Source organism: Trachypithecus francoisi, unplaced genomic scaffold, assembly GCF_009764315.1.
Source record: "Trachypithecus francoisi isolate TF-2019V2 unplaced genomic scaffold, Tfra_2.0 Contig01579, whole genome shotgun sequence".
In the NCBI taxonomy this organism is placed as follows: domain Eukaryota; kingdom Metazoa; phylum Chordata; class Mammalia; order Primates; family Cercopithecidae; genus Trachypithecus; species Trachypithecus francoisi.
In genome coordinates, this window is record NW_022681442.1 from 32,138,346 (window position 1) to 32,261,241 (window position 122,896).

General features: G+C 44.4%; 1 protein-coding gene, 1 long non-coding RNA gene and 1 pseudogene across 7 annotated transcripts; 1 reads left to right on the plus strand and 2 right to left on the minus strand.

Moving 5' to 3' along the window:
• Positions 1-27,351: 27,351 nt before the first annotated feature.
• On the minus strand, positions 27,352-30,943 carry NKX2-3 (NK2 homeobox 3). 2 transcript variants are annotated; one of them, XM_033186242.1, is made up of 2 exons: positions 30,392-30,943; positions 27,352-28,893 (listed from the first exon to the last, which is right to left on the minus strand). In XM_033186242.1, the coding sequence occupies exons 1-2, from the start codon at positions 30,747-30,749 to the stop codon at positions 28,154-28,156; spliced, it is 1,098 nt and encodes a 365-aa protein (XP_033042133.1). In that variant the 5' UTR covers positions 30,750-30,943; the 3' UTR covers positions 27,352-28,153. The 2 variants fall into 2 exon arrangements, with proteins under 2 accessions (XP_033042133.1, XP_033042125.1); XM_033186234.1 differs by having other exon boundaries at positions 30,388-30,942.
• Positions 30,944-31,102: 159 nt separating this feature from the next.
• LOC117068710 lies at positions 31,103-121,636 on the plus strand. Of its 5 annotated transcripts, none has more exons than XR_004431212.1 (5): positions 31,103-32,878; positions 93,604-93,647; positions 115,852-115,995; positions 118,428-118,645; positions 120,700-121,636. It is a non-coding gene; the product is annotated as an uncharacterized LOC117068710 (long non-coding RNA). The 5 variants fall into 5 exon arrangements; XR_004431214.1 differs by having other exon boundaries at positions 120,703-121,636; XR_004431215.1 differs by having other exon boundaries at positions 118,428-118,640.
• LOC117069925 lies at positions 61,457-61,499 on the minus strand (annotated as a pseudogene).
• Positions 121,637-122,896: the final 1,260 nt, after the last annotated feature.

Sequence of the window (122,896 nt, forward strand, 5' to 3'; positions counted from 1 at the left end):
GCCCGTCTCGGCCTCCCAAAGTGCTAGGATTACAGGCTTGAGCCACCGCGCCCGGCGCCATCTTGAAATTCTTAATGACTTTTGAACACGGCATCCTTCACTTTCATCTTGCACTGGATCCTGTAAATTATTTAGCCAGTTCTAGAGAGACCCTTGGTTTATAGGTGCTGTCCTGATTTAAAAGGAGACACTTGTGGAGCTCAAACACGTTTTCATTTTCTTGTGCCATTAATGACTACAATTAAAAAATAAGTAAGTAAATATTTGCAATTGCAGTGCAAGCAAGCAAAATCATCTCTATTTGCCTCATCAGTAAAAGCCACATATTTGCTGGCAGGAATATCAAATGATGAGTTATACCCTGCCCACACTGCAACAGCTACTTATAACTCTCCAAAAACTACCTGACATTTCAGCTTTCTGTGAAAGGAAGCTCTGCACAATAAAAATCTTATGTGGTGGCTGGGTGCAGTGGCTCAATCCTGTAATCCCAGCACTTTGGGAGGCCAAGGCAGGCAGATCACCTGAGGTCAGGAGTTCCAGACCAGCCTGGGTGACATGATGAAACCCCATCTCTACTTAAAAAAAAAAAAAAAATTAGCAGCTGTGGTAGTGTGCACCTGTAATCCCAGCTATTTGGGTGGCTGAGGCACAAGAAAGAAAGGCTTAAACCTGGGAGGTAGAGGATGCAGTGAGCCGAGATTGTGCCAGTGCACTCCAGCCTGGGCAACAGAGAGAGACTCTGTCTCAAAAAAAAAAAAATCTTATGTGGTTTCTGCCTGCCTGCTAATTAGACTAAACAAAATCCCGTTCCCATTAAAACATACATACATGAGATATTTTGCTTTTTGAAAGGCTGTTATGATAACTTTGGGAGGCAAACACACACAGCAGCCATAGCTCCCTCCTACCTGGCCAAGGTTGCCTTGGTCTGCCCATCTCAAGTTCAGATAGTTCTTTCACTCTGGGCAGTTGCAGCTAACGATGCTTATCCTCAACTGAACAGATTGCAAATATATTTTATTATATAACTAAAATAAGTGCTCAAAATACCACAGCAAAGTGAACAAAGTCAACACTCAAAGATTAAGGAGGTAAGAAAGATAGTTTACACAACACTGATGCACATTTCTTGTGCATTTCTCAGCTGTAAAAGTGTAAAACACTTCCTGCTTCACAAAACCATGCCATGGATTGTGCGAGATAATGGCTGTGAGCATGCTTTGTACATTGCTAATTTCTAAGGTGGCATCATCTATATTATGTGAGGATATTAATTTGAGTGGGTATTTGTGTTTAAACTGCTGGTGCTGTCCTGAATGGACGGGAACAGTCACATTTAGAAAAAACAAACACTTTTTTTTTCTAAGTTAAAAAAGTAATATAGGGCCTCACATTGTAAAATAAACAAACAGCCCAGAAAGACACAGGGTGAAAAATGAAAGTCCCCTTTCACCTTCTGCTACAAATCAAAACAAAACATATGAATAATTGAAAGTAAAACCATTAGAACACTATGAGACGCCTCACAACCCCCTGCACCTGCTCCCCCCATAAACCTTAAGGAATGTCATTGTTTCTCATGGGATAAGATCCTTACCACTGAAACCTTTGCAGAAGCAGAGATGCCTCTAACTCCTAATCCTGCTTCATTAAATTAGTTAACCAATACCATCTGCTTACCAGCCATTGAGAATATTAACAAGCAGTCATTTAAACTGATTTTTTTAAAGACAGGATCTTGCTCTGTCGCCTAGGCTGGAGTATAGCGGCACGATCATGGCTCACTGCAACCTTAAATTCCTGGGCTCAAGTGATCCTCCTGCCTCAGCGTCCGAAGTAGCTGTGATATGGTTCGGCTGTCCCCCCACCCAAAATCTCATCCTGAATCGTAATCCCCATAATCCCCACGTGTCAAGGGAGAGACCAGGTGGAAGTAATTGTGTCATGGGGCTGTTTTTCTCCATGCTGTTCTCATGACAGTGAGTTCTCATGAGCTCTGATGGTTTCATAAGGGGCTCTTTCCCCCGCTTCACTCAGCACTTCTTCCTTCTGCCTTGCAAAGAAGGTGCCTTGCTTCCTCTTTGCCTTCTGCCATGATTGTAAAGTCCCTGAGTCCTCCTCAGCCATGCTGAAATGTGAGTCAATTAAACCTCTTTCCTTTATAACTTACCCAGTCTTGGGCAGTTCTTTATAGCAGTATGAAAATGGACTAATACACTGGGATTACAGACATGAGCCACTGTGCCCAGCTAATTTTTTAATTTTTTGTAATGATGTGGTCTTGCTATGTTGTCCAGGCTGCAAGCAGTCATTTAAAAAAAAAAGAAGGCTTTGGGTCTGGCATGATGGCTCACGCCTGTAATCCCATCATTTTGGGAGGCTGAGGCAGGAGGATTGCTTGAGCCCAGGAGTTTGAGACAAGCCTGGACAACATTGTGAGACCTTGTCTCTACAAAAAAATAAAAAAATTAGCTGGGCATGGTGGCATGTGCCTGTAGTCCCAGCTACTTGGGAGGCTGAGGTGGGAGATCCCTTGAGCCTGGAAAGTTGAGGCTACAGTGAGCTGTGATTGTGCCGCTGCATGCCAACCTGGGTGAGAGAGAGAAAAAAAGTAGACATTGCCATTAGTATAATTCTGGGTGGATTACTGGTTATACTGTTAAGGCATAAAGTCTTGGGGAGCAGACAGTACATAACCCTAATCACTAAAGGGAGGAGTAATCTCGAGTCACCTGCTATATTTTTTAAAAGCGCTTTACATGTATCACTTCTTCAATTTTCACAAAGACCCTACTAGGGAGGTAGCACTATCAGTCCTACTTCAGAGATGAAGGATCAGAGGCACAGAGAGGTTCAATTGCCTGTCACACACTGGAAGTGGCAATCAGTCCTTTAAAACCCATGTGGTAGATGCTCCCCAAGCAGAGCTTGTGGAAAGCATAAACAGCTCCCATCACAGAAGGCTAATGTTTCTCCAAGACCACCTGCATCAAAATCCCCAGGGACTTAAAACTGCAGACTCCTGGACCTTATCACCAACCTATGGAATCAGTAGCGGGGGACCCAGGAATCCACACTTGATTTTCTTTTTTTTACTTTGTATATTGTGGTAAAATACACACAACGTAAAAATTTACCATTTTAATTATTTCCTGGGTGCAATTCAGTGGCATTAAGTACATTCACATCACTACAAAGACATTATCACTATCTATTGCCAGGATGTTTTCATCTTCCCAAACGAAAACTCTGTACTGTTAAGCAATAACTCCTCATTGCCTTGTCTTCCAGCCCTTAGTAATCATTAGTCTACTTTTCTTCTTTATGAATTTGCTTCAAATTCATAGGTACCTTAAAAACTAGAATCATGGGATTGGCATTGTGGCTTATGCCTGCAATCCCAACACTTTGGGAGCTGAGGTGGAAAGATCATTTGAGGCCAGGAGTTTAAGACCAGCCTGGGCAACATAACAAGACCCCCTTTCCCTACCCCCTCAAAAAAATTATCTGAGCATGGTGGCATGTGTCTATAGTCCTAGCTACTTTAGAGGCTGAGGCAGGAGGATCACTTCAGCTCAGGAGTTAGAGGCTGCAGTAAGCCACAATCCTGCCACTACACTCCAGCCTGAATACAGAGCAAGATCTTATCTCTAAAAAAACACACACACAGAAATTTAAAAATAAAAAAGTAGAATCATACAATATTTGTCCTGTTGAGTCTGGCTGATTTCACCTAGCATAATATTTTCAGAGTTCATTCATACTGTAGCACGCATTGGAATTCCATTCCTTTTTAAGGCTTAATAATATTCCATTGTATGCAAATATCAGATTCTGCTTATCCAGGTGTTGGTAGACATTGGGCTTCTTCTACCTTTTGGCTATTGTAAACAATGCTGCTATGAATATAGATATACAAATATCTGTTCAAGTCCCTCCTTTCAATGCTTTTGGGTATATACCTAGAAATGGAATTGCTAGATCATATGGTAATTATATGTTTAATTGTTTGAGGAAACACCATACTGCTTTCCTCAGTGGCTGCATTATTTTACATTCCCACCAGCAATGCACAAGAGTTCAATTTCTCTATATCCTCACCAATACTTGTTATATTCTGTTTTTAAAAAATACATATAATAGGCTGGGTGCGGTGGCTCAAGCCTGTAATCCCAGCACTTTGGGAGGCCGAGGCAGGCAGATCACGAGGTCAGGAGATCGAGACCATCCTGGCTAACACGGTGAAACCCCGTCTCTACTAAAAATACAAAAAATTAGCCGGGTGTGGTGGCGGGTGCCTGTAGTCCCAGCTACTCGGGAGGCTGAGGCAGGAGAATGGCGTGAACCCGGGGAGGGCAGAGCTTGCAGTGAGCCGAGATCATGCCCTGCACTCCAGCCTGGGGCACAGAGCAACACTCAGTCTCAAAAAAAAAAAAAAAAAAAAATATATATATATATATATAAAATAGCCATTCTGATGGGTATGAAGTGGCAAAATCTGCTCTTTTGACATGAACTCCCATATTATTCTTATTTATACTAAAATTTGAGAATTGTTACTCTTTAGTGGTCTTATCAGCAGGAAGAGAAGGAGTGGGAAGCCTTGTCAGTCTGAGAAGCAAAGCAAAGGATTTGGCTACAAGTATCATCCATAGAAGATTGAGAAAGTTCGACATACATCCCACACCCCCATATGAAAAGCTCTTTGAAAAAAGGAATGGTCTTAAACCACCAAAGTCAGTGGTCTTAAGTCTACTATTTAAGAAGCTGGTAGATAGAGAAAGTGTAACAAGCAGACTGTTTCTGATCTTGAGAGCCACTCTGAGTTGGGTCAAAGCAAGGAAAACCGTCCTTCAAACTAAAGAGTTCTCTCCACAGCAGCCTGGTCAATACTTTGAAACAACAAACATTTAAACGCACAGTCCACAAAAGAGAAAAAAAAAAAAATGTTCCTTTCTGGAAATATCTGGCTAAGTTTAGTGAAGCTCTGCTACTTCAAGAGAGGTGAACTGAAACCAGTTAAGACAGAGAGAAGGGAAGGAGGCAAGTGAGAGGAGGTCCATAAAAGGGTGGAACTGTGAGCCTGTGACCGTGGGTTTCTCTCCACCTGCAAGCTTCCCTAACACAGGTTTGGTGAGAAAATGTACTGGTAAGAAACTGGGGAAATGGTACCTAGGCATTCAAGTGATGAAAGTGTGCCCCCTAGTGGTTGTTCTCTACAATGTTCAAGTCATTACGGATTCCCAGAAAAAGTGAGGGAATAGGCTGTGGAAGGGTCAGTGCTCAGCCCTTGCTAATTCATGACAGTTGGCTGGAATGCAGATACTTTTGAAAATATTGCCATCAACTCTATTTCTCGTGGTAATCTGGATGTTGGCAGTACTTTCATTCGTGAAGAGAGCTGCACTTGTGTAATGCTTACATATCATACTATGTTCCTCCGTACACCACTGACAGTTAGGTTTTATTATCATTGGTGGTATTATTACTATTCTCATTTAATGGGTGAAGGAACAGGGGCTCAGAGAGATTAAGTGACTTTTCCAAGGTCACAGGCTGTTAAACCATAGTTCCTCTCAATGTGTAAGCACATAATGACATAATGGAAAAGAAATAGTAAGATTAGGCCGGGCGCGGTGGCTCAAGCCTGTAATCCCAGCACTTTGGGAGGCCAAGACGGGCGGATCACAAGGTCAGGAGATCGAGATCATCCTGGCTAACCTGGTGAAACCCCGTCTCTATTAAAAAATACAAAAAACTAGCCGGGCGCCTGTAGTCCCAGCTACTCGGGAGGCTGAGGCAGGAGAATGGCGTAAACCCGGGAGGCGGAGCTTGCAGTGAGCTAAGATCCGGCCACTGCACTCCAGCCTGGGCGACAGAGCGAGACTCCGTCTCAAAAAAAAAAAAAAAGAAATAGTAAGATTATTGGAAAGAAAATCCACACCACCTTACTTGAGTTCTCTGCTGTGGCAAGTGGGAAGCAGAAAATGTCTATTAGTCATTAGAAAACGACTGTGGGGCCGGCGTGGTGGCTCACACCAGTAATCCCACTCTTTTGGGAGGCTATGGTGAGAGGATCCCTTGAGGCCAGGAGTACAAGACCAGCCTGGGCAACATAGTGAGAACCTGACTGTACAAAAATAAAAAAAGCAATTAGCTAGGAATAGTGGAGCACATCTGTTGTCCCAGTTACTCGGGAGGCTGAGGTGAGAGGATCACTTGGGCTCAGGATTTCAAGGCTGTGGTGAGCCATGACTGGGCCACTACTGCACTCCAGCTTTGCTGACAAAGTGAGACCCTGTCTCAAAAAAAAAAAAAAGTAGATTTATGTTTGCCAGGAGGCTGAGGAAAGGGTGAATGGGGAGTAACTGCTAAAGAATACGGGGTTTCTTTTTGGAGTGATGGAAATATTCTGGGCCAGGCGCAGCGCTCATACCTGTAATCCCAACACTTTGGGAGGCCAAAGCGGGCAGATTGCTTGAACTCAGGAGTTCAAGACCAGCCTGGTCAAAAGAGGAAAACCTCATCTCTACAAAAAATTAGCTGGGTGTGATAGTGCATGCCTGTGGTCCCAGCTACTTGGGAGGCTGAGTTGGGAGGATCACCTGAGCGTGGGAGGCAGAGGTTGCAGTGAGCTGAGATCACGCCACTGCACTCAGCCTGGGTGACAGAGTGAGACCCTGTCTTAAAAAAAAAAAAAGTTAAAAAAAGAAAATATTCTGGAATTACATAGTAGTAATGATTGTACAAGTCTGTAAATATACTAGCAATCACTGAATTTTACACAATTTAAAAGGGTGAATATTATAGTATGTGAACTGTATATCGAAGATGTTTAAAGACAAAAAAAGAGCTTCATAAATAATTGTATTTAAGTTACACCTCAATAAAGATAATAATAAAAGGGGAAAAGGCTTCACCAGCTTCCTCCTTGACTTTGGAAAGTTGGTCAGGAAACACCTGTTTGCCTGGAGGATGGGACAAATTCCTACAAAGCCAGAGTCTCAGCTTCTAAAGCCTCCAGTGGGGAGACCTGCAGGGACTGGGGAGAGCCCATGTGACATCTCAAGGCGCCAGACACCCTAGGTCCTTCCTAAGGGAGCACAAATAGAGACACACGAATCCATCCTAACACACCTGGAGGGCTGTCATGAAACAGAGGGACTGGACTTCTGAGTGACTCCAGTGGGCAGAGATAGGACCCATGGAGGAAGTGACAAGAAAATACAGTCTGGTCAATAAGAAGAAAGAGTCCTGAGGGACGGAAGCCATCCAGATGTAGTGGGGGTCACCCCCTGTGTGAGTGCCCGACCTGGGCTGCACTCAAGCCAGGCTGCAGAACCACATCTGGGACCTTGCATATTGACGTAGTCTCCTGGCAGGGGAGTGGATGCTCCAACACAGAGACCCTCAGAGACAATGTGAAGGATGAAGGAGGAAACAAGAAGAAACTGGTGAGAAGGGAGAGTCCAGAGAGGGCGCTGGCAGAATCCGGGAGACAGACATCTCCAAGGGCGTCCTCTCAGTGTGAAGATGGCTGTTTCTTAGCCTTCAGATGAAGAAGGTATAGCTGTTAGCAGAGATAGATTATACTCAAACTCTGAGGAAACATTATTCAAATTTATGTTTATTTATTTATGTATTTATTTATTTTAAACGAAGTCTCGCTCTGTCACCCAGGCTGGAGTCCAGTGGCACATCTTGGCTCACAGCAACGTCCACCTCCCAGGTTTAAGCGATTCTTGTGCCTCAGCCCCCTGAGTAGCTGGGATTACATGCGCCCACCACCACGCCCAGCTAATTTTTGTATTATTAGCAGAGACTGGGTTTTGCCATGTTGGCCAGACTGGTTTCGAACTCCTGACCTCTGGTGATCTGCCCACCTCAGCCTCCCAAAGTGCTGGAATTATAGGTGTGAGTCATTGTACCCAGCCTCAAATTTAAGCCCTCAAATACTCTCAGGCAGTAGTAGGTAGTGATTAAGCTAAAGAGTTTTGGGGTTTTGCCAGTCCTGGGTTCAAATGCTGACTCACTACTTAAAGGCTGTGTGATCTTGGGCAATGCTTTAAGATTTCTGAACCTCCTTTTCTCTGGTTTAAAAAAAAAAAAAAAAGGAGGCTGGGTGTGGTGGCTCACTGGCTCATGCCTGTAATCCTAGCACTTTGGGAGGCCAAGGCAGGCAGATCACTTGAGGTCAGGAGTTTAAGACCAGCCTGGCCAACATGGTGAAACCCCATTTCTACTAAAAATACAAAAATTAGCTAGGCGTGGTGGCAGGCACCTGTAGTCCTATCTATTTGGGAGGCTGAGGCAAGAGAATTGCTTGAACTCAGGAGGCAGAGGTTGCAGTGAGCCGAGATCATGCCACTGCACTCTAGCCTGGGCAATCCAGTCCTCTTAAAAAAAATAAATAAAAAAGGAAATAATAAAAGGACGTACCTCACAGATTTATTCTGAGGATTAAACCAAATAATGTAAATAAAGCACTTAGCCTATCACATATTAATGGTAGCTATTTCCAATTGAGCTAAACACATTTAATTATGTCCAAACTATTAGGTTATTTTTGGTAGATACAGGTAGCTCACAAACATCATGGGCTGTTGAAAGTTAGCTACTCCTCCTACAACTTTACATCACACAGGTTTTGAGTCAAATTCTGCCACTTTTTGTAGATAAAAGATACATTTTTATCAGCCAGTTCACACAAAAATGATCTGTTTTGAAAGCTGATTACAGCTGTGTCCTTCCAGGTGCTCTAAATATGCCCTGCATAAAAGGTCTGCTTGAGGGGGACTCGACAATCTGGAGGCAGGATTAGGTTAACCTAAGGCTTTGGGCAACTCGACTCCCTTGGCATCATGGCTGGACACAGGACATTTCAGAATCTAGCCTCAGGTACCACCCAGAAAGGTGAAATGGATACGGCCCACCTGACTCCTTTTTCTTTTTGTAAAAGGGCAGAGAGTGACTGCAAACTATTCCAGCCAACGTGCATATCTTGGATACCACTGAGTTGTGGGGCTTTTTAAATTTTTTTGAGGTGGAGTCTCGCTCTGTCACCCAGGCTGGAGTACAGTAGCGCCATCTCAGCTCACTGTAACCTCTGCCTCCCGGGTTCAAGCAATTCTCCTGCCTTAGCCTCCTAAGTAGCTGGGACTACAGGTGCGTGCCACCATGGCCAGCAAACTTTTTGTATTTTTAGTACAGACAGGGTTTCACTGTATTAGCCAGAATGGTCTCGGTCTCCTGACCTCATGATCTGGCCGCTTCGGCTTCCTGAAGTGCTGGATTACAGGCATGAGCCACCGCGCTCAGCCTGTTTGTTTTTGAGATAGGGCCTCGCTCTATCTCTACCTAGGCTATAATGCAGTGATAAGATCACATCTCACTGCAGCCTTGACTTCCTGGGCTTACGTGATTCTCCCACTCCAGCCTCCTGAGTAGCTGGGTACACAAGTGTACTCCACCACACCCAGCTAATTTTTAAATTTTTTGTAGAGCCAGGGTCTCACTATGTTGCCCAGGCTGGTCTCAAACCCCTGGGCTCAAGCAACCCTCTCACCTTGGCTTTCCAAAGTGCTGGGATTACAGGTGCAAGCTGCTGTGTCCGGTCTGGATGCCACTGATTTTTAACAGTGAGCACTCATTTCTAACTGGGCCTATTAACACACATCTTTTCCCCAGTGAATCCCTATCCAATATATTTATTATGCTCATTACAATGCTGTGGTGCTCATGGGAGACAATAAAAGTCCACGTAGTAGCAGCGAATGTTTGATTAAATGCTAGCTGATTACTTCTGTATTATATACGACCTTAGATTAAAGGGCTGACCTCCTCTAGAGTACAGTTTAAATGAACATATATTTGCTATTATACTGTAGACCACAGACATCCAAGAGCTGACTGCATTTCTCCAGTGCTTCATACTTCTGAAATAGAAACTTGCTTTTAGTCAGAGCAAAACACCTAGATTCAGAGTCCATTAACATTACAGAAAGCCTCCTACGAGCCAGGCAATTTTTTAAATCCTTTAGCTCATTTACATCTCACCACAGCCATTTGAGGTGCAGAGTATGACTTACTTTATCAATGAGGAAACTGTGGTTCAGAGAGGTTAAGTTACTTGTCCAAAGCTGTCGGATATTAGGCAGAGGAACAAGGAAAAAAAAAAAAAGAGTAAGAATCTCTCTGTAAAAGTGGTATCTCACTTTAGGTGAATATCAAAAAGGAGACTAAGTGTGGCCACCAAGCCTGCCTCCCATCTCCTGCAGAGTCTGCCCTTAGTAAGGAATGCATTTTTCCTCTCGTGTCATTTCAGTTCATCTAATTTACCTCCATTTGGGTATTAATTTCATGCTTTCGATTGACTGCAGAGAAGTATTCTGTTTTCGTGCGGTCTGGCTGAGGATCTCTAGGCCTGTTCATGCTGCCTGGGCCATGCCCAGTCCCAGACCACCCCCATCTAGAGTTACAGCGAGCCAAGGGCTAGGGTTACTGCACTTAACACTGAAAGGCCCCCTCATTTCAGCCTTTTAGAGCCAGGAGGCTCATCGCTCATCACTCATCACTTGCCAGTTGGCCGTTGTATTTGGGGCTTGCTTTATTTGTGCAAGTGCTGAAAACAAGCACTGGGTGAGGGGCCATCGAGAATGGAACAGGCTGAGCAGGGCTGGAGGATGATTGACAGGGGAATTAGGAGAGACGACATTCCCAGGGTGTTGGGTTCGTGGACACGCGTGAGGGTTTCCACGGTTGACACTGTGCTTCTGACGAAGGACCTGCATGTACTGTTCCCAAATGGGATGACTGAGGGCCTACTGTGTGCAAAGCATTTTTAAATGGGAACTTCAACACAGACCCTGTCTTTGAGGGGAGGCTTACAGTAAGAGGATAGGGCAGGTGTCCCCCAAATTTACCTTCAACACACATAATCAATCTGTTCCTCCTCCTCTCCCCTTCACATATCTCCAGTCTCCATGAAAGATAATTGCCCAAAGCTGTAGGATATTTGGCAGAAAGAAGGTAAAGAAAAAAGAATGAGAATTTCTCTGTAAATGTGTCTTTTCACTTTAGGTGAGGAAAAAAAATGAGAACAAGTGTGGCCACTAAGCCTGCCTCCCATCTGCAGAAAGCCTGCCCTTAGAAAGAAGATTCATTATCCTCTCATGTCACTTACCTTCTCACCTAGTCCAGGAATCAGGAAGTCATCCTGGAGTCTCCCCTCTCCTGCATCTCTTACATCTGATCAACTAGCACATCCTCCAACTATTATCTCCCTTTCTTTCCCATTTCCATGACCCTGGTTCAGTATTTCCTTGTCTCTTGCTTGGACTATTGCAATAGCTCCCCACGAGTTTCCCTGATCCAGGATCAGCCCCTTAGCCCACCCCCTCTCCACTGCAGCCAGAGTGATCTCTCTAAAGTGCACAGCTAATCACAGTAGGGGGAAATCTGCCGGCAGCTTTCCCATCAGCCACAGCATAAAGTCCAAGCTCCCCTTTCATTCCATCTCTCGAAAGATACTTACTGAAAAGTAAGTATTTGATGAGCACGTTCTCTGTCCTAGGATCAAGTATACTATGCCAGGATCCAGAATCCAGGAGTGAGGGAAATGGACATAGTCTTTGTCCTCAGGAAGTTTTCAGTCCAGTGAGGGAAACAAAACAAGTAAACAAGGGAACATAATATCAAGTTGTGACACAAGCTGCCAAATAAAGGAACTGTGGGCTAGGATAAAGAATAACTGTGGGTATCAGAATCACAGATAGCTATGGGAGAGAGAGGAGAGAGAGAGAGCGAAAGAGAGAGAGGAGAATGAATAATAGTGGGCACCTACTTATGACCAGACACTCAGGGGGCATCTCTGAGAACTGAAGAAGGAGTAGGAGGTGGCTGGAGGAAGAATGGGCACAGCACAAAGGAGCTTGATGCATTTGAGAAGCAGAAGGCAGTCGTGCGGCTGCACAGTGATGAGCCGCAGGGAGGCCCGAAGAGTGCAGGGGAGGGGAGACAGGGTTGGATCGTGCCTTGTAGGCCATGGGGAAGCATCTGGATTGCATTGTAAGGACACGGGAAAGTCACTGAAGGCTTTTTGGGAAGTATCTGGATTGCATTGTAAGGACACGGGAAAGTCACTGAAGGCGTTTAAGCAGGTAAGTCACTCAATCTGACTTACATTCTTAGCACATCACTTTGGTGACTGCCTGAAGATTGGCTCAGAGGGACACAAGAGTAGAAGTCATATTAATGCTGAATTGAGTCCCCCAAAACTCACGTGTTAAAGTCCAAATGCCCAATACCTCAGAATGTGACCGTATTAGGAGACAGAGTCTTTAAAGAGGCAATTAAGTCAAAGTGAGGTCATTAGGGTAGGTCCTGATTCAATAGGACTAGTGTCCTCATGAGAAGAGGGGATCTGGACACAGACACACACACAGGGAAGACCACGTGAAGACACAGGGAGAAGACAGCCGTCTACAGAGTAAGGAGAGAGGTGTCGGAAAAAACCAACCCTGCTGACACTTTTGCCTTCGACATCTAGTCTCCAGATTTGTGAGGAAATCAATCGGTTTCTGTTCTTCAAGCCACCTAGACGGTGGCACTCTGTTACGGCAGCCCTGGCAAACGAACACCAGAGGGCTGTCCAGTTAAGAGCCCATAGCTGGGTGCGGTGGCTCACGCCTGTAATCCCAGCACTTCGGGAGGCTGAGGCAGGTGGATCACGAGGTCAGGAGTTTGAGACCAGCTTGGTAGTGAAACCCCATCTCTACTAAAACTACAAAAATTAGCCGGGCATAGCGGTGCGTGCCTGTAGTCCCAGCTACTTGAAAGGCTAAGGCAGGAGAATCACTTGAACCCAGGAGGCGCAGGTTGTGGTGAGCCAAGATCACACCACTGCACTCCAGCCTGGGCAACAGAGTGAGACTCCACATCCAAAAAAAAAATAATAATAATAGTAAACAAAAAATAAGAAAAAAGAGCCTATTGAAGGGGCTGGGCTGGGGAAAAGATGAGGTGGCTCTTTCTGGAGGAGAGAAAAAGGAGATGGACTCCAGCAAGAGCGTAAAGTTCGATCTACAGAACTCTGCGATGGGCTAAGGTGAGGAGGTTGGAAGGACTGAGAAAGATGCCCAGGTTTCAAACCTGTGCAAAGAGGTGATGGTGGGGACCTTCACTGAGGTGGGAGAGACGAGGGAGAAATAGGAGTGGGATGGGAAGGGAGACACCTGATCACAACCTCCATGGATTTCCATGCTTCCTATGACAACTGAGATAACTTTGGCTGCCCCCCAAAATAAATAAATTAACCCAACATAAGGGTTTTTAAAAAAATTAATAGACTGTATTTTTGGGAATATTTTTAGATTCACCAAAAAATTAAGCAGAAAGTATGAGAATTCTCTTTTTTAAATCTTACATTTTCATTTTTATTTTTGAGACAAGGTCTCAGTTCTACCACCTAAGCTGGAGTGCCATGGCATAGTCACAGCTCACTGCAGCCTCAACCTCCCAGGCTCAAGTGATCCTCCCCTCTCAGTCTTCTGAGTAGCTGGGACTACAGGAGTGTGCCACCATATCTGACTAATTTTTTAATTTTTGTAGAGACAGGAAGCCCAATAGGATGCCCAGGCTGGCCTCAAACTTCTGGGCTCAAGAAATCCACCCACATCAGCTTCCCAAAGTGCTGGAATTACAGAAGTGAGCCACTGCACTCAGCCAAGAATTCTCACATGCCCCTCTCCTCAGCATGATTTTCCTTATTATGCCAACATAAATTTTTAAAAATTATTTTTTAATTGGCAAATAAAAATTCTGTATATTTATGGTATACAACATTGTGCAATAGCTACATCAAGCTAATTAACAATCTATTACCTCCCATACTTATCATTTATTTGCAGGAAAAACACTTAAAATCTACCAATTTTTAAGTATACAATTTTTAAGTATACAATACATTGTTATTAACTGTCATCATCATGTTGTACAACAGGTCTCTTGAATTTATTCCTCTTGTTTAACTGAAATTTTGTAACCTTGTCTGCCCCTTCCCCTCCCACCCCCATCCCCGGTAACCACTGTTGTACTCTCAGCTTCTGAGTTTAACTTTTTAAGATTTCACATATAAGTGAGATCATACAGTAGTTGTGTTTCTGTCCAACATAAGGTTTAAAGCCAAAGGAAATTGTTAGAGTCAAAACAAAACCTACATATTTCTCCCTGGTTCTCCTCAACATAGAGAGATGGCATCCATGTGGCGAAGCTTGGCAGTGATGCAGCAAGCAATGACAACTGGCCCCTACTTCCCTCTTCAACTTCCCCTACAACTTCCCACCTCCCCTTTTACAGAATTAGATTTACTTTCCTTCACTCTGTGGCAAACACCTTCCTATTTATGCCTCAAGGCTTGGCTCAAGTGTCATCTCCCTGAAGTCTGTCCTGACCCCTCCTATTGGGCCAATAATACCCTGAGAAGCCCCCGGTTTATCACCTCCTGTCACAGAGGGAGGGAGATGTTCTTCATGAGTCTGTCCTCGCCCCTACCCACCCATGACACTTAACTCACAGGAGGGTGGGGAGCCTGGCTTATCCCTAATACTCAGCACAGTGCTCGGCTGTAGTAAACCCCCATAAATATTTTTTCAACTGAACAGAAAGTGATGGGTGCCACTAAAAAAGAAAAAAAAAAAAACAAGGAAGGAAGGAAGAAAATGCTCTGGGAATTTAGGACCTCAGAAACTCAAAGGCAGGTGGCAAGACTGCCTGCTAATTGCAGATCGCAGCCTACCCGGGAAAAGGAGTCATGTGGCTTATTGCAGGAGAAGGTACTTAGAGGCTGAAAGCTGCTAGCAACAGGAGCAGCTGTTTGCGGTGAGCTGTTGTCTAACATGTCAGTGAGTGAGGCCCTGGGTATGTGCCAAGTGCTAAAGGGAAAACAGATCATCATCTGTGCGGATGGCCCAAATCCCTGACCCTCCATTAGCGTGACCTATTGTGTGAATGTAATTTGACATGTAATCTATAGACTTTTGGGTTGAATTTGATTTTGTCTACCTGGTAAATGAGTGTTGGTTCAATGATCTATCTTCTCCCTGGAGGTAGTAAATTTCATTTAAGAGGTAACTGGGGGCCGGGCGCGGTGGCTCAAGCCTGTAATCCCAGCACTTTGGGAGGCCGAGACGGGCGGATCACGAGGTCAAGAGATCGAGACCATCCTGGCTAATACGGTGAAACCCCGTCTCTACTAAAAAAAATACAAAAAACTAGCCGGGCGCGGTGGCGGGCGCCTGTAGTCCCAGCTACTCGGGAGGCTGAGGCAGGAGAATGGCGGGAACCCGGGAGGCGGAGCTTGCAGTGAGCTGAGATCCGGCCACAGCACTCCAGCCTGGGCGACAGAGCGAGACTCCGTTTCAAAAAAAAAAAAAAAAAAAAAAAAAAAAGAGGTAACTGGTCTTATTAAGCTGCATGAATTCTTGTAGCTCCTACAGAAGAGGATATTACATATCCCTTGTCATATATTTGCTGTGTTCGACAAATAGGTTCTGCTGGAGGTTTTGCCATGAACTGGCTGTGTGACTTTGGAGAAATCATGTCACTTCTCTAGACCTCCAGCAGGTGGGTAAGGTGCAGGGACAGCCTGGAAACAAAGCAAAGAGCCTTGAAAATTTCCTTCCACGTTCTGTGATCTGAAACCTTCCTTGCTGCTGGTGTCCAGAACAGGATTGATGCTCATCAGATGAGGGCCTCCCTGTGGGCTTCCTTCCTTTCTACAGGCATGTACCACAGTTTATTGTATAAACCGTGGTGGGGGAGCTTTTCCTTACAAAGATCACTGATGCACAGAAAAGAGCACTTATAGTTTATATACAAACAGAAGAGCCAGTTAATATAGCTGCTATTTTTTATTGGAGAAGTATGACTGGTTCAAGTTGTCTTATTTTAAAATATAAATAATAGAATGTATAAAGCTATTGAATATTCTTTAATTCCATTTTTTTTTTGAGAGGGAGTTTCATTCTTGTTGCCCAGGCTGCAGTGCAATGGCGCGATCTCCACCTCCAGGGTTCAAGTGATTCTCCTGCCTCAACCTCCTGAGTAGCTGGGATTAATGGCATGCACCACCATGCCCGGCTAATTTTTTGTGTTTAGTAGAGGTGGGGTTTCACCATGTTGGTCAGGCTGGTCTCGAACTCCTGACCTCAGGTGATCCACCTGCCTTGGCCTCTCAAAGTACTGGGATTACAGACATGCGCCACTGCTTTAATTCCATATTATAAAGTCAGTTAGTGAGTTGGAGGAGAGTGGCACCAACGAGCTGCACATAATAAAAAAATTTAAAAATACGCCGGGCGCGGCGGCTCATGCCTGTAATCCCAGCACTTTGGGAGGCCAAGGTGGGTGGATCACTTGAGGCCAGGATTTTGTGACCAGCCTGGCCAATATGGCAAAACCCCATCTTTACTAAAAATACAAAAATTAGCTGGATGTGTTGGTGTGCGCCTGTAATACCAGCTACTTGGAAGGCTGAGGCAGGAGAATTGCTTGAACCCAGGAGGCGGAGGTTGCAGTGAGCTGAGATCGTGCCACTCACTCCAGTCTGGGCAACAGAGCAAGACTCTGTCTCAAAAAATAAATAAATAAAATAAAGTCAGTTAGTTAGTGGATAAAAGGAGAGGGAACGGAAAAGGAGAGAGAGGAATGACAAGCAGAGGATTTCAGAGGAATACGGATACACAGAAAGAAAAGGGAGTGAAGTGAAGAGAGGGAGGAGAGACGGGGAGAGGAAAATCGGGGAGCAGAGAGAAGTGGAAGGAGAAAGAGATTAATATCAGGGAGATAGAAAACAACAGAGTCTAAAATGCCCTGACAAGGTTGGGCATGGTGGTTCACGCCTGTAGTCCCGGCACTTTGGGAGGCTGAGGCAGGAGGATTGCCTGAGCACAGGACTTCAAGACCAGCCTGGGCAACATAGTGAAACCCTGTCTCCACAAAAGATACAAAAATTAGTTGGACATGGTGGTGCACTGCATTCGGTCACTATTTCATCTACTTTCAGAGAATGTGCAATCACTGTGGGCTGTGCTGGCTGGAAAAGACTTCATCATTAAGAGGCACTTGACTTGAAGTTAGGAGGAGTTTTGGAAGAACTGAGAGGTTTCTCCAGGAATGAGCATGGTTAATAAAGGGGTGGGGGGAGTATGATGGTAAGAAGATTGTGTAGATCATAAAAAAAAAAAAATAGGAAATTTGGTTGACGAGGCACAGTAATAGGAGTTCATTAGTGGCCTGGAGTGTATATTTGATCCTATGCACAGCGAGGAGCCATAGTATGGTTGAAAAAAGTGTAGGTACCTTTGAGTAAGAGTCATTGGGGAAAATAAGTCAGTGCCTATATGAGGACTGGGTTTATCAACAATACACTCACACCAAGGGGGCACGTTAGGAAGCCATTACAGTAAAGTGCTTAGGCTTTAAAATCAGACCTTGATTTGAACCCTGGTTCTGTCACTCTAGAGCTGGGTGTCATTGAACAAGGCTCAAATTCTCAAAGTTTGATTTCTTAATCCATAACATGAGGATAATGGCACTTACTTTTCAGAATGGTTCTAGTATGAAATGGGTCAGGGTGAAAGCCCAGTACCTGAAAAGCATCATGTACTCAGTCAGCATTAGTCCTCCCTTTCCTTCTGCTTTAAGTGAAGGCAGACTCTTGGGGAAATCATTTGTTGACTGATTGGCTCAACAAGCAAACAAAGGGAAGAAAACAAGGACAGGTGATGCCATGGGCCGAAGCTGAGATGTGAGTACTTTTGGGGAGGGGTGATGAACTTGAGATGACAGTGGGGTGCACAAGTAGAATTATCCTGTAGGCATTTGGAAATATGACATTAGAGGGAAACCAGGCTAAAGCTGTAGATTCTGGGGCCCTTAGCATAAAAGTGATAGTTGACACTGTACAATGACTAGCTTTAGGATCGAAAGAGTGTTGAAAAGCCACTGAGCCTTGGAAGGTTCTCTTAAGTAGGGCTGGAGGAGGAAGACTGAGGAGCTATACTTTGTGCAAGGAAATAATCAGGCAAGTACATGGTATCAAAACTATGAGAAGGCTTTCTGGGAAAAAGTCATTATGCCAGATGTTAAAGAGAAGTAATAAAGGACAACCCTGAAGAGAAGCCACTGGACCAATGCTGACCTCAGAGAGTGAGTCTCAGATAATTCCAGGGAGTGGCAGGACAATGACTCCTCAGGAGTGCTGGAGAGTGGGCACAGGTACCTGGGAAGAGTTGAGCCAGAGGACCACAAAGGCAACTTCCAACCAGGCATCAATGTCCACCACCTAGAAGGCAAACAGCAGTTAGGCTGGGAGAAAGGGAAGGAGCTGGTGAAAAAATAGGTAGAAACTGACAGAAAGGGGGAAGAAAGATATTTAAGAAAGAGGCGCCAGTGTTAAGAGAAGGTAATATGGAGAGATGGCTACATGTTTGAGAAAGAATGGAAGAGAATATTAGACTGCAGGGTGGTAGGACCTCAGAACTCAAAATTTAGAAGAATTATTTCTTTTTCTTTTTCTTTTCTTTCCTTCTTCTCCTCTTCCCCTCCTCCCTCCTCCCCCTCCTCCCTCTCCTTCCCTCCTCCCCCTCCTCCTCACCCTCCTCCTCCCCTTCCTCCTCCTAGAGACAGGATCTTACTCTGTCATCCAGTGGCACCATCTCAGGTTACTGTAGCCTCAAGCTCCCCAGGCTCAGGTGATCCTCTCACCTCAGTCTGCCTAGTATCTGGGACTACTGGTGTGCACCATCATTTCTGGCTCATTTTTGTATTTTTTGTAGAGACAGGGTTTGGCCATGTTGCCCAGGCTGGTCTCAAACTCCTGGGCTCAAGCAATCCTCCCACCTCGGCCTCCCAAAGTGTTGGTATTACAGGTGTGAGCCACCATGCCTGGTCTCAGAAGCATTATTTCTAGAAATAGGAAAGAAACTTTTATCTAGACTTTAAAAGGAAGTATTACTTGTGGAGAGAAGAATGGTACTTACTCCTCTGAAGACTAAGGAATAAAAACTTAATTTGAGGAGAGCCTCCCAGTTGGCCTCTTCCTTCTCAGAAGAGTGGGGGAGGATGGATAGATGTGTTTAAAGGCTTAGGAAGGGGGGCCCTTCTTTGGGGAACACAGCAGAACAGCCCAGGCACAGAAGAAACAGGGGAGCTAGAGAACATCTACTGAGGAATGGCCAGGAGGCTGAGGACAGTCAAAGAAACCGAGGTTATTTTACTGGGAGAAGAGAGGGGTCTACACAGTATTCAATGGTTGACTTTAAATATGTGAAGAGTTGACATGCAGAAGTAGATATCTGTGAAAACAGAAGTTGCCAGTGATGGAAGTTGCAGGAAGGCAGAGTCCATGTGAACAGAATTTTTTCACACTTATTGAGTAGAGGGGTGAGTGGTTCTCCCACGGGTAGTGTCCAGGAGATATGGGACAGTGCCTTGCTTAGGATGCTGCAGGCAGAAATGGGCATCAGAAAAGAGTTAGACTTTGGTGATTCTTAGGTGAGTACGGCTGAATCTATAGGCATGTAACAAATTTAGTTTAAAGACTCTCAGGGCTGGAAGGGGCCCGAAAGGTGATGTAATGTAATTATCCTTTGACTCTTGAGCCCCCTCTGTGAGAGGCTCACCAAGTGATCAAGGACTGTAAAATATAGCCAAACTGAGCCTGAATCCACCAGTAGCCATGGGGGCAATGGGTTTCTAGTTACTCCTTATCTGGTTTGAGAACAAATCTGCGTACCTCCCAGATAATTCACTCTCAGGATGGCCCCAGTGAAACTTTCAAGATAACCCTTCTCAATGAACCAGGAAATAGGTATGAAATATTGATGAATCTTGCAAATAATTTTGAGTTGCTCATCACTTTTTTTTTTATTACTTGTAACCCTCAAGTTAAAAAAGAAATTCTGGGTTATTATTCATATTTCAAAGTAATCCTTCCCTTTACAAAATAATTCAGCTCAGGATACTTTTAAAGAACAAATTCCAGTGATGAGTTTAAAATGTACTCAGTTTTTCTCCCTACCCATGGCAAAAAGCTCTTTGCACACAACTTTGCAAGAACTCATTGTGTCACACAAAGTGAATTTCACCGGTATTTTAACATAACAAATGCTTTGCTTAATTTCCAACACACAGGTGGTCAATGGTCAGCCTAGGTCCATCCAAAAGGAGGTGTAGCATAGGGCATCTAATTTCATCCAGAATTTCAAGATCTGCACTAGTCAGTTTACCCAGAGGAGAGAAGTAGAAAACAGAAATGTTCTTAGTGGCACTGGGTGAAAAGTCCTATGGAGGTTACTGCTACTGTTTGCTTGCTGTGGCCTTTGGGGGGAGTGATTTAACCTCTCTGAGCCTCAGTTTCTTCATGTGTAAATAAGGAATCCTCACATGGCTATTCTGAGGATTAAAGAGAATGTCTACAAAGCAACACACAGACACACACAAACACACACACACAGACACACACAGACACCCACACACACAGTCTGACACATAGTAAGAAATCTCCCTGCTGCCTCCACAGGGCTGACTTTGCTTTACTTCCCAGCAAGCACACCCAAGGGTTGTTTTTTGTTTCTGTTTCATTTTTGTTTTTGTTTTGAGACAGAGTTTCTCTGGGTCACCCAGGCAGATTGCAGTGGCGCAGTCTCAGCTCACTGCAACCTCCTCCTCCTGGGTTCAAGCGATTCTTCTGCCCCAGCCTTCCAAGTAGCTGGGACTACAGGCCTGTGCCACCATGCCTGGCTAATTTTTTTCTTTTTTTCTTTTTGGTATTTTTAGAAGAGATGGGGTTTCACCATGTTGGCCAGGCTGGCCTCGAACTCCTGACCTCAAATGATCCTCCCAAGTCGGCCTCCCAAAATGCTGAGATTACAGGTGTGAGCCACTGTGCCTGTTTTGTTTTTGAGACAATCTCACCCTGTCACCCCAGCTGGAGTGCAGTGTCGAGACCAAAGCTCACTGCAGCCTCGACCTCCTGGGCTCAATTAATCCTCCTGCCTCAGCTTGCCTAGTAGCTGGGACTACAGGTATGCACCACTGCACCCAGCTAGTTTGTTTCTTCTTTTTTTAAATTTTTAGTAGAGACAATATCTCACTGTGTTGCCCAGGCTGCTCTCAAATACCTGACCTCCAGTGATCCTCCCACCTCAGCCTCCCAAAGCACTGAGATTATAGATGTGAGGCATCGTGTCTAGCCCCAAGGATTGCTAATGCTGTTTGACACATGGCAGAGCCAAGCCACAAACTAAAACTGCGGCCAGAATAAAACCTGGCTTCTCTACCCTGGTTGCAGCCTGCCAAGCAAGCTCACCATCTCCTCTGGTGAGGCATTCTAATAAGTAGCAGTAAAAGAAAAGGGGACACTGATTTTGAGACGGCATAAAGTTACAAGAGCTATGGGAGATGGATAAACTCCAAACACACAGCCTCTCCCTCAAGTCCTACTGATGCCCTAGGTCTAGTTCCGAAAGGAGAAAGCTGATTAAGTGGGAGGTCTGACTGGAAGGTGGGGTCATGAAAAGAGTGGACTTTAGACTCACATAGCCTCTCTCAGCTTCCAAGAAACCCCCAACCACCACCATCATCATCTTCACTAGGTTAAGTGGCAGTTTCACAATCTTACATAAAAGTGAACAAAAGCCTCTTTTAACTACATGCTCACCAGAATGGCTAAAATGAAAGATAAGTGAAATAAAAATACTAAGTATTGGGGACCATGTGGTGCTAACACTGGTAGAAGTGTAAATTGGTCTAACCAACTGTAGAAAACTGCTTGGCAGAACCTATTAAGGCTAATATTTGTATCTATGACATAGCAATTGCACTCCTAGGCATATACTGAATAGAAATTTGTATTATGGTCACCAAAAGAAAAGCTAGAACTGTGCTGTCCAATAGAGTAGCCCTAGCCATATTAGCTATTTACATTTAAATTAATTACAATTTTAGAAAATTAAAAATTCAGTTCCTCAGTCACACCTGTCACATTTCAAGTGCTCAAAAGTCACATGTCACTAATGGCTACCATGTTGGATGGCACGGATATAGAACATTATCATCGCAGGAAGTTCTATTGGACACTGTTCTAGCATATCGTAGTGGTGCTATTCACAACAGCCTAAAACTAGAAACAATCCAAATACCTATAAACAGCAGAAAGGATACATTGATTGTGGTATATTCACACCGTGGAACACTCTAAAATAACTGAAATGAACGACCTACAACTACACGCAGCCATATGGATAAATCTTACGAACGAATGAAGCAGGTGGACAAGAGTGCAATCTATATGATTCCATTTAGATAATGTTCCCAAACAGGCAAAACTAACCTGTGCTGTTAGAAGCCAGGACAGTGGTTACTCTTAGTGGCTCCAGGTAGCAGTGACAAGAAGGGAGCATGGGGGTACTTTCCAGGGACTGATAATGTTCTGTTTCTTCATGTGGGTGTTGGTAGCATAGAAGGGTTCCCTTTATAAAGATAGAGCAAGCCGAAGCTTGGGGTTTTCTGTATGTATCTCCCATTCCAATAAGAAGTTTACTGATTACGCCTTTGGAAAACCTCAGCTGTTATTAATCTGTTCCTTACAATCTAGGTGGAGTGGGGTGGGGGCATATTTTCAACAAAGCTAACGTGCTTTAGAGATCAGTGCCCCCTCCCCCTGACGCCTCCCCAGGACTCCCTGCAGAGACCTCCCCATGTCCCCTAAGCCCCACCCAGGACGTCCTACCTCCGCGATCTTCAGGACTGCTGGCTCTTGCAGTTTGGGCTCTCACCCGCAGAGTCGGCTAGGCTCTCCCGGGGCTCGCCGGGGCACTCCCGGCCCAGCTGGCTCTGACCGCCCCGGGCCCGCCTGGGAAGCAGTGGCCGGCCCCCGGGTGCCCCGCCCCGTGGCACCTGCGCTGCCTCTGGCAGTTCGAAAGGATCCTTTTCTCTCGCGCGGGGCCAGACTGAGGCTGAGCACTGAACTCTCTCCAGTAGCGGACAAATCACAGTCCTTCCAGGGCTCGGGCCCCTGGAGTTGGGAGGAGGCGCCCGGGAAGTCCCCACTGGCGTCCTGAACCAGAAACCGAGGAACTGGGCGGCTGCGACTGGGGCCTTGGACCTCCCGGTCTCCCGCACGCGCCAGTCTCCAGGAAAGCGCCCGCCCACCCGGCCCCACCCTGGCAGAGGCGCGGCCCCAAGTCACCCGGGCGGTGCCCGCGGGCCCGGGAGACGCCCCGCGGAGAGGCGCCGGGTTTCCCCTCCTTACCCTTTCCTTCCTGCAGCGGTGGGCTAGAGAGGACTCGTGCCTCCCCCAGGAAACGTCCTTCCACCTTCCCCTTCTGTGGAATGTCCCAGATGCAGCCGAAGTCAAAGCCCTGCAGACCCCGCCGGGCGCTACCTGTCCCAGGTTTACCCACAATGGCTCTGCCAGATCTCCGTGGTGACGCGCGCCCGCAGAGCTGGGGTTTTCGGTCCTTGTGCTGTCCAGGTCCTCCCCCCTCCCCGCCCCTGTCCCCACTCCCTCACCCCGGGGAGCTGGGAGTGCCTCGAGGGCGGAATAGCGTCCTAGACATCTTCCTGGAAGGTCAACGCAATATCCTAGGTATTGAGCTTGATCATCTTATTTAACTTCCAAAGCCAAAATGATTGATACATGAAGATTTACTATATAAACATTCACTGAGTTGTATACTTAACTATTTGCATGTTTTACTGTAGGAACAACAACAAAAAAAGGTGCTACAAGCATACCCATTTTATAGAGGAAGAAACTGAGGTTCAGAGCACTTCTAACTTACTCAAGGTTTCCACTGCTGGTTGTGCCGAGAATAGAATGGACTCAGTCTGACTTCAGAGTTCATCCTCTTAACTCCTCAAGATCAGGCTCTGCAGGAAAATAGGTTTTAGCCATCTAAAACCTATCCCACTTCTTCCACCAGTGGTGCCAACCCACCCTGAGCTTAGTGGGTGGGGAGGGGTTACACACTCATCCAAGGGAACCCAAGAGGGTTGAACCTGAAGTGACCTCTGGTATCATATGGTTCACCCTTCTCTCCACCATAGATCTCAAAAACCACAGCCCAGAGGAACAACTTACTTGGCCTGTTCCAAGTCTAATGGGTGGATTTTGATTCCTCCTGGCTCACAGGACAATTTAATGAAGCAGCAGTTCATCCTGTCAGGGGGAACTTTTCCCCTGGAGAGGGAGCCCAAGGAAGAGGTAGCTGCGTTGGTTAAGGGTTTTCAACCTCTGATGGAGGAACCCCAACAATGAGCAGTAGGGAAATCCTCCAATGAAATGATGGGAGCTATTTATACCTGGAAACTGCAGGCTCCAGAGCAGGGTACGCAGCAGGCTGGTCTAGGCTGGCTTCAAGTATCTCAAGACACGCAAACTTGTGGAATCCAATCCACAGAACCAGTTCTGTTTCCTCTATGAGGATCACAAGCCACTTTTCCAGAACAAGAGGGAATGCAGAGTGAAGGAAGACCAACACAGGGCAAGAGGAAGCCCAGCAAGGAAAGTGGGTGTGTGGTGCTGGGAGCACTGAGAGGCCAAGGCCCAGCAGGATAGGCGACTGAATTGGAGGCAAAGTAGCTGCTTACTTAGGAAACCCCCAGTGGAGCAAGCGCAGCTATTCCTAGAGACTTCAGTTCCTAGAGTGAAGGTGCTGAAATTCCACCTGGGGAGTGAGCTTTCACAGGGTGCTGGCCCAGGTCTTGTTGACTTTCCATTCCCTGCACCTAGTGAATGTAGGGGAAGTCGAATTGGGTCCCAGATGCGGGTCCTGGGTTTCTTACACATCCTAGTTTTCCCCAGGCCCCAAAACTTTGTGTCCTGGGGTCAAGGTCTTTACCAAGATCTTAGCCTTCTATCCTAGGTATTGAGCTGTAGGATGAGGTGCAACATTGTGGGGAGGGATGTCCTTAGGCAGTATCACAGGGTACAGAAGAGGTGGGACCTTCTGCTGGGTTGGAAATGGGTTCCAGCCAAGTGTCCTGACTTGGCCCAGGGAAGCCAAGATTCCAGTTCCACTTTTCCCTCCAGGCCAGCAGCCAAGGCCACAGCTCAACAGCACCTGGGCAATTCAGGCAGCAGGAACCAGGGAAGAGGTGCTGAAGGAGCCCAGAGGGCATCTACAGCCCTCCTGGCCCCATGAGCTCCTACTGTGGTACCTGTCCCAGAGGGAAAAGATGCCAACCTGGCCCTCCACATGTCTCCTGTGGAGGGAGAGAGACAAATAAATCTTTGCATGACACCATGTTATGATATTGGAAAGTACCTAAGACTCTGATGGCACAAATGTGAGAGTGATTACCTCCACTTAGGTGGTTCAGGAAGGAAGCTTGGCCTTGAAGGAGAGGCAAAAGTTCACCAGAAAAATGGGGGTGGAAGGGCATTCCAGTTGGACAGGAGGGCATGTGCAGAGACATGGAGGCTGAGATAGCAAAGCACTGTTGGAATGACTCCCTTTTGTCATTCAGGCATTGATTTAAATGTAATCTCAATAGGCTTTCCCGACCGCCTACTTGAAAAGACCTCCACTCCCAGCGTTTGGTTCTATTTCCTTTTTAGAATTCATCTACTGTTTTTGCATTTGTTTATTGTCTCACCCTCCCTCCACCCACACCTGCACACCTGAAAATAAAATCCACCAGTCTAGGGACACTTTTTTTTTCACCATTCCCAGCAACTCAACAGTACAAGTGAATACATAGTAGGTGTTCAGTATACCTAGTTGAATGGATGAATGAATGAATGAATGAATGAGTCTGCACCTGCAGGCTGTGAGAAGCAAGTAAGGAGCCAAGAATTCCCTCTCCAGCCCTTTGCCTAAGCAATCCATGGGAAGGTAATGGCTCCAGAAGAGGGATCGAGGTAGGGAAGGGGATTGGAGCATCACGGTGGTGGGAGGCTGTGTCCCAGTTTGGGGGTGGCGTGAAAGAGGAGGGACGCCGCTGCGAGTTGCTGCGAGACCTGCAGTCTAGTGCACTGGCTCATGCTTGGCTCCGGGGTCTTTCTGCCGCCTAAGAGGCGAGGGGAGGGAAGGTCTTCGCCCCCCAAGTGCCGCTTCTCTAGCCTCCCGCTAGGCCCTTTCGGATGTGTCCAAGTCGCATCCTGGGCGGTCAGAGGGCTTCAGAGGGCTCCCTTGCCTGCCTGCCTGCCTCCCTCCCTCCCCTCCTTCTTTTTCTTCCTCCTCCTCGCGTCTCTCCAGCTCCCCAGCCGGTCGGCCCCGCCACAGCCTAGCAGCCCCACCCCCTCCTGTAAGGGTGAAATTGCTAAACTTGTAGCAATAATGACCCAGCATTCAGGCCGCCGACTCCCGCTGAACGTCTCAGCGCTCCGGCCGGCCTGGCCTAATCAGCGCTCCCCTCCCTGCTGCCCGCCCAGCCCCCGTCCCTCTGGCCGCCCCCTCCCCCAGCTCACAAAAAGTGGGGAACAAAACCCCCGCACATTTCTCCGTCCCTCTGTTGAGCAGACTGCTGCACAAAGCCCCCGCTCTGAGAAGCAATGGGGAGCTCGGGGGGGACGTCAATCCGACGCTCTGGGGTTTTTGTTCGCGCAGGGGACCTCGCCTTCCTACCACACCTTTTGTTCGGGACTCCAATAAAAAGCTATTCTTTCCGCACCTTCCCGGCCCGGAGCCGCCTTTCAGCTAGACCCGGCCCCACAATGGCGCGGCGCTCTGAGGCCTCCCCATTCACCCGCCTTGGCACGCTCACAATCGGCCGTGTGGCAGCACAGGCCTCGCACAGGCATTCTCCGCAAGTGACAAGGAGCCGCATAAAGCCGGGGCCGCCGGGGGAGAAGGGAGGGCGGCCAAGGGGGAGAGCTCGGCCGCGGCGGGGCGCAGCGCAGCACCCCCAGGCGCGTTGGTAGCCCTGGCTGCAGCCGGGGAAGAGGCTGCTTTCGCGCCGCCAACAGCTGGGCCTGGGGGCGAGGCTTCCTTTTCCCTGGCGACCCTCGAGGTGGGGCAGATTACAAGACTTGACCGAACGCAGGTCTATACAGCTAGTCCAAGCATCTGGGTAAAACTTAGAGGGAACTGCAAAGCCAGGGACTTCAAATGGCCCTGAGCCTTCGACCTGTCCAGCCCGCAAGAGTAAACAGAAATTAATGAACAAAGCCACGAAGAGACCAGACTTACAGCCTGGGGCCTGGCTCATGGGAGACCAGGCCTGCAATCGCCCACAGAGGATGGCTTTCCCCCTCGCACCTTTTCCTCCCCTTCCGGCCCTATTTAAAGGATTCCTCTCCACTCTTGGGGGCTAAACAAATTCTGTAGCCGGCCAACGATCTGAAAATATTGCACCTTGTTTATTGACTCCTGTAGTGTGTGGCAGCGGGTGTGTACACGGCGTGTGGTTAAAGTTATATAGATAGATAGATAACATATGCTGAATACAGAATACGAAACAGAAAGGAAACCCGGTAACACCTCCGGTGGGCCACCAGGTCTCGAGTTTGTTCAGCCTCCCCCCACCCCCAATTTTTGATCTCATTCGGCTGGTCTTCCTCGAAGAATCCTGCGTCCCCCGACAATCCGGAGATCTGGACCGAGGTATCTGCTGCGGAGGGGAGACAACTGGGAAACGAAATCGACTGTGCTATGGCGCTCCAGGCCCGCAAAGGGGGCAGAGAATCGGTAGGGCCTGGAATTTCTCAAGCCACGACTCCCATTTTTCTCTCCTTCATGCTTTTAATTTGTTATGTCCTTGGGCTCCCCGCCAATGCTTCGCGGAGGCCGCGGAAAGGCAGAGGGAGAGAAGCCCTTCTCACTTTGGAAGAACCAAGCGCGGCCAGGGTCCTAGCCTCCTGCACTCCCCTCGCTGCCAGGGTCGGGGCCATCGTCGCCTCCAGCGCCCAGCCGGCGTTTCTGCCTCAGAGACAGTCCTGGCGACCGTCGGACCCAGTCATCCTCCTTGCCCCTGAGCCCCCTTCCCCAGGCCTCGAGTGAGCTGCGATCTGAAGCCCTGAGGAGCGAGACGTATATATATATTTTTTAACGAGGGGACCTGACCTTTAGGTCAGGCCCTTCTCGAGCTTCAGTCCCGCGGCGCCAGGCTTCGTTGGGTGCCTGCCGCGTGACCCGCCCCGTCCCTACCAGGCCCGGATGCCCTGCAAGGTGCCCTGAGCGCACGCGGCCCCGGCTGCAGCACCCTGGTGCAACGGCTGTGCGCCGCCGCCGCTGCCAAAGCCTCCTAGGTTGCTCACGTTCACAAAGGGACCGCCTCCGGCCGCGCTGCAGGCGGGCTGCATGGCAGTGGTCGCCGCGGAGGTACCCCCGCCGCCGCCGCCGCCGCCGCCCGCCGGGTACGCGCAGCCATAGCTGCCGCTGTAGGCCGCGGCGGCCGCGGCGGCAGCAGCGGCTGCGGCGGCGGCCGCGGCCGAGTTCCCATAGCCATAGGCCGGGAAGCTGTTGTAGGAGTAGGCGCTGGCACCCACGCTGTAGGGCGCGCCGTAGGCCTGCGCGCTGGGCGTGACGCACGGCTTGCCGTCCCGCACCAGCACTGGGACCGCCACGCGGCGGGGCGGCGGCGGGGGCGCGTGTGCGCCCAGCTCCAGAGACTTGTCCTGCCGCTGTCTCTTGCACTTGTACCTGCGATTCTGGAACCAGATTTTCACCTGGGTGGACGTGAGCTTCAGGCTGCTGGCGAGGTGCTCGCGCTCGGGTGCCGACAGGTACCGCTGCTGCTTGAACCTGCGTTCCAGCTCGAAGACCTGGGCTTGCGAGAAGAGGACCCGGGGCTTCCGGCGGCTGCGTGGTTTCGGCCTCTCGCTCTCCTCCGCTGCCTTGCAGTCTCCCGCCGCCTCTAGAGACTTCTTCAGCTGGCAGCTTTCTGCGGAAGAAGCAAACAACAGCGTCCTTAGCTGTTCCCAGCCGCACCGCGGCTCCTGTCCTGGAGCACCGTGACCCCTTTTGGCGGCTGAGCAGAGCGTGCGGTAGTAAATGGCTGGACTTTGGGGAACGTTTGTGGCTCCTGGCGCTGTGGGACCCTGCGACAGCCCCAGTACCAAAAGAACGCCCTTAGCAGGCGGAGGCGCGTTTCCTGGAGAGGGGTAGTTAGTGCGTGTTTATTTGGATCTTGAGCATCTGCGAGAGAAGAGATTACTCTGTATTAAATGTGCGGCTCGACGTGCTAATGACTATTTTCAGGATGAAGGTTTGCAGCTACATAATAACTACAGTATTTGCAAACTCGTTTGCCTTCTACTCCACCAAGGATAACTGAAGGTGTGAGGCGGGTTGGTATGAGTGGGCCGGTGGGCATGGGTTGAGCGAAAATCTGTTCCGAGTGTAACGCTTGTGCATGGCCCAGGGACGTGTGTGTGTGGCTTATAAAAGACTACATGCAAATGTGATGACAATGTCCCTGTGCCCTCTGAAAATGAATTTTGAGTGACTAGTTATAGACAGTTTCATGCCGATTTTAGGCTCTGGGAACTATGAGAGCATAGGCCTTGGCCTCTGCAACATCAAACCGCCTCTTGGGGAAAGACAGAGAGTCTGTCCTCTTAAATACACTTCCTTGGGGACTTTATTTGATTATCCCATCTCCCTATCAATTTACTTCCCGTCCGATGTGAGCAGCCAAGATCTCGGACTCAAGTTCGGCGCGTTTTCTATTCGGCCCGCAGCCTGGGACACAAAGCAAAACGTTACGAATTTTCAAAAAAGGCCGGCGCCTTAGGGATGTGAGAGCTATGGTCGCGCGGAATAGACAGTGTTCCCATGCACTTTCCGATCATCTCCTCTCTCTCTACCGGTGCCACGGGTTCAAGGACGCTGAGTTCCAAGCAGAGAAGGGAGGAAACCACCCAACTGGCCTCCACCAAAGTTCCTGCCCCCTGCGGATAAGAGAGACACAGGCTGCTTGGGCTGTCTTTTCGGAGAAGAAGGGGTGGCTGCCCTGGGCTAAGAGAACTCATCTCATCCTAGAGGGAAAACGAAAAAGGTCCAGGCTCCTGCCCTTTTTGGGAGAATAACTTTTTGGTGGGGTGGAGGGAGGGAAGAGCAAAAATACTGCCAGTTATGAGGACCCAGGCGCTGAGCCCACGTCGCCTCTCAGCATCAGGGCAGTAGTAACCACCTTCCCTTCCCTCATTTCCCCCTTTGGGGAGGAGTAGTTGTCAGGGTCACCTCGTCCTTGTCTCTCCGCCCCATCTCCCTCGCAGGTACCTGCGCTTTGTGGCGCTGTTCGCGACCAGGGCGGAGGCATGGCCCCAGCCAAAGGGTAAAGCGGTGGGCAGCCGCTCTGGCAAGGTTTGTGGGCTGTTTGTGTGCGCTCTGCCATTGCTCCAGGTGTGCGGGTGCGTTTTCTTTCCCCCTCTACTCACTTTGGCTCCGGTCCCTCACGACCTCGGGCTCCTCTTCGTGTTCCTTGGGCTCGCTGCACGAGTCTCGCAGGACCGTGTGGACATAGCCCTGGGGACACAACCCTGAATCCCCGTGGCCGTCGGCTGCGGCTAGTGAGTTCAAATAGGACAATTTATCGCCCTCTTCTTCCTCGTCCTCCTCCCCTCCGTCAGAAAATTGCGTCCCCTCAGCTGCGGCCAGCATGCAGGGCGCAGAGTGGAAGTGGTGCTCCAAGTCCGCCTGCAAGTGCGCACCATGGAAGTGCTGCTGCTGCTGCTCCAGATTCAAAATGTCTTTGACTGAGAAAGGGGTGGAGGTGACCGGGCTTGGTAACATCATCAGGGCCACTTAATTGTCTAGTCCAAATAATAAATCCCGGCGGGGGCGGGGAGGCAGCGCGGCGGCTCCAGCTCTCCTCCTGGACTCCGCCGCTGCTGCAGAGTCGGGCTTTTGACAGACGCGGTCCTACTCCAGTCTAAATCGCCTCCATTGGCCGGGACCTGGGGGTCTGGGTTTTGTTACAGCCACTGCAGGGACTGGGGCCGGGGCTCCGAAGCCTCTGTCCGGGAGACTTGCGTCACGTCGGGGGGCGGGGCCGGCGCCCCAGCCTCCCTCCCCATAGGTTCCGGCTCATGTGGGCCACGCCCCCTGCTCTCGCCGAGTGGGATGTTGCGGCTCTACCAGAAATAGACAAGGACTAGTATAGAGTCCTGAAGTCCGAGACGCTGCGGGCGAGGCTGTACTGATCCGGTTCCTGAACCATTGATTTCCGCGTGGCTGCACCTTCCCGACCTAGGCCAGTTCTGGGAGGCTTGCTGTCCACGAACAACGCCAGGGAAGGATGCCCCAGGGGTGTGCTTTTTTCAGCTGCTGCGCGGGGCAGGAAAACTTCCTGGCGGGTAAATACCGGGCGCTGGATCCACGAGGAGACGGAGTGTTTTATCTGTCTATGGGTGGGCGACATGTCCGTTTTCAACTTGTTGCCGTTGCTCAAGCTTTCTCTCCGCTTGGAACATGTTTCTGACCCTTAGCCTCCACGAGTGGAAAATGTTCTCCGAGGAAGAGCTCCTAGATCGTCTAGCCGGAAGTCCCCTCTTTCAGCCTCTGAACTTGCAGCTTGTGTTAGCAAGACACGCGTGTCACTTATCACTTCCCACTTAATTCTATAGCTGTAGGTGCCTGCCTGGTCGCCCCAGTTAGACTGTAAGCTCCATGAGGGCAGGGTCCTGGGGTTGCTTTTGCCCTTGTATCCCTGGCAGCAGGTGCACAGAGCAGTATGTGAAAGGAAGATAGAGTTATGACTAAACTTTGGTATTCGACAGCTCTTGCTTGGCCTTGTCAGTGTGTGATCTTGGGCATTTCTAAGTTTGTTTCCTCGTCTATAAACGAAGGCAGTAATACCTTTTTTGGTTGTTGCTAGGGTTGAATGAAGCAAAACACGCCAGAATTTTAGTGCAGGGCCTCACGCACGTTACGCGCTCAGTACCTGTCAACTACTGCTTTTCTGTATGGGAGATCAAGCAGTGTTTGTTGACTGCATTGGTGGTGCGTGGCTGGAGTGTGGCACACACTGGGTGGCTTCTTACGGTTTTGAGAGCAGGATCTGTCCTCACAAGGGAGGTGACCCAGCCTTGGCGGCCTTCTTTTCCGCCTATTGAAATCAGGAGCCTGAATGTAGGCCTTGCCTCTCCGACAGGCTTTTACTTTTTCTCTACCTACACGCCTCCTGGTACCTTCATGAGGCCCTGGTTGTTTTCTGGGGGAGTCTATGCGGTCCCCCACAGATTCTGGAAACTCCGCGCTGGTAGGGACCATCTTCTTCCACAACAGGCATTTGCTCTCTACCAGGCCTAGCCCAGTGAGGAGCAGCGGGCGCTGCTTTGAGGGCCGTAGAAAGAACCGTGTGCAGCGCTGGCCTTAAAAATTAGGGAACAGTTCCAGCTCAACCGTGGCTCTCCTCATCCGGCCTCAGCCACTCCAAGCAATTTTTTGGCAGTCAGGATGGCGGAGCTGGAAGAGACCCATCTCACCTGGAAGGGGCGGGTGAAAGGTGCAGGGACGGTGGACATTGCCTCCGAGCAGCATAAGACACCGGCTGGGAATGGGTACGAGGGTGGAGGGCTGCTACGCGGGTCCCGCAACGGCGACAGGAGTGGGTGCTCAAGGTTGAAGGGAGAAAGAACAGCCTGTCGGGAGGGGGGAGAGGCGGGGCTCTGCAGAAGGGAGCGGAAATGTTGTGGAGAGGCAGCCCCTGGGTCCGCCGGGGGAGCTGGGATGCCACGCGGGCCACGTGCGCCCAGGAGTACTTAGGTGGCGGCTGCCCGCAGGCAGTGGGGAGAGACGCTCTGTGGGCAGGGTCTTGCGCCGGAACCGCCATTCCTCAGCCACAGGGGCGCCCGGTGTCTTTCTGTTTTAAATCCTGAAACTATTGACGCCCCAGGCGCAGACCGGTGTCTACAAACCAGGCGGTGAGTCTGCAGAGGGAGGAATGTGCCTGGTTTTGCTGTGGATCCCGAGCGCTCGGGCGCAAAGATCCCAAGGTGGGGGGCGGAGGGGTGCACGGCACTGCCGGGTGGCGGACCTTGAGTGTGTGTGCATAACGGTGGCCGCCGAGCATACAAGCAGGAAGCTGAGCTCCAGCCTCACTTCCCCAACCCACCTCCGGGGCAAAACTGTCTCAGGGGAAATGTTTCTGCTCTCTTCTAGTCCGCAGTTTTCTTCTCCTCTGGTGATTTCATGATTCTGGAAAAAGAAAAGGAGAAAGGCTATCGAAACAATCTCTCTCCCCAGTTTCCAACCGAAGCCTGCATTTCTCCTTGTTACACTCCCTTGCGTCTCAGCCTCGCTTCGCTCCTAGGCCTTACATAAATCTAGCTCCAACAATCCAGGTCTTAAAACTGCGACCAGGACAAAGCGCCCCTCCAGCGCCTGATCGCGGATACACGCCCACAGACGCGCTGCTGCCGCTGGAGCCCACCAGGGCGCCTCTGTCAGCTCACGCAGGGAGCTGTTTCCTCCCTACCAGCAGGCCTGCGGGTGCTCCTTTACCCCAAATCCCGCCGCCCCAGCCGACCCCGGGCCAGGTACCTTGCGCCAGGCCTAAGGGGTTGTCTTTTGAGAACCCTGGGCAGATTGCTCCTCAGTATGCCACCAGGGCCTGTGAGGACTCCTAGGCGAAGGAGCCTAGCGGGTGGCGCCTAGGCCTTATCGCCGCTTCCTTTCCCCATCCCCAGCCCAGCGCAGTGCTGTTCCAGCCTGCGGAAAACCTCTATCTGCTACCGCATCCCTGAGATTGATCTGAGTTTTATGCCCAGAGCAGGGGTTTGGGTTGTCTCCAGCTACCTCCTCAGTATTGTTCAGACTCCCTTGGTCTGGTTCCCCAGTGGCTGTGCTTCCCCGCAGGGATCCCTGCTGGGCCAGTTTCATCTAGGTGGCCTCCTTTTCCCGCGCGCGCACCCTGTACCCGCGACAGCCTCGGGCCTGAAAGGAGAAGAACTCCAGAGCGGTAGCTGTACAGCAGCAGTCGCTCCGCAGGAGTCTCTTATCAGAGAGTGGGATCTGGTTCCAACGCCTATCCAGTTACGATCGCCTTCTGGGGCATTTGCATTCTCTTGTCTGAAAAGGAGATCTTTGAAATCCTCGAGCTGTGCTCTACTAATAATATGTTTTCGTTCCAGACACTTTAGCTAATTACTGTCAGATAAAGTAAGGATGGCTGCATCCATGGAAGCGTTTGATTTTGTTTTAATCGAGTGTATCTGCCTTCCTACGCTTTCATCACCTCATACATTTATACAAGCTCTCTACCCCACCCTATGATTAAAGATCATCAGTAAACGGTGGTAAAGTCCTTGAAGGGGAAGTGCTGTATAGAGACATAAACGTCTGTACCTTTTTCTTTTTTAAGGAACCACATGCTAGCCATTACAATAAATGCATTATCAAATGAAAAATATGACAATTTTTTGAAAACTGTAAAGTGTTCTCATAACTGTTATTGTCTACACAAACATTGCTTAATGTACATATAAATATAGGCAGATAATAGATAATTTTAGTTGTAAATGCCACTGCTTATCCCGTTATCTCTCAGCTATTCAAATGGTCTTTTAATTATATAACCAAGGCCACAAACAAGTTGAAAGTTATTGTGGCTTTCTAATCAAAATGTAACAATGTAACACTACAATCAGAAGTGATTTTTCTATTAAGGCATGAAAAATCATCCTGTGATGAACTCAGCCAAAACATTTCAGGGTAATCTTTTTTTTTTTTTATTGGTCTTCTAGAAGTTTCATTTTCAATGTCAACTTACGAGATCGAGAGAGGCCCACTAAATGGGTTTTTGTTAATTTGTTGGTGGTAGTGGTGGTGGCGGTGGGGTGTGTGTGTGTATGCGCAAGTGTGCTTTGCTTTAGTTTTTTGTTAAGGAATGTTAGAAAGCTACCCCATTTTTTAAAAAAGCAATTCAGAAGCAATAGCATTTTAATTACGAGATGGGTGAATACATTTTGTGCTTTCAAAGAAATGTCAACTGGGTTGGTGAGTCCTAGAAGGCATTAAACTGGTCTAATTTCTTGGGAGGTTTTTTCTTGTTGAAGGAATTTCATAAAAAGAGATTTTGAAATGCTGTTTTAAGCATTTAGTTTGTTTTGCATGTGTTTGTAGGAATGCCAAATTTTCCTAGATTTTATTTGGAATTGAGTTTTCTAAATTAACCACTGTTTCTCTTTCCCGGGAGAAAATTAGTCCAAATACAGTAATTTGTATAGTTCTTTGTAAATTGCAGGTCCTTGCTGAGAATGTGACTTTCGATTTCTCAGGGAGAGGGCTTCACAGCTATCTTTGTGGATCTGCCCCTCCAAAAATTTTAAAGATAAAAATGTAAATTACACTTTATTTAGCAAAACCAGTTCTGTTAATAAAACATGTCGAAAAGACTGTATCTTTGTTGAATGAAAATCAGTTCAATACTTTTTCAAACAAAAAACACCTAAATAAAGGACTCCTGTATACAGACATTTATTTGTACTGTTTGTGTGCGCTATTTGGGCGTGCAGTGAGCAGTTTTAACTTGAGGATTAAATTGGAATTCTGAATGCATTCCTTTTTTGTTGTTGTTGCTAGCGTGCGTTTAACTTTCCGTAGCGAAATTTCAATGTGTATAAACTTTTAAAATTGTAATCTGACTTCAGAAGAGCAGCTGCAGTCTTCGGCAAATTAATTCATTTGAACCAGAGCGACTGCCTGCTTCGTGCGGATTCTGATTTTTAGTAGAGGGGGGAATAGAGAGAGAAATGTGGTTATCGCGTTCCAAGAAGCAAGAGAGATTCTTCGTGTTTCTTCCAGCGCTATCTACTCGAAACTGTCTGCTCTCAACAGTAAACCGGCTCCGTGGGATCTCAGCTTCCTAGGACATAGAAAGCTTCCTCTAAATCTCCCTGGGGTCACGTTGGCACAAATACCTTCAAACCGTCTGAGAACGAAAAAGACTTTTCTCACTTGGAAAGAAACGTTTACTGCAGTCTTGTTTAAGTAACATGTTTAAGTAACGTCTTATCGGGCCTTCTCCGCGTCCAGCCCGGAGGTCCGGGTCTTCGGTCGGCACTGGGAGAACGATCCTCAAGGGTCGCCTAGACCTTCGCTGCGTCAGCGGACTGCCGGGTCTGCGGGCCTAGTCCTCCGATTGCCCTTGCTCCTGAAGCTGCAGGGACGCCCAGCCATCACCACTGCCCCGGCGCAGTTCCGGCTCGGCTCGCCTGACCCTGAGGAGATTTGGCGGTCGGGTGGGACAGTGGGCTGCTGGCCTTGCTCAGAATCAGACAGGGAACAGTAGAGAGGGCAGAGGCACGGGGCTGGTGCGGCGCGCCAGGACACATGCCACAGGGGTCAGAAGGAGTGGCGCGCCCTAGGAACCAGGTCCAACCTCTGGACCTCGCAGCCTCGCAGGCGTGTCAGGTCGGAGGTCCCCGGTTCGGTAGCTCCAGGTTGCAACGACTGTAAGGGCTCCGGGCCTCACTGTGCCCTGCCCGTCACTGGCGCCGCGTCTCCAAGCCAGTGCACGTAGGGCCTAGCAGTGCTGGGCTTTTTCCTGGGGCTTCTTTCTCCATCCGCCTGCCAACGGCCCAGGGCCCTAGCGAAGAGGGCTAGAGTGACTTGGTCGGCCTGCACAAGGTGCGCCTTTGTCCTTGAACCTGCCTCTAGGTTCTCGAACTCCCCTCCACCTCTCCGCGCTCCTGTCAACCAGAGGCAAGGACCTTCTTACCTCTTGAGGTTCGCCACATCCAGAGGCAGGGCAGAGCCTCTGAGTCGGGGATCCTAAAACGCGCGCGCTCTTCCGCCTGCAGTCCTCCTCTCCCTCACTGCTAGTCTTTTTCCCCTCATAGCCCCTTGCTCTTTGAGGGAACCCATTTTACTCTCCCACCCCTTTTCCTTTATGCCCTTCCCCCACTTCCTTTCTTCCTCACCTCCTCCCCCATCTCCTCAGTTTCCTTTCTCACTGTTTCCACTCCTCCCCACCTGTTTCCCTCCTACCTGTTTCCTCACTCTTCCCCTTATCTTGTTTAATTCCCCCCTTTTCCCTACCTTCTTACCCCTCCACTCTGATGCTCTCAGGCTTTTTGATCGTGGCCCTGCAGATGTTTGATGTGAAGGGAATCAGGGCAGCACAGGAGGACTTCGCCAAGGTAGGGTGAGACTAACTGAGCAAGACCCCACTCCTGAGCCCCACATTCCTTCCCCCATCCCACCCGTCTGCTTCTGACCCTCAGGGCTGCTCAGGAGAATGCCCATGCACCCCTTGGTTTGTGAAAGGGAAGCTACCCTGTGCCCTGCTCCAACTGGTAAGACCTCTCCCACCTCCCAAGCCCCTACTCCCCGGTAGCCTCAGCAGTGGGCCCTAGCTGGTCTGTGGGGCTCCAGGTGGCAGGCTTGGCTGCCCTGCTCATGGAAATCCCCACTCCAGGCAGATCCTGGGGAGCCTCCGTTTCCTTCTATTGTGGCAGTCTGAAGAGAACCAGAGCAGAGCTGGAGGTGACCATGAGACCTGGGCCCCAGGCATCGCTGAGAGCAGATGGGGGCTTCCAGACCAGGAACACCCGCTCCCACTGCACCACACACAAGTGAGAGCAAACTGACCTTCCTTTCTTTCCCAACAGCCCCACTTTAGACTGAGGGTTGTATTGTCTTGAGATCACCCCAACTGGAAGGTGTTTCAGAGATTGCCTTAAAATGCAGGGGCCAAATCTAAGAGAAAAGAGTGGGGTCCCTGTCTTCTCACACCAGCCAAGGACTGAGCACTCTAGCTGCTCTGGGTCCACCAATAATTTCCTATCTTTTCCCTAACTGGAGCCAGTGGGGGTCACTGAGTCACTGGCCTCCTGAGAGGAGACTAAGTCTCATGCATTCTCTCCTGGGAGCTGGGCTCCCCAGATGCGTGGCAGGCAGCCAGCCAGCCACCCTCTACCCTTTACCTTCCAGCTGCAACCATAGTTTTGAGACTGGTGGCAGTTTCATCTCCTGAGAAATATAGGTTTCCAGTAGGTGGATAGAGACATGATATAGATATTTCTACAGACTTGTCTTTCTCCTTGAATGAAGAGGAAAGTGCTTTCCTGTGTGAACACATTAGTGAGTGCACATGTGGATGGGCATGGGGAAGAAGGCACTCAGGACTGCCCATAAATGTAGACTCCACATTAGGGCTCTACTGTTTCAGATCATGTGGTCATTATCACAGGGCTGGCCAACACTCATTCTAAATTCTTTCTCTCCTTTTTTCCCCCTCAACAATAATGGGAATTACTGGTAGTGACATGAGATTTGGAGAGAAATGTTTACATGATCCAAGATGAAAATTAAGTTCCATGACTATCAGATGCACTATTTCTATAAGGCAATTTATGGGATCATTACAATTAGTCTTGTCCAAAGTGGTTCCATAAGCGCCTGTCTAAGCTGTAGTCAGAGAAGAGGGAATAGATTCTATTGCCAGAGTTGTAATGACTGTGTGTATTGTTGAAAGTAATAAAACTACATTGAAATATTCTGAAATTTAGACTTTTAAAAACTCCATGTGTCATGCCCTCCACATTAGTATAGTAGAAGGGTGGCCCGTGTGTATATATATGAATGTATTGTGCCCCCACATGAGGGAACATGTACACAGGCAGATGTGAATATCTTATACCTCCCACAACTGGTAAGTCAGTAAGCATGCATGTGAGTGGCTGTAGACAGATCTGAGCATTCATGTGCAAGGGTTGCCCCGGTGACATGCTCCTCTGCAAGGAGACTCCATATGTGAGGAGGTTGGGTTTGGAATGCGGCCCAGGGAGATGTTGCTTTCTCTAAGCCATAATCATACCTCATGCCTCTGTCTTGGGCTGGAGCACTGGCCCTGTAGTCCACCAGATCTAGGTGTGGAGTCCTGCTGTTTTTATAGTCTTGTGACTTTGAGCCAGTCCTTCAACCTCGTTAAATGGCAGTTTTCTCACTTACAAAAGAAGATAATAACGGTGTGGACTTTATAAGCCTGCCTTTAGGATTAAGAAAAGCACTTACAGAGAATTCCGCACCTATGCGAGGAGAAACAGTTCTTGCGGGGGCGGCTGGGGCTGAGCAGAAATCTGCGGAGAGTGGGGTTCCCAGGTGCTCTCTTTTCCCACTTACAGAAGCATTATTTAATTGTCCATCAAATTTTGTGTTTTTTGGGATCTTCAAACAAGGAGACTAATTCTCTTAATCATTAATTTTAGGAAATATTCTCAGAATGACCAGCAGCCTCCTCTCAGCCTCCCCACTCCCCCAATAGACACTCCCCACCCTCTGAAGCTAAAGCAGCCGCAAACAAAACCCGCACTCCAACCCAGCTTCCCATTCCCACAAATGCATCATTTTTAGCTGCTGTAAACAAATCCCTGCCGTCCCATGTCATTGTTATCGTGTTGAGATAAAGATCTGACCAATTAGCGTCCCTGCTGGAATGCAAATAAATCAGCTGCTGGGGACCTGCCCTGGTGGTAGGTATCCCTCTCTCACCCAGGCCTCGCCCTGCACTAAACTGTGCCCTCTCTCCTTTTCCCTCTGCGGTGGGTGAGAGCATCTGGCCATTGGATTTGTCTGGTTTCTTATCTCTCCGCGTGGCCCCACACCTGCTGTGTGATTTTAGGCAAGTCACTTACCCTCTCTGAGCCTGTTTCCTTTCCATAAAGGTGTTAATGGTGACTACCTTTTAAGGTTGGTAGTGAGCGGCTGTAACAATAGAAATAATACAGCTGACAACAATAACATTAGCAATCCCATCACCAATGACCATATGGACAGTACCAGCTACTGTTCATGGCTTTTCTACAAGCACCAATGGGCTCAGAGGTAAAGAGCCTCCCCTCCCCACCCAGCTCCCACATAAACTGGCAGACCATGGTCAAGAGACTTCTACTGTGCTGGGAGAGTTCGCTGTCTCATTGGGTATGAAGAGCGCAGAACATCGCCAGGCTGCTGTAAACTCTTGCTAAGTGTCCGCCATTGTTACTGCTTCTGCTTCTTGCAGCAGCTCTTGCCTTTGGCCCTATTAATATAACCATTTCAGAGGAGGGGACTGAGGCTCAGAAGGGTGAGGTAAATTGCCCAAGGTTGTTAAAATTCCTTGCCTTGAACACTCAGCTTCCTCTCTTCCCCCTTCTGCTTCCCCTGAGCCGCGGAGGGACTGCCTGCCCAGTCGCAGTTCTCTCTACTCTGCGAATTCCTGCTTCCTACTCAACAGCCCTCCCCCTCCTCAAATCTTCCTGCGGAGCCCTGACGGTGGTTCACAGCCCCCGAAAAGAATGTGTCCCGGTGACAGGATTGACTGGAAGCTGCCTTGAAAATAAACACGGCCGGACGGTGGGGCGGAGCTTCCTCTAGCCCCCTCCCCTTCTCTCCTACGTGTACCCCCACCTCCGCCCCCCAGAGCAGTTTCCTTTCTCCCCACCTCCGTTCTTCGCTTTCTATTCAGTATGGGGCTGCCAGCCCTCGTCCCCGCCTTCCTAGGTGCCTACTGTCAAGTTAACACTAATCATGATAATAAACTTTCCACCGGTAAACAAAGCGTTCCACACAAAGGTCTCTTCCGATCGCTATATCCCTAGGAGACAAGTATTACCGCCCCTCCGCCCCATGTACGAGCCTTGGACATTGAGGCCCCAGAAATAAAATTATTTGTCCAAGGTCACGAAGCAAGTAAGAAGTGGGTGCAGGACGCCTCTGCTCCACGCCTGAGTGGGCTGGAGACAACGTCCTGTCCTAGTCAGACTCCGGGAATCACGACTCCACGGCCATCCGGCCCCAGGGAGGCGTTTTTCCAAGTGCCCCCGCCTCCCCCTGCGACCCCCGCAGGGTTGACCTATTGTCCAGGAGGCCTCGCTCGCCTTCTCCTGGGCGGCATCTGCAACCCCAACGCCAGAGCAGGGCCCGCTGGGAGCCCACTATTGGGTCCCTGGGAATAGGTCACAGGGCTTTCCGAGGAGGCTCCCCTCCTGCCTCTGTCCCGACCTCTCAGACCACTCTGCCGACGCTCTCGGGAGAAGTAGGAACTTCCCACTGGAAAGCAACACCCCTTGCAGCCCGGCGAGGCCGGGAATGCGCTGGAGCTAGGCTTCAGACCTTGGCAGCCAGGCACCCGGGAATCTGCGCAAATGGCTGCATCTCCGGGAGGCACCGTGCGCTTGCTGGAGCAGAGTTGTGGATTCAGATTCTGTCTCCATGGGTCTCCAGACAAATTCTGTAAACTCTCAGAGGTTTTTGCTTTTCTGATTTGTGGAACTGGGAATACTAGAAGTATCTACCTCTTAGGTCGCCTGAGGATTCAAGGAAATTAACTCTGTGAAGCACTTAGCGTGGTGCCTGGCACAAGAAACGCCCAATAAATGTTAGTTTATTATTACGAAGCCCGGGACAAGTGGAGGCTGATTTTTTTCCGTTTGGGGTGTGAGCTCTATGTGCCTGCTCGCACGGAGGCTGCCGATGTGACCAGGTGGCGCTCTTTGAGGCCGCGGCTGGCCACGGGGAGAGAGGGAGAGTTTTTGAAGAGCCGGGCTCACCCCGGTTACTCTGTTGGGGGCGGGTCCCGGCGGTTACGTTAATGTGAGCTGCGGCCGCCCGGCGACCTCGCTATGTGCGTCTGTCCTGAGCCGCGTGCGTGTCACGGCCTGTGAGTGTTAGGAGCTGGGTCCCCGTTGACGCGCTTAAGGGGACCTCACCTGCGCCTGGTTTAGATTTCGGCCGGGACAAGAACCTCAGATTCACCTGACGGATGCCTGGCGTCCACACTGTGTACACAAACCCCAGCGAGGCTGGAGTCCCCGGTGCTCGGCCTCCGGTTCATCGAACAATTTGCACTATTAATGGTTATTTTATTTATATCGTTAGAATTGTTCCCCCGGGTCTGTTTACACCAAATGTCTGGCCGTCCTGGCCGCAGTGTTTGGACAGAGGATTATACTAATGGATAGCGAGCTAGGAGGGGAGAAGAAGGCGCGGCTGGAAACGGGGCTCCAGGACATCGCGCCGGGTGGGCCCGGAGGGAAAGGGGAGCGGGCCTCTCCCAGGCTCGACCTCTGACCTTAGAAGGGAAGGCAACTTGTCTGCCGCAATTGGAAACCTTGGCCTCCAGAGCGGTGGAGGCTGACTGCTCCCGGACCCCTACCCCTCTTCTCTCTAGGCGGATATCAAACTCGAGGTCGTCTTGCTTGGGTGAGCGCGTGTCAACAAGTAAACAAGACCAGGAGCTACCGGGATGGCTGCCGCTTTGATTTCTTCGCAGTCGGTGGCAGCCGGCTTACTGCTTCGGCCTCCAAATCCGGATTAGGGCCAAGCCCGGGGCGCCTGGCGGCCGGCAGGGTTAGAGCTGCCTTCAAAGGGCGGCCGCCCAGCGAGTGCGCACCTCCGGGAGCTGGAGAGGCCCTGCAGCACCCGGCGCAAGGTGCGCACACGCTCACCCCCAGCTTGCCCGGGAACAAAACGCGACCCGCGCACCCATCCAACGCAGTGGAAAGGCCGCCATCTGGCAATGGGCGAGTTGCCCACTGGTCCCCAGGACCAACATAGGGTTTCATGGATCTCGGCAGACTTCAGTTTGAAAAGACTAGGCCTGGAATTCCTGGCTTTGGAGACAAGTGTCTTTGCTACAGGGCTAGGGGCTGATGCGTGAATGTAGCTAATCATTTAGCTAGCGTTTACTACGTGCCAGACACCGTGCCTAGCGCTTTTAGTCTCCACATAATCGTAGGAACGATTATCCCTTTTTACAGAAGAGAAAACAGGAGGCTTCGGTAACTTGAGCAAGATCTCACAGCTAGTAAGTGATCTCACAGCTAGTAAGTGCCAGGATTCTAGCCACATAGTCTGTCTACAGACATAGGGCGGTGTTTCTCACTGTTTTGTGGTTTGAGCACTTGCTTAGGATCCTCTCCCCAGATACGCGTGACCCTTTGCCAACAATTCCAGGGGCTTCAGGGAACCTCCTAGGTCCGGTTATACAACTCGCATTTGATTTCACGTTAATTACGAACACAGAATAAGAAGGTAGTACTTTTTGTTTTACAACTGAAGGTTCCTGAAGCTCAGAGGGGTAGTCACTTGCTCGAAATTACACTGCTGGTAAACGTGGAGTTAGGCTTTCGGGTTTTTGAGAAGGTTTTGCCTTCGTAAGCACCACTTCTCCAGTCTCTCCAGACCCTGAAGTTCGCCTTTTCCTTCCCGCTTGGCTCGCTATCTCCTCTCTGGCAGAAGGACGTGGGACCAGCCCTTGGGAGGATCTGGGTTTCTTGAGAGGCCTCTGGGAGGTGATCGGCTGGCGGGGGCGCAGCTCCAGACCCGGGTTGCCCTGTGCTTTGCGGACCGTGCTGCCACAACGCGCGCTCCGGTGAACGGTTTATCTAAAGACAACTTCTGTTTCTCGTTCGCGGTCTGAAGTTGCCCTGCAGCCAGCAATGAAAAATGCGCCTTTTCCCGAGACTCTGGCGCTGGTGATTTATGTGGGAACTGTACTCGCTCGCGAGGCCTGGGCTGCTCAGCCTGGCCTAGAGGGTGGAGGGCTGGGGCGCCGGCCTGAAGGAGAACCTGGTGCCCCCGCCCTTCCAGCGCCCATTTTTACGGCGCCCCTTCCATCCCTACCTCCAGGACATTTTACAGCCGCTCCCCCAGGAAGCCCAGCGCTTTATCGCGGTAAAGTAAACACCATTATCCTAGGTCCATTAACACGGAGATTTCGGCGTTGTAAATAGACCGCGTGAGGGAGAAGGGCAGCCCCCGCGAACTCCCTTGTAAAACGGTGAAGGTTCTCTAAGATTTATGGCTGCTGATTGGCCCCGCAACCTTCTAAGAAAGCCCAGGCTTGGCCAAAGCCAGAAGATGGGGCATTCCCCCTAACCTAGAAATCTCGCCCTGAGTGTTAGGACTGCAAGGATAAGGGGTCCTCAGGATGTGTCTGGCTCAGTCATTAATTTTCTTTAAGTCACAAGCCTAGGAATGCCGATTGCTTTCCGGCTGTGGATGCAAAGATAAACTCTTAGCAGGAGCTGCCAGCCCAACCATCACGATGCTTGTGTTCAGGCTTCTTTTTCATTTGCAAACTGGATAGTGCTTTCAGCAGCTACTTTAGGAGTCTATAAAGCGGAGGGACTTGTAATTGGTGGGCATTGCCTAAATACCCATTAAGCCAAGACAGGCATTTGGCCGGCTTGTTTGGCATTACTTTTTTTTTTTTTTTGAGACGAAGTCTTGCTCTGTCACCCAGGCTGAAGTGCAGTGGCACGATCTCGGCTCACTGCAAGCTCCGCCTCCTGGGTTCACGCCATTCTCCTGCCTCAGCCTCCCGCATAGCTGGGACTACAGGCGCCCGCCACTACGCCTGGCTAATTTTTTTTTTTTTTGTATTTTTAGTTGAGACGGGGTTTCACCGTGTTAGCCAGGATGGTCTCGATCTCCTGACCTCGTGATCCGCCCGTCTCGGCATCCCAAAGTGCTGGGATTACAGGCGTGAGCCACCGCACCCGGCTGGCATTACTCTTTTAGCCTCTCTTTCCAAAATGATATGGCCACCCTGTTTATTCTTGTGCCAGCCTGTAAATATGAAATCAAGTAGAGATGATGGTGCTGGCACAAGAGTGGGCAGTCCAAGTTCTCCACCTCTCTGGGTTTCTATTTCTGATGAATATTTTGTGAATGGTTCCAGGAAGTTTCTGCTCATCTGTAAAGTGGTTTTCTTAACCCCTTAAGTCAATATTTATATTAAACTGTGGATTCTGAACTAGGAAGGGTGGCTCAGTTTACTTGGGAAAACAAAGGGACAAGTTGTCCAGGCCCAGGGAAGCTGCAGGAGAACCCAGCCTCTCCTAACGCTTGTCAAAATCACTTTCAGGACACAGTCCATGCCCAGAGTGGCTCCTTCTTTATCCCTGATTACTCTGTAATTCTGGTGCAGTCCACCAGCTGGCTGAAAGGTTGGGTTCTGGGGAGGAGCAAGAGAGAGAAAACAGAGAGCAGGGTTGCCAGAAATTGTTTCCTGGCATAACTAGCTCTGCCTAGAGCAAGACTCTTTAAACTTTTTGTGTGCATGCCAAGGACCCCATTGTCACTCTGGTGAAGCCTATTGACACCCCCCCAGAATAATATTTTTAAATGTATAAAATAAAATACAGAGATCACAAAAGAAACCAATGACATTTAAATACAATTATAAAAATATATTTTTAAAAATAATGATTGGTAATATGCATAATTCTTTATTATTTGATTAAATAACAAAATCTAGTGACAGATCTATCTAAACAACAACCATAATTTCAAAGCAGTGATGAGTGTAAATAGAATTTCAAGGTATCTGCCATAGCAGTAATGTGCTCTAACAATATCAATGATTTCTACTTGTGGCAGAGTCACAGGTACTACTAATACTACTGGGTCTGTTGCCTATATCAAAAGACATTCAGAAGAAATGCTAGGCAGGATGCAGTGGCTCTTGTCTATAGTCCCAGCATTTGGGGAGGCCGAGGTGGGAGGATCCTTTGAGCCCTGGAGTTCAAATCCAGCCTGGGGAACCTAGTGAGATCCCATACGTACAAATAATAAAATAAAAAAATTAGCTGGGCATGGTGGCATGTACCTGTGGTCCCAGGTATTCAGGAGGCTGAGGTGAAAGTATCACTAGAGCCCAGGAGGTCAATGCTACAGTGAGCCATGATTACTGCACTCTAGCCTGGGTGACAGAGTGAGGCCCTGTGTCAAAAAAGAAAGAAAGAGAGAGAGAAGGAAGGAAGGAAGGAAGGAAGGAAGGAAGGAAAGAAGGAAGGAAGGAAGGAAGGAAGGAAGGAAGGAGAGACAGAAAGAAAGAAAGAAAGAGAGAAAGAAAAATATTAACTTCTAGTTACAGCCAATAAAAATAAAAAGGATATACAGGTAACCTCATTTTATTACACTTTGTTTCATTGTGCCTCACAGATAATGCGTTTTTAACAGATTGAAGGTTTGTGGCAACCCTTCATTGAGCAAGTCTATTGGTGGCATTTTTCCAAAAGTGTGTGCTCACTTCAGGTCTCTGGATCACATTTTGGTAATATTTGCAATATTTCAAATTTTTGGATTATTATTCTATCTGTTATGGTGATCTGTAATCAGTGATCTTTGATAATACTATTGTAATTGTTTTGGGGTACTATGAACAGTGCCCACATAAAACAGTGAGCTTAATCCATAAATGTTGTATGTGTTCTGTCTGATCCACTGACAGGCCATTCTGCCCTCCCCTCCTCAAACCTCCCTATTCCCTGAGGCACAACACTATTTAAATTGGGCCAATTAATAACTCTACAATTGCCCGTAAGTATTCAAGTGAAAGGAAGAGTCGCATGTCTCTCTTTATTTATTTATTTTTTTTTGAGACGGAGTCTTGCTCTGTCGCCGGGGCTGGAGTGCAGTGGCCAGATCTCAGCTCAGTGCAAGCTCCGCCTCCCGGGTTCACGCCATTCTCCTGCCTCAGCCTCCCGAGTAGCTGGGACTACAGACGCCCGCCACCTCGCCCGGCTAGTTTTTTTTTTTGTATTTTTTAGTAGAGACGGGGTTTCACAGTGTTCGCCAGGATGGTCTCGATCTCCTGACCTCGTGATCCGCCCGTCTCGGCCAGAGGTCTGGCGCGGTGGCTCAAGCCTGTAATCCCAGCACTTTGGGAGGCCGAGACAGGCGGATCACGAGGTCAGGAGATCGAGACCATCCTGGCTAACATGGTGAAACCCTGTCTCTACTAAAAATACAAAAAACTAGCCGGGCAAGGTGGTGGGCGCCTGTAGTCCCAGCTGCTCCGGAGGCTGAGGCAGGAGAATGGCGTAAACCCGGGAGGCGGAACTTGCAGGGAGCTGAGATCAGGCCACTGCACTCCAGCCTGGGTGACAGAACGAGACTCCGTCTCAAAAAAAAAAATAATAATAAAAATAAATAAATAAATAAATACATAAAAAGCTAGAAATTTGACTAAGCTTAGTGAGGAAGGCTTGTCCAAAACTGAGACAGGCTAAAAGCTAGGCCTCTTGCACCATTTAGCCAAACTGTGAATGCAAAGGGAAAGCTGTTGAAGGAAATTAAAGTACTACTTCAGTGAATGTACAAATGACAAGAAGACAAAACAGCCTTATCGCTGATATGGAGAAATTTTGAACGGTCTGGATAGAAGATCAAGCCAGCCACAACATTCCCTTAAGCCAGAGCCAAATTCAGAGCAAGGCCCTAACTCTTTAATTCTATGAAGGTGGAGAGAGGTGAGGAAGCTGCAGAAGAAAAGTTGGATGCTAGTAGAGGTTGGTTCATGAGGTTTAAGGAAAGACGCCATCTCTGTAATGTAAAAGTGCGAGGTGAAGCAGCAAATGCTTATGCAAACCTGCACTAAGTTATTCAGAAGACTAAGCTAAGATAATTGATGAATGTGGCTATACTAAATAGCAGATTTTCTTTCTTTTCTTTTTTTTTTTGACATGGAGTCTCGCCCTGTCGCCCAGGCTGGAGTGCAATGGCACTATCTCGGCCCACTGTAGCCTATGCCTCCCGTGTTCACGCAGCAGATTTTCAATGTAGATAAAACAGCCTTCTCTTGGAAGAACAGACCATTGAGGACTTTGATCATGAGAGAGCAGAAGTCAATGCTTGCCTTCAAAGCTTCAAAAAACAGGCTGATTGTCTTATTAGGGGCTAATTTAGCTGGTGACTTTAAGTTGAAGCCAATGATCATTTGCCATTCCAAAAATCCTAGGACACTTAAGAATTATGCTAAATCTACTCTGCCTGTGCTCTGTAAATGGAACAACAAAGCCTGGATGACAGCACATCTGTTCATAGCATGGTTTACTGAATTTTTTTTTTTTTTTTTTTGAGATGGAGTTTCGCTCTTGTCATCCAGGTTGGAGTGCAATGGCACAATCTCGGCTCACGGCAACCTCCACCTCCCAGGTTCAAGCAATTCTCCTGCCTCAGCCTCCCGAGTAGCTAGGATTACAGGCATGTGCCACCACGCCCGGCTAATTTTGTATTTTCAGTAGAGACGGGATTTCTCCATGTTCGTCAGGCTGGTCTTGAACTCCCGACCTCAGGCAATCTGCCCACCTCAGCCTCAGTTGAGATCTGCTGCTCAGAAAAAAAAAAAAAAGAAAAAAATTCAAAATATTACTGCTCATCGACAGTGACCTGTTCACCTAGAGCTCTTACAGAGAGGCACAAGGAGATTAATGTTATTTTCATGCCTGCTAACACAATATCCATTCTGCGGCCCATGGATCAAGGATTAATTTCCATTTTCAAATCTTATTTAAGAAATTCATTGTCTAAGTCTATAGCTGCCAATATATTGTGATTCCTCTGATGGATCAGAGCAAAGTCAATTGAAAACCTTCTGGAAAGGATTCACCATTCTAGATGCCGTTAAAAACATTTGTGATTCATGAGAGGAGGTCAAAATATCAACATTAACAGAAGTTTGGGAGAGGCTGATTCCAAGCCTCATGGATTACTTTGAGAGGTTCAAGACTTTGGTGAGGGAAATAACTGTAGATGTGGTGGAAATAGCAAGAGAACTGGAATTAGAAGTGGAGCTATGACTAACCTGCTGCAGTCTGAGGATAGAGCTTGAATGGATGACACGTTGGTTCTTATAGATGGGCAAAGAAAGTGGTTTCTTGGCCAGGCGCGGTGGCTCACGCGTGTAATCCCAGCACTTTGGGAGGCCGAGGCGGGTGGATCACGAGGTCAGGAGATCAAGACCATACTGGCTAACATGGTGAAACCCCGTCTCTACTAAAAATACAAAAAAATTAGCTGAGTGTCGGGCGCCTGTAGTCCCAGCTACTCGGGAGGCTGAGACAGGAGAATGGCATGAACCCAGGAAGGTGGAGGTTGCAGTGAGCCGAGATCGCACCACTGCACTCCAGCCTGGGTGACAGAGTGAGACTCCATCTAAAAAAAAAAAAAAAGAAAAAAAGAAAAAAAGAAAAGAAAGTGGTTTCTTGCAATGAAACCTGTTCCTGGTGAAGATGCTGTGAACATTGTTGAAATGACAACAAAGGATTTAGAATGTTCCATAAACTTAGTTGGCAAAGCAGTGGCAGGATTTGGGAGAATGGACTCCAACTTTGAAGGTAGTTACTGTAGGCAAAATGCTATCAACCAGCATTACATGCTACAGAGAAACCTTTTGTGAAAGGAAGAGTCAATTGATATGGCAAACTTGATTGTTGTCTTCTTTTAAGAAATCGCCACAGCCATGCCAGCCTTCAGCAACCACCACCCTGATCAGTCAAAAGACCCATCAATGTTAAGGCTACCAGCAAAAAGACTATGACTTGCTGAAGTCTCAGATGTTCGTTAGCATTTTTTTTTTTTTAGCAATGAAGTATTTTAAAATTAAGGGATGTACAATCCTGTTGCACACTCAGTAGACTATAATATAATGTAAACATAACTTTCATATGCATTGGAAAACAAAAAATTTGTATAACTCACTTTATTGCACCATTAGTTTGATTGCGGTGGTCTGGAACAGAATCTACAATATCTCTGAGGTATGCCTGTATTTTTTCCTTTTTAAGTTCATGGACTTAACTAAGGACCTGGAGTTGGTCCTCAGATCCCTTGGGAATTCATAAACTGCCAGGTGAAGAACCTGTGGTCTAGGATCAAAACCTAGACCACTTCATCTGAAAGAGTGATCTTTGGGTCATCTGCATCAGAATCTTCTAGGGGTATTTGTTAGAAGATTATTGAATCCCTTCTCCTTCTAAGACTTCCTCTGTGGGTAGATTCAGAGAGGTGCATTTTCATCTTAATGCTCAGAGGATCTTTTTTTCACACAGAAGTGTAAGAATCACTGCATCTGATCCTCACGGATTAGCATCAGCACTTTGGTTGGCTGCTTGGATGATGAAAGGAAGATCTCCTTGGAGAGCTAGGAGGTGGGTAGGAAAGCAGGGATTCTGGGCTCTTCTGTGGAGACTGCTTGGAGGTGGTGTACGTGACACTGGTGGGCACAGCAGGTGAGGCATGTGAGAATAGCAGAGAAGGAAGTGGAGATGGGGCCTCTTGGTGAAGGTTCCCAAAGTGCTGGCCAAGGCTCTGAAAATACTTCAGGAATTAACTGAAATTAATCCTGTATTTAATCTGAATCCCCATTCCCTCCTTGATGTTACATTTTACACGCAAGAAGAGAAACTTGTTGAAGGCCACATTGTTTGTGGAAGAGGTAGTCCACTAGACTTAAATGCCAAGTTTAACTCTTACACTTGGTAGTGGCGAGTTTAGAGGGTAACCACATGGTCAGTGGCAAGGCGGATATAACTTTTTCTTCTTGAAGCACTGGCTTCCGTTTGCTTTCAGGTTTTCCTAGGTTCTGTGATCTTTTGCAGAGTCTTCCTGAGTTGGCATATTTGGAGCTTTCACTCAATGAGTAATTACTTGCCATGGATCAGGTGTTGACCTAGATGCAATGGAAGCTACAGAAATGAAAACAAGAAATGGTCACTACTCTTCAGGAATTTTCGGATAGATTCTCTGATCACTATCAGTTGTTTTGTTTTGTTTTGTCTTGTTTTGTTGTTTTTTTTGAGACAGGCTGAAGTGTAGTGGCATGATCATAACTCACTGCAGCTTCAACTCTTGGTTTCAAATGTGAGCCTGGCTAATTGTTATTTTTTTCTGTAGACATGAGAGTCTCATTATGTTGCCTAGGCTGGTCTCAAACTCCTGAGCTCAAGCAATCCTCCTGCCTCAGCCTCCCAAAGTGCTGGGATTATAGGCATGAGCCACCATGCCTGGCCTAAACACTGTCAATCTTAAATAACCTTGATGATCATGAATTCTTTTGATCCAGGCCTAATGTGGTATTTGTGCAATTGCCAAGGCCAAAGTCTTATTGGAAGGGAGGAGAAGAGCTTTTAGTATATTGATTAATTGGCGACCTGTCTTCTCTTTTGTAATAGGTAACTAGTTAGACCACAAGCTTTGATGAACACTATTATGATGTTAAAGTGTTGAACAAAGTGGAGCTTGTTCCAAATGTTAAGAAATGGGTAAGATACCCCAATAGGACACTTGAAGATAGCTATGAAATTGCTAGCCCCAGATCAAGCAAGGGATTTTAATTGATAGCACAGAGTAAACCAGCTCTAACTAATAAATGTTCACCTGGCATGAGCTTCAACTCTAGCAGTCCTGTTTGCCTTATTTATATTCTCCCATGTGCTTTCATCAGGATCTTAGATCACACTCATGATAGCAGGTGGGTCTGTGTGAAGAATTCAGAGTTTAATGAAACCATGGCAGAGTGGAAAGGGAATAGGGGCTAGAGACAAAAGATCTGGGTTCCAATTCTGTTTTTGTCACTGAAGAACTTTGTGACTTGGGTAGAAAAATTGACTTTGAGTTTTCTGTTTGGCAAAATGGGTATAGTAAGACCTATTTCATAACCTTTGTTGGATGGAGTAAGATAATGTGTAATAAAAGTGGTTTGCAAACTGTAGGTTACTATGCAATGTGAATAGCTACTATGTGCTTTTGGAGCCAGATAAACCTAAATTCTAAACCTGGCATGAACCATTTACTTGCTAAGTAACTTGTCTAAGTTATTTGACTTTCTGACCTTCAGTTTCCTCATCCATAAAGTGGGGCTAATACCCATTTATCTGGTTACTGTTCTAATGTTTAAATGAGATTGTTGTATGTAAAAAAGTGTCCACCACATTGTAAGGATGCCTGCAGCCATTCCTAGGTTGTTAATGCTAGGATGGCAGTGGCTGTGTCCTATATATCTATGTGTTCTTAGAATGTGGCAGAGACTGCTACCCATAGTAGACTCTTAATTTTGGTTGAATAAATAACTAAGAAAACTTTGTATATATATCTCCATGCACAGCATAAGCTACGCTTGCACAAAGTATTCACTGGCCAAGCAGAGTTACTCTTGGGTTTATTTCAACCCCAGCTCTACCCTACTGGGTCATCTGCATTCATCTCTCTCTCTGGAGGAAGATGAGGTCGTGATGAGACTCAGAGTCCACAGCAGCAAAGGGCTCCAGTACGTGACATGGGTAAAATATACGAATTTCTATATTACTGTTCATCAATCAAGCAGTCAATCAACAAATGTTCATTGAGTTACCACTATGTACCAGGCACTCTTCTAGGTGTTGGGGATTCAGCAGACAGACAAGCTTTCTGTCGCTAATCCCTTTAGACAGTACAGAGAGTGACTTCTAGAGTTTTTGCTTCTTTTCTTGTTTTCTTTTTGAGATGAGCTGATTTGAAAATCTGGAAGTTGAAGCCTGGGAAACTTGTTGCAGTCACTGAGATGTTCTCCATTAGAGGAATTTAAGGTTCTATAAAGGACTGGAGAATTAAGCATACAGTAGTCACATACACTAGTCAGTAAGGACATAATTCACACACGCACATACAAGCACATACACACACACAAACACACAGAGAGAGAGAGAGAGAGATTAGTTTTCTATTGCTACTCTAACAAATTAATTACTACGGTGACTTAAAAGGAAAATTCCTGCCCCCTCTCCCACTTTTCTTTTGTGTGTATGGGGAGAACGTTTTGGATCTACTCTTTGCAAATTTCAAGTGTACAATACAGTACACACAGTACCTGATATTACGATGGTTCAACTCACACTTTTTCAACTTTATGACTTTTCAACTTAATGTGTACATTAATATTTATCCATTTTTTTTCACTTCCAGCACAGTATTCAATAAATTACATGAGATATTCAATACTTTTTGTGTTCAATGATTTTGCCCAACCTAGGCAAAAGTGTTCTGAGCACGTTTAAGGTAGACTAAGCTAAAGCTATGATGTTTGGTAGGTTAGGTATATTAAATGCATTTATGACATGATATTTTCAATTTACGATGAGTTTATCAGGGTGTAACTGTATTGTAAGTTGAGGAACATCTGTATTATTAACTATACTCATCATGCTATACATTGTAATCCCCGGAACTTATTTATCTTATAACTAAAGTTCATACCCTTTGACCAACATCTCCTCATTTTCCCCAGTCCCCAGCCCCTGGCCACCACCGTTCTTCTCTCTTTTTCTATGAGTTCAGCTCTTTTAGATTCCACATATAAGTGAGATCATACAGTATTTGTCTTTCTCTGTCTGACTTATTTCATTTAGCATAATGCCCTCAGAGTTATCTATGTTGTTGCAAATGGCAGGATTTCCTTCTTTTCTATGGCTGAATAATATTCTATGTATCTATAAATCACAATTAAAACTTTATTTACAAAATTTGTATGGGTACATAGCAGGTGTATACATTTATGGGGTACATGAGATATTTTGAAACACACCTACATTGTGTAATAATCACATCTCACATGTAGATGTGATGGGGTATCCATCACCTCAAGCATTTATTCTTTTTTTGTGTTGTAAACATTCCAATTATACTCTTAGTGATTTTTACAATGTACAATAAATTATTGTTGACTGTAGTCACCCTGTTGTGCTGTCAAATACTAGATCTTATTCATTCTAACTATATATTTGTACCCATTAACCATCCTGCCTCCTCACACCCACCCACCACTCTTCTCAGCCTCTGGTAACCATCATTCTACTGTCTGTCTCCATGAGTTCAGTCGTTTTAGTTTTTAGCTCCCACAAATGAGTGAAAACATGAAAAGTTTGTATTCCTGTGCCTGGTTTATTTCACGTACCATAACGACCTCCAGTTCCACCCGTGTTGTTGTAAATGACAGGATCTCATTATTTTTTATGGCTGAATAGTACTCCACTGTGTATATGTATCACACTTTCTTTATCTAGGGGTTGTTGATGAACATTTAGGTTGACTCCAAATTTTGGCTATTGATAAGGTTTGGTTGTGTCCCCACCCAAATCTCACCTTGAATTGTAATAATCCCTACATGTCCAGGGCAAGACCAGGTGGAGATAATTGAATCATGGCTGCAGTTTCCCCCATACTGTTCTTGTGGTAGTCAATGAGTAAGTCTCAGAAGATCTGATGATTTTATAAATGAGAGGTCCCCTGCACAAGCTCCTCTTGCCTGCCACCATGCAAGATGTGACTTTGCTCCTACTTTGCCTCCCCACCCATGTGAAACTGTGAGTCGATTAACTCTCTTTCTTTTATAAATTATCCAGTCTTGGGTATGTCTTTATTAGCAGAGTGAGAACTGCTAATACAACTATTGTGAATAGTGCTGCGATAAACATAGAAGTGCAGATATCACTTTGATATACTGATTTCCTTTCTTTTGGGTATATATTAATACCTAGCAGCGGGATTGCTGGATCATATAATAGTTCTGTTTTTTTTTGTTTTGTTTTGTTTTTCAAGGAACGTCCATACTGTTCTCTATAGTGGTTGTACTAATTTACATTCCCGCCAACAGTGTACAAGCATTCCCCTTTCTCCACATCCTTGCCAGCATTTGTTATTGCCTGTTTTTAGGATATAAGCCATTTTAACGGGGGTGAAATTTATCTTATTATAGTTTAGATTTGCATTTCTCTGATGATCAATGATGTTGAGCACCTTTTCATATGCCTGTTTGCTATTTATATGTCTTCTTTTAAGAATCCAGCACTTTGGGAGGCCAAGGTGGGTGGATCACCTGAGGTCAAGAGTTCGTGACCAGTCTAGCCAATATGGTGAAACCCCATCTCTACTAAAAATACAAAAATTAGCTGGGTGTGGTGGCAGGAGCCTGTAATCCTAGCTACTGGGGAGGCTGAGGCAGGAGAATCGCTTGAACCTGGGAGGCGGAGTTTGCAGTGAGCCGAGATCATACCATTGCAGTCCAGCCTGGGCGACAAAAGCAAAACTCTGTCTCAAGAAAAAAAAAAAAAGTGTCTATTCAGATCTTTTGCTCATTTAAAAAATTGGTAATTAAATTTTTTCCTGTTGAGTTGTTTGAGCTTCTTATATCTTCTGATTATTAATCCATTGTCAGATAGATAGTTTGCAAATATTTTCTCCCATTGTGTGAGGTCTGTTCACTTTGTTAATTGTTCTTTTGCTGTACAGAACACAATTTCTTCAGCCTTTCATCTGTTGGAAATGCAAATTTTTAATTTTACAATTCGGTAGGTCATAAATCTGACACAGATCTCACGTAGCTAAAATCAAGGTATAAGTTTTTCTGGATGCTCTAGGGAAGAATCCATTTCTTTGAATTTTCCAGCTTCTGGAGGCTACCCACATTCCTTGGCTGGTAGCCCCCTGCCTCCATCTTCAAAGCCAGCCATGATAGGCCAAGTCCTCATGCTGCCATCTCTGTGGTTCTCTTACTGACCTGTAGTCACATCTCTCTGTGACCACAGATCGGAAAAGTTCGTTGCTTTTAAGAATTGATGTGGTTGTGCGTGGTGGCTCATGACTATAATCCCAGCACTTTGGGAAGCTGAGGCGGGTGGATCACCTGAGGTCAGGAGTTCGAGACCAGCCTGGCCAACATGGTGAAACCCCGTCTTCACTAAAACTACAAAAATTAGCCAGGTGTGGTGGCGGGTGCCTGTAATCTCAGCTACTTGGGAAGCTGAGGCAGGAGAATTGCTTGAACCTGGGAGGCGAAGGTTGCAGTGAGCCAAGACTGTCCCACTGCACTCCAGCCTGGGCAACAGAGCGAGACTCTATCTTGAAAGAAAAAAAAGCAAAGAAAAGAAAAAAAAAAAAGAATTGATGTGATTGAATTGAGTTTACCTGGGTAATCCAGGTTAATTTCCTCATATCAAGATCAGTACTCCTAATCACAGTGCAAAATTTTGCTATGTAAGGTAAAATATTCACAGCTTCCAGAGATTAGGGTGTGGCATCTTTGGAAACCATTATTCTGCCTATCAGGGAGTGGGAGAAGGAGGAGGATGGGGCAGAAGGATTTCCCTGATGTCTTTACCAGAAAAATGGGCTTCCAATAACTGAAAAGTTAAGAATTAAGAATGAAGCTGAAGGTCAACATTTTCTACTAAACTATATTACAGTCTGCTGCACAGTCAGCAGCTGATGACATAAGACATGACACTCAAGGCACAAGTCAGCTCTGTTAACTTCTGCCTCCTTCTCATCCAGGAGCCCCTGCCACACACAAGCCATCTCGGTGCAGGCAGTCAGATCTGTGTTAATTGCCCTTTAATCTTTGTTATGTTTTCATGTTTCTATCTGATGTCAGATGAGCCCCAGGTGGTAGAAAAGCTGAAGTTCGTCTTCGGTGCTACCCTTGTCTTAACCCTACCGCTAAGCAGACTCTTCTGCTTAAAAGCACACACACAACTATCTGAGGATATTTTTCTTTTTTCTTTTTCTTTTCTTTTCTTTTTTTTTTTTGAGACAGAGTTTCACTCTTGTTGCCCAGGCTGGAGTACAATGATGCGATCTTGTTCGCTGCAACTTCCGTCCCACAGGTTCAAGCGATTCTCCTGCATCAGCCTCCTGGGTGGCTGGGATTACAGGCGCCTGCCACCGTGTCTGGCTAATTTTTTGTATTTTTAGTAGAGATGGGGTTTCACCATGTTGGCCCGGCTAGTCTCGAACTCCTGACCTCAGGTGATCTGCCCACTTTGGCCTCCCAAAGTACTGGGATTACAGGCATGAGCCACCGTGCCCAGCCTATTTTTTTCTTTTTAAAGGTATACATATGGGGAAAGACTGGAAGAGAACACTCTAAAATGACAGTAATTGTTAGGTGGTGAAACTGTGGATTTCTTTCTTCTCTTCTAAATATTATCTAATATTCTTTGTATTTATCAATAAAATATATATTCATAAGTGTCAGCCATTTGATGGAGAATGATTTTCAATATGGAACTGAGAGTCGGAAGCCAAATCCTAGATTTTATACTTTTATATCTGAGGAGGCAGCCTTGCTCAGAAGTGAGAAATACGAGAATCATGTGTAGCTGAGTTAGAGTTCTAATTTCTCCATGTACAGCCTAGTTGACTCCCTGCAGATGACTTCATTTCCTCAGCTGTAAAATGAGAAAATTCAGTGGTTTACCTTATAGTGTTACTGTAGGAACTAAATTACAGATGCATGAAAACTTCTTGGGCTGGGGTCTGGCACGTAATAGGCCCTCAATAAACATAAATGTTATTTTTAGAACTCAAACATTGCTTAACCCAGCCCTCAAAGCAAATATAAAATCCATTATCAGAGACAGCAGGGGTGGTCATGTTCCTAGTTTCTGAATGTGGCAATTATGCACAAGCAGAATGTTTCCACTTGAGAACCTTCAATTGCGTGAAAGCTCATAAATGACCTAATCATATAAGCTATTTGCAATGCAGAATATTAAGGCAAATAAAAAAACAGCCTTCCAAATTTATTTACTTATTATTTATGGAGCACTAAGTATATTCCAGCCCCTCTAGAGACAGGTTTCTGTTCCCAGGAACTTATAGTGTACCAGGGAGAAAAGAAATGACACATAAACAGCTTTAAAAAGAGGCAGAGTAGCTGGCCTGGCATGGTGGCTGACACTTGTAATCCCAGCACTTTGGGAGACCTAGGCAGGTGGATCGCTTGAGCCCAGGAGTTCGAGACTAGCCTGGTTAACATAATGAAACCCCATCCTTACAAAAAAAAAAAACCACAAACATTTGTCAGGCATGGAAGCACACACCTGTAATCCCAGCTACTCTGGAGGCTGAAGTAGGAGGATCACCTGAGTCCAGAAGGTGGAGGTTGTAGTGAGTCATGATCACACCACTGCACTCCAGCCTGGGCAGCAGAGTGAGACCCTGTCTTGAGAAAAAAAAAAAAAAGGCAGAATAGACAAGAACTCTGGATTCTGGAAGGTTAGAGGAGAGGGCTTCTCTGCAGAGGTCAGGGAATGATTCATGGAGGAGGTGGGGTTTGAAATGGATCTTCAAGGAGGTTTGTGGTTTTGACAGGGTGATGAGGTGGTGAGAAGACATTCTGAATTTCCCTGCAAGCATTTTCACATACAAGCTGTTACCACCACAAAGATTCAGTCATGTCATTCCCAAGAGTTACACTCTCTGAAATAGGGAAAAGTTTCAATTCAATATTACGTGGTTCCTAAAATGATAAGTATGTAAAGAGTTTAACGTAAGATGCTTATGTCAAACAGTTCTCACAAAAGAATATATCAAAAACGTATGCACGGTATCATCTCAGTTATGCAAGTACACAGAAAAAAGATGAAAGGAAATACTAGAAAATGTTAATACCTGTGACTAGGTATTAAGAGTGTAGATTTTTTCTTCTATGTAGTTATTGGGCATATGTGTGTACTAAATACTCAGAAAGGAGTATATAAAACATATGTTCAGTTTTAAATCAGTTTTAATAACGAGAATATAAACACTTCTGAACTCACCACCCAGGTAGAGAAATAAACCATTGCTGGGACTTAGAAGTTCCCTTCTTTCATAGTATACCTTCCTTTACCCCCAGATATTATTGTATTGCCTATTTCCTGAGAATTTTTCAATCTATGTCTCTCTAAACACCCTATTGCCAAAGTTTTGGGGAAAAAACCTGAGTCTCAAACATAAATCTAGCTGCCTATGAAAAGAACAATATTGCCACAATTAGTTGGTGGCATTCAGGGGGAGATAAGGTGAACAGAGCCTCTGAGTCCTAGTCCTGCTGTAGCTTTCCTGAGAGTTTACCTACACCATCTTGGACAAGACAATGGGCAAGACCCCTCTTCATGGGAACAAAACTGTTCTTTTAGACTCTCCATCAGTCTCTTCGGGACTGCTTTCAGCCCTTTCCGATGCTGGCTCACCGCTTTCCTGTGTCCCACGTTCTTTTCATGATTACTACCTTATTTTGTAGGAACACTGCTTCCAAGAGCTTTTTGAAAAAGGGAGGATACCTGGGATATCAACAATCTAAGACCTTGAATAGCTTAGAATTACTTTTTTCTACCCTCATTTTTAGTAGATGGATTGTCTAGATCTAGAATTTTTGTTTGGAAAATGATTTTTCTTCATTATTTGGAAATCTGTCTGCACCCCCTTTTTTTGAGATAGAATCTTGCTCTGTCACCCAGGCTGGAGTGTAGTGGCATGATCTCTGCTCACTGCAGCCTCCTCCTCCTGGGTTCAAGCAATTCTTGTGCCTCAGCCTTCCGAGTAGCTGGGACTACAGGTGCACACCACCATGCCTGGCTGATTTTTTATGTATGTATGTATGTATTTTTAATTTTATTTATTTATTTATTTATTTTTAGACAGAGTCTCACTCTGTCACCAGGCTGGAGTGCAGTGTCACGATCTTGGCTCACTGCAACCTCTGCCTCCTGGGTTCAAACAATTCTTCTGCCTCAGCCTCCCGAGTAGCTGGGACAACAGGCGTGCCACCATGCCCAGCTAATCTTTGTATTTTTAGTAGAGACGGGGTTTCACCATGTTGGCCAGGATGGTGTCAAACTCCTGATCTCATGATCTGCCTGCCTCAGCCTTCCAAAGTGCTGGGACTACAGGTGTGAGCCACCGCACCTGGCCTTTCCCCTTTTTAAATTCTTTTCTTTTCTTTTTAGAGATAAGGTCTCACTATGTTAACCAGGCTGGTCTCAAACTTTTGGCCTCAAGAGATCCTCCCGCTTCAGCCTCCCAAAGTACTGGGATTACAGGCTGAAAACATTGTTCCATGGTCTTCTAGCTTCCCATGTTAAGTGTTGAGAAGTCCAAATCCCCTAAATCACCTTTGCTTTCTCTGGACTCTTGCAGAAGCTTTCTTTTCCCTCAATATTGTGAAATTCCACCATAATGTGCCATCCTGTGGGTCTGTGTTCATCTGTTGTGTTAGGCGCTTGGGGGATCCTTTCTGCCTATCAATTCATGTCCCTTGGTTTGCTAAATGTTTTCGGGTTATTTTATTGGTTTTTGTCCCCTCTATTTTTTTCTTTTCCTCTTCAATTATTTGGATATTGGATCTTTCAGACTGGCCCTTCGTTTTTCTTATTTTGTCATTCTTTAGTTTTTGTTTATTTATTTATTTTTACCTGTTTGACTTTTTGCTTAACTTTCTGGAAGACTTTCTATGTAGTACCCTATTCAATAGCTGAGTTTTTCATTGTTGCTTTCATGCTTTTAATTTTATGAGCTCCTTTTTATTTTGTCCTCTGAATGCTACTTTGTTGAAACACAACATTCTGTTCCTGTTTCCCGGTTGCAATATCTTCTTTCTCTGAAGGTAGTTTTGTTTTCTTCTCTCTGCATAATTGCTGTATCTTTCAAGTTACAATTGACTTTTTTTTTATCTTTGTATTTCATGATAATGGCTTTCCTTGGATGTCTGGTGCTACTTGAATGTATGTAGACTCCTGATTAGGATCTGATCTAAATGTGCTGACGGGAACCTCGAAGAGGAGTGGGACTTTTGACTCTGAGCCTCACTGTATTGTGATTTGGTGAGCTGTTTGTTGCATAACCTTCAATGTCAGCATCTGTGGGTATTTCCTCTTGGTCTGGTCAAATTCTCAGGGAGGAATCGTCCAGTTTCCTGGCTGATGCTACTTGTTCTGAGACTTTGAGGATTCTATGGTACACATTGGATTGGCTCTCAGCTTTCCCCATTGCTAGCTTGGAATTCAGCTTCTTGATTCTATTACTTCTACCTTTTCTTATAATTGGGAGGTGAAAAAAACTAAATAACAAACAAAGGTATGGCTATGGTGTGAGGTTAAATTCTGGATCCTAATATAAAATTTTTATTTCAGAAAAGAGCCACACCTGTATAAGAAGATGCAAGGACATTATGTATGTCTAGCTGTTCAGCTAACTTTTCAGTCACTTGGGGTAAGAGAGGAAATCTTGGATTTCTAGAACAGCAGAATGTTAGAATTGGAAGGCACCTTGGGGCTAATAAAGCTGACACATGTGCAGAAAAACCCCCAAGCCAATCAGCCTATATTTGCTCCAGATGACATTCTCTGAGCTTTGTGTTTGCCTGGCCTAATGGACAGCTAGCTCCAGAGCCTTAAGTACACATCTCCCAAGAGAAGAGGGGGAGCCCAGAAGTCTGGGATCTTGAAGGAAAGGAAACATTAACAGGTGATCTGCCCAGTGGATTATGTATTCACAGAGGCACCAAAGCAAACTGTATATAAGTTGCCTCATCAGGTTTTGCCCCTTTCAATAAAGTTCTGAATATTTGGAAAAGGCTTGGTCCTGGAGGGGAGGGTCAAAGCGTGATTATAAGGAAGAATGATGGAGTAACCCATCACCTCCCATTGCGCTACCAAGGGTAATGCAAGGCTAGAACCCTGATTTCTAAACCCATCATTAAAACCTGTGCCATGGGGCAAGTGATAAAAACTATTGTTATAATACTTATAGCAGCCTTGATTGGTAGAATCATGGTAAAAAAAAAAAAAAAAGGAACCAGAGGCTTTTAAGATGATCTTAGATGTCATTCTGGTTGTTTTTTCTCTTGTAATTGCACTCATGTGGAAATATACTGACTTGATGCCATATCCTCCCTTTTTGGTTTTACCATATTTTGTATTTTTTTTTTTTTTTTACTGGAAAATCTGCTAGACAAATTCTAAAAGAGCTGTAACCCTATTTTTATATTTTGTATTTAATTGTAATTATTTATATGAATGGGCATTAAACTTATGTTTTTCAAATTTCAAAATGTGTAAGTATCCTCTTTTCCCATGTACCCAGGCCCTAGTTTCCTTCTCTAGAGCCAGCCAATGTTATCAGTTTTTAAAATGTATCTTTCAGAAGCATTTTATCCACATACGAGTAAATAAGCACATATTCCTTTTTTCTTCCTTTTTACCTTTTGCACAAATAGTAGCATTCTACACAAGGTTTCTGCACCTACCTCCCCACCGAATACTACTTACTGTTGCCTCACATACTTCTGCATAGTAGTCCATTGTATGGATGAACCATGATGGATTTAGCCAGTCCATTATTGATGACCCACTGGGCACAATATGACGCTTTGGTGATATGGAATTTTGGGCTTTGGAGGAAGATATTTGGGTAAGGAGCTACCTTTTCAAAGACTCCAGTCTCCCTGCCTACCCTACCAGGAGTTTGAGATGAACTGATGAGGATCTGCCTTGGAGAAAGAACTGGTTGGGGAGATTTTGCAAAGAAAGAGTTATGGGATGTAGGGATTTACTGGACATTGGAAAAGAGGAAGAAGCATTAGGGAAGATGCCAAGGTTTGAGCTAGGATGAAAGGAAGAATTCAGGCTTGGAGCTGATTGTGGGGAAGGATAGTACCCATCCATTTTCACATGCTGCTTTTGGAAAAACCTCTAGATAGAGGTGTTGAGTAGTCACTTGGAGATACAGGATTATAGTTCAGAAAAAATAACTATAATAATAGGATAATAGATAATATATTATCTATAATTGAGATAGAGGTGATGGTAGGTAGAGGCCATGGCAGGAGATGAATAGAGTCAGAATTGAGAGTGAGATGTGGAGAGGCCAAGGATGAAGCCTTTTTTTCTTTTCTTTTCTTTTTGAGAAGGAGTCTCACTCAGTCGCCCAGGCTGGAGTGCAATGGCACGATCTTGGCTCACTGTAACCTCCGCTTCCCAGGTTCAAGCAATTCTCATGCCTCAGCCTCCCAAGTAGCTGGGATTAAGGGTACCTGCCACCAGGCCCAGCTAATTTTTTAATATTTTTAGTAGATACAGGGTTTCACCATGTTGGCCAGGCTGGTCTTGAACTCCTGACCTCAGGTGATCCACCTGCCTCGGCCTCCCAAAGTGCTGGGATTACAGGCATGAGCCACTGCGCCTGGCAAGGATGAAGTCTTAAAGTAGAATCATGTTCAGGGTCATCAGGAAAAGGAAGTGACCAATGAAGGAGACAGAGAAGAAGCACTGGAGAGAGAGAGAATGAGAGGATACTGTAGTACCACCAAAGTCAGATGAAGAGTCCCACCAAAGAAGGCAGAGCTTGGTCAAAAGACCAAAGGTGGTCGGGCTGAGGCAGGTGGATCACGAGGTCAGGAGTTCGAGACCAACCTGACCAACATGGTGAAACCCTGTCTCTACTAAAAATACAAAAATTAGCCGGATGTGGTGGTGTGCACCTGTAATCCCAGCTACTCAAGAGGCTGAGGCAGGAGAATCACTTGAACCTGGGAGGCGGAAGTTGCGGTGAGCCGAGATCACACCTTTGCACTCTAGCCTGGGCAACAAGAGCGAAACTCTGCCTCAAAAAAACAAAACGAAACAAAACAACCAAAGGTTACGGGACATCAAGGAGGATGACAACTGAGAGAAAATGTCATTAGATGTGATGAGAACTGAGAGCATGTTTTGCACTGAGGGTTTTTGGGGAAAATCGGGTTGAAGGATTATGAAAGGGGTGCAGTGTGTATAAAATAATATATCACTCCATCACCTTATGCGCCTCCACAGGAGTCATCAGTCCCTGACCATGGCAAGGCAGTGGGACATACACTCCTCTCTCTGCTGCTCCAACCCCAGCTTCCATTCTCTTGCGAGTACATATTGCATCAAATCTGTTGTAGTCCCTTCAAACTTCCTTCTTCGTAAATAAAAACATTGACAAAAGTTATAATACAATACTCTTTGCCCTCTACCACCCAGTTAGCTAAATAGCTGCATGATTCAAAATTTCATAAGGAAGGCCCTGGAAATAATGAGAAGGGAGAATGAGGGAGATTGTGTGTTTATATGTTTAATTAAGATATACTGTGCACACACAGGAAAGTACATAAATCTTAAGTGCACAGCTTGATGAATTTTTTTTTTTTTTGAGACGGAGTCTCGCTCTGTCGCCCGGGCTGGAATGCAGTGGCTGGATCTCAGCTCACTGCAAGCTCCGCCTCCCGGGTTTACCGCCATTCTCCTGCCTCAGCCTCCCGAGTAGCTGGGACTACAGGCGCCCGCCACCTCGCCCGGCTAGTTTTTTGTATTTTTTAGTAGAGACGGGGTTTCACCGTGTTAGCCAGGATGGTCTCGATCTCCTGACCTCGTGATCTGCCCGCCTTGGCCTCCCAAAGTGCTGGGATTACAGGCTTGAGCCACCGCGCCCGGCCAGCTTGATGAATTTTTACACAATATGTATTGTATAACCAATATCCAGACCCTGATATAGAACATTTCTAGCATTCTGGAAGGCTTCCTCCATGCCCCTAGCTGTGATTATGGAGAACTTACCCAACTCCAGAGAGGAGAGTCAGATAAGTTCTCTCCCCATGGGGGAGAGAAGGAAGGGATAAGTGTTGGGAGCAGCAGAGGAAATAACTTTTTGATATTACACTCCTAGATAATATCTGCATCACTTGTCCTGTCTTTAATGTTTTGGCTGCTCCTGAGAAGCAGGATAGCATGATGGTAAACAGTGTGGACACAGGGCTGCTGCATGGGTTTGAATCTCAGTCCTACCACTTACTGGCTTTGTGGCCATTCATAACTTATATAGCATACCTCAATTTTCTCATCTGTAAAATGCAGCAGTAATGGCACCTACTTGATAGGATGAGGGAAAAGATCGAATGAGACACTGAGAAAAGTGCCTGGCACATGGTCAGCACTCAATAAATGTTAGCTCTTTTTAAATAATTAACAGGAATTCCAGGTGCACTACCAGAGCCAATGGAGCATATATGTTGTGAGTGGGTCATGTTGACCCTTCAAATCTCACCCTCAGCTATATCTATAATACCGCTTATAAGGAACCAGGGCTTTTCACTCTGTCTTCCTTCTCTTACATGGGTACACGCTCTTTTCAGGATTCAGTCTCTGCCTGGCATCTCTGATCTAGCCTATCCCTGAGCTCTGCACATGCAGCTGAGGGAGTGGAAATGCCAAGTCTGGCTCTGGTGGTGACCTTATCAAGACCTTTCCAACATACTTGCTGGGTCATCGGAAAGGCTTGCTCACTGTGCAGTCCAGCCAGCTTCCAAGGAATTCATCAGTGGGCTGGAATCGGGGTGTGTGTGACCTCGGCTGCTCCCAGGGCTTGCCCCTTCCTTCTCCACACCCTGACTTCACTTCTGGAGTGGGACCAGTTCTTCACAATCACGGCCAGGGTGACAGCAAGGTGTGATGGATGGACGAGGAGCCACAGAGTGGCAGGGTGCTTGGTCAGAAACTCAAGGCTGTGTTTATGAGAAGGAAGAGGCTGTTTCCTGGAGCAAGCATAATGCAGCTCTAAAAAAGGCAGGGGAAATACATCATGCAAGGGAGCATAACCCTGGGAGGGCCACTGGGAATCAGAGTACCAGAGAAGCCCTGGCAGGTCAAGGTGCCTCTGACAAGGCCTTTTTTATAGGCCATTTGCGTGAGGGTTTGCTGCTGTTCCCTGCAGAACTGACAGCCACTCAAGGTCTCAGTGGGAGCTTGGAAGCTAATCTTAGCTGTTGCTTTCCAGACCTTCTCCACTGGTCCTGCTGATGCATTTGGAAAAGAAAGAACAAACTCTATTGTTTTAAAAAACTGCAAAAATGACCATTTTGGCTGTTGACTCTTGCATTGCTGCAAATAGATTGGGATCATAAGCTCCTTCCTTTCTTTCCAAACCCAGGGCAAAAGAAAGTTTAACTGGATTCTCCCTATGGTTAAGAGAGGTACCAAAATGTGTTTTCTCCAAAGAGTGTTAACAGCTGTTCATCCCTAAAGCATTCTTGCTGCCCTGGTTTCCCTGAAGATCCTATTGTGCTATAAAGGAGACTCTGGATAAAATGAGCACTCTGTGTTAGTTTCCTGTGGCTGCTGTAACAAACGGCCACAAACTTAGTAGCTTTATACAACAGAAATTCATCCTCTTACAGTTCTGGAAATGCAAAGTCCAAATTGAGTCTTATGAGGTTAAAATCTAGGTGCTAGTAGGGCTGGTTCCTTCTGGAGGCTCCAGGGCAGAATCCGTTTCTTGCCTCTTTCAGCATCTGGCGGCTGCTGTTATTTCTTGGCTTGCAGCCCCTTCCTCCGTCTTCAAAGCCAGTGGCATAGCATTTTCTATCTCTGAGCCTGCCTCTCTCGGCTTCTGTCATGTGTCTCTTTTGTAGTCTCATCATCCTCTGCCTCCCTCTTATAGGACAACACTTGGGATTAATTTAGGGCCTACCTGGATGATCCAGAATACTTTCCTCATTTCAAGATCCTGCAAAGACCCCTTTGCCCATACAAGGAAACATTCACAGGTTCCATAGAGTGAGAAATTGGATATCTTTGGGAGCTGTGATGTTTAATGTTATGTGTCAACTTGACTGGGCTATGGGATGCCCAGATAGCTGGGAAAACATTATTTCTGGATGTGTCTGTGAGGGTGTTTCTGGAATCGGTAGACTGAGGAAGGAAGATCCACCCTCAGCCATGTGGGGGTGCATCTCCAACCTGTGGAGTGCCTGAGTAGAACAAAAAGATAGAGGAAAGGGCAAATTTGCTCTCTTTCTGCTTAAACTGAAGCATCCATCTTCTTCTGCCCTCAGGCATCAGATAACAACGCTCTTGGTTCTCAGGCTTTAGGGCTTAGACCAGCACTTACACCATCAGCCACTCAATTCTCAGGCCAGATGGCAGATTATGGGACTTAGCCTCCATAGCCGCATGAGCCAATTCCTGCAATAAATCTCCTCTCTCTCTCTCTCCATATATATATATATATATAGCTATGCCAAAAAAGCATCTTTAAAATTGAATCTGATTTTTTTTAGTTTAAACATGTGGTACTTTCAAGTTTACCACACTTCTCACACTCTATATTGGCATATTTCCAATTTATTCATTACTTATTCGGCCCCTGAAGGCATTTGAGTTTGTAGCCTCTGGGGTAAGGTCTTTTGTGATGGGATAGAGGCTGCCACATTTTCAGAGTGAAAGCTGTTAAGATAAGGACAACTATGTTTACAGCCACATCCCGTTATATAGGAGATCTATCTATATGTATATGTATATCTATAGCTATCTATTTCCTCTATTGGTTCTGTTTCTCCATATAACCTTGACTAATACAGGGGCCATTATTTAGCCTACCATACTCTCAAGTAACTATGGGAATTTATTGAACATTTACTGTGTGCTAAGTACCATGCTAAATGTCTTAATGCAGGTGCCCCTTTAACTCTCCAACCTTGTAAGTAGCCACTGCCCCTAATCAGCAAGCAATAACAGCTAACACTCATTTGATTCTTATTATGTGCCAACCTCTCTTCTTGGACTTTAGATGTATTAACTCTCCTAACCCTCACAGCAACCCATAAGGTTTGTATTATTATCTCCATCTCAGAGGTAGGGAAACTAAGGCATAGACAGGTTAAGTAACCTGCCCAAGATCTTCTAATAAGAGGCAAAATTGGAATGTAAACCAAATCACATAATTACTAAACTATCTGCCAGTCCAGCTTTGTTCTTCTTACTTTATAGCAGAAGAAAATGTACCTGGCTCTTGATTGTCCTTACTCCATTGACACAACGAAAGTGGTACTGTGATTTGAGGGTCACCGAGGAGGTGAGTAGGCCAAATATTCGGGGGTTTTTTTCACTGCCTGGATGTGTTCCTTTGCGTTCAGTATTGTCCTTATATCCCCTTTGAAACTAAGCATTCTTGGAGGAGTAACATTGTCATTAGTGCAGTGGTGTTAATAGGTTTACTGATAATTTTTTTGAGATAGGTTCTGGCTCTGTCATCTAGGCTGGAGTGCAGTGGTGCAATCACAGCTCACTACAGCTTCAACCTCCTGAGCTCAGGTGATCCTTGCACCTCAGCCTGGATGTAGCTGGGACTACAGGCACCTGCTACCACAACCGGCTAATCTTTTTGTCTTTTTGGAGAGACAGGGTCTCACTATGTCTCAAACTCCTGGGCTCAAGCGATCCTCCCACTTTGGCCTCCCAAACTGGCACTATTACATATGTGAGCAACCATGTCCGGCCCTGAGAAATGTTTATAATAGAAAGAGAAGCACAAACTTGGAGAGTTAATAAAGAGAAAGCTGGTATATGGCATGCCAGGGTCAAAAAGTTGGTGGAAGTTTGCAGAATAAAGTCAACCAACTTCTGTTCTGGGAGGAAGAAGACACGGGAAGAAGAAGAGAGAAGAGAGAAGAAGGAGAAGGAAGAGGAGGAGGAGAAGGAGAAGGAGGAAGAGAAGGAGGAGAAGAAGAAAAAAGAGAGAGAGAGACAGAGACAGAGACTTAAAAGCAGGCTTGACTTGACAAATGAAAATTAGAGTGTCAAATTTGCTTCAAGGTAGGCGAAGCTAAAATTGTGGAACAACCAGAAACTGGAGCAGGTACTTTACTGGGAAGCAAGGTGGAGAGAAGAGATGATAAAAAGAACTCACTTCTTTAGACTTTTCATTCCAATAAAACCCCAGTCCATAACCACAATCTGTTAACTCAAGAAGTATTCATTAAATTCCTACTGTGTGCTCAGGGTTTTCCTAAGAGCTGCCACTGGAGAGACTCCCACCATCATGAATATAATCATGATGTAATCGAAAACTGGCAACCCAGGGGCCTAATTCTAAAAGCAATTTTTTTTTTTTTAGCCAGGAAAGCATTTTAAAAATTGAATCAGATTTTTGAGTGTAAGCATGTGCTTTCAAGCTCACTACACTTCTCACATTCTATGTTAGCATATTCCTATTTATTCATTACTTATCCAGTCCCTGAAGGCATTTGAGTTTGCAACCTTTGGGGTAAGGTCTTTTGGTATGTGATAGAGGCTGCCAAACTTTCAGAGTGAAATGTGTTAGGCCAAGGAAAACGATGCTTACAACCATCTTAGTAACACTAGAAGGTCAAGGTCACACATCTGACCTTTCAGTCTCGTTTGTCCACTACGTGTACCCCATTAGAAGACCCATATGTCACAAATTTTACTGCCACAAATTATAGGGTCAGATCATTTGCCACTTTGTTCTCCACCCTTGGCTGTCCTGGGAGGCTGAGGGTTGTTTCTCTTTCTCAGTACATTGGTGTTTGTCTCAATGGCTTTTAATGGGTGGGCAAGATTCACCTTTAGTCTTCACGTGTACATGGGTCGTGTGGCTAAGAGGGTAGTTTGGTTCAAGACTCATTGGTGGCTGGCAAGGCCTGAGGTACCAACAGCATGTCAGATGATTCTGCCAAAAGTGATTGGATGTCAGAGTTAGAAGAGAAAGCTTAGATTCATTCATTCATTCAACAAATATTGAACGCTAGCATTTTGCTGGATGCTGGGATCACAGCAGTAAAAGACAAAGTTCCTGTCCTTGTGAAACTTATGTCTAATAATGCAGCTATGCAGAAATCATGTATGCAGTCCAATGCCTTTAGCATACAGACAAGGAAATCAGGGTCATATGGGGCACATGAATTGCCTAAAGTCATACATCTTGTAAGTGACAAAACAGGGCTGAAAAAAAGGTTTGATGCTGATTGCCTGGCTTTTTCTACTTCTTCTTTCCGTCTTACCTTCACATTTTTCTGAATGGTTTTTATCCGCTTTCATTTTCCACAATGATCCATCCTAAACCATTCTGCTACTGAAGTTGACCTTATTGAGGTCTCCTGAGCTTGATTATCTATTGATTCTTCCATCTTCAAGAGTTGAGCTTTTTGTCCCTTATTTGTAGAGCAACTTCCTTCCTTTATATTATGTTTTTTTTTTCCCTTTAAGTTATATTCAAAGGCTTTACTACCTTCTGTAGTTATTTTATTTCTACAAATGGGTTAAATCCTTAAATCTTTGTTTAAGAGTGGGTTTTTTGTTTTTTGTTTTCTTTGAGACAGAGTCTTACCCAGTCGCCCAGGCTGTAGTGCAATGGCGCCATCTCGGCTCACTGCAACTTCCACCTTCTGGGTTCAAGCGATTCTCCTGCCTCAGCCTCCTGAGTAGCTGGGACTACAGGTGTGCACCACAACATCCAGCTAGTTTTTGTATTTTCAGTAGAGACAGGGTTTCACCATGTTGGCTAGACTGGTCTCAAACTCCTGACCTCAGGTGATCTTTCCACTTCAGCCTCCCATAGTGCTGGGATTACAGGTGTGAGCCACCACACCTGGTCTTAAATTGGTCATTTTTACAGAAGAGTACATGCTACATGATTCCATTTCCATGAAATTTTTGGAAAGGGAGATTCCAATTACATGAAATTCTAAACATTCTAGAAAAGGGAAATGTATCAGTAGTTGCCTAGGGTCAGAGGTGGGAAATTACTGCAAAGAGCCACAGTGGTTTTGGGGGACAGAAATGTCTTATTTGTTCAATTTGGTGGTGGTTACACGTGTATATACATATGTGAAACTTGCCAAACTATATGCTTAAAATGGATGTGTTTTATTGTTTGTAGATTATACTTCAATAAAGTTGACTTTTTGAAAAAGAAACCTTTTGAAATAGGCTTGCCTCTCTGCAAAGAAACAACTAGGATCTGCCAGCTACAGAGTTCAGACTTAAAATGCAAAGACTTAACTTCAGAGAGTGAGACTGGAGACGTGAATCTGCTCAGCTCATTTGGTTTCATTTGCCATGTGCCTGTCATGATGTAGGATTTTGCAGCAAGGAGTGTGATTCTGGTATCTATATATATAAAATATAGATACATATTTTTGTGTGTCAGTGGGGGGTTGTGGAGAGGGGTAAGGAGTGGAGAACAACATGGTCTTTAAATATGAGCCAAATTCTCCACCTAGTACTTAATTTATAGAGCACTGCTCTTGTCCAGGAGAGAAATCTGGCTATGGAGAGTCTTTAGAGAGGCATGTAAATATGGGCACATCTATTCTACTTTATGGTTGAATTATGGACTTTTCAAGCATAGTTTTTATTATATATGTTTTTTTACCATGTAAGCTGACTTTACAACTTAACTATCCCTCATTTAAAAATCAACTCTACTCTATTTTCAGTATGACTGGGGCTAAAGAATAGAACCAAATTCTAGGTCCATCACTGTCTAACTTCCCTCTGGGATATTTGGTGGGATATTTTCCTGGAGTCTTGACTCCATTTATCAATCTGCAACTAAGCCTGGCCAGCTCCTTGTCTCTGAATATGGATGTCTATGTGCATGTGTGAGTAAGTGGCTGTGGTTGGTGGCTTTGTCTCTTCTATTGACTTAGAAGTATTTCCAAATTCCTGGAAGTAAGAGGTTAAGTTCATTTTTACAATAATATGAGTATGTGCAGTGGTCTCTGTGGTGACCTGATAAATGCTTGCAGACCATTTGATTTCCTCTGTTTTTCTAATCTCCAGTTGTAATTACAATTTCATGTTTAAGGGGCTCAGGTAAACACCCTTGGTGTGTAAAACAAAATGCCCCCACAGAAGCACCACAGAGCTGGGGAAGCTATCCCAGGGGGTCCATGCAATTAGTTCACTGAAGTTACCCAATGTTTCTCCAGCCTCAACCTAGCCTCTGGGTGATGGACATTCTGTTTTGGGAAATGATTCATATACTATTTATTCCTGGCAATATTTTAGATTTGCTGTGCACTTTGTGTGTTTCATAGTACTTTCACATTATCCTCATAACCAACCTGGGAAGTATATTGGACAGATATCCCCATTTCACTGACAAAAAAACTGAGGCTCAGAGAAGCCTTGAGATCTGCCCAAAGTCGTATGGTGAATTAGCAGCAGAGTTGGAACAAGGACCAAGAGGTGCGGACAATTAACTATACAAGGGCAGAATAGAAACCTTTAGAATTATCATGAAGGGATTTATCAGTCAAATATATGAGGAAGGCAGCCACAATTTATTGAATACCTATTATGTGTCAGGCATTATGACGGAAGCTTTATGTATATTACCACCTTGAAGATCATAGAAAATGTGTGGAGTTGTGATTATGGAGGGGATGGCGAGATGTGGCTTTTTTATTGTCCTATTTTACAGAAGAGGAAATTAAAGATCTAAAAGAATGAATAACTTGTTCAAGGTACTGGAAGGAAATCCAGCCACTGTTCCTTTTATTTTCTGTTTCATTTTTATTTATTTAATTGACAAAATAGTATTTATATATGGTATACAACATGATGTTTTGAAATATGTATACATTGTACAATGGCTAAATCAAGCTTATTAACATATCAATTTTCTCATATACTTATCATTTTGTGTGTGTGTTGAGAACACTTACATTCTATTCTCTAAGCAATTTTCAAGTGTACAATACATTGTTGTTAACACTAATTGCCGTGATGTACAATAGATCTCTTATTTCTCCTACTTAACCAAAATTATGTATACTTTGATCAACATCTTCCTAGTCCACTTCCTTTATCCCCAGCCCTGGTAACAATCACCATTCTACTCTCTGCTTCTGTGAGTTCAACTCTTTCAGATTTCACAAATAAGTGAGATCATGTGGTATTTGTCTTTCTGTGGCTGGCTTATTGTACTTAATATAATGACCTCCAGGTTCATCCACGTTGTTGCAAAAAACAGAATTTTCTCCTTATAAAGGCTTGATAGTATTCATTGGATATACATGCCACATTTTCTTTTTCTGTTTCCTTTTCTTTTTTTTTTTTGAGAGAGGGTCTAGCTCTGTTGCCCAGGCTAGAGGGCAGTGGCACAATCTCAGCTCTCTTCAATCTCTACCTCCTGGGTTCGAGTGACCCTCCCACCTCAGCCTCCCAAATAGCTGAGACTACAGGTACGAACCACCGTGCCTGGCTAATTTTTAAATGTTTTGTAGAGAGGGGGTTTCACCATATTGCCCAGGCTGGTCTTGGACTCCTGGGCTCAAGCGATCCAGCTGCCTTGGCCTCCCAAAGTGCTAGGATTACAGGTGTGAACCACTGCCCCCAACCTGTACCACATTTTTAAAATCCATTCATCCACTGATGGACGCTTAGATTGATTCCATATTTTGGCTATGCTGCAATGAACATGGGAGTGGAGATAGCTCTTTGACACACTGATTTCATTTCCTTTCAATATATACTCGGTAGTGGGATTGCTGGATCAAATGGTAGTTCTATTTTTAGTTTTTTGAGGAATCTCCACAGTTTTCCATATGGCTACACTAATTTATATTCCCATTAACAGAGTACGAGGGTTTCCTTTTCTCCACATCCTCATCAACACATATCTTTTGTATTTTTGATAACAGACATTCTAACAGGCATGAGATGATATCTCATTGTGGTTTCCACCTGCATTTCCCTGGTGATTGGTGATACTGAGCATTCTTTTTCATATGGCTCTTGGCCATTTGTATGTCTTCTTTTGAGTAATGTCTGTGCAGGTTCTTTGTCCGTTTCTAAACTGGGCTACTTGTTTTCTTGCTATTGAGTTGTTTGAGTTCCTTATATAGTTTGGGTGTTAAGCCACATCGGATGTATGGTTTTAAATATTTTATCCCATTCCATGGGTTGTCTCTCTTCACTCTGCTGATCACCATTCCTTTTATCAGAATATCCAAGAATACACAGATGACCAAGCCCCAGTCACTCCTTAACCTCAGCTTCAGCCTCTGCTTCCTTCTCTCAGCCTCCACCCTCATTATTGATCTTCATCTTCAACTTTGTTCTCAAGCTCAACCTCATTCTCCATTTCATCTTCTCCAAGTGATCAAAATCAGTCTCAATAAACAGTATTTAATGATAAGGAATTGCATGTTTCCTGAGTAACCGCACCTACTCTCCAACTTGCCAGCACAATTTCGGACATGCTATTTTTCTTTTGACAGTCGGTAGGTAGTTGTTTTTATGTATTTCCATTGAATAAGTTTGTGTGTTGTTTTCTCCAGCAATTGGTAAGTCCTCCAGGATAGGAACTGTGGCTGAATTTTAGGCCAAGAAGATAGCAAAGCTGTATTTGCATTGTGGGCAGTTAATATGTTTGTTCCTGGTGATGACATGTGTACTCTCACATTAGGAACACAAGATTTCTTCACTGATCATTTTCATCTGCTGTTTGTGTTGGATCTAGTTTATCACTTTTTCTTATTCTCATGATACATTATTTACTATTATCATTAGATTTTACTCAATGTATATTTATTGTGCTAGGTAACAAGAATACAAGAAGAACAGACACAAACTCAACTCAGACTTTAAGTCTAGTGGCACCAACTAAGTTTCTCTCTCTCTGTCTTTCTCTCTCTCTTTTTAGACAATGTCTCACTCTGTTGCAGGCTGGAGTGCAGTGGCTTGATCATGGCTCACTGCATCCTTGACCTCCTGGGTTCAGGTGATTCTCACACCTCAGCCTCCTGAGTAGCTGAGACTACAGGTGCATGCCACCTTGCCTGGCTATTTTTTTTTCTTTCTTTTTTTTTTTTTTGTAGAGACAGGGTCTCCCTATGTTGCCCAGGCTGGTCTCGAACTGCTGGGCTCAAGCAATCTCCCTGCCTCAACCACTCAAAGTGCTGAGATTACAGGCATGAACCACTGTGCCTGGCCTGTTTTTCTCATTTTTAAATGCATTTTATTTACTTTGGTTTTGTACTTGTTTCCAAGAAGTAATTCAACTTGAAAGAATAGCCACAATTTTGTGAAAAATTGTTGGTTTCTTCTTGCAAGGACCAGGAGAGACGGCAGCTTTTGAGATGTGATTCTTTTCAATGGTTCTTTAACCACAATATAGCTGAATTTGCTCTTATATTTGGCATGCTTTGCATTTTTCTAGCATTCAACCAGACTCCTCTATTTCCTTTTAATGAGGAGGAAACTTAGGTTAAATAAAAGTGCACCCCCCTCCCCTCCCCGAAGTAGTAAGATGCTAAAGAAAGATTAGGAACACTTGTACAGAAAGCAGAAAGGAGAACTTTTCATGATTCATGATCTTTGCCTTGGAAGGAGATTGATTTGTTATGTTGGATAACCCCAGCCACAGCTAATTGCAAGATGTCCATGCTTGGGGAATATGACAGGCTGGAGCTGTGGTGTTCTCGCCTGACTGAATCTTAGTGAAGGAGTGTGTAGAGACGCACGCTGCCCTTTCCTCTCAGTGTGCTGATTTAGAGCTGGAGTAGATCAGTGTGTGAAGCAAAAGTATAGGGTTCCCTGTCCTAGAACCTTCTAGTTAGGAAAATACTTTGTCACATCTTTTAGAAGGCAGCCAACTAGATAAACATCATTTTGTTTCTCAGAGCATAAAGAATAAATTCTAAGCCGGACACAGTGGCACATGCCTGAAGTCTCAGCTACTCGAAAGACTGAGGTGGGAGGATTGCTTGAGTCTGGGAGTTCAAATCTAGCCCGGGCAGCATAGAGAGACCCCGATCTCTAAACAAACAAACAAACAAACAAACAAAAAAGCTAAAACAAAAAACGAAAGAAACAAAAAAGAATAAAATTTAAAGTGTCCCCTCCCTACTTATGCGATCTGTCAATAAAACTGATTACATTATTATTGCTGTTTCATTTCCCATTGTCCAATGTAGTTTACTATGGTGGTTTCACAGTATAGACCAGAGTAGTAAATACTTTAGAAGAATGGGAGTTTGGGATATATTTTGTGATGCAGAGCAGGTAGGAAGGTACACATCCTTTGCCCAGTATCTTTATCCTGTTATGTATCTTTATTTTTTTCTAGATCCTTCATAATCAGGGGCTCCCTTATCTCCCTAAACTTGTTTTCCATATGGTTCCTCAATCAAAACCCCTCTCACAGGTTAGGTCAAGTTTCCTTATTTTCCTCTCTCCCCCACAGGATACAAATCCCTCCCTCAGTTCCCCTTGGGAGGAATGCCTTTTCTGCCTTTCCCAATCCTTTCCTTCCTCCAAGGTCCACTTTAGACCAGCGTCCTCCATCAAGTCCTCCCTGACAGCTCCTGCTCAGCGCCCTCTTCCTTCTCTGACCTCCTCACATACAATGCTGTGTGATAATAATAGCCTCCATTGGCTCAGTGGTTGACAAAGCACTGCCCTCACTTTTGATTTTCATGAGCCCCAGGGGTTGTTAAGGATTTTCTTGTCCCCAAGAGAGAATGAAAAACCAGCCCAAGGCCATATTGCCAGTAAATGGCAAAAAACTGGGATGTCAGTCCAGGTCCTTGAAGTCCAAAGCTTTTCTATGACTGTCCTTTGTCTCTAACTCATACATCTATACCTCAACAGTGCCTAGCTCAGTGTTGTGAAAAATCAGATGCTCCAATAACTATTTGTGGATTGTTGTATTGATCTCAACAATATCACCCTATATGCCACCTGCTCCCAACTCAAAGTGGCTGTCTCTATTTGTCGTGAGCCATCAGCGTGGATGAGGGAGGGTCTGTAATGCACAAGAGGTGGAAGGTCTGCTCTTTCAGGCATCATCTGTGATGGAAGCTGTAGTTGAGGACCGGGGTCTCCAAGGAGGCTATCTGGGAGGGGCATGATCTCCCTGAAGAGAGAGTGGGGTGAAATACCTCTAAAGCAAGGCAGAATGAGGACATGATTTCACTTGTTTATGAGGGGCTTTTTAAAATCAAAGAAAAGGAATTTTTAAAAAAAACACAGAGAAAATCTCTCTCCTTTGGCTGAGTGACATTTCATGCCCGTTCATATCGTTATGTCAGTCTTTGAAAAATGAAGAACTAAAGCAGTCTCTTTTCTCACTAGACAAAAGGAAGAACTGGGTGTTTCCCCAGGAGGAGACCCAGATGTGATGAGTGAAGCATTAGGATTGAAGCTGAGTCACCCCAGCACTGGAGGTGTGGGGTGGGGTCAGAGCTTTCTCCTGAGCCTTCAAAGCCAGCAAAGTGCATAGGGCCATAGCCACACATACTTGTTGGCTGCAACCAGTGCTGGTAATGTCAGCATCAGGGGCATAGTTCAGGGAGAATCTATAGCTGTCTTTCTTTCAAAATGGATTTTCTCTAGATCAGGTGGGCTGGTGTTTTGTTAATGACTTAAAAATAATTTAAGATTCACAAGAAGGTACAAAATAGTACAGAGAATTCCTTTGTACCCTTCACCCAGCTCCCCCCAGGGATAACATCTAACCATTATTCATTTGTTTTTAATGCAGTATTTAAGAACAAATAATTTATTATTACCTCATGGTTCTGAATGTTGACAAGCTCCGCTGGGTGGTTCAGTTGCTATCACATGACAGCTGATGCTAGAGTCATTTGGAAGTTTCTTCTCCCGTGTGAAGCTGGTCTAGTCAGGCATCTCCTTCTCCATGCAGGCTCTCCAAGTGGGTAGCTCAGGCATTCTAACAGCAGAGCAGTGTCAGCGTGAAGATTTCTTCTATGGTGGCTTCCTCAAAAGTGGTTGCTCCAAGAGGCCTGAGTGAAAGCTGAAAGGCTTCTTATGATCTAGTCTTGAAAGTCCCAGAACATTTTATTGGTCAAGTAAGTCACTAATGCCAGCCAGATTCAAAGGAAAGAGAAGTTAGACTCCACATCACAACAGAAGTGGCAAAAAAAAAAAAAAAAAAAAAAAATTGGATGGCTGTCTTCAATCCACTACAACTGCCCTGCAGTTTGGTGGTCACCAAATGAGTGGATGAGCATGCTAAGGAAGAGATCATTAGAACTGGTATTACGGTCATTAATAGGATAAGTCCTTATGTCTGATTGGCCCTATGACAATTGTCATTCAGTTACTGTGTCACAGCACCAGTAGGTAGTATTTGTTCAATAAATGTGTGACAGAGGCTCATGCCTATAATCCCAGCACTTAGGGAGGCTGAGGCAGGAGGATTACTTGAGCTCAGGAATTCGAGACCAGCCTAGGCAACATAGTGAGACTCCCATCTCTACAAGAAATAGTAATAATAATAAAAACTATCTGGGCATGGCAGCGGGCACCTATAGTCCCAGCTACTTCTCAGGAGGCTAAGGTGGGAGGATCACTTGAGCCTGAGAGTTTAAGGCTGCAGTGAGCTGTGTTCTCGCCACTGCAATCCAACCTAGGTGACAAAGCGAGACTGTCTCAAAAACAAAAAAAAAGGGTGACAGAGAAATTGAATCACCTTCTCAACTCACATGTAGTAAGTGGAAATAAGTAGAAAAGTAGTGACTATCTCTGTGGACTTTAGGATAAACCCTGGAATTGGCCTTGCACTGCTGTAGCTTCTGTTCTCCAAATAGGCTAGCATCCATAGAATATTTTTATATATGCATCCATTACAAAGCAATCCGCCTGGAAGAGATGAGGCACTGTGCTAGGTATTCTGCGGGATGCCAAGATGGCTTCAGTATGGCCCACACTCTTTGGAACGTGGAGAACAATTCTTCCCCAACTTCTGCTGGGGTCTTATTTTCCAGCCTGGGTGTTAAGCATGACTGGCAAATGGAGAGGACCTAGGTGGTAAGGGGAAATGGCTAGGGGAAGCAAGTGGCACGATTGCTGTGGTGGTGAAAACCCGTTTGTATGGTTGTCCGAAGGGAATCCACAACTTGCTTCTCAACAGCAGCCTCTCTCTGCCTCTTCTACAGGAACCGCCCCTTCCGGCTTTCTCTTGGGCAGAAAGCAGGGAGTGGAGATTGGCATGCTGGATTTTTTTTCTTAAAAACAAACAAACAAAAAAACTGTATCCTCTTCCCTGCCTAGATGTCCAGTTATCCAGGGAACAATTCTTTGAGCAGCTATTGTCCGAGTGGAAAGAATCTTCACCGAGGGGTAGGGAACATCCAACCTCTGGTGAGTGGAGTTGGGGAAGCTTTCAGGCAGGAGCACAGGGAGCTTCCCAGGGGCTGGAGAAGCCAGGAGACAGCTAAGAATGACTGTGGGCTTCTTGAATTAAGGAAAAGTCTCAAAGTGAGCACCTCAGCTGGTTTGTGTATTGAACACGCTTCCTGTGGTCTTAGGATGATGATAGTTTCAATCCGGGTGTTTGTGGGGAGGAAATTCAATGGAGTGGAAATCAGGTAGGAAATGTAAAATGGGCGTATAATAACAAAAGAATGGAATGAAAGGGCTCCACCTGGAGGCCTTTTCTGGCGGCGGTAGCGGAAAAGTGGGGCCCAGGTGTGTCTGGGCAGTGGTCTTGGAGTCAGAAGAAGAGTGGGGAAGGTTCTCGGGCTAAGACTCCCTCATAAACGATGTCAGATTGTGGAGTTCTGGAATGATGGAATGGACTGGAAGAGAGCTGTGCATGTGTGGACTCTGGAGAGTGTGATGAAGCAGAGGGGGAAAAGCTGTCTTCACCAGGGAGAAGCGGTGAGCCAAACGCCGAGGACCAGGCTTATAGGGCGCTCTCTCTGCGGTGGCGTTGCCAGTTTTCTGTGCCATTTTCTTCCATACCTCCGTGCGTTTGCCCGTGCTGTGCTTTCTGCCTGGAGTGCTGTCCTCTCTTCTTGGGCCTGGATGATACGAGGTTTTAAGGTTTGATGGAAGCGCCAGGACCATAGGAGGGCCCTTTCTGATCACTCCAGTTTGAATTGGGGGCCCCTCTTCTGTGTCCCCTGTGACTGGGATGCCATCGGACATGAACTCCATGAAAGCAGGGATTGTATCTGTCTTGCTCACTGTAACGTTCCTAGTGTCTATAGCTTGTAAATTCTCAATAAATGCGAATTTACGGAATGAAATATCACTGTTATAGCTCTGCCAGTATCCGTTATCATAGGTATTACAGTTGTGAGTGAACTTGTCTGTCTCTCCCACAGGACTATGACCTTCCTGAGGGCAGGGACCATGGCTTATCCATCTCGGTATGCCCGGCACATTAGCTCAGAGTCTGGGAAATAGTGGCTTAGCAATATCCGTTGAATGAATGTTAAAAAGGAAGCGGGTAGTCTGGGGGTACAGGAAGGGTTAGTGATTATAAGCTCTGGCTCACAGTAGGATTACCAGGAGAGCTTTAAAAATACTGATGCCTAGGTTAGGCCTGGTGGCTCACGCCCGTATTCCCAGCAATTTGAGAGGCCAAGATGGGAGGATTGCTTGAGGCCGGAGTTTCAGACCACCTTGGGCAACATAGTGAGACCCATCTTTATTAAAAAAAAAAAAAAATTAGCCAGGCATGGTGGTGTGCACCTGTTGTCTTAGATACTTGGGAGGCTGTGGCAGGAGGATCATTTAAGACCAGGAGTTCAAGTCTGCAGTGACCTATAATTGCACCACTGCCCTCCAGCCTGAGCAACAGAGCAAGATCCCGTCTCTAAAAACAAACAAACAAAATTGATGCCTAGGCCTCACACCAGACAAATAAAAACAGAGTCTCTGGGGTGGGGCCCAGGTATCTGTATTTTTAAAAGCTCCATGGGTAATTTTAATGTTGAGAATCACTGGGGCTAGGCTCCAAAGGAATGTCAGAATTTTAGAGCTGTCAAGAGAACATTCCAGAACAGAGTCCCTATCTGCTGGAGAGGGAAGGGCTTTAGTTCTTTTTCCAAACTGTGTAGATACCAGAGCAGAAGAGAATAAGAAAGGCTGCATTCCATCCTAACACTCAATGGATTTTCTCTGGGAGGAGAACTGAGGTAGTCAAACGTGCTCTGTTTTTGAGAAATTAGGGCATTTCCAAGAACAACAGTCTTTGCCATCATTCCCAGAACCAGCAGAATCAGCATTACCTGGGAGCTTTTTAGAAATGCAGAATCTCTTGACTGGGCTCCATGGCTCCCACCTGTAATTTCAGCACTTTGGGAGGCTGAGGTGGGAGGATCGATTGAGCTCAGGAGTTTGAGATCAGTCTGGGCAACAAAACTGAAACCCATCTCAACATCATCACCAACAAAATAGAAAAAATTAGCCGGGCATGGTGTTGTATGCCTGTAGTCCCACCTACTTGGGAGGCTGAGGCTGATAATTTGAGCCCAGGAGCTGGAGGTAGCAGTGATCCATCCGTGATGGCGCCACTGCACTCCAGCCTGAGTGACAGAGGAAGGCCCTGTCTCAAAAAAAAAAAACAAAAAAAAAAACAAAAAGCAGGAGCTCAAGCCCCTCCCAAGCCTACTGAATCAGAATCCATTTACACAAGATCCCCAGGTCATTCCTGTGCACTTAGAAATCTGAGAAGCATTGACTGAGGTAGTTGTTCTCAAAGTGTGATTGGAGCATGGTCAGGGTAGGGGTGAGGGTGAAAGGTGGGCTGTGGTTCTTACATTCTGGTCAGCTTCAGAATTATCTGAAGGGTTTATTAATCACTGATTACTGGGACAATTCCCAGTCCAAAGGGAAATTGATTAACTCATAAACCATCTCATTCAGTAAGTCTGGGGTGGGACATAAAAATCTGCATTTCCAACGACTTCCCAGGTGCTATTCTGTTGATTCCGGATCACGCTTTTGGGCTATTACAAATAAGACTGTTATGACCATTCATGTATAATTCTTTGTACAACTACATGCTTTCATATCTTCTGGGTAAATACCAAGGAGTGATGTTGCTGGATTGTAGGGGAATTATATTTAATTTTTTAAGAAACTCCCAAACTATTTTCCAAAGTAGCTGGACCATTTTATCATCCCACCAACAATGTATGAGAGTTCTAGTTCCTTCTTATCTTCAACTCTTGGAATGGTCTACTTTAATGTAACCCATTCTAATATGTATATGGTTTTAATTTGCATTTCCATAATGACTAATGAAGTTATCTGTCTTTTCATGTGCTTTTTTGCCACCTATATGTCCTCTTTGGTGAAGTGTCTGTTCAAATCATTTGCCATTTTCTCTTTGGGTGGGTTAATTGTGTATTGAATTTTTTTCTAATTAGGTTTTGAGAGTTCTTTATATATTCTAGCTATGTCTTTTATCATATATATGATTTGTAAATATTTTCTTCTAACTTGTGGCTTGTCTTTATTCTCTTAGCAGTGTCTTCCAAAGAGCAAAAGTTTTTAATTTTGATGAAATCCAGTTTATCAATTTCTTTTTTATTAAATGTGCTTCAGTTGTGTCTAATTTTTTTTTTTTTTTTGAGACAGGGTCTTGCTTTGTCACCCAGGCTGGAGTGCAGTGGCATGATCATGGCTTACTGCAACTTTGCCTCCCAGGCTCAAGTGATCCTTCCACCTCAGCACCCCGCAAGTAGCTGTTACTACAGGTGCTCACCACCATGCCTGGCTAATTTATTTATTTACTTTTTTTGAGACAGGGTCTTACTCTGTCTCCCAGGCTGGAGTGCAGTGTTTCGATCTCGGCTTACTACAACCTCTGCCTCCCGGGTTCAAGCTTTTCTCCTGCCTCAGCCTCCTGAGTAGCTAGGATTACAGGTGCCCACCACCAAGCCTGGCTAATTTTTTGTATGTTTAGTAGAGATAGGCTTTAACCATGTTGACCAGGCTTGTCTCAAACTCCTGACCTCAAATGATCCTCCTGCCTCGGCCTCCCAAAGTGCAGGGATTATAGGCATGAGCCACTGTCCCCGGCCACGCCTGGCTAATTTTTTTTTTTTGTAAATACGAGGTTTTGCCATATTGCCCAGGCTGGTCTTGAACTCCTGAGCTCAGGCAATCCACCCTCTTCGGCCTTGCAAAGTGCTAGGATTATAGCCATGAGCCACCAAGCCGGGCTGGGTCTAAGAACTCTTTACCTAACCCAGGGTCATAAAAATTGTCTCCTATGTTTACCTCTAGAAATGTTATCATTTTAGGCCTTACATTTAAATCTATGATCCATTTTTTTGTACATGGACATCTAATTTTTTCAGCATCAATTGTTGAAAAGACAATCTACTAAATTGCTTTCTACCTTTGTTGAAAATCAGTTTTTCATATATGTGTGCGTCTATTTCTGTTAATCTAATTGTCTATCTTTAATCTGATACATTGTCCTTTAAAAAATTAATAGTTTTTGGCCGGGCGCGGTGGCTCACGCCTGTAATCCCAGCACTTTGGGAGGCTGAGGTGGGCAGATCACGAGGTCAAGAGATCGAGACCATCCTGGCCAATGTGGTGAAACCTCGTCTCTACTAAAAATACAAAAAATCTACTAAAAATACAAAAAAAAAAAACAAAAATTAACAGGCACGTGCCTGTAGTCCCAGCTACTAAGGAGGCTGAGGGAACCCGGGAGGCGGAGGTTGCAGTGAGCCAAGATTGCGCTACTACTCTCCAGTCTGGTGACAGAGCGAGACTCCGTCTCAAAAAAAAAAAAAAAAAAAAAAATTAGTTTCTTTTAAACAATTTAAACTGTTATTTTAGATACAAATTTTATGTGCAGATTTGTTACATGGGTATATTACACCCAGGTAATGAGCGTAGCACCCAATAGGTAGTTTTTCAGCCCACATTCCCCCTCCTTCCCTCCCCCTTCCCCTCTCTAGTAGTCCACAGTGTCTATTTTTCCCGTGTTTACATCCATGTGTGCTCAATGTTTAGCTTCTACTTATAAGTGAGAACATGCAGTATTTAGTTTTCTGTTCCTGTGTTAATTCATTTAGGATTATGGCCTCCAGCTCCATACATGTTGCTGCAAAGGAAATGATTTCATTCTTTTTTTGTGGCTGCATGGTATTCCATGGTATATATGTATTACATTTTCTTCATCCAATCCACCATTGATTGGCATCTAGGTTGATTCCATGTCTTTGCTCTTGTGAATAGCATGGCAATAAACATACACATGCATATGTCTTTTTGGTAAAATGATCTATTTTCCTTTGGGTATATATCCAGAGATGGGATTGCTCGATCAGATGATAGCTCTGTCTTAAGTTCTTTGAGAAATCTCCAAATTGCCTTCCACAGTGGCTTAACTAATTTACATTCCCACCAACACTGTATAAGCATTCCATTTTCTCTGAAGCCTCATCAATATGTGTTGTTTTTTGACTTTTTAATAATAGCCATTCTCACTGGTGTGAGGTGGTATCTCATTGTGATTTTGATTTGCATTTCTCTAATGATGAATGATGAAGAGCATTTTTTCATCTGTTTGTGGCTACTTGTATGTGTTCTTTTGAGAAGAGTCTGTTCAAGTCCTTTGCCTATTTTTTAAGGGGAGTTGTTTCTTGCTTGTTGATTTAAGTTCCTTTTAAATTCTGGATATTAGACATTTGTTGGATGTGCAGGTTGCTAATATTTTCTACCATTCTGTAGGTTGTCTGTTTACTCTGTTGATGATTTCTTTTGCTGTGCAGAAGTTCTTTAGTTTAATTGGTTCCCACCTGTCAATTTTCATTTTTGTTGCAATTGCTTTTGGGGACTTAGCCAAAAATTCTTTGCCAAGGTTGATGTCAAGACAGATATTTCCTAGGTTTTCTTCTGGGATTTTTGTAGTTTGAGGTCTTACATTTAAATCTTAATCCATCTCGAGTTAATTTTTATATATGGTGAAATGTAAGGGTCCAGTTTCATTCTTTTGTATATGCCTAGTCAGTTATCTTAGCAGCATCTATTGAATAGGAAGTCCTTTGCCCATTGTTTATGCTGGCCTTGTTGAAGATCATGTGGTTGTAGACATGCAGCTTTATTTCTGAGTTTTCTATTCTGTTCCATTGGTCGATGTGTCTGTTTTTGTATCAATACCATGCTGTTTTGGTTACTGTAGCCTTATATAGAATATTTCGAAGTTGGGTAGTGTGATGCCTCTGACTTTGTTCTTTTTGCTTAGGATTGCTTTAGATATTCAGGCTCTGTTTTGGTTCCATATGAATTTTAGAATGGTTTTTCTAATTCCATGAAGAATGGCATTAGTAGTTTGTTAGGAATAGCTTTGAATTTGTAAGTTGCTTCGGGCAGTATGGCCATTTTAATGATATTGATTCTTCCTTTACATGAGGATGGAATGTTTTCCCATTCATTCGCATCATCTGATTTTTTTGAGCAGTGTTTTGTAATTCTCATTGTAATAATATTTCACCTCCCTGGTTAGCTGTATTCCTAGGTATTTCATTTTCTTTATTCCAATTATAAATAGGATTGTGTTCTTGATTTGACTCTCATCCTGGATGTTATTGGTATATAGAAATGCTACTGGGCCGGGCGCGGTGGCTCACACCTGTAATCCCAGCACTTTGGGAAGCCGAGGCAAGTTGATCACAAGGTCAGGAGTTTGAGACCAGCCTGGCCAACATAGTGAAACGCCGTCTCCACTAAAAGTACAGAAAATTAGCTGGGCATGGTGGCGTGTGCCTGTAATCCCAGCTACTCGGAAGGCTGAGTTAGGAGAATCGCTTGAACCTGGGAGGTGGAGTTTGCAGTGAGCTGAGATTGCGCCACTGCACTCCAGCCTGGGCAACAACAGCGAGACTCTATCTCAAAAAAAAAAAAAAAAAAAAAGAAACGAAATGCTATTGATTGTCGTACATTGATTTAGTGATACATTGTCTTGATTATTGTAGCTTTATAATAGTGTTAGTTTTTCTACTTTTCCTTTTTCAAAGTTGTTTGCACAATGCTTCTTTTCAAAGTTCTTCGGACTTTGCATTTCCATGTAAATTTTAGAAATAATTTTTCAAATTCTATTAAAAAGTTTGCTGGGATTTTTACTGAAACTGCATTGAATCTACAGATCATTTTGGGGAGAATCAACGTCTTAAAAATTGTGTTTTCAGAGTCATGAATATGGTATATCTCTCTATTTAGGTTTTTAATTTCAATGTTGCTTTGAAGTTTTCTATGTACAATTCTTCCACAACCTTTGTCAGATTTATACATAAGCATTTTATATCTTTCAATGCTCTTGTAAATAGTATTTTAAAATTTCAGTTTCCAATTGTTCATTGCCAGGTTTTAGAAATACCATTATTTTTTGCATATTGATCTTGTATCATGCAACCTTGCTGAATTCATTCTAGGAGTTTTTTTGTAAATTCTGTAAGACTTTCTGCATAGACGGTCATGTCACCTGTGAATAGAAATACTTCTTTCTTCCCCACTGGATACTTTCATTTTCTTTTCTTTATTATTCATTGTCTAGATTCTCAGTACAGTGTTGAACAGGAGTAGTAAGGGTACATATTATTATCACATTCCTGATCACAGGGAGAAAGGATTCAGCCTTTCATCATTAAGTATGTTAGCTGTAGATTTTTTAGAGATTAAAAAAAAAATCATGTAGAGGATGCTCTGAACTATTCCTAGTTTGTTAATTAAAAAAAAAAATCAGAAACGGATGTTGGGTTTCATTAATAATTTCTCTGCATTTGTTGAGATGACTATGTAGTTTTTAATTTAATTAATATGGTAAATTACACTGATTTTTCAAATGTTAGACTAACCTTATATTCCTGGGATAAACTCCACTTGGTCATGAAGTATTATCCTATATATAGCTGGATTCATTTTGACAAAATTTTGTTTAGCGTTTTTGTACCTATGTTCATAAGGGATATTGGTCTGTAGTTTCCTTATAATGCCTTTATCTGGTTTTAGTATCAGGGTAATGCTGGCCTCATCAAATGAGTTGAGGAGTATTCCTACTTTTTCAATTTTCTAGAAGAGTTAATGTAGATTTGGTATTATTTCTTCCTCAAATGTTTGGTAGAATTCACCTCAAACAAATGAGGTCATCTGGGCCTGAAGTTTTCTTTGTGGAAAGGTTTTTAATTACAAATTCAATTTCTTTAATAGATAAAGGGCTATTCGAGACATCAGTATCCTTTGGAATGAGCTTTGGTAGTTTGTGTTCTTCAAAGAATTTGTCAATTTCATGTAATTTGTTAAATGTATTGGCACTGATTTTTCATAGTATTCCTTTATTATCTTTTAATATGTTTAGGATCTGTAGTGGTCACTTGTCTCATTTCTTATATTGGTAATTTTTATTTTATTTTTTTCCTGATCAGTCTGGTTAGAGTTTTATCAATTTTATTGATATATTCAAAAAATCAACTTTCGGTTTCATTGATTTTTTCTATTTTTCTCTTTTCTATTTCATCTCTATTATTTCACGTCTTCTACTTACTTTAGATTTAATTTGCTCTGTTTTTTCTAGTTTCTTGAGGTGGAAGCTGAGATCCACCAATTGTTCAGTTCATTGACTTGAGATCCTTCTTCTTTTCTAATATAGACATTTAACGCTATTAGATTCCCCCAAGTAGTATCCCACAAATTTTGATATGTTGTATTTTCATTTTCTTTCAGTTAATATTACATTTTCTTCTTCTTCTTCTTCTTCTTCTTCTTCTTTGTTTTCGTCTTCTTCTTCTTCTTCGTCTTCGTCTTCGTCTTCTTCTTCTTCTTCTTTCTTCTTCTTCTTCTTCTTTCTTCTTTCTTCTTCTTCTTTTTTTTTAGGACAGAATCTCACCCTGTTGTGTAGGCTGGAGTACAATGGGGCAATCTTGGCTCACTGCAACCTTTACCTCTGGGGTTCAAGCAATTCTCCTGCCTCAGGCTCCTGAGTAGCTGGAATTACAGGCATGCATAACCACACCCAGCTAATTTTTGTATTTTTAGTAGAGGCAGGGTTTCACCACATTGCCCAGGCTGGTCTTGAACTCCTGACCTCAGGTGATCCACCTGCCTCGGCCTCCCAAAGTGCTGGGATTACAGGCGTGAGCCACCTCACCCAGCCCCCTTTAAAGAGGGATTAATATTTTCTAATCCCCCTTTTGATTTCTTATTTGATTCATGAATAAGTTAGAAGTTGTCATTTGATTTCCAAATACTTGGGGATTTTCCAGAGACCTTTGTTTTCTGTGTCTACCTTAATTTCATTGTGGTTAGAGAGCATACCTTTTATGTCTTGAATTCTTTGAAATGTATTTAGATTAGTTTGTGGCCAAGTATCTCATTTATGTGTTGGTGAAAGTTCCATGTGCACATAACAAGAATGTGGACGCGGCTTATGTTGCATAACATGTTCTATAAATGTCAATTAGGTCAAGTTGGTTGATTGTGTTGTTTAACTCTTCTCTACGCTGATTTTCCTTCTACTTGTTTTATGAATTGTTGAGAGAAAGGTACTTAAATGTCAAAGTATAACTGTGGATTTGTCCATTTCTTTTTGCAGTTCTATCAGTTTTTGCTTTCTGTATTTTGAAATTCTGTTCTTAGGCATCTAAATGTTTTAGATTGTTATGTTCTTTCTTTTTCTTTTCTTTTTTGAGGCAGGGTCTTAATCTGTTGCCCAGGCTGGAGTGCAGTGTCACAATCACGGCTCACTGCACCCTCCACCTCCCAGGCTCAGGCATTCTTCCCGCCTCAGCCTCCCAAGTAGCTGGGACTACAGGCACATGCCACCACATCCAGTTGATTATTTATTTATTTATTTTTTGTAGAGATGGCATCTCGCTTTGCTGAGATCTCATCTAGTGTCAAACTTTTAGGGTTTGTTGATCCTCCTGCCTTGGCCTCCCAAAGTACTGGGATTATAAGCATGAACCACCACACCTAACTGTTATGTTCTTTTGATAAAATGGCTTGACATCTTTATCCCTGATAAACTCTTTGCTCTGAACTCTGCCTTAACATAGCAACTCCAGGTTTCTTTTGCTAAGTGTCGGCATGCAATATCTTTTCCTGTCCCTTTACTTTTAACCCATATGTGTCTTTAGATTTTAAGTACATTTCTTATAGATAGCATAAGTTGGTTCTTGCTTGAAAAAAATCCAATCTAGCTATCTCTGATTTTGAATTGTAGTAGACCATTTACATTTAATGTTGTTATTTATATGGCTAGGTTTAAATCCATCATCTTTTGCTCTGAGGACTTGACTGATGGGGAAAATGGGGGGAGGGAACCAATAAATCTATGATCTTGCTGTTTATTTCATCTGTTCTTCTACCCCTTCCCTCCTTTTCTGCCTTCTTTTGGATTAATTTTTTTATGATTCCATTTTATCTCCTTTGTTGCCTTACTATCTATAACTGTTTTATTTTAGTGGTTGCTTTAGGGTTTATAGATACAAGTCTAACATATCACAGTTTACTTTCAAATGATATTATTCCACTTTATATTTAGTGTAACAACCTTACAATAATATACTTTCCTTTCTCCCCTCTTGACCTTTGTGCAATTCATGTCATACATTTCACTTTTACATATGTTACAAACTCCATGCTACATTGTTATTTTGTTTAGACAATAAATGGGCTTTCAAAGAGACTTAAAGAAGCATAATAAGACATATATTTACCTATTTCCAGCTTTCATATTTCTTTGTGTAGATCCATATTTCCATTTGTTATAATTGTCCCTCTGTTGGAAGGATTTATTTTAATAATTCTCTTAGTATGAGCCTGCTGGTGATGAATTCTTTCAGCTTTGACTTTAGAAATATATTTTCACAGGGTATAGAATTCTTGCCTGATACTTTTTTGTCCTTTCAATATTTTAATGATGTTGCTTCCTCACAAGGAAGCATTTGCATTGTTTCCCAAACCAAATCTGTCAGCCTATCTTTGTTCGTCTGTATGCAGTGTGTCTTTCTTTCTTTTTTCTGGCTACTTGTAATATTTTCTTTTTATCACTGGTTTTGACTAATTTGTTTATGATGTGCCTTGGTGTTATTTTCATTTGCCTTATACTTGAGGTTCACTGAGCTTCTTGGATCTATGGATTTTCATAATGTTTGGAAAAATATATTTTTGGCCCTCTTCCCATTCCTTCTCTTGGAGGACTCCAATTACTTGTATATTAGGCTTCTTAAAGAAATGACTAGCCAGGTGCAGTGGCTCATGCCTATAATCCCAGCATTTTGGGAGGCTGAGTGAAGCAGGTGGATCACTTAAGCCTAGGAGTTCAAGACCAGCCTGGGCAATATGGCAAAACCCCATAGCTACAAAAAATGTAAAAATTAGCCAACTATGGTGTCATGTGCCTGTAGTCTCAGCTACTTGGGGGGCTGAGGTGGGTGGATCACTCAAGCCCAGGAGGTTGAGGCTGCAGTGAGCCATGACCATCGTACCACAGCACTCCTGCCTGGGTAACAGGGCAAACTCTGTCAGAAAGAAAGAAAGAAAGAGAGAGAAAGAGAGAAAGAGAAAGAAAGAAATGACTGATTCTCTGTTTTTATTTTTATTTATTTAATTTTATTTTTTGTTAGATCTAATGGTGGGATGTTTTAAAAATACTATATTTTCTTTGTTCTATTTTGGATAGTCTTGTTGCTGTATCTTCAATGTCACTAATCTTTGCTTGCTGTGTTCAATTTGCCACTAATATCATCCAGCATATTTTTTATCTCACATATTGTTTTCATGTCTACAAATGTGATTTAGATTTTTAAAAAATACATATTTCTACAACTGAACAACAAAAAAATTTAAAAATGGGCAAAAAGTCGAATAGACATTGCTCCAAAGATGATATGCAAATGGACAATTAGCATATGAAAAGATACTAAACATCACTAATTATTAGGGAGATGCAAATGAAAAACACAGTGAGGGCCAGCATGGTGGCTCACACCTGTAATCCCAGCATTTTGGGAAGCTGAGGCGGGTGGATAACCTGAGGTCGGGAGTTTGAGACCAGCCCGACCAACATGGAGAAACCCCATCTCTACTAAAAAAAAAAAAATACAAAATTCGCCAGGCGTGGTGGTGCATGCCAGTAATCCCAGCTACTTGGGAGGCTGAGGCAGGAGAATCACTTGAACCCTGGAGCCACCTCCCAGGTTTCGGTGAGCCAAGATTGCACCATTGCACTCCAGCCTGGACAATGAGAGCAAAACTCCGTCTCAAAAATAAACAAACAAAACAAAAAACACAGTGAGATATTACCTCATATTCATGAGGATGGGTACTATTGGAAAAACCTAAGTTTACCTATATAACAGAGCTGCACATGTGCCCCGAACCTAAAATAAAAGTAAATTTTAATAAGAAGACCTAAATAAACAGAAAAAAAAGTACTGATGAGGATGGGAGAAATTGAAATGCTTATTTACTATTGATGAGAATGTAAAATGGTGTTGCCACTGTAAAAAATAGTATGGTGGTTTCTTAGAAATTAAAAATAGAATTACCATACAATAGTAATTCCTCCTCTGGACATATATCCAAAAGAATCTAGGCCAAGCAATATCAAAAGAGATATTTACACTCCACAGTTAATAGCAGCACTATTTACAATAGTCAAGAGGTAGAAGCTCTCGTGTCCATTGCTGGGTAGGTAAAATGTGGTATATGCACACAACAGAAAATTTTTCAGCCTTAAAAAGGAAGGAAATTCCGATACATGCTACAGCATGGATGAACCTTGAGGACATTATGCTAGGTGAAATAAGCCAGTCACAAAAAGACAAATTCTGTGTGAGCCCACTTATATGAGATATTTGGTGTAGTCAAATTCATAAAAACAGGCCGGGCGTGTGACTTATGCCTGTAATCCTAGCACTGTGGGAGGCGGAGGCAGGTGAATCACCTAAGGTCAGGAGTTTGAGACCAGCCTGGCCAACATGGTGAAACCCTGTCTCTACTAAAAATACAAAAATTAGCTGGGAGTGGTGGCATGCTTCTGTAATCCCACCTACTGTGGAGGCTGAGGCAGGAGAATCACTTGAACCTGGGAGGTGGAGGTTGCAGTGAGCCGAGATTGCACCATTGCACTGCAGCCTGGGCAATGTGAGCAAAACTGTCTCAAAACAAAAACAAAAACAAAAAACAGAACACATGTATAACAATAAAGCAGAATGGTGGTTTCCAGGGACCGGGGTAGGGGGAAATGGAGAGTCGTTATTCAATGGATGGTTTCAGTTTTGCAAGATGAAAAAGATTTGGAGATGGGTTGTATGACAATGTGAATATATTTAACACTACTGAATTATATACTTAGAAATGTTTAAAATGGTACATTTTATGCATTTTTTACCACAATAAAAAATCCATAACAAATTATAAGCAAGATAATAAATAAGAAGTCAATTAACATAATGCCAAAATATTATAATAAACAAGAAGTCTATTAACATAATGCCAAAATATTACAATAAACAAGAAGTCTATTAACATAATGCCAAAATATTTTTGGGAAAAGTAACATATTGGTTGTCCCTCAGTAAAGTCCATTTTAAAAACCTATCCTTTCTAATCACATAATTATAAATAAATGGTATTTTGTTTTTAAGAGAATATATCTTCCATGTCTCTACTTAATTTTGGAACATATGTAATAGTTATAGCTATTTTTAATGTCCTTCTCTGCTAAATCTAAATCTGTATCTGTTCTGTTTCAGCTTCAATTGCTTAATCTCCTTGCTATAGATTATACTTTCTTGCTATTTCGATGCCTGGCAATTTTTTACTGGATTCCAGGCATTTAAATTTTTTGTTTGGTGCTGGTTATTTCTGTATTCCAATAATACTCTGGAGCTTTCTTGCAGAATTTGGATAAATCACTTGAAAACAGTTTGATCCTTTTGGCTCTTGTTTTTAAGTTTTGTTAGACAGGACGGAGTGGTGTTTGGTCTAGAATTAACTAGGTCTTACCACTGAGGCAGTGCCCTTACATACACTCTCATGTACCCCACCATGAATCTTGAGATTTTCAAGTCTGGCTGGTGAGAACAGATGCTATTCCCAGCCTTATGAGACTGACTGTCACTGTTATCTCTATTTTTTCTTTCTTCTTTTTTTTTTTTTTTATTTGAGACCGAGTCTCACTCTGTCACCCAGCCTGGGGTGCAGTGGCACGATCTCAGCTCACTGCAACCGCCGCCTCCTGGGTTCAAGTGATTTTCCTGCCTCAGCCTCCCAGTAGCTGGGATTACAGGCTTGTATCACCATGCCCAACTAATTTTTGTATGTTTAGTGGAGACAGGGTTTCACCATGTTGGCCAGGCTTGTCTCGAACTCCTGACCTCAGGTGATCTGCCCACCTCAGCCTCCCAAAGGGCTGGGATTACAGGTGTGAGCCACTGGGTCTGGCTCCTTCCTTCCCTCCTTCCTTCCTTCTTTCTCTCTTTCTCTTTTGACAGGTTCACACTCTGTCACCCAGGCTGGAGTGCAGTGGTACATTCATAGCTCGCTGCAGCTTTAAACTCCTGGGCTCAGGCCATCCCCCCACCTCAGCCTCCTGAGTAGCTGGGACTACAGGTGCATCCACCATGCCTGGCCAACTTTTAAATTTTTAGTAGAGACAGGGTCTTGCTATGTTGCCCGGGCTGCTTTCTAACTCCTGCCCTCAAGCAATCCTCCTGTCTTGGCCTCTCAAAGACATGGGATTATAGGCATGAACTACTGTGCCCAGCCAGTTACCTTTAATTTTTTGGGTATTTTTTTTTTTTTCTGGCCTCCAGTAGTTTCCTTATGTGCATGTGCTGATCAGTCCTTAGCTGAATACTTGAGTGGGAACCCTCTGCATACCTCAGGAATGTTCTAGTAGCCTTGGTCTCCCCAGACTCTGCTCTGTATTCTCAACTCATGAAGTTTGTCTGGTTCTACCCAGGTTTCCCTTTCTTTGTGGTGTGGCTTGCAAATTCTCTCAAGGCAGTAAACCATGGCAATTGTAGCACTTACTTCATTACATCTCTTGAGACCACTGTCCTTTTTTGCCTGATATCCAGTGTCTTTCAAGCTGTTGTTTCACATATGTTGTCAATTTATTTGGTTGTTTCAGCTAGGAGAGTAAGCCAATCCTTGTTATTCAATCTCGGCCAGAAGTGGAAGCCTACATACATACTTTACAGCATGCTTTTACCCTAAAAGTTACTTATGTATTTTACAGAATTAAAACTAATTGATTTATGTAGTTCTCAAATCAAACCATAGTTTTGTTCACCTGAAAACGATTCCTGACCAAGTGGATTGCCCTTTAACAGTAACCCCACTGCTCTCTCCAAGAAGTTAGAACAGAGCTGCATCTCAATATAAACCAAGCTGCATTAAATCACTGTGTGTGTACTTCACAATGACTGGTAAAACACAACTGTAGTTCTAGGTATAGCCACTTGAACTAGAGCAGCAGCGTTAAATCTTTGCTTCACTCAAGTATGGCCATTCTGTGGTTTGCTTTACAGTTGACACGTCAAAGATATTATGAGGAAGAAGATGAAACTCAAAGGTAAGATTTATAAACATATGCTCCCTGCTCTTAGATTAAGTGTCTCTGAAGACTTCAGCCTAAAGTGGATCTCTCTAAGTCAAAATGCTGATCATGCACATGCTGATGTCTTCTATTTGGACGCCAGTGCAAACCCTTTAGTGACTATGTAAATCTGACGATAGTGAAGCACAACCATTTATTTGTTGGTGTTGAATGGGGGGTGGGGGCTGCAAAATGTGAAGCAGTAATAAATGGAAACTTCCTGTAGACCTAGAGGAATGACAAGGATATTTCAGGCATGTACTGAGGTATTAAAGTGTAAGTGTACTGTAGAAAGGGTGAGGTCTCTGCAGCCTGGATGCAAATCCTGTCTGTGACAATTATAGCTGTGTAATCATGGGGAAGTCACTTAACCTTCCTGTCTGAGTTCCCACAGTACAACCTCCCAGGGTTATTGCAAGAGTTAAATAAAATAATGTGTGCAAAGCACTTAAAACAGTGCCTGGACATAGTACACTCCATATAAATGTGAGCTATTGGTATTATCATCATCGTTATTGTTGTGACGGACAATTGCAAAGGCAGGAAGGGATGTAGAATGCATGGAGCATCAGCATGGAAGGCCTCAAGAAAGTGGACTCTAAGCTGGGCTTTGACACATAGAAATTTTCAAGTGATGGAAATGGACAGTGATTCTGGGTGTAGGGAACAAAACAAACCAAAGTCCAAAGGAAAAAAGTTTGAGATATGCTTAGAGAAAAAGTAGGAAGTCTAGCTGGTGTTTATGATGTTGTTGGGAAGTTGAGAGTGATAAGGCTGAAGGGGGAAAAATTATAGGGTTTGGCAACATTTTGATATGATAACTGAAGAAGAAGGACGTGTTGTATGTAATCCAAATATAAGCTGAACATCCACATAACTCAGTCTCAAAGCAACACTGAACTAAAAAAAAAAGTCTAACAATCAAAAGTATTTTAAAACTAATTCAAAATTTTACTTGCCATTCTCTAGGAACTTTAAGAAGCATACAATTCATAGTTTAGGAACAATTCTTAGACTTCCCTTTTCTGTCTTTAGTACTTAGAACTCATCAGTTCTGGAGCTTCTCACTCTTCTAACCTCTTACTTTCCTTTTTTTTTTTTTTTTTTTTTCTGGAAACTCTCTCAAAAGCCTCAGCCCATGAGGCCCTTGTTTTTTGTTCTTTTCTTCCCTTCCTTCTGCCTCTTCAGTCTTATCTTTGTTTATCCATTCTCTTGATTTTGAATCTTGAAATTTAAGGGACCAGTCCAAAAAAGGCAGAACTCTCCTAAGAGAGCAGGCTTAGCCACGCTATCAAAGACAACATTCTCTTATGAGCAGGTGGTAGAGAGATTGGGAACATGCTTATATTAATGCATTTTTAAATTCATCACACAAAGATAACACTAAGATTTGGAGCCTTGGTGATAAGATAATGGGAGGTATACCATCAAGAAATGAAAGAGCTTTGGGGATATGATGTTGAGTTTGGGACTGAATATGAATTGGAGCCTAGAATATCACCATTTAGATATAGATGGACAGAAGAAAGCAGGATAAATAAGTCATGGATCTAGACAGATTTGAGCATCATCCTGAAATAAGTGATAGTTAATGATGTAGGAGTGAATGAGAAGAGAAATAGAGAAAAAAAAATAGAAATCTGAGTGTTACAGACAGAATTTTAGACAATACCTGCATTTCAGGGAGAGGACTCATGAAAGGAGAGAGAAATCCTGGTGTACAGGCCTCATCCAGACCAATTTCATCAGAATCTCTGGAGCTGAATTCATGCATTAACATTGCTTAAAGCTCCCCAAGTGATTCCATATGCAGCCAATGTTGAAAACCATTGTTCTAGTGGCTTATACAGTGCTGAATGGTTTTAGGGTTTTACAGGAAAGCAGTGGTTAAGGAATGAAGTCCTAGTTCATTGGATTTAAAATCCAGAAACTTCAACACTCTCATTTTGCTGAGGAACTTGAGGCTCTAAGAGACTCATTAATTTTGGACCTTAAACAAGACACTTAATGAATTTCCAAGCTACTGCTTACCTCCATTGTCACTGATGCAAACCCCTCTTTCTCCTCTTTTCTGGCTCTAGTCTTCCTCACCCTAGCCCAGGTCCTCTACCACCCTTGTCCTGAAACTTCCTGCCCTGAGTTCCAAGGCTGGACAATCCTTCCAAAGGCTCTTGGTTCAGGTTTTAGAACACCAAAATCTGTCAGGTTAAAGGCTCGTCTGACGTACTTTCAGCAGCGGCAGACCTAGGGGAATGATCTGCATGGAAATGCTGCCAGAGGAAAACTGTTGAAGAGGCTTTCTCATAACTTTGTGAGCCTGGAAGGAAAGTTTTACCTCTACAAGAAAATGGGAGGGAGGGAGGCATCCTGTATTTTTAGGTGCTGGAGGTAAAGATGCCCTGACTTCTAGTGCAGCCCCCTCTTCAGAGACTCCGGCAACGCCTTCCACACTGTTTATAAAGTGGTGGCGAAGTCTGGGGTTGTGATGGTGAGTCCTGCCAGAACTGACGAGGGCACAGCATTTGTGGGAATTCTGTGACTCAAGAGGCACAGGGTCAGTTTCTTTTCATTGACTGTGTTCTTGCTGCCCAAGGGTTTATCTCTGAGAATCTTGACTGGTTTCCAGGGTCAGGCTTCACCTCCATTGTTATCTGGAAACACAGGAACAGCACTTTTGTCGTGCCAGAATGGGTGAGACAACCCCATTCCCTGTGGCACTGTAATCACGCTCTTCCCCCACGAGTAAAGTTCCACACACTTGCAAAAGAGCTAGAAGAGGATTTAAAAAAAAATACACAAGCCAGCTCATGTTTTTCTCATGCGTAGACATTTGTGCTTGATTTACACCCTCCTCTATATTTCATTTTTTCTGTGGTTCCACAAAATACCCACGAATGTGTTCTAACAATGGAATGTGCCCTGGAGCTTGAGGACATGCCTGGAATCCCTTGCAAACATTGGTCTTTCACTTGTCCTCATACACATAAAGGATATGCATGTGTAACCCCTGAACTCGCATGTGACTCCAGCCCACAGGCACACTCAATGTGGGTTCAAGTTATACATGTGCTGCTTACACCTTGGGTCACAAAACTCCACCTGGAGGTTTGTGTCCACGGGGCCTGTTCATTCCTAGCAGAGTTGGTGTCTGTGTTCACAGTCACGTGAAAAATACGCTGTTAGGTTTCTGAGAAACAAATGGCAACAGATAAGAGACCCAGGGCAGCTGAAAGAGTGGAGCTGCTCCTTCCTCCTCTGTCCTGAAGCAAAGCATCCGGGGTGTTTTGGGCAAGTTTAGTGTGCTGGGTTCCAGTGTAGACTCTCATAACAGACCCTGATTTAATTCCAAGGCCATGAGCAGCTATCTCCTCCCCAGCGATGTCTGTTGGGTTCCTCCAGCTGTCTCCAGGGCAGTTCTCCCTCAATGCAAACTATTAGCATTTCCTGTTAAAACATTTCTAATAAATAAATGAATACATCATCTTCCCAGCCCAAATCAGGTCTCAAAGCAGCCTTAGGAACTGCTCTGAGCTAAGGACCGACATGGACCACCCAGCACCAACCCACTGGCCCAGAGCCAATGCTGCTTTTGTTTGAATTCCTGTATGAGTAACAGCTCAGGCTGACGCCAGCCAAACTCAGTGAAATATTATTTTTAATATTAAATAAATAGATGGTGGGGTGTGTTGATCTTTTTTTTCTCAGTAAATTGCAGCATCACAACCTAGAAGTTGGCTCTCATATCCAGATTTCCTCAGATAGCAGAAGGAAGGTTGACATTCTCTTTGACCTTCCTCATGGAGCACTTACTCCCCAAGAGACAGAAAAGTCCCAGTTGGTGTTGACAGAACCCTATTTGGAGTAAGCTGGGACTTTAAATGGTAACAAAGCATGTAAAGCGCCACCAACCATTTTTGTTAATTTTTCTAATTTATTGTTTCCTTTCAATATACAAAAAAATACATTCTTTTCTATAAAAATCAGAAAGCACAGATAAACAAGAGGAAGCTGAAATGAACTACCCTGGAAGCGATGATTACTGCTAAATGTTGGTGACTGCTCTCCCCAGCTTCGAATATTTATATGCATATGTCACACTCGGTATATGTCGATTTGACAGAAATGGGATCACAATGGGCATATGTATGTTTGTTACAGAAAATTATTTTGGGGTGTCTATTTTAAATATTCTTCTAAAACTCCACTCTTCAGAGCTACCTGATTATATGAATATGCTACACTGTACTGAAACCATCTTCCATCTTTGGATGTTAAGGTTGTTCTCAAGTTTTTGCTATTACAGAAAACAGCAAAGAATCCTTGCAGCTAACTCTTTGCATCCATTCTTAATTGTTTTCTTAGGCTAAAGTCCCCCAAACAGAATGTGTTGCTTTTTTTTTTTGAGACAGAGTCTCGCTCTGTCGCCCAGGCTGGAGTGCAGTGGCCGGATCTCAGCTCACTGCAAGCTCCGCCTCCCGGGTTCACGCCATTCTCCTGCCTCAGCCTCCCGGGTAGCTGGGACTACAGGCGCCCGCCACCTCGCCCGGCTAATTTTCTGTATTTTTTTAGTAGAGACGGGGTTTCATCATGTTAGCCAGGATGGTCTCGATCTCCTGACCTCGTGATCCGCCCGTCTCAGCCTCCCAAAGTGCTGGGATTACAGGCTTGAGCCACCGCGCCCGGCCTTTTTTTTTTTTTTCTAATATAGGGCCTTAATCTGTTGCCCAGGCTAGAGTGCAGTGGTGTGATCACAGCTCACTGCAACCAGGGCCTCCTGGGCTCAAGTGATTCTCCTACTTCAGCCTCCCAAATACCTGGGACTACAGGCGCGTGCCACCATACCTGGCTAATTTTTCTATTTTTTTATAGAGATAGGGTTTTGCTTTGTTGCCTAGTCTTGCCTCAAATTCCTGGGCTCAAGAGATCTTCCTGCCTTGGACCCCCAAAGTACTGGGATTACAGGCATGACCCACTGTGCCTGCCCCACCACTCAATAGAATTTTAAGGCTTTGGTTACATGTTACCAAATTGCCCTCTGCAACAATGGGAGCATTACTACCAGCAGGGAACCAAAATATTCCCCTGCTTGTACCTCTGCCACAGTGCATAGTATTCTTCAAAAATCATCTTTGAAAATTTTTTAGAAAAGAAAAAAAGAGCAACCAAACTTAAATGTTTAACACGAGAGGTGATCAATACAGGACTTTTGCAAGTCTGAGTGGTAGGTGGCTGCAGGGTGGGCAGTGAAGGCGGTCGACCAAAAGGGAGACCCCTGGCTGTGGTGGCCCTCAGCATATGAGAAGACACCTTGACATCAGGCTTGGCTGGATGAAAGAAGTGCTCAGAAGCCCCAAAGTGAGGAAGACAAGAGACTCTACCACAGAGATTCTCAATGACATTCATTTCTTTGGAAGGAAAATGACACTGAGGTCAGGAAGTTTGGGGAGCTCTGGGATACGGCAAGTTAGACAGTTTCTTCACAGCAGAATTTCTCAGAACCTGTGGAATGTGGACGCTCCAGGAGGCTGACATGGTCTGCACTGTTTCCTGAACTTATTGAACCACTGATGGCCCTGCTTCAGACCCATCTTTTTTATTTTCCACAAAGCAACCTGTGGATCCAGTGCTTGGTAGAACACACCTTGGGAAACAGTCTGACGCCATAAAGGGAAAATGGTTTTCACAGAAAGGGCAGAGAAATAGGACAGAAACGAAGGGACGAGGGAGAGAAGAAAAAAGGGGAGGAGAAAAAGCAAGAAAATAAAAAGGGAAATTAGAAAAAAGGACAGGAGAGAAACCAAAGGAAATGAGAAAAAGAGAGGGAGAAAACAAGAGAATAAGGAAAGAAATTAGGAGCAGGAAAAGTATAATAGAGAAGTCCCTTATTACTAACCATGTCCTCATTGCTTTTAGGAGAGATGTAGGTACCTGTCATCTCTTCCAGGCACAGGGCTCCTACAGGCCACCCCAAACCTCAGCCTGTCACTCTTCAAGGTGATTTTCTCTGAAATGTTCCCATTCCACAGCTTTTTCCACAATGGCTACTACTTAAAATGCAAGAGTTCATTGGCAAGGGAAGCTCAGATAGAAATAAATGGTAGGCCCGGCTGGGCACAGTGGCTCACTCTTGTATTCCCAGCACTTTGGGAGGTGGAGGTGGGTAGATCACCCGAGGTCAGGAGTTCAAGAGCAGCCTGGCCAACATGGTGAATCCCCATCTCTACTAAAAATACAAAAATTAGCTGGATAAGGTTTGGCATGCCTGTAGTTCGATACTCAGGAGGCTGAGGCAAGAGAATTGCTTGAACCTGAGAGGCAGAGGTTGCAGTGAGCCAAGATCATGCCACTGTACTCCAGCCTGGGTGACAGAGTGAGATTCCATCTCAAAAAAAAAAAAAAAGAAAAAGAAAAAAAAAGAAATGATAGGCCCTAAAGAAACCCAGGAAAAATAGAAATTCCAAAAATATGTAATCATTATGTCTTTTATGGTTGTTGTGTAGCTTGATGTCGAAGCACAGTAGGACATGACCAAAATCAAACAAACACCCTAGGGCCTACCCACTTAGAAAGCCTGGTTGCCTAAAGAGCCGACAAGGCAAATCAATGACTTTTGGACACCAGCTGGGCCTTTCATCTATGAGGGTCTGCTTTCCGGCAAACTGAAAGCACCAAAGTAGTCAAATAAATGAAAAGCTTAAATGCAGTGTATGTACACAGTCCATAAACCCTTTAGAATTCTGCAACAAAAAGACAATTATTTAATAGAAGCTGTTTGTTATTTTTTTCAAAAAAGTGTCAAGTAATTGCATACTGAAATAGAAATAGGCATTTTGAAATAAACTCATTGGTGTGTTCATCCAAATCTGAAGCCTCTAAAAATTTCAGAATTACGGGGTAGGATTTGAAGTGGTTACATTAAGATTGATGTCGTATTTTATTAGAACATGGATTCCCAGGCTGGTAATCACCAGGAGTCTGTTTATTAGCATTGTTCTCTGCAAGCAGCCACTCATCTTAGGTCATCACTGTCTATTCAAGTCCACAATTGCTCATGGGTTCAATCGGCAGGCTGGACTATCAGGTAGAACAATAACATTCCAGAAATTTCTGTGACTTCAGCAAATGTCAATCATAGCAACTAGTGTGATACACCATTAGTGAATGGAGTAGATACTGTTCTGCTCAAAAGGAAAGAATCTTGACAACCCTATCACAGGGAAGGAGGTGGGCCTTCATATTATCAAATATGAGATATTAGTCACTATTACTGATTTTGTAAATGCCTCACGAGTCAAGACCCCAAGGATAGAAACTCCCACATTTGAGATTTTTGTGAAAACCTTCCAGCTTTCAATAATCGTGACTTTTTTATTTTTATTTTTTATTTTTTTAATTTAAGATGGAGTCTCACTTGTCCCCCAGGCTGGAGTACTGCAGTAGCATGATCTTGGCTCACTGTGACCTCTGCCTCCCAGGTTCATATGATTCTCCTGCCTCAGCCTCCCGAGTAGCTGGGATTACAGGTTGCCATCACACCCAGCTAATTTTTGTATTTTTAGCAGAGATAGGATTTCACCATGTTGGCCAGGCTGGTCTCAAACTCCTGACCTCAAGTGATCTGCCGGCCTTGGCTTCCTAAAGTGCTGGGATTACAGGCATGAGCCACCATGCCCGTCCAACACTTTTCAGAGCTGACTCATCTTGAGCCTGTCAACCAAGGACAGCTAGTGATGCCACAAATGTGGCTGTTCTCACTTCCCTGTCTTTGCAGACATTTCTAATCCATCTATACTCTTTCCCATTGAGTGATTCTTCTCAATGTAATGTTCTAAGCAACCAATGAACCAGAGCTGTTACTGGAGATGGAACTCACTTGCCTTCCTGTATCCCAGGTAATTTGTTCATAAGGCAAGTATGAGGGATACAGGCTTGGATTCTTTTAAGTAGGGAAACTTGAGATGCCATGATAAGGGTGGAAGATGTAGACATGAAGGGAATGAAGGGATATAAAGGTCACTCAAGGATAAGAATCTGGTCGAGCACAGTGGCTCACGCCTGTAATCCTAGCAATTTAGGAGGCTGAGGCAGGTGGATCATTTGAGGTCACAAGTTTGTGACCAGCTTGGTCAACATGGTGAAACCCCATCTTTACTAAAAATACAAAAATTAGCTAGGGATGATGGTACATGCCTGTAATCTCAGCTACTTGGGAGGCTGAGGCAGGAGAATCACTTGAACCCGGGAGGTTGAGGTTGCACTGAGAAGAAATAATGCCACTGCACTCCAGCCTGGCAACAGAGCTAGATTGCTAGACTTCATCTCAGATAAATAAGAATCTGACTTCTCTTCCACCCCTATTGACAAGTGACTATGAATCCTTATTCTTTTTGCCTCCTGTGCTCTTCCAAGCACAGATACAAGGGTTGAACAAAAAGGTATCAGAGTGAATAGGAAAGGTTAGTCCAAGAACAAATTAAAGGAAACTTCCAAAGTATTCCTGGGAAAATACCCTACATGACAAAAAGGTCAGGACTTCCTGGTCTCCCAAGTCCTTTCTCTCACATTAACTACTTGGAGTTTGATGCTTCTATGAGAAAGGGAGAGAAGGTGTCGGTGTTATCCTCTCTGTTACTCATGATGAAAGAGAAGCTTAAAGATGAGTGATTTTTCAAGATCAAGACTAGGAAGAGATGGTATTGGAAAATAACTTAGATTTAAAACTCTAGGAATAGGAGCAGCTCCAGTCTCCAACTCCCAGCGCGAGCGACACAGAAGACCGGTGATTTCTGCGTTTTCAACTGAGGTACTGGGGTCATCTCGCTAGGGAGTGCCGGACAATCGGTGCTGGTCAGCTGCTGCAGCCTGACCAGCGTGAGCTGAAGCAGGGCGAGGCATCGCCTCACCTGGAAGCGCAAGGGGGAAAGGAATCCCTTTTTCCTAGCCAGGGGAACTGAGACACACAACACCTGGAAAATCGGGTAACTCCCACCCCAATACTGCGCTTTAAGGAAACAGGCACACCAGGAGAATATATCCCACACCTGGCCGGGAGGGTCCCACGCCCACGGAGCCTCCCTCACTGCTAACACAGCCGTCTGCGGCGATCTATCCGCAAGGCAGCAGCGAGGCTGGGGGAGGGGCGCCCACCATTGCTGAGGCTTAAGTAGGTAAACAAAGCCGCTGGGAAGCTCGAACTGGGTGGAGCTCACAGCAGCTCAAGGAAGCCTGCCTGTCTCTGTAGACTCTACCTCTGCGGACAGCGCACAGCTGCAGCCCATTAGGGGAAAGAGCGGGGGCGGTGCAGACGCGAACGACTCTGTCTGACAGCTTTGGGGAGAGCCGTGGATCTCCTAACGCGGAGGTTGAGATCCGAGAACGGACAGACTGCCTGCTCAGGTGGGTCCCTGACCCCTGAGTAGCCTAGCTGGGAGACATCCCCCACTAGGGGCAGTCTGACACCCCACACCTCACAGGGTGGCGTCACCCCTGAGAGGAAACTTCCAAGAAAGAATCAGACAGGTACACTCGCTGTTCAGCAATATTCTATCTTCGGCAACCTCTGCTGCTGATACCCAGGCAAACAGGGTCTGGAGTGGACCTCAAGCAATCTCCAACAGACCAACAGACAGTCCTTCTGACTGTCAGACGGAAAACTATCAAACAGAAGGACACCTATACCAAAACCCCATCCGTACGTCACCATCATCAAAGTCCAGAGACAGATAAAACCACAAAGATGGGGAAGAAGCAGGGCAGAAAAGCTGGAAATTCAAAAAATAAGAGCGCATCTCCCCCTGCAAAGGAGCGCAGCCCATCGCCAGCAACGGATCAAAGCTGGTCAGAGAATGACTTTGACGAGATGAGAGAAGAAGGCTTCACTCCATCAAACCTCTCAGAGCTAAAGGAGGAATTACGTACCCAGCGCAAAGAAACTAAAAATCTTGAAAAAAAGTGGAAGAATTGACAGCTAGATTAATTAATGCAGAGAAGATCATAAACGAAATGACAGAGATGAAAACCATGACACGAGAAATACGTGACAAATGCACAAGCTTCAGTAACCGACTCGATCAACTGGAAGAAAGAGTATCAGCGATTGAGGATCAAATGAATGAAATGAAGCGAGAAGAGAAACCAAAAGAAAAAAGAAGAAAAAGAAATGAACAAAGCCTGCAAGAAGTATGGGATTATGTAAAAAGACCAAATCTACGTCTGATTGGGGTGCCTGAAAGTGAGGGGGAAAATGGAACCAAGTTGGAAAACACTCTTCAGGATATCATCCAGGAGAACTTCCCCAACCTAGTAGGGCAGGCCAACATTCAAATTCAGGAAATACAGAGAACGCCACAAAGATACTCCTCCAGAAGAGCAACTCCAAGACACATCATTGCCAGATTCACCAAAGTTGAAATGAAGGAAAAAATCTTAAGGGCAGCCAGAGAGAAAGGTCGGGTTACCCACAAAGGGAAGCCCATCAGAATAACAGCAGACCTCTCGGCAGAAACTCTACAAGCCAGAAGAGAGTGGGGGCCAATATTCAACGTTCTTAAAGAAAAGAATTTTCAACCCAGAATTTCATATCCAGCCAAACTAAGCTTCATCAGTGAAGGAGAAATAAAATCCTTTACAGATAAGCAAATGCTTAGAGATTTTGTCACCACCAGGCCTGCCTTACAAGAGACCCTGAAGGAAGCCCTAAACATGGAAAGGAACAAGCGGTACCAGCCATTGCAAAAACATGCCAAAATGTAAAGACCATCGAGGCTAGGAAGAAACTGCATCAACTAACGAGCAAAATAACCAGTTAATATCATAATGACAGGATCAAGTTCACACATAACAATATTAACCTTAAATGTCAATGGACTAAATGCTCCAATTAAAAGACACAGACTGGCAAACTGGATCAAGAGTCAAGACCCATCAGTCTGCTGTATTCAGGAGACCCATCTCACATGCAGAGACATACATAGGCTCAAAATAAAGGGATGGAGGAAGATCTACCAAGCAAATGGAGAACAAAAAAAAGCAGGGGTTGCAATCCTAGTCTCTGATAAAACAGACTTTAAACCATCAAAGATCAAAAGAGACAAAGAAGGCCATTACATAATGGTAAAGGGATCAATTCAACAGGAAGAGCTAACTCTCCTAAATATATATGCACCCAATACAGGAGCACCCAGATTCATAAAGCAAGTCCTTAGAGACCTACAAAGAGACTTAGATTCCCATACAATAATAATGGGAGACTTCAACACTCCACTGTCAACATTAGACAGATCAACGAGACAGAAAGTTAACAAGGATATCCAGGAATTGAACTCATCTCTGCACCAAGCGGACCTAATAGACATCTATAGAACTCTCCACCCCAAATCAACAGAATATACATTCTTCTCAGCACCACATTGCACTTATTCCAAAATTGACCACATAATTGGAAGTAAAGCACTCCTCAGCAAATGTACAAGAACAGAAATTATAACAAACTGTCTCTCAGACCACAGTGCAATCAAACTAGAACTCAGGACTAAGAAACTCAATCCAAACCGCTCAACTACATGGAAACTGAACAACCTGCTCCTGAATGACTACTGGGTACATAACGAAATGAAAGCAGAAATAAAGATGTTCTTTGAAACCAATGAGAACAAAGATACAACATACCAGAATCTCTGGGACACATTTAAAGCAGTGTGTAGAGGGAAATTTATAGCACTAAATGCCCACAAGAGAAAGCAGGAGAGATCTAAAATTGACACTCTAACATCACAATTAAAAGAACTAGAGAGGCAAGAGCAAACACATTCAAAAGCTAGCAGAAGGCAAGAAATAACTAAGATCAGAGCAGAACTGAAGGAGATAGAGACACAAAAAACCCTCCAAAAATCAATGAATCCAGGAGTTGTTTTTTGAAAAGATCAACAAAATTGACAGACCGCTAGCTAGACTAATAAAGAAGAAAAGAGAGAGGAATCAAATAGACGCAATAAAAAATGATAAAGGGGATATCACCACCGACCCCACAGAAATACAAACTACCATCAGAGAATACTATAAACACCTCTACGCAAATCAACTAGAAAATCTAGAAGAAATGGATAATTTCCTGGACACTTACACTCTCCCAAGACTAAACCAGGAAGAAGTTGAATCCCTGAATAGACCAATAGCAGGCTCTGAAATTGAGGCAACAATTAATAGCCTACCCACCAAAAAAGTCCAGGACCAGATGGATTCACAGCTGAATTCTACCAGAGGTACAAGGTGGAGCTGGTACCATTCCTTCTGAAACTATTTCAATCAATAGAAAAAGAGGGAATCCTCCCTAACTCTTTTTATGAGGCCAACATCATCCTGATACCAAGCCTGGCAGAGACACAACAAAAAGAGAGAATTTTAGACCAATATCCCTGATGAACATCGATGCAAAAATCCTCAATAAAATACTGGCAAACCGGATTCAGCAGCACATCAAAAAGCTTATCCACCATGATCAAGTGGGCTTCATCCCTGGGATGCAAGGCTGGTTCAACATTCGCAAATCAATAAACGTAATCCAGCATATAAACAGAACCAAAGACAAGAACCACATGATTATCTCAATAGATGCAGAAAAGGCTTTTGACAAAATTCAACAGCCCTTTATGCTAAAAACGCTCAATAAATTTGGTATTGATGGAACGTACCTCAAAATAATAAGAGCTATTTATGACAAACCCACAGCTAATATCATACTGAATGGGCAAAAACTGGAAAAATTCCCTTTGAAAACTGGCACAAGACAGGGATGCCCTCTCTCACCACTCCTATTCAACATAGTATTGGAAGTTCTGGCTAGGGCAATCAGGCAAGAGAAAGAAATCAAGGGTATCCAGTTAGGAAAAGAAGAAGTCAAATTGTCCCTGTTTGCAGATGACATGATTGTATATTTAGAAAACCCCATTGTCTCAGCCCAAAATCTGCTTAAGCTGATAAGCAACTTCAGCAAAGTCTCAGGATACAAAATTAATGTGCAAAAATCACAAGCATTCTTATACACCAGTAACAGACAAGCAGAGAGCCAAATCAGGAATCAACTTCCATTCACAATTGCTTCAAAGAGAATAAAATACCTAGGAATCCAGCTTACAAGGGATGTAAAGGACCTCTTCAAGGAGAACTACAAACCACTGCTCAGTGAAATCAAGAGGACACAAACAAATGGAAGAACATACCATGCTCATGGATAGGAAGAATCAATATCGTGAAAATGGCCATACTGCCCAGGTGATTTATAGATTCAATGCCATCCCCATCAAGCTACCAATGACTTTCTTCACAGAATTGGAAAAAACGGCTTTAAAGTTCATATGGAACCAAAAAAGAGCCCGCATTGCCAAGACAATCCTAAGTCAAAAGGACAAAGCTGGAGGCGTCACGCTACCTGACTTCAAACTATACTACAAGGCTACAGTAACCAAAACAGCATGGTACTGGTACCACAACAGAGATATAGACCAATGGAACAGAACAGAGTCCTCAGAAATAATACCACACATCTACAGCCATCTGATCTTTGACAAACCTGAGAGAAACAAGAAATGGGGAAAGGATTCCCTATTTAATAAATGGTGCTGGGAAAATTGGCTAGCCATAAGTAGAAAGCTGAAACTGGATCCTTTCCTTACCCCTTACACGAAAATTAATTCAAGATGGATTAGAGACTTAAATGTTAGACCTAATACCATAAAAACCCTAGAAGAAAATCTAGGTAGTACCATTCAGGACATAGGCATGGGCAAGGACTTCATGTCTAAAACACCAAAAGCAACGGCAGCAAAAGCAAAAATTGACACATGGGATCTAATTAAACTAAAGAGCTTTTGCACAGCCAAAGAAACTACCATCAGAGTGAACAGGCAACCTACAGAATGGGAAAAATTTTTGCAACCTACTCATCTGACAAAGGGCTAATATCCAGAATCTACAAAGAACTCAAACAAATATACAAGAAAAAAGCAAAAAACCCCATCAAAAAGTGGGGAAGGATATGAACAGACATTTCTCAAAAGAAGACATCCATACAGCCAACAGACACATGAAAAAATGCTCATCATCACTGGCCATCAGAGAAATGCAAATCAAAACCACAATGAGATACCATCTCACACCAGTTAGAATGGCAATCATTAAGAAGTCAGGAAACAACAGGTGTTGGAGAGGATGTGGAGAAATAGGAACACTTTTACACTGTTGGTGGGATTGTAAACTAGTTCAACATTATGGAAAACAGTATGGCGATTCCTCAAGGATCTAGAACTAGATGTACCATATGACCCAGCCATCCCACTACTGGTATATACCCAAAGGATTATAAATTACTCTACTACAAAGACACATGCACACGTTTGTTTATTGCAGCACTATTCACAATAGCAAAGACTTGGAATCAACCCAAATGTCCATCTGTGACAGACTGGATTAAGAAAATGTGGCACATATACACCATGGAATACTATGCAGCCATCAAAAAGGATGAGTTTGCGTCCTTTGTAGGGACATGGATGCAGCTGGAAACCATCATTCTTAGCAAACTATCACAAGAAGAAAACCAAACACTGCATGTTCTCACTCATAGGTGGGAACTGAACAATGAGATCACTTGGACTCGGGAGGGGAACATCAGACACTGGGGCCTATCATGGGGAGAGGGGAGGAGGGAGGGATTGCATTGGGGAGTTATACATGATATAAACGTCATGCACATGTACCCTAGAACTTAAAGTATAATAATAAAAAAAAAAAAAAAAAAAACTCTAAGTCCAGTCCTCTTTCTGATGTACATGTGCTTCTCATATTGGGGTGTGAACATCTCAGGGCAAGCATGGTGGGACTAGGAAATTATTTCAAAGATTTGGGATAAAATGGCCCTTCTCAAAGGTTTTTAGGGGCACATTTTGATATAAAAAATATAAAGGCACATGATGAAGTAGAATACAGAAACTGCATTATTTTTGTGATAAAATACAAGATTTCAAATATGTTGGCACGTATGGTAATGGCCTTTCTGGCCTGGCCATACCCCAAGACATCCTGATGGTGTGCTTTCATTGTTCTCTGCTGTTCTGGTGGAGTTGAGAAGTACTACTCTTCACCACAGCACCTCTCTTCTTTGCCTTTTCTCCTCCTTTTCCTCCTCCTTGTTGCTCTTCTTCTTCATTGTTTTAGTCGATATTACTACTCAGCACTCCAATGGCAGCTTGTTTGCAAGATCATTTCAGAGGCACAAGCCTGCTGTCAGGACTGCAATTGTGGGAGGAGCTGACTCTCCCAGGGGTGATGCACAGAGGGTTGGGAAGAGACTGCATCACACTCTGGGCTGAGTCACCTTCACTGGGTAAGTGTGGACCTGCAGTTGAACCACCCTGCTGGTGGCATGTACCCTCACATGTCTGTATCAGTGTATTAGTCAGATTGGGCTGCCATAACAAAATACCATAAACTAGGTAGCTTAAACAATGAAAATGTATCTGTTTTGCAGTTCTGGAGGTTGGACATCTGAGATCAGGGTGTCAGCATGGTCAAGTTCTGGTAAGGGCTCTCTTCCTGGCTTGCAGATGGCTGCCTTCTTGTTGTGTTCTTACGTGGCAGAGAGAGAGAAAGAGAGGTTTTCTAGTGACACTTTTTGTAAGGATACTAGTCCCATCTTGAGGGTCCCACCCTCATGATCACATGTAAATCTAATTATCTCCCAAAGTCCCAGTCTCCACATACCATCATGTTGGGGGTTAAGGCTTCAACATATGGACTGGCGGAAAGTGGAGGAGAACAATTAAGTACACAGCAATCAGTGAGGGTGATTTAAGTTGTAAGTAACAGAAGACGCAACTCAAAGAAACTTCAACAATGACAGGTATCTGTTGGCCCAGGAAACTGGAGGCATGTTAGGGTGGCTGTCAGGAGCAGTTGATGCTGAACAGCCTGAACCATGGAACTCTGGTGTCCGTAGCACTGCCATCATCCTAAGACTGCTGATTCTTTAAGTGTTGAATGTCCGAGACTTTGTGCTTCCTAGTTCACCTCCAGTGAACATGTCTCCTAAGTTGAAATTATGTCATGGCCTCATTCCCACATCAATTACTGTGGCCAGTTAAACCAATCAAAGTTCATTCTGGGAACTGAAGAATCAACCCATTCAAATTCCATAGCTACTTCATAATCTAAGAAAGAAAGGAACAGAGATGGTAGGAGATGATTATGTTGCCCATTACAGTTTTCTCTTTAAAACTGTCCACTTTAAAATGTTGACTGTGTCTGGTGCATGGCAAGCTCTCAGTAAATATAAGTAGTCTAACTTATGGTCTGCCTGCGTATTTGGAGTTATTGTGAATGTCCAGGGAAGGGATAATAATGAGATGCACCCTATGGAAAGCATAAAGGGAAATGCTGTCAACACCTCTCTGAACTCTTATGTTGTGGCAACACAAAGAAATTCAAGACAGGGGCAGAAGTTTGTGGCCCCAGAAGCTGCATTTGGGGTTTCACTGGGATCACATTGCATCTGTATGCACTTGCTCTTCCACATCTGGGGAGAGCCATTTTCATTATGGAAATTGGCATTGGGTCAAGCCAGCCTGGTAGGATCTGAATTTTCACTTTACTTAAAACATTCGCCTGAGGTCAGGAGTTTAAGACCAGCCTGGGCAACATGGTGAAGCCCCGTCTCTACTAAAAATACAAAAATTTAGCTGGTGGTGCATGCCTGTAGTCCCAGCTACTCCAGAGGCTGAAGCGGGAGTATCGCTTGAACCTGGGAGGCGGAAATTGCAGTGAGCCAAGATGGCGCCACTGCACTCCAACCTGGGCGTCAGAACGAGACTCCATCTCAAAAAAAGAAAAAAAGAAAAAAAATTTACTGTGACTTATATCCATACATCACATTGTAAATGACTTTGGAATATATTTAGTTAGCAAGCTGGGGGTCCATTATGCTAAATGAAATAAGTCAATCACAAAAAGAAAAATACTGTGTGATTCCTCTTATATGAGGTACATAGGGTAGTCAAATTCACAGAGACAGAAAGTAGAATGGTGGTTGCCAGGGAGTAGGGGAAGGTAGGAATGGGGAGTTAGTGTTTAATGGATACAGAGGTTCAGTTTTGCAAGATGAAGGGCGTTCTGGAGACGGATGGTGGTGGTTGCACAGCAATGTCAATGTACTTGATGCCACTGAACCCTACACGTAAAAGTGGTTAAGACAGTAAACTTGTGTGATAAATATTTTACTATAATTGTTTTAAAATTAGGAGTCATGTGTGGGATTTCCCTTTTTACCTTTTACCATCATTTTTTTAAAAGCTCTTTTCTATTGCTACTTTAATCATCTTACTTGTACAGTCAGCAAAAAAAGATGATTTGTTTTTCCACCCCAGGTGCCAAGATTTCTTTTTTAAGATTAAATTTAGACCTTCTAGTGAGGTACTCTAGATTATTTTCTAGATTTACTATGTATTACTTTTCTTCTAAAATTTTCCTTTCCATTTTTGCCCTCCCTAATAATGGAATTGCTTTGCAGCTCCTGTTTCTCCTTTTTCTTTTCCCAAAATTGACTAACTTTAGTGGCTATTAGAGTTACTGTCATCACACATTTTCTTGAGAGGATCAGAACAGCCCAGCCAAGTTTTGGGTAGGATATAGCAAAAGCCAAATTCTCCCATGTATTGTGGCTGCAGCCTGAGTGTCACATCCTTCGCCAGGTGCTCGACTGTCACCTACTCTGCCAGGTCCCTTATGAACATGACTTCATTAGCTTGTCACAGCTTCCCTGTGAGGTGTGTGTCTCATTGTCATTATATACCAGGATACTCAGTGAGGCTGAGTAACTTGTTCAAATCTCACAGCTGGTATCCTTGGCCCTGAAGCTTGATAAGGTTTTCTTTCTTTCTTTTTTTTTTTTGAGACAGAGTCTTGCTCTGTTGCCCAGGCTGGAGTGCAGTGATGCAATCTTGGCTCGCTGCAACCTCTGCCTCCCGGGTTTGAGTGATTCTCCTGTCTCAGCCTCCCAAGTAGCTGGGACTACTGGTGCGCACCACCATGTCTGGCTAATTTTTGTATTTTTTTTAGTAAAGACGGGGTTTCACCATATTGGTCAGGCTGGTCTTGAACTCCTGACCTTGTTATCCACCTGCCTCAGCCTCCCAAAGTGCTGGGATTACAGGCATGAGCCACTGCACCTGGCCAGGTCTTTCTTTTTATACTCCACTGCCTCCAGCCAGTCTTTTTTTTTTTTTTTTTTTTTTTTGAGATGGAGTCTCGCTCTGTCGCCCAGGCTGGAGTGCAGTGGCCGGATCTCAGCTCACTGCAAGCTCCGCCTCCCGGGTTTACGCCATTCTCTCGCCTCAGCCTCCTGAGTAGCTGGGACTACAGGCGCCCGCCATCTCGCCCGGCTAATTTTTTGTATTTTTTTTTTTTAGTAGAGACGGGGTTTCACCGTGTTAGCCAGGATGGTCTCGATCTCCTGACCTCGTGATCCGCCCATCTCGGCCTCCCAAAGTGCTGGGATTACAGGCTTGAGCCACCGCGCCCGGCCGCCTCCAGCCAGTCTTACCAAGGCATTAGGATAGCCCTATCTCTGACCTCCTGGGGCACTGTCTGCCTTTTGCAGGGGAGTGAAAAAGCCTGCTGGGAAGAGCTGGTAGTAGAATCCCCTGCAGTAAGAGATGAGTTATCCTGGCTTTCGAGCTGCCTCCCACCTTTTCCCCTCTCCGTCTACCCAGTTCCTCCAGGTTCCTCTAGTTCTCCAGCTGCCGTCACCACATCTAACCCAAAGGACACTTTGATCCTCTCTGGGAGCCAACATGGGTGTAGACAAACCCGCTTATTCTCTGTGTTCAGCAGAAACAAGGATAGCACTTTTCACAAGCAAAAAAAAGAAAGAAACAGAATGAGAGCCATTGAACAGTACAGATTTAACACATATATTCATAGAGCAGCATTATAGAAAAAACAACCTGGAGATACACTCATGTCCAAACACTTATTAAATACATCAGAGTGACTGCCAATGCTGGCAATCAAGGAGGAAAACAATGAAGTAAAATAAAACAAGGAAAGGGCTCTCATGGATGATCACATACAGTGATCTGAGGAGGGCAACTAACGCAGATCTTTGCACTTTAAGTCCAAAAGAAGAAAAAAGGAAAGATCTAAATCCCGTCTTCCTTTCTTGAAGCTTTTTCATCCCATAAATGAGATGCGACATCTGATTTTTGAGATAATCCATGTAAACGTCTGTGCAACCAAAACTCAAGGATCATCCATCTAGCTGGTTCTTCCCGGTCTCTGGGGACACTTGAGCAAAGCACACATCCATGAGAAGCCAGAGGGTAGAAATAAAACAGAGTAAAGGATACCCTTGTAAACTCAATTCCATAAACTAAAGCCTAAATACGGCCTTATTTATGAAACTAGAAGTGCAGTGTAAGACCAAGAATAAAGAGATTGCAGTGTCAGAAAAAAAAAAAAAAAGAAAGAAAAGGAACATTTTCTAAGAAAGAAGACGAAACCAAGCTGCAACCAGAAAAGACAAAAGCATCCAAGTAGATGTACTGACAGTGGATGTACTGCTCCTCTTCGTAATTTAACTGCAGTCCTTCCAGAGTGGCTAAGGGTTCTGTTTGTTTTGTTTTTCCCATAAGTTATTGGAGTACATGTGGTATTTGGTTACATGAGTAAGTTCCTTAGCGGTGATTTGTGAGATCCTGGTACACCCATCACTCAAGCAGTATATACTGCACCATTTTTCTTGTCTTTTATCCCTTGCCCCCTTCCCACTCTTCCCCACAAGTCCCCAAAGTCCATTGATTTAATTGCAGTTCTACTCCTCAGTCCCCTTAAGGGGAAGCAGAATCCCAATTCTTTCTTCCTTCCTGGGGCAACAGTAGATCTGAGTGGCCGGTAGACCATTGCCCCTCAGGAGATAACGTTCACATTTCTCCAGGGCTAAGATTACATGACCAATTTCCACACCTGGAACTTAGTGTCCTCCTCTCCTGACAAGGGGATGAGGAAACTGACATACTGAGAGGAACTTGACAGGAGTTTAATCCTTGAGGCCACTCCCACAAACAAGATATTGTAAGGAAGAGTTAAGAGCATGTTCAAATTCCAGCACTGCCCACCACTAGCTGTGAGACTTCAAGGCGGGCAAATTGTTCAGCCCCTTTAAAGTCCCACTTCTCCCCATGTAGGGGATCAGGGAGAATTGAAGAGGTTTGTACACATAGTGCTCAACAAACCCCCAAAACATTCGATGTTATTAACGACCCTGGGAACTGGGTGTCAATACTCCACTTTTACAATTAAGGCAGGTCTGCTGAGGTCAAGGCCCACGTTCTTTCTATTTCCCCATTGCTGTGGCCCTCATCTGAGCACTTGTTCTCATACTGCCTTGTACCATTACCAGACTGTGTATTTGTGGAGGCCATAATAGCCCTAAGTAAATAACTGTTTGAATTAAATGCATGAATGCCTGTGTTAGTAAAAGGAGAGGAAATGATTTGAATTTGAGAGACAGCAAAAGTACTTATACCAGAGGCAAATAGATTAATTCATTTAGACAGTTAATATTTACCAAGTATTCACAGGGTACCCAGTCCTATTCATGCTGATTCCACAATTTTGGATACCTGGAGGGCATGGGGAAGGTAGGGCGTGGTGACTGGAAGAATGGGGAAGTTGGTCTAAAAAATTCTGAATTACAATTAATATCCTTCTTTTCAGATAATTATAATCTTCAAGTTGGGTTAAAAAAGTATTGTTGGATTAAGTAAAAAAATGATAATATCATTTGCAGTAGCTATATTAGTTATTGTTACGGGAAAACACTTCTGCCTCTTCTATCCCCAAATCCTAGTTACATGAATACTTTGCATAATCTCACAAAGCTAGTAATTTTTTTTTTTTTTTTTTTGAGACGGGAGTCTCGCTCCGCCGCCCAGGCTGGAGTGCTGTGGCCGGATCTCAGCTCACTGCAAGCTCCGCCTCCGGGTTCACGCCATTCTCCTGCCTCAGCCTCCCAAGTAGCTGGGACTACAGGCGCCCACCACCTCGCCCGGCTAATTTTTTTGTATTTTTTAGTAGAGACGGGGTTTCACCGTGTTAGCCAGGATGGTCTCGATCTCCTGACCTCGTGATCCGCCCGTCTCGGCCTCCCAAAGTGCTGGGATTACAGGCTTGAGCCACCGCGCCCGGCCTAAAGCTAGTAATTTTAACTGTAAATTAGTATAGAGGCCAAGTGAAGTTTTTTATTGGACTCTTCCTATGGGCAGAAAGTAGTTAAAAAGAAGACACTATGCTAGAATCAGGGGACAAGATGCTGGAGAGGAGGACTTCTTGTCTTGAAGATGGTTTATGATCCCTGACTTGGTCATTCATTTGATTTAAGAACAGAACAAGTAGCACAGGTGGGAACCCCAAAGGTCACAGGCATCTGCAGTCTGGGTAACACTGCCATTGCTATGAAGGCTTGATGCCGTCAGGGTTGTGGATAGATTGGTGAAGTGAGGGGAAGACTTGGAGGATTCCAGGGCTGAGAATCCCTCAGTGTGGGCATCTGCAGGTTCAGACAGGTAAGAGAACAGACAGGTTAAAGCAGGTTGGATCACAGATGACATGGTGAGAAAGGACTCATAGGAGCAGGCCCCAAGCATCAGTTCTTGAAAGTAGTGTGAAAATCAGAGTGAGATGAATCTGGGGACCTCAGTTCTCTTGCAATCAATCTTGAGTCATTAAATGGATTTTGTTTGATGCAAAAAGGGGACTTGTGAAGGGCCTAGTAACGTGCCTCCAAGCATATATTATTTGAATCCCAATCTGTCACAAGCTGACTGATAGCAGTAAAGTATATAATCTTTGGGCTTCCACTACCTCATTTGTAAGATGGGGATGACAACAGTACTTGCTTCATTTGGATGTTATGGGGATTAAATAACTTGGCAAAGTTCACATGCTTAGCAGCACCCAGCACCTGGAAGGTGCTCAGTACCAGGCAGCAATGATTATTATGAATGTGTAGGACCTAGACTTACCACATTTGGTTTGTGAATTCCTCAAGGGCAGGTTCTATGATTTTGTCTTTAAGTGCTCATCAAATTACTTAGTTCATCACCCTTATTGCCATTAATAAAATAACTCTCAGCTGCTTTGAAACATGGCTTCTGCTTCCAATGGTGACTACTGTCTGATACCAAGCAACCTCTCCATGGACCTGGAACCAACTCTTCCAGATTATTTCCACCAGCAGCGAGATAGCTGAGCCATGGCAATGCGCACAAGCTATCACGTGAGTGATCCCTGTGCCCGTCACATACCGCTACACTATTCCCTGGACCTCAGATCCCAATAAAGGCAACAGTAGGGAGTACTTCTGAAAGCAGAAGTAGAGAATTGTGGACTCAGAGGGTTGGAAGGGATTTTGAAGGTCCTCTAGACCAACCACTTCACAGTAACAGTAAGAGTAATTAGAGTAACGACAAGCAGGAAATGGAGAGTAGTGAAGGGAGGAAGAATGGAGCCCTCCAAGAAAAGGCAAGTGTAAAGGCCCTATGGTGGCTCAATGAAGCCTTGCTTCTAATGATGAGGTTATCAACTATTCTCCTTTAATGTGGGTGGTCTAGGACCCCTGGGGAATAGACAGGACACCTCTTCTTCAAATATTGAGGCCTCTGGCTGAGAATTACTTTTGCAAAGAGGCAGCTAGCATCTCTTGTGGATGTTCTCATCAGATAATCTTAGTTCAATTATAGAGATTTGTAACTTTTTAAAACCCTACTCTCTTTTGTGTAGCTTTCTTAGTATGTAATGCATGTTACCATCTTTCTTTCTTTGCAGTTTTTAAACGTTAAGCCTCTCTACATCTCATACATTCAGAGTAGACATTTTTTTTTTAAAAACTCCCTTCATTTTCTGATTTTCTCTACTCTGCCTCTTCAATTCTTTATTTCTGCCCTTTTGCCATTCTCTTCTTTATTTAGTTTCTTTTCTTATTCTGCGTTCATCTTGCTCTAATATTGCATATGAGTTTCTATTCAGTGAAGGTTTTTATTGGACTGTTGCTATGGGCAAAAAGTAGTTAGAAAGTATCTTCAGCAGGCGGGGAGCAGTGGCTCACGCCTGTAATCCCAGCACTTTGGGAGGCCGAGGCGGGCAGATCACGAGGTCAGGAGTCGAGACCATCCTGGCTAACATAGTGAAACCCCCGTCTCTACTAAAAATACGAAAAATTAGCCGGGCGTGGTGGCGGGCGCCTGTAGTCCCAGCTACTCGGGAGGCTGAGGCAGGACAATGGCGTGAACCCGGGAGGTGGAGCTTGCAGTGAACCGAGACTGCGCCATTGCACTCCAGCCTGGGAGACAGAGCGAGACTCCATCTCAAAAAAAAAAAAAAAAAAAAAAAAAAAAAGAAAAGAAAAGAAAAAGAAAGTATCTTCAGCTCAAGACAACTCCATCTGTTTATAGAGAGGGAAAGCTGGAGGTTCAGCCTGGACTGGAAACCAGGATTCTGGCCCTTCCCTTTTTGTGTGACTCTGATATTCCCTTAGTGCTTTCCATTCTTAGGTCTTAGAATTGAAAAGAGAGAATAAATGAGGGCATTGCTCAGTAATGCTCTCCATGAATCACCTTTTTACGAAAGTCTTAGAAGACACAGCTTCACCGTTCAAGGTGCAAGATGTTCCAGGCTGATATTATGCTCCCAGAGAACTAGGTTCCATGAATCCAGGGAAGGGAAACTCACTACTTCGCAAGGCAGCCCAGTTCATAACATGGCCAAATAATAAAGCTGAATTTTCAAAGAAAACATCTCTATGTGGTTGTTTGCTTAGCAGACACTCCTTCCATTCATTACAAGGTTATCAACTGTTCTCCTTGGATTTGAATGCTCTGAGACCCCTGGGGAGTAGATAAGAGGTCTCTTCTCCAAATATTGAGGTCTCTGGCTGAGAATCACTTCTGCGAAGAGGCAGCGAGCACCTCTTGTGGATAATAACTTTTTTTTTTTTTTTTTGAGACGGAGTCTCGCTCTGTCGCCCAGGCTGGAGTGCAGCGGCCGGATCTCAGCTCACTGCAAGCTCCGCCTCCCGGGTTTACGCCATTCTCCTGCCTCAGCCTCCCAAGTAGCTGGGACTACAGGCGTCTGCCACCTCGCCCGGCTAGTTTTTTTTTTATTTTTTAGTAGAGACGGGGTTTCACCATATTAGCCAGGATGATCTCGATCTCCTGACCTTGTGATCCGCCTGTCTCGGCCTCCCAAAGTGCTGGGATTATAGGCTTGAGCCACCACGCCCGGCCTGATAATAACTATTCTTAATGTTTAGTAGCCATGGCTCATTTCCTTTCTGTTAAGGTTTCTGCTGGGTGCAGTGGTACCACTTGAGCCCAGGAGTTTGAGTCCAGCCTGTGTAATAAAGACTCCATGTAAAAAGAGAGAGAGAGAGAGACAAAGGGCTTTAAAGTTATCAGAATACTGGATTAATATTGCATTATTTTTCTTAAATTTAGATATGGAGGTAAAAATGTGTCTCTAGTGCATGGATCCATGCCCATCATCCTTATCATGTCAGTGATAATAGCTAACACTTCTATAATAGCTTCCACTTCTATAGACACTAACAATTCTAACACTACTATGTGGTAGGCACCATTCTAAGCATTTTGCAAAATTAAATCAAGAAAACATCATTTTTCTGAACAACTTTCCTTATTTGCTTCCCTTCAGGGGCGCAGAATATGATGCCACACCAACAAAAGAAAGAACCTGATGTCATCTAGTCCAATATCAACTGTCCAGATAAGTGTTGGGATATGTGTCTCACTGAAGGCCACACAGCCATTAGGGGCAGTCAGATCTCCTGGCATCTGGGCCAGAAAATATCCTGAGCACTTCAAACATCTTAACAAGAACAAGCTGACTATTCATAACCAGGATCAAGTAAGGTATTTTAGGAACCTGAAATTCTTTATCAAAAGAATTGGTCTCTTTGCTCAACATATGTGCGATACACTTCCACAAGATGGCAAAATCACCTTTCTATTTTTCCGAATGTTTCATCTTTAAAAATAAGCCCTTCTTTGAATTTCCCTTTAGGCCCTTGTATCATCTCTTTCCATTTCCCAGGCTCTTTAAAAACCTTCCGAATGTAGCCAGTGAATTTTTATTCAAGTTAGGACAGGGGTTTCTGGATTGGGAACAAAATAGTCATTCGAATTTCTCTACAATTGCTTCTCTTATCAGAACTGACAAACACAGTTTGGTTGACCTATTCAAGATCTGTTGGATCTTCCTCCTGTGTGGCTTGTGGTGAAGGACGTAAGAGCAGTGCAGGGAGGTGCCAGAGAGAGGGAAACCCTGGGTAGAAGAGTGACGAGGATGGCATCTTAGCTGGCTGCATAATGAACAGAACACCTCCCTAGAGGGAGAGAAGAGCCGGCTCCCTGGCTGTTTGCTTCCATGGAAGTCCATCTGATACCTGCTTCTGGGGCTGACCAGGAGCACCATATGGAAACTCCCTGACCAATTCTGCTTCTGAATATTTCCTCCCAAGAATCTCTGCCTGTGCCCTGTCCACATTTGGAACCAGGCCTGGCAACATCAATAAAGATGAAAGACTTTTGTCTTCTCAGAACATGGGGATATTCTAAGTCAACAGCAGCTTTTCAATAGCGGTTTGATGAATCAGTATGTGGATTACATAGAATATTCTAAAAATCATGTTTGCCTGCAAGAAGTGACAGCTTTATAAACAGCATGGACATGGATGAATGAGTCAAATTCACTTTAAAACATATGCTAAGACAATATCAAAATGATTTTGTTGTGTAAGATGTTGTCCAGAATGTATGGGTTTGAGCTTCTTTTAATTTTACAAAGAAATTATTATAGCTATATTTGTTGGGGAAAAATACTGAAGATAGGTTGGTTGACTTTTAGTTAGGTTTGGGCAAAACATATGTTTTCTCTAATTATCTGAACTTTCATCCACTTTAGTAACTAGCAAGATGGGATTTGTATGGGTTTTAGAGTCACACACACTTGGAACTTACAATTGTGGGAGCTTGTTTATGTTACTTAACTCTCTGAGTCTCTGCCTTCTTACATGTGATAGTACTTACCTCACAAGCCACGGTGGGTTGCAAATAAGAAATTGCACATAGAATAAGTTTGTACAGTACTAGGTATACAGATGTTTGGTAAAGGTTTCTCTCTCTCTCTCTCTCTCTCTCTCTCTCTCTCTCTCTCTCTCTGTGTGTGTGTGTTTGGAGAGAAGAGGAGGAATTGAGTTGATGAGTATGAATTGGAGGACCATTCCATAAATAAAGGATCTGTAAACATCATAAGTAACTAAAAACCAAATACAAACCCAGAAAGGAACAGAGATGAGAAACAGAAAAAAGAAGTTTGGAAAAATGCTGTCAACAAAAAATATTTATTAAACACCTGCATTTAGGGTCCTTTGCCAGGTAACCTATGTATGGGATTGAAGGATAGTTCTTGTCCTTGAGGAGTCTTTAGTCCATTTAAGGATGCAAGACTTATTCATGTGCAGAAGACTTAATTAAAATGCAAAGGAATCATTACTGTTACAGTTGAGAGGAGAGAACATTCTCTGTATTTATCATGTCTTTGGAGACCATATAGAAGTTCAAGGTGCTGTGGGCAGAAGGAAAGGGCAGATGTGAACATTTTGAAAGCACCAGCCATATGAGTCTGATGACAAAGACTCACAAATGTCTACACATTTAGTTTTGTTAAAACAGCAGCGGTGAAAAATTATCTTAACAATCTCGGAAACAACAGAAAATCCCCAAACAATGCTAAGTGGGGCCTGGTAGCCTCGCTGCACTTATGCCAAGCGGGAGGGGATGGGTAGACAAGCTGAAGATGTTCAGTGTATACTCCTGGCTTCCTTATTCGGTCTAAGAGACACCGACACCGTTTGAAGAGTTATTTATCCAGATCCTCTTTAAGCTCCATTTCTTTCTCTTCCCAGCAGATCCCTGGAGAGATGCCCTTTCAACCCTCCATCTCTGCTAAATGCCTGTTGGATCCCAGCAGTGGAGCCTGCTAGATGGTTGGATTTACTTAGAACAGACTATTATGAAGGTCTGTTAGGGTCGGTGAAAAGAATTCTAGACAAATCTTCCAGGTTAGAAGATAAATGACAGTTCTTCCCAAAGGTATTCTCATGAGAAAGCACAGCAACCATCCTACAGAGGGTTAATAGTCTCCCCCCTCTCCAACCCCCAACTTGCTGTCAGAGATCAGCTAATCTGATAATTACGGCAACAAACACAGTTTAGACAAACAAGACCTGACCCTGAGGGTTTGGAATGAAAACATTTACTCTCTCCCTCCCCAGAGACACAGTGCCTGGAGCATACACACAGAGAGACACTGGGAAAATACCCTTGTGCTGGAGCAACAGGGTGAAAACATCTGTGTTCCTGAGCTGCTTAGGAAGATCAAGTTGCTGGGGAGGCGGCTGGGGTCGGGGAGGCAGGAGGAGCGGGGAGTGGTGCAGTCCAAGGGTGTGCATGTTTGGAGCAGATGGAAAATGTACCCCCATAACTGGAGATGTAAGCAAATTGTAATTGATTTTACAACAGAGACAGAGTGAGAGGAAAGGTACAAAGGAGACCGATGCAGGATTTGAGTGAAAACCTGGGGAGTGGCTAACAGAAGAGAAACAGCTTAAAACACCAAAGTAGGATTTATTCCCGAGAGCAAGAGGTATTCACAGCGGTCTTGACTCTAAGTGAATTTAATATCTGACTGCCAGTGAGGAGACCCAAGCTCTAACAGTCTAAGCTGGCCAGTCATCCTCTTCCCATCCCCTAGTTTGGCTTCTAAACTGAACAACATGCCCTTTCCCCATTCCTGCCAGGCCTCAAAAATTATCAAGCAATTTTTTCCCCTTTTACTTATAAAAGCAGCTTCCTAGAAGAAATCTTTCTGGGTTGCTGAAACTAGAGATTCTGACTTGGATCTGCCTCAACCTGGAATTCCAACAGTTACTCCTTTCTCAACTCCAGCCTGAAGTTTCCCATACAACCCCGTCCTAGCGGCCACACATCATTTTGGTTTTGCCCATGACTGAGGGTGAGTCAGCCGGCAAACACTCCTCGCCCCTTAGGATTCTCCAAATTAGATCTAGGCATCCACATCCTTGGGGCATTTGCAGATTGCATGTATGGATGCACCAAGCTAAGAGGATAGCTGCTGTGATTGATGATAGGATCAAGATTTTAAATGAATTCCATAAGCTGAAAGATGGTCTCAAATCAATAAGAATGCACCAGGAAAAAAATGCAAAGCACTGCATTTAGACCCAACAATCAATTGCACAAATATAGGATGGAAAACAAAATATAGACCTAGAAAACAACAATGTATGAAAAAACAGACCAGTTCTTGTTCGGCAATTGGCTCAATATGAGACAGCAATGAATCTATCTGCTTACATAGTGAATGCAATCATGTAGGCATTAATAAAAGTATTGTGATCACATTAATAGTTCCCTATGTTCTTAACAAGGGAAAGGTAGGATAGGACTAAACAAATCTTTTTTTTTCTTCCAACTTTAGCTGTTGGTTGACCAAGTACATGGAGTCCTGTAGGTTGTGCAGAGCAGTTTTGTTTTTTGTTTTGATTTCAGGTTCAAGTCCCCTATTGCAATCTATACAAGGTCCACCTTGGCAATTGTGAGTGGCTCCCACATCCTGTTTATCCTGTTTATCCCACTTGCTCCTGTGTGTTGAGGCTCACGTGGCTGCTCCTCTGCTGGTCTGTTGGAGTGTCCCCTAGTCCCAAAGAGAGACACCTCTTTCCAGACAGAACAGTCTTCTCACTGTTCCTCACACACACCATGGTCGTTTGTTCGTTCATATATCCATGGAACATCCACTGTGTGCCAGGCACTGTTCCAGGAACTGAGGATTCAGTGGTGAACAGTAAAGACAGAGTCCTTGACCTCATCAAGCTTCTATGCTCATGGAGGTAGGCAGGCTCGAAACAAAAACTTTAAAATGTCAGAAAACAAGAAGGTATGAGAAGTTACCTGGTACTTGAAAAGCCTTACACCTTCTGCCTAGACTTTTCAGAATGTGACTTCCTGCTTCCTAACCCAGCTCAAGTTCCACTTTCCCCTTGGAGGCAGAGAACTCCTCTGAGCCGTCATCCCAAGCCG

What these genes read in the sequence shown, in the direction of transcription:
- NKX2-3 (XM_033186234.1), bottom strand. Translation starts at nt 30,749, where the DNA reads ATGATGTTACCAAGCCCGGTCACCTCCACCCCTTTCTCAGTCAAAGAC. An exon ending in AGGGACCGGAGCCAAAGTGA is followed by an intron (nt 28,894 to 30,387) that starts GTAGAGGGGGAA and finishes CTTCTTCCGCAG; the next exon opens with AAAGCTGCCAGCTGAAGAAG.